Source organism: Salmo trutta, chromosome 13 (genome assembly GCF_901001165.1).
Source record: "Salmo trutta chromosome 13, fSalTru1.1, whole genome shotgun sequence".
Classification (NCBI taxonomy): domain Eukaryota; kingdom Metazoa; phylum Chordata; class Actinopteri; order Salmoniformes; family Salmonidae; genus Salmo; species Salmo trutta.
Window position 1 is genome coordinate 6713890 of NC_042969.1, and position 144179 is coordinate 6858068.

General features: G+C 41.5%; 4 protein-coding genes and 2 long non-coding RNA genes across 9 annotated transcripts in view; 3 read left to right on the forward strand and 3 right to left on the reverse strand.

Annotated features, from left to right (window-relative positions):
• The window catches only part of LOC115205114 (leucine-rich repeat, immunoglobulin-like domain and transmembrane domain-containing protein 3), a 24338-nt gene extending 15357 nt beyond the window's left edge, over window positions 1-8981 (forward strand). The window contains exons 3-4 of the mRNA XM_029770781.1: window positions 7265-7570; window positions 7784-8981. Of these exons, the coding sequence (XP_029626641.1) occupies window positions 7265-7570; window positions 7784-8832 (1355 nt within the window). The 3' untranslated portion in view covers window positions 8833-8981. The remainder of the gene's footprint in view (window positions 1-7264; window positions 7571-7783) is intronic.
• A 3967-nt stretch (window positions 8982-12948) lies between these two features.
• On the forward strand, window positions 12949-44520 carry LOC115205115 (pro-epidermal growth factor). The gene is made up of 26 exons (XM_029770782.1): window positions 12949-13141; window positions 13862-14198; window positions 16591-16790; window positions 17368-17549; window positions 18445-18672; window positions 18891-19093; window positions 19200-19313; window positions 19504-19626; window positions 29971-30093; window positions 30828-30953; window positions 31121-31284; window positions 31533-31681; window positions 31922-32026; window positions 32131-32354; window positions 32468-32635; window positions 32740-32880; window positions 32976-33143; window positions 33288-33404; window positions 33717-33842; window positions 33939-34061; window positions 34273-34438; window positions 34911-35075; window positions 37071-37173; window positions 37355-37451; window positions 37647-38528; window positions 44494-44520. The coding sequence occupies exons 2-25, from the start codon at window positions 14072-14074 to the stop codon at window positions 37826-37828; spliced, it is 3624 nt and encodes a 1207-aa protein (XP_029626642.1). The 5' UTR covers window positions 12949-13141; window positions 13862-14071; the 3' UTR covers window positions 37829-38528; window positions 44494-44520.
• Window positions 44521-50986: 6466 nt separating this feature from the next.
• LOC115205116 (elongation of very long chain fatty acids protein 6-like) lies at window positions 50987-65900 on the reverse strand. Its single transcript, XM_029770783.1, has 4 exons — window positions 65676-65900; window positions 55095-55226; window positions 54077-54228; window positions 50987-52591 (listed from the first exon to the last, which is right to left on the reverse strand). The coding sequence occupies exons 1-4, from the start codon at window positions 65756-65758 to the stop codon at window positions 52131-52133; spliced, it is 828 nt and encodes a 275-aa protein (XP_029626643.1). The 5' UTR covers window positions 65759-65900; the 3' UTR covers window positions 50987-52130.
• LOC115205117 (uncharacterized) lies at window positions 62523-89471 on the forward strand. Its single transcript, XR_003880552.1, has 2 exons — window positions 62523-62713; window positions 89421-89471. It is a non-coding gene; the product is annotated as an uncharacterized LOC115205117 (long non-coding RNA).
• Window positions 89472-92895: 3424 nt separating this feature from the next.
• Window positions 92896-94780, reverse strand: LOC115205118 (uncharacterized). The gene is made up of 2 exons (XR_003880553.1): window positions 94651-94780; window positions 92896-93256 (listed from the first exon to the last, which is right to left on the reverse strand). It is a non-coding gene; the product is annotated as an uncharacterized LOC115205118 (long non-coding RNA).
• Window positions 94781-100290: 5510 nt separating this feature from the next.
• LOC115205119 (pituitary homeobox 2) overlaps window positions 100291-144179 on the reverse strand; it is a 56785-nt gene continuing 12896 nt past the window's right edge. Inside the window, exons 1-4 of one of the 4 annotated variants that reach the window (XM_029770785.1) lie at window positions 110826-111253; window positions 108378-108446; window positions 102738-102940; window positions 100291-101490 (exon numbers count right to left, since the gene is read on the reverse strand). In XM_029770785.1, the coding sequence (XP_029626645.1) occupies window positions 100927-101490; window positions 102738-102940; window positions 108378-108423 (813 nt within the window). In that variant the 5' untranslated portion in view covers window positions 108424-108446; window positions 110826-111253 and the 3' untranslated portion in view covers window positions 100291-100926. Of the gene's footprint in view, window positions 101491-102737; window positions 102941-103751; window positions 104429-108377; window positions 108447-110659; window positions 110746-110825; window positions 111254-144179 lie in introns of those variants that run through there. The other 3 variants (XM_029770787.1, XM_029770786.1, XM_029770784.1) reach the window with 3 other exon arrangements.

The following is a 144179-nucleotide window of genomic DNA, read 5'->3' on the forward strand; positions in this document are numbered from 1 at the left end:
CTAGTATTTCTACTTGCACATCCTCATCTGCACATATATCACTCCAGTGTAACTTGCTAAATTGTAATTACTTCGCCACTATTGGCATATTTATTGCCTTACCTCCTTACTTCATTTGCACACACTGTATACAGATTTTTTTTCTTCTATTGTGTTATTGACTGTACGTTTGTTTATCCCGTGTGCAACTCTGTGTCGTTGTTTTTGTCGCACTGCTTTGCTTTATCTTGGCCAGGTCGCGGTTGTAAATGAGAACTTGTTCTCAGCTGGCCTACCTGGTTAAATAAAGGTGAAATAAAAAAAAATAAAAATACATGGCTGCTCCCTTGCCCTGTGCCCTGTGAAATTCATAGAATAGGGCTTAATGAATTTATTTAAATTTACTGATTTCCTTATATGAACTGTGACTCAGTAAAATCTTTGAAATTGTTGCATGTTGTGTTTATATTTTTGTTCAGTGTATATAGAACAAGCAGCAAGCTCACGAACAAAGAGTCCACCAGGGAGAATGGTTGTCACTAGTTACCACAGCTACAACGTCATAAAGTCCGCCTATTTCTACAATTTCTCTTCTTAAAATGTGATTTTAAACCTAACCTTAACCCTAACACTAACCACACTACTAACCTTATGCCTAACCCTAACCTTAAATGAAGACCAAATAGGTCATTCTTGTTTTCATGAATTTTTACAATATAGGCCCTAGACTGTTTTGACTTGGCTGTGGCTGTGGTAACTACTGGAAACCAGCGAGAACGCAACATGCATGCAGATGCAATAAGTGGAAACACATTGTCTAACTGGAGATCGCTAACTAACATAATGTCACAAAACATTATGCGCTAGACAGTTACATTTCATTCTGAAATAACTTAATATTTCACAGTTAGTCAAATATTAGTTTAAAAAGACTAGACATTGGCATGGGAGCTAACCAGGTCCGTGATGAGAAGGTTCTAGCTAGTCTAACCCTCTGTCCTTTGACTCTGGTTGGATGTAGTTTATCAGGTCCTAGGATCCCATGACTGTTATGATTATTTATTTACAAGTTAATTACAATTTGCTTTTTGCTTTAGGGTCATCTGTACCTGATAGAGCAGATCTAGTCTCAAGTGTGGAAGTAAGCCGTCTGGCACGAGAGACTCATTGGGATGGACACCAGAGCAGACCCTGAAGTTCTGACTGAACGGATGCACGTTTGAGCGCCCCAGGATGGTCTTTGTGCTGTTTACTTTGACCTGTTATAATTTATGCTATGAAATCCTACTATTTCACTGGGGCAGTTCCCCATCACAGCAAATAGCTAGCAAAACAATCCAAGCAATGTTTGCACAACCTATGCTCCCCACAGAGGCAGAGCTGCTGCTGCTGGCTGTCACTGAGGGACAAATTATTACGTAACTGAATAGCTTGTTTTAAACAATATCTTTTTGAAACAGAAACATTTGTAAATTTACCACACTTTTATGAGCATTTAAAACATAATCCATTAATTATATAATTTCTATATAATAGTTTTTATAAAAATATTTGTACTTATTTTTTTCACCAATTGCACGTTTTTTTTGTATTTTTTTAACCAATCATAAGTGGGGCACAGCCCATAATGCCCTAATGGGCGGGCCACCGCTGGTGGGGTAATGGGCTGTTTAAGGACAGGCTATTTTATCCCTGACGAAAAAGCTTGTTGTACTGTATGCCCTGGCGGACTTGAAGGAGAAACAAGATTAGCTCTTCCCTAAGGAAAACACACAATGTCCCATGTACAGAATATAGACACCTCCCGTACCATCACATGATAGAATACCCTTTTCAGCACTGTTCAGAGGTTGGCCCACTTCAATACTGAAAGGCTGCATCAAGAGGGTATCACAGAGCAATATTTGAGCTAGTCTTTAGTACTACAATTTTCTAAACTGAAGTTGTTAATGATACCCTAAACCTGAGCTAAAGAGTTAGAAATTAAACAAATGCTTAGTGGTTAATGTTATTTTTTCCAATAGGTCTATTACAATTTTTGTCAATTGCATACAAACATTTTTTGGAACAATGTGGTCGATTTTCAAAACAGAGTTCACAAGACGCAGAACTCTGTGTCCTTTTGCAAAACAGAAAGTCAGTCTGTCTTTTAAAAATCCCAGTAGATCAATACATTTTCTTTGCAGTCAAAGACGATCAAAATTTGCATGTACAACTATCCAAAGATGCAGAATTATGGATAAATACTCTCCTTTTATGCATATTTCACCGAACAATTGAATGCACATCAAATCAAATATTATTCCTGATTTAAAAGAAAAAGCACACAGTGAGCAGGATTCATTAATCACTATCATAACAATACAATTCCATGTATTCAATACATAGGCTGGTTTGCATAGTTTTGAAGACTTTCCATTGGCACACAGAAACACAATCCACAATTGAAGTAAGGAAAGCTGAATACAATGGAGGAACACAACTTATATGTATATATAGGCTTCAGTACACACCCAAGCAAAGCTCTATAATTGAAGGTCACAATGTTGGAGAGGGGATGACTTAGTAGTAACCCAAAGTGACTTAGAAGTTCTCTGCATGTCTGCAATATCGTAAAAAATCATACAAAATTTGACAGTCCCCATTGCCTAGATCTTTCCCTATATTAGACATGTTATGACACTGATGGGGTGATTTAGTATTTTGTGCAGTAGTATTCACTGATTGATGGAAAATGTTTCTTCTGATGAAAACAATGTGTTGATATTCTGTGAACAAAACACTTAAGAGTCAATTTTGTATTCACTGTTGACATTTGTATTTAAAGTTTTGCAAAAGATGGTCTAAGATATGCAAGTCAGGTACAACGGAGAGAAAATGATCAGAAGTTCTGTAAATGTATTAGAGCATTTGATCATTGCTGTTCTGCTATACGTTTTAACACATATTCAAAAATAGCTTGAGAACAACTGTAAAGGGGAAATCAGCAGTTCAAACAATAACAAAGCGGCACCCCACCACTAGTTTGGTTAAAGCTAAGGAATGGGGCTCGAGAAATGTAACCACTCAGAAATTCATAGATAGAGCTATGGATAGAAGGACTGACTATCCGTGACATCAAAATATAGTTTTAACCATATTTTGAGGCTTCACAGTGTTTGTTTACAATTACAGTGTTTACATACATTGGAGTAAAAAAAAAGCTTATATTTGGGGTTTGATGGGGTAGTACATTTGAACTAAACTCATGGGATATGTCTAAGTTATATTTAAGCAATAAGGCACAAGGGGTGTGGTATATGGCCAATACACCACGGATAAGGGATGTTCTTAGGCCCGACGCATCGCGAAGTGCTGTAAAAAAAATACTTTTTTTCATACCCGTGGTATACGGTCTGATATACCACAGCTGTCAGCCAATCAGCATTCAGGGCTCGAACCACCCAGTTTATAATCTTCAATAATCAATGGGTATACAGTATATAATTAATTTAATAGCCAAAAATGTAACAACGGCAGATTGTACCTTTAAAAAAACAGGTAGGGCTGGGAAAAAAGCTAACACCAGATTTAGAGTTTGCTGTTGGGTTGGCCGCTGTTAAGTACCAATAATCTGGTTAATTTTACTACAGTGGGCTAAATCAGGGTTTCTTGGTAGTCTTAAACACATCTACTTTGAAACAAAAGTATACACCTCACACACATGGTTATGGGCTTAAAAAAAGTAACACCAGTACCATGTTAGATATAGAGTTGAAATGTATTCAATTTTGAGTTTGCATCCCAATATTACACTTAACAGCATATATAATGCATTCAGAAAGTATTCAGACACATTTACTTTTTTCACATTTTGTTACATTACAGCCTTATTCTAAAATGTATTAAATTGTTTTTCCCCCTCATCAATCTACACACAATACCCCATAGTGACAAAGCAAAAACAGGTTTTTAGAATTTTTGTTTGCAATTGAATTCAAATAAAAAAAACTGAAATATGACATGTACATAAGTATTCAGACCCTTTACTCAGTACTTTGTTAAAGCACCTTTGGCAGCGTTTACAGCCTTGAGTCTTCTTGGGTATGACGCTACAAGCTTGAAACACCTGTATTTGGGGAGTTTCTCAAATTCTTCTCTGCAGATTTTCTCAAGCTCTGTAAGGTTGGATGGGGAGCATCACAGCACAGCTATTTTCAGGTATCTTTTCATGTCTCTCCAGAGATGTTCGACCAGGTTCACGTCTGGGCTCTGGCTGGGCCATTAAAGGACATTCAGAGACTTGTTTCAAAGCCCCTCCTGTGTTGTTTTGGCTGTGTGCTTAGGTTCATTGTCCTGTTGGAAGGTGAAACTTTCCCCAGTCTCAGGTCCTGAGCGCTCTGCAACAGGTTTTCAGGATCTCTCTGTACTTTGCTCCGTTCATCTTTCCCTCAATCCTGACTAGTCTCCCAGTCCCTGAAGCTGAAATAATCCCCAAAGCATGATGCTGCCACCACCATGCTTCACCGTAGGGATGGTGCCAGGTTTCCTTAAGACGTGACGCTTGACATTCAGGACAAAGCGTTCAATCTTGGTTTCATCAGACCAGAGAATGTTGTTCCTTATGGTCTGAGTCCTTTAGGTGCCTTTTGGCAAACTCCAAGCAGTCTGTCATATGCATTTTACTGAGGATTGGCTTCCGTCTGGTCACTCTACCATAAAGGCCTAATTGGTGGAGTGCTGCAGAGATGATTGTCCTTCTGGAAGGTTCTTCCATCTCCACAGAGAAACTCTGGAGCTCTGTCAGAGCGAACATTGAGTTCTTAGTCACCTCCCTGACTAAGGCCCTTTCCGCCGATTGCTCAGGTTGGCCGGACGGTCAGTTCTAGGAAGAGTCTTTGTGGTTCCAAACTTCTTCCATTTAAGAATGATGAAAGCCACTAAACACCTGTGTTCACTTTGTCATTATGGGGCATTGTATGTGATGAGGAACAACTTTTATTTAATCAATTTTAGAATAAGGGTGTAACGTAATAAAATCTGGAAAAAGTCTCAAGGGGTCTGAATACTTTCCGAATGCACTGTACATCACAAAAGACAGTAATATAACAAAACCGTTTGACATAGAAAAACAGAATTTTCGGCGTTTGAAAATAAATAATGTTCATTAATTATGAAATTATTAAAAATATTAATAACATTCCACCCATGAGGCCACTAGAGGGAGATGTGTGTGTGTGTGTGTGTGTGTGTGTGTGTGTGTGTGTGTGTGTGTGTGTGTGTGTGTGTGTGTGTGTGTGTGTGTGTGTGTGTGTGTGTGTGTGTGTGTGTGTGTGTGTGTGTGTGTGCATGTGTGAGAGAGAGAGAGAGAGAGAGAGAGAGAGAGAGAGAGAGAGAGAGGGAGAGAAGAAGGGAGAGAGAGAGTTTGTGTATGTGTGTTCATGTGTGTTTGAGTAGACAGAACTGTACACTAAAAAAAATATTCTGGGGTGAATTGAAATTGACAAAAAAAGAAACAACATATGTCATTTAGATGATTTGTTAATTTCATTTTCCACAAAAATGTAAACTTAGACTCAATGATATGACGTAGATGCAGAAAGTAAACTGCAGAGTGGGTACATTTCTGCCACAAGTAAGAGCGCTGAAGCATGACGCTCAACTTCTCCGCTGTTCTGGTGCCCTGGCTACTACACTGTACACAACGTGAAGCAAACCTGTGCACATGCGCAGATACTTTGTGTGAGTGTGTGAGTCTACCTTTAACAACAAATCCAAGTTAATATGGTGCCTCAAATGTAAGTATCCTGATGCGGGTAACCAAAGAGAGAGAACATTGAGTGATTTATTTACTCAATTTCAATAATATTTCTATAAACTTAATCATTTTAAGTTCTTGCAACAATGTGCCACGGGGCTCCGAATGTGCCACGGGGCTCCGTTTTAGAGGATTGTGGGTAATTCAAAATGTTTAGTCTTGATGAAAATTTTACATAATGTTTTAAGCATGTTTGAAGAAAGAAAATGAGATTTGTAATTTAGTATTAAGCAGCCTGCTGTGCCATGAGGTGTAATGGATCATGATGAACGGATATCAAAACTGTCAGACAAATTGACGTTCAATGATGAGACCATCGATTTCTACAATCACCGCTCTTCATGACAGAGGCAAACACAGCATGCTGCAACACTGTGGTTCTACCTTCAATTTTTTTCATATATTTTTTTTATTTAGCTAGGCATTAAGAACAAATTCTTATTTACAATGACAGCCTACCCTGGCCAAACCCTAACCCGGATGATGCTGGGCCAATTGTGCTCCGCCCTATGGGACTCCCAATCATGCCCGGTTGTGATACAGCCAGAACCAAACCAGGGTCTGTAGTGACGCCTCTAGTACTGAGATGCAGTACCTTAGACCGCTGCACCCCCCGGGAGCCCATTACTGCTGGTGAATTGAGCACTGTGCTCAACAATGCCTGACAAAGAGGGTTAAAATGGCAAATGGTCAAAATACATTAAACGATGTTAAAATTGTGTTTGTGAAAAACCAACATTTTGGGTTTACTACTCAATAATATTGTGTGTAATTGTGTTGCCTTGAAGGGACAGTGCAATCAAAAAATGTGATTTTCCTGTAGTTTTTAATGATATTTCCACACTATGTGGTCGAAATAACACTGAAATTGTGAAAATTATGATAGTGTCCTAGAATTTCATGATGTTCTGGTGGAATGGAGTTTTTGGCCCACAACATGACATCACAATCTGATCTGATTTCTGACCAATGATCAGTCATTTTTTATTTGCATATGTATCGTCCTACTTTGAAGGGGTAAGCGGTTTGGTAAATCTGATCATTGCAGAAGGATGGCTCAGTTGTGACACTACTGTATGAATACCTAGAATCAGAACACTGAATTATAATTCTAGCTGTTCAAAAAAGTAACTATGCATAGTTTTTGTTCTATAATTTGGGTGGAAATATTTATGAACATGGAAATCATAGCATATTATGCAGTGAATGTTTTTGTTGAACTTAGATATGCACAAGATATACAGAGATGAGAACATATCATGTTAGAGGTATACTTCAACTAAAATACAAAATGTGTATAATTTGTGTATGAGCTAGGAGAAACTCCAATTTACGTTAATAGCCACATTAGCATTAGCATGGATCACAGCATTGCTTGCATGTTCTTCATCTCGGATCCACTGCCATGTTCCTAACCTTTTCACAAACATAAATGTAAGTTGAATTTAACATAACATTCACAAACATTCCCACTTTTGTCCTCTGCAGGTCTTCAGGACAACCCGTGGGTCTGCGACTGCAGGATCTCCAAGCTGATCGAGCTTTCCAAAATGTCTGACACGTCAGTGGTACTAATGGACCAGTTCCTGTCTTGCAGCGGGCCTGAAAACCTGGCTGGTGTTATGTTCCAAAGGGTGGAACTGGACCAATGTCTCAAGCCATCCGTCATGATGTCAGCCACCAAGATCACAGCCTCGGTGGGCAGCAACGTGCTCCTGCGCTGTGATACCACGGGTTACCCCACGCCTACCCTCATCTGGACTACTTCAGATGGCTCACGTGTCAACAACACAGGTATCAACAGTGAAACATTTTATTATAAGAAAATGCATACAGTGTATTATTCAACATGTTTATCAAAAAAAAAAAAAAATTAACAAATTCCTTTGTTAAGATTTACTTATGTTCTACAGTTGTCATTCAATAAAATAATCTTTGTGATTCAATAAAATAAAGTCTACATCTTGGCAATGATTAAGTATTTGCATTTACATGATCTACCTATAGTTGTCCAGGAGTCTCCAGGAGAGGGTGTCCGATGGTCCATCATCAGCCTGAATGGGGTCTCGTACAAAGACAACGGGGAATACAGCTGCAAGGCTAAGAACTTCGCCGGCAACGCAGAGGCTGTCATCACCCTGTCTGTGGCAGGTTATGTCACTACAAACATGCCTCCAGAGAGGCCCAACATAGAGGCTGCAGGGAATAGCCCATCCACAACGTCCTCTGCTCCGGAAACTGGCTTCTCAAACTCCCCTAGCACGCCGTCTACCACTACCGCCCCACCCACGACCACGCACCCAGCCATCTTGCCACCCATCCTCACCAAGAAGAAACCCACGCCCAGCAACGTGCAGCAGATAGCACCATCCAAACCATCCGAGATCCCGCAAGGCAGCGACAGGAAGCTAGCGGCGGATCAGAGTGAAAAGAAAGATGCTTCCAAGTCTGTCCAAGATCTCGAGATCGTGGAGGAAACGCCGGATAGCGCGGTTCTGCTCTGGACGACCGAAGGTTTGCCAAGCAATGCACCTCTCACCGTTGTCTATTCCACTTATGATGAGGAGGACAACTCCAAAAGGACAATGGATACAGATGCCGGGAGTGGCAAAGTTCTACTTGAAGGCTTGACTTCTGGAATGAGATACCAGGTTTGTCTGGTTTCCAAAGGAAGTGCTGCGGGAAAAGACCCCTGTATCAACTTCTTCACCCTGGACCTTGTTGAGGACAATGCTGCGAACAAGCTGCTGATGATCATCAGCAGCTTTGCCTGCGCCGTGGCTTTACCTGTCATTGGTTTGCTGGTCTACAAGATCCTCTCACTCTATTGCAGGAGCAATGTGCCTTCTTCGGACGAGGAGCTATCTAAAGACACGTATGTGAAGTTTGAGACGATATCAATGAAGCAGAGGACCTTGAACGCTAATCCCGCTGAATTGTGGACCTACAGGCAGACCAAGGAGTCCCAAGAGAGGATGCTCCTCTGTTCCAGGTCGAGTATTGACTCACAAATGACATACAAGAGTGACAGTTCCAGATCAGAATTTTTGTGCTAGCGTTCGATTAAGACTCTTCATGACTCGAAAGTTAATACAAACTCTGGAGATCTTTTTGAGGAAAACTACAAGGTTTTGCATGTTCAAAGCTTTATGACAATAATTGCCAGATGAATCACTGTTTGTTACAGCCTTAATTTCTTTGTAAAAAAAAACGAACTTTGAGATACAGTGAGCTCCAAAAGTATTGGGACAGTGACAAATGTTTTGTTGTTTTGTACTCCAGCAATTTGGATTTGAAATGATACAATGACTATGAGGTTAAAGTGCAGACTGTCAGCTTTCATTTGAGGGTGAACTGTTCAGAAATTACAGCACTTTTTGTACATAGTCCCTCCAAATATATTGGGACAAATTCACTTATATGTGTATTAAAGTAGTCAAAAGTGTATTATATGGTCCCATATTCCTAGCACGCAATAATTATATGTTGGATGCATTTGCTGTTTGTTTTGGTTGTATTTCAGATTATTTTGTGCCCAATAGAAATTAATGGTAAATAATGTATTGTGTCATTTTGGAATCACTTCAATTGTAAATAAGAGTAGAGTATGTTTCTAAACACTTCTACATTAATGTGGATGCTACCATGGTTACGGATAGTCCTGAAAGAGTCGTGAATAATGATGAGTGAGAAAGTTACAGACCGGCAAGACATGCTAACCTCTGACCATTGCAATAACATGGGAGGTTAGCATTTTTTGGCGGGTATGAAATGTATGCCTCCATAACTTTCTCACTCATCATTATTCGCTATTCATTAAGGATTATCCGTAATCATGGAAGCAAGTGTTTAGAAACATATCCTATTCTTATTTACAATAAAAGTGACTCCAAAATGATGCAATACCTTACTAAGCATTCATTATTATTGGGAACAAAGTCATCTGAAACACAACCAAAATAAAAAACAGCAAATGCATCCAACAAATGAGTAGAATCACAGGCTTGATGTAGTCATTGCATGCTATGAATATTGGACCAAATACTTAACTTTTTACTATTTTAATAGTTGTACCGATAATGGCACCGGAGGGAGGCTGATGTTTTATGGGCTCCTAACCAACTGTGCTATTTTATTTATTTTTTCGCATTGTTTGTAATTTATTTTGTACATAATGTTACTGTTACAGTCTCTTATGACCGAAAAGAGCTTCTGGATATCAGAACAGCGATTACTAACCCCAAACTGGATGAAGACTGCTTAGTGCCCTCCTGTACTGCCTGTTCACCCACAACTGCGTGGCCATGCACGAGTCCAACACCATCATTAAGTCTGTGGATGACACAACAGTGGTAGGCCTGATCACCAACAAACGATGAGACAGCCTATAGGGAGGAGGTCAGAGACCTGGCAGCCCCCTCAGGAGGCTGAAAGGATTTGGCATGGATATATAGCTGCACCATTGAGAGCATCCTCACCGGTTGCATCACCGCCTGGTATGGCAACTGCTCGGCATCTGACCATAAGGCGCTACAGAGGGTAGTGCCCAGTACATCACTGGGCCAAGCTTCCTGCCCAGTACATCACTGGGGCCAAGCTTCCTACCATCCAGGACCTATATACTAGGCGGTGTCGGAAGGCCCAAGAAATTGTCAAAGACTCCAGTCACTCAAGTCATAGACTGTTCTCTCTGCTATCGCACGGCAAGCAGTACCGGATCACCAAGTCTACGTCCAAAAGGCTCCTTAACAACTTCTATCCCCAAGCCATAAGACAGCTGAACAGCTAATCAAATGGCGACCCAGACTATTTACATTGAACCCCCCTTTGTTTTTACACTGCTACTCGCTGTTTATTATCTATGCATAGTCACTTTACCCTTACCTATGGTACATGTACAAATTACCTCGACTAACCTGTACCCCTGCACATTGACTCTGTACCGGTACTCCCTGTATCTAGCCTCATTATTGTTATTTTGTTGTGCTACTTTTTATAAAAAAATTTACTTCAGTTTTTTAGTAAATATTTTCTTAACTCAATTTCTTGAACTGCATTGTTGGTTTAGGGCTTGTAAGTAAGCATTTCATGGGGTCTACACCTTTTGTATTCGGTGCATGTGACAAATACAAATTGATTTGATTTGATTTAAGTGAACTTCTCCCAATACTTTTAGTCCCCACATTTTAGGGGACCATGTACAGAAAGTGCTTTAATTTCTAAACGGTTCACCCGATATGGATGACAATACCCTCAAATGAAAGCTGACAGTCTGCACTTTAACCTCATGTAACCTTGTTGTATCATTTCAAATCCAAAATGTTGGATTACAGAGCCAAAAGAACAATATGTGTCACTGTCACAATTCTTTTGGAGCTCACTGTAGGTTTGTGACAACACCAATACCACGATATTCAGAAGTATCGTGGCAAGTAAACAAACCATGTTTCAATTTCTTGAGGAAAACAGCCCTATTGGAAACAAACAGCATTATATTGTCATAGTATCATCATCGTATTCTACTGCGCACAGATGTCAATTCAACGTCTATTCTAGGTTGGTTCATTGAAATTACGTGAAAACAACGTTGATTCAACCAGTGTGTGCTCAGTGGGATCATGATACTGGTATCGTAACAACTCAATTTTGATATTGCTGTCTTTACAGCTCAGAGCTTAAATTAAACTCAGTTGAATGCAATTTCCCATAATACTGTAATCAAATAGTATGTCTCAGTGTTCATTATGGCCTACTTCTTTGTCATTATACACTACACCGTACCAGGTTTAAACAGATATGACATTCATTCATCTCAATATGGTATCAACAGACATACCTGCTATCCTATTCCATGTAAGTCCAACAACACATTTATTTATACTGCTGGCAATGGTGACAAGAATTATTCACTTAAGGTCAAACCTTCAAGCTTATCGATGCCTTACTTTCCTAAAACATTTTCTCGCTCCCTAGTATATTGAAAGATTTGACCTGCCCAACAAACAAATGCCACAGTTTCTGTGTGACCTGTTGCATATATTTGTACATACAATTGTATTGTATTCTTATTTTTAATAAAACAAATCTTTATGCATTTCATTTCTTCATATTTCATATAAGCATTTGGGTATACATGGCAGTGTTGGTCAGTGTGATGCACCACTTACAGTGCTGTCATAGGCTATCTGTACAACAACTCCACTATTGTCTATTAGGTGTGGTCTTTCCCAATGTGATAATCTCTGGTCTTTGTCCATGAATAATGGGATTCTGTGCCCTTTCCTCACTTGAGCAACAGGTGCATATATTTCTCAATGTTACAACCCTTCCTCTGTCCTCTCTGTCGATCCCACAGTGAGCTCCACTTCCACTGTCTCACAGATGTTAGGTATTGAGTATGTGGATGTCTGTACATACACCAACCATGTGTGTGACTGTGTATATGAGCATGTAAATGTCAAAATATATCCACTGTCACCCATGTGTGTTCCTTTCCTATCCCACTGGCTGGCGAGCACAGTGAGAAAGCGGGACTGTAATCAATGGGTCACGGCCTTCTGGGTGCCTGAACAGGCATGGCCGTAAATCCCGATAACATGGGTGGAGCCGGAAAGACATTCCCATGGATACCCTGTCCTATGCCCCCAGCTGCATGTGTCTGGGTTCTGCCCGTCATGCCAGCTGTTCTGTTAACGTGACAATGGCCAAGGTGTTTGACAAACAGATGGGATGGTGTGGTGATGGGATTGGTTAGTGGACCAGAAACCTGCTAGTCCTGAGCACATCCCCTTGCCTCTTTGGTAACACTTTACTGTGTTCTTACGATTGTGTCGTTATTCTTCAGTGTAACATACAATCATTATAGTAGCTAACACAGTAATAAAAACACGAGTTATTGTGTTACCATGTCCCTCAAAATACAACAAAAGAGTTAAGAGTGACACAGTATTCTAAGGTGCATTCAATGACATTTCCAAATACATCATAGTGTTTAGATGACAATGAGAGTCCAAAGTGAAATTTCAAATGTTGTCAACAAAGGTGAAATCACAAGACAAAGGCCATTGTTTAGGCACGTTTCCAACTCAACTATAGCTGTGGACACTGAGCCCTTTCCAGCTTCGTTAGCCCTCCTACAGTTACGTCAACGGCCACGTGTGACACTGCTGCTAACAATACGCTAGTCATCCTGGGTATGAATAGGGGTTTGGTTGGTGGAGTCTGACGATTGCTCTCCTGAGTAAACAGAAAACAAGCAGGCCACTGACAAGTCTCCTCCACTCCTCCGAGTTCTTCCGCTTACTCATCCAGCCTGATTCACTCAGGGAGACGGTCGTACAGGAAAGACAGATACACACGTTTAAGGTACACGTACTAATCCGAATACACACGATATCTGTACAATCTGTACAACAGTGTACAATTGAGCACAGAGAGTCTTCCTGACATGACTGTCCCTGGTGAAGAAAATGGGGGAAAGGGGATAACAGTGGTGTGTGTGTGTGTGTGTGTGGTGCGTGTCAATAGGTGTGTTTGACAGTGCATGTCTGTTTGTCTGTTACCCTATGTGTGTGTACAGATGTGTGTGGAAGGTTAAGGGTGTCAGAGGTCACCTTAATTCTCTTCTGAAAAGAATCCACAAAAGAGTCAGATATCTATGCTAATGGTTCCCCGCACACGCGCACACACACACACACACACACACACACACACACACACACACACACACACACACACACACACACACACACACACACACACACACACACACACAAAGGGGTAGGGGGTGGGGGGAGGACTAGGAGCTGCTGTTGTTTTCTGGGACTTTGCTGCAGCCTTTGTCTCATTACTTGCATATTCTGCATTCTGCTTCAGACACCGACTCCTGTTCGAGGAAAATCCTTCTCCAGCCGGGCCCGGGATGTGTAAAATTTACCACGGGGGTGTCCGGAATTTCATACTTTGCTTCCAAAACAGCTAAGCAACCTGGGAGCCAGAGTGAGGAGCCCAAAAGATACCACACAGCCTGGTTTGGGGCAGAGAATCCACTGGCTAACTCATTGACCCTCCTTTTTGTGTCCACAGCCTCCATCTCGTTTTCCACCTCTTTTGGGATGTGAAACTGGCTTCTCCTTTCTCTCCACGCCGGGGCCTTGGAGAAGGATGCCCAACGGCCGTCAGCGACCGTCGCAGAGTTTTGGTGGAATTCTCGCACGCACGGTCTGACCAAGATAAGGAATGCCTGGCTGGTGTGAGTAAAGTGCGGCTCCCCGGATTGAGACGGAGCGCAGGATTATGTTGGTCGTGACGGTCGCAGCAGTGCTGGTCTATTTCTCAGTGCAAAACGACGGAGCCTCAGCGGCCCCTGGGAAGGCATGTTGGCTCGGAAACCCGTCAGGTGTGGGTAATGGGAGCTGTGTGGGTGAGTTGGGTTCACATCTGTACTTTAGCAAAGTGTGCACTTGTTGGTACAGTAACATTTTTGTTCACTCTAGAACAGAGACAAACTGGTTGTAGGGACTTAGGAGCATAGTGTTATGTCTATTTACTTATAGACATATAGTCTATTTACTTATTTTTTGATTTTGTGAAAAATCTAAGATTAACAAATTGGACCTTAATAAATGTAACTTGATCCTAAAGTCTTACACTTTGACACATGTAAACGATAACCAGTACCAGTACATAAATGATATTGAGCTCCATTATCTAGCACTGACATTCTGTCTAATATTCAAATTACAAGGTACATTGTATTGGTAGTACTCCCCTTACATTAGCCTTGCATTATTTTCAGTCAGTCTCCTCACCACTATACATTACAGTACATGTAACCGAAGGCGTCTGACACTATTTCGTTTTTGGCTGTGGCAAGTTGGTAAATAGTGACCCTTACACAAGGGTTACCTTTATCCCTGAGGGAAAACAGTGAGTGGGAGAGTAACAGACGGACTCCTCATGCGTCACAGCGAGCTGGCTGGGCAGAGTGTGTGATCTGGGTAGGGCCGGTCCTAGCTGGCCGTAGACAGTACTGGTCTCTGGTCAGTTGGACGAGCGCCTGCCTTTAGTGGTGTCAGTGGAGGCTTAAGTCAGGGTTATCCCCTCACACCCGGAGAGGTTATCCCCTATGACCGGGTCATGCCACTCCCATCGTCATCATGACAAGTGTAGTGGACGCAGTGGAGACTTGTGGAATGCATTCTCCATGGTCAAGAGGTTATCCCCTAGACTGGGTCACTTCCATGGCAGGTGTACTAGATTATAGGGGGAAATTCCAATTTGATGTGAACATATGTCACTTGTTACACAAATATCTCCCATTTACATCAATGCATGATTTACACATTGTTTAAGGGGATTTTTTAAAAATCAGAAACGAAGATGGCCCCCAAGGATGGCCCTGAATGGTCTGCATTGTGTATCCTAGCAACTTAGTAATGACCTGTTTTTAAAGTTCTCCATCGGGCATCATTGACCTCACGAACCACCACACAGACAGATGATTCATTGTTTTTCTGCCCCTGGCCTATGGAGATTCATTGTTGTCTTCATTCCTCAACACCAGTGACTGGTGTCCATGGATGCACATGATAATGATGCTTCACCCATGTGTTGACATGGGCATGTTAGACTAGATTAGCATGTTGTTTTGGGTCAAGGTCAAAGGAAGAGCTATCCAACAGAACACGTCTAGTATTCACGTTGTTAACCTTTTCAACGTGTCGCAAGGCAATGGTTGTCTCAGATGTTCTGTTTCTGATTTTGGATTCACTCTGTTAACAGTTTCTCTTCCAAACAGCATGAAATAATTATATTTGAGTGAAATATAACATTATTTGGTATGTTACGCGCTAATATGATTTTAAACTTCCAATGACTGGAATGTCCAAGACAGTCTTTACTGACATATGAGGATGTTCACCATGTGAAAGGAGAGTATGAAAGCACATGTCGCTAAGAGACGACTGTTTTATTGGGAAGCAGCCAGAGCTGCCTTGAACTCTGCCCCATTAAACGCCATCAATAGGATTTTAGACAGCAACATTGATTCAACTCATTCAATAAAGGTATCAGCACAGAACAGCCCACATTGAAAAGGGACTGCCAGTAAAGTTACAAATTCTATAGCAATCGTGACTTGTGCAGCCCTGGACGTCTTTGTGTCAGGAAACTATGTGACAGTAAGGAGAAAATGGACAGCTATGGATTACAAACTGCCACACTATAGTACTGCACACTGTGCACTGTTTACTCACCTTGAAATGTCCAAACTGCGTCTGCATGCCACTCATTTGATCTCAAGCGGTTTAATGGGAATATGCATTTAGATTTTCTTCAGTTACTGTATCAATGCATATATTCTGCCTAGTTAGACGGGCCGTTGAGTTTTGGCCGCATGACACAAGAAATGTGACTATTCAGCTTCAGCTCCTAAAATCTCACTAGAAATGAGGAGGTATTTGAGGTGTAACAGTAACATTGTAGGCTTCCTATGCTATGGTATTATATTATATTACATTGATTCAGCCTCAGAACATTTTCCCAGAAATATTTTTAGTAGCTCCGTGTATTCTCACATTGAAAGCGCTCTGGCAGTACTGCAGAGTATGACTCAGTTGGTCCCGTCTATTACCTGATTCCAAATCTTAGGTTACTTCCGGTCCAAAATGTGGGTCCAGTGTGCGTCACTTCTGAAATCCCTAACATCACAGTCCTCCAGGTTTATACAGTATTTTGGTTGTCTGATGTGATAACGACCATTATCATACACTATCTACCATCTATGATTTAGAATCTATGTTCCTTTTGGAAAGCTCCAGAGCCCTATCTGATCTTCGGCCATGGTAAGGCTATATACCGGATGGACCTTGACGGAGGGAATCAAAAAAGGGTTGTGACCGGTGTTGGAAACTCTATTCTACTGGACTTCCACTACACAGAGGGGAGAGTTTACTGGGCCGATAAAAAGACAGGGGTCATCTACAAAGCAGCGATGGATGGAACACAGAGACAGGTGCATCCACATACTACTGGTTCACCTTAAACAATGAATCACCTCAAAAAATTCAACAGAATGTAATATTACGGTGTCCATATAAGGACAGAGTCGGAGTCGGAGTCACAAGAGTCACAGTCACCTACCTCTTGAAAAGAGTCTCTCGATTAATGCCACAACACCCCGCCTCCCCCTCTCCCCACCGCAAATAAACAACCTTTTCTTTTCTTGAACTAACACTTGCACTTTTCTTATTATCATTGCATTTGCTGATCGCTACTTATTGAGGAAGATTAATGTGCTTACTATGGACGGTGATTTGCAGTTGTCTCTCTTAGCTACATAAGATGAATGCACTGTAAGTCGCTCTGGATAAGAGTGTCTGCTAAATTACTAAAATGTAAAATGTAATGTAAAATTCTGTCCTAATATGGACACTGTGACTCTGAGGCTTTCCTAATATGGCCACCGTATCCCATGGACAAAGTATTACCTCCTATTTGTCGCTGGTCAATATGCTAATACCTATTGTATCCAAGGTTGAGTCAACGACATGAATGGTTATAGATCCACAACTGTACTGCATCCTTTTCAGAAGCTGCACTCGTCTGAGAAAGGGATCTCAGGCCTTGCGGTCGACTGGGTTCACAATTTTGTCATCTGGACCAGTGGAGAAGTGGGAAGTATCAAAAGAGTGGATACAGATGGTAAAAACGAGAGGACTCTTCTAAGACATTTATCTCAGCCAATCTCCATAGCAGTCGCCCCAAATGACAGGTAACGCAATACATTATCTCAACATGTATCTCTGTATGTTTTCAAGTAACTATGAGTAAGATTAGAGCACCGGTGACAAACATTCCAATGCAGTTCCTTAGAGTTACCCACCATCTTGTTTGTGGGTTACTATAATGCTTGGCCTTTAAAGGGTCCTTGCCTCTTTTAACACGGCTGGCACATACCTGTAGGTGTAATCTGGCAGATTGCCACTCACTTACCTCCACTCTCTGGTCAGAGAAAAAGGGAGCCATTTTGACCTTCAGAGGCGATTGCTTCATGCCAGACAAGTATAAGTGAAGTACACCAAAACACAGATACATATATTTTTTGATTATCTGTATTTTTCCTACGTGAAATTCTCTCCTGTTCACCAATGTGTATAACACTGAGTGTATAAAACATTAGGAACACCTTCCTAATATTGAGTTGCTCCCGCTTTTGCCTTCAGAACAGCCGTACCTCGTTCAAAGGCACTTCAATCGTTTGTCTTGCCCATTCACCCTCTGAATGGCACACATACACAAACCATGTCTCAAATGCCTCAAAGCTTAGAAATCCTTATTTAACCTGTATCCTGCCCTTCATCTACTGTACACTTATTTAAATGGATTTAACAAGTGACATCAATAAGGGATCATAGCTTTCACCTGGATTCACCTGGTCAGTCTGTGTCATGGAAAGATCAGGTGTTCCTAATGTTTTGTACACTCAGTGTTGTGTACATTCAATCTAACCTTGTGTTAATGTGGATGGCTAAATTTGGTGTAATCACCAATACCCAGAAATTGCATGTGTACTTGCTGAGGCATGTCTGGGCATGTCCTCTTACCAGATTTCAAGTCTTCAATGTGGGCCACTTCCTTATCCCTAAAACCACTATACCTTTCCTCAGATTTATATTCTGGCTGTCCGACGGGATCACACCCAGTATTCAGAGGTCAGATGTAACGGGAGAGATGATTACTACAGTGCTGAAGATTCCGGAGAGACTGGGAGGGCTGTCGGTCGACCGGACGGACAAGAGACTGTTCTGGGTCCAGTTCAGTCTGGAGGGAGAAAGTGCCATTGGGTCGTGTGACTACAACGGGAATGTTGTCAATGTCATTGACCAGCCACTACTGTAAGCAGATGTCATTATAGTTATATCACTCATTTGTCAGCACAGGTGACATATAACTCCAGTGGTTAAATATCACTGTTTTGACATATTCTAATGAGACAGTGTTGCAAATGGGCAGCTATCTGTATTTAGCACTAGAGCAGTATACTGTATAATTAGATACATCACTTGTAGATCGGTTTATATTATTGCTAACTTCTGAATATTCTTCCCACTAGGTCTCAGTCTTTGGGGATGTCTGTGTTCCTGGAGCAAGTCTACTACACTGATATGAGTTCACGGACCATACGGCAAGTCAATAAGTACTCAGGGGTTGAGGCAGAGAACATCAACCTAAAGCGAATGACACACCCCTCTACTGCTGTCAAGGTGGTACATCCCCTCAACCAGCCAATTGAAGACTCCATGCCTGTCTTTCCAGGTCAGAGTTCAGTGCATTTTAGCTGTTTCTTCAATAAGTTTGGTCCAACTCTGTTCCAAAACCTTGAACTCTGTTCTAAACTTATTCCATAACATTTTTAATGCAGCGTGTGATGGTCGTACAGGAGTGTGTGTGAATGTGTGCTCCAACCTAGCTGAGCAGGGGATCTGCCAGTGCACTAAAGGCTTTGCTCTTAGCAAACATGGGAACTACTGTGAAGGTATGGTATTCATTCATTTAGCCCCAGTGCTGGGTTATGTTATGCTTTACTATGCTTTGATATACTATGTGATGTTATGAAATTGCAGTATTAGCAATTTATTGTATTAATTGTTGAGTGTGGAATGGAGGATTACCTACAAGGATTACTAAGAAATAATTAGACTAAACATACAAAAATGTAATCCTAGATGTCAATGAGTGTGGCTTGTGGGACCACGGCTGTTCCCTGGGCTGTGAGAACATTCCAGGCTCCTACTTCTGCACCTGCCCCAAGGGTTACGCTCTGCTTCCTGATAGGAAAACCTGCCAAGGTAAGACAGCACTTCTGCAAGAAAGCAATTCTCCTTCAAGGTCTTTGCTGATCCTTGACCAAAAATGGTATTGTCTTGTTGATTTGGAAAGTATGGTTATTTACTTCTGAATGTTTCTCTTGACAATAATACTATAAGAGAACAGCACTTTGTTGTACATGTTGTGTGTTTAGACTTTGAGATTGTGTGCAATGCCAGCTAATCTTGTGTTCAGTATTGAACACTAGTTACAGCAAATGTTTATTTTGATTTTGATTAATTAGGATCCCTATTAGCCAATGCCAATGGCGACAGCCAGTCTTACTGGGGTCTGACATATAACGAAAAATACATTACAGACAAAAGACTTACATACATTTAAAAACATTAACATATTGTGTGTGTGTGTGTGTGTGTGTGTGTGTGTGTGTGTGTGTGTGTGTGTGTGTGTGTGTGTGTGTGTGTGTGTGTGTGTGTGTGTGTGTGTGTGTGTGTGTGTGTGCGTGTATCAGTTACACATACATGTCAGTACATACACACAACAAGTAAGTCACATGAGGGAGAGTCGTTGTGCCGTGAGGTGTTGCTTTATTTGTTTTTTGAAAGCAGGTTTGCTGTTCAATTGCGCTATATAAGATGGAAATTAGTTCCATGCACTCAAGGCTCTGTATAATACTACACATTTCCTTGAATTTGTTCTGGACCTGGGGACTGTGAAAAGACCCCTGTGTGTAAATTGACTATACAAAAATGTGGAATTTCCAACACATTGATGTTTCTTATAAAAACAAGATGTAAAGCAGTCAGTCTTTCCTCAACTCTTAGCCAAGAGAGGCTGGCATGCATAGTATTAATGTTAGCCCTCTGAATACAATGGAAGGCAAGATGTGCCGCTCTGTTTTGGACCAGTTGCAGCTTAACTTCTGTGCAGCACTTGACCATATGACTGGACAATGATTAAGATAAGATACAACTAGAGCCTGCAGGACCTGCTTTGTGGAATGTGGTGTCAAAAAAGCAGAGCATCTCTTTATTACGGACAGACCTCTCCTCATCTTTACAACCATTGAATCTATATGTTTTGACCATGACAGTTTACAATCTAAGGTAACACCAAGTAATTTAGTCTCCTCAACATGTTCAACAGCCACACCTTTCATTCCCAGAATCAGCTGAGGTCTAGAACTTAGGGAATGAATTGTACCAAATACAATGCTCTTAGTTTTAGAGATGATCAGGACCAGTGTATTCCTGTTCACCCATTTCAAAACAGACTGCAACTCTTTGTTAAGGGTTTCAGTGATTTCATTAGCTGTGGTTGCTGATGCTTATATGGTTGAATCATCAGTATACATGGACACACATGCTTTGTTTAATGACAGTGGCAAGTCATTGGTAAAACTAGAAAATAGTAGAGGGCCTAGAGAGCTGCCCTGCAGTACACCACACTTTAAGTTAGAGAAGCTTCCATTAAAGAAAACCCTCTGAGTTATATTAGATAGATTGCTCTGAATCCACGATATGGCAGAAGTTGTAAAGCCATAACAAATATGTTTTTTCAACAACAGGTTATGGAAAATAATATCAAAGGCTGCACTGAAATCTAACAGTACAGCACCCACAATCTTCTTATTTTCAATTTCTTTCAACCAATCATCAGTCATTTGTGTCAGTGCAGTACATGTTGAGTGCCCTTCTCTATAAGCACGCTCAAAGTCTGTTGTTAATTTGCTAACAGAGAAGTAACATTGTATTTGGTCAAGCACAATTTTTTCCAACAGTTTGCGAAGAGCTGGCAGCAAGCTGACAGGTCTGCTGTTAGAACCAGTAATGGCCCCTTTACCACTCTTGGGTAGCGGAATTACTTTGGCTTCCCTCCAGGCTTGAGGACAAAGACTTTCCTCTAGGCTCAGAATAAAGATATGACAGATATGAGTGGCTATAGAGTCAGCTACAGTACCATCCTCAGTAGATTTCCATCTAAGTTGTCAATGCCAGGAGATTTGTCATTATTGATCGATGACAATACATTTTCCACCTCCCCACACTAACTTTATAAAATGAACCCTTATGTCGTCTTTACATTCTGTATACTCCCCTTGTCCTGAGGGTCAAAAATGACCTGCCTTCACTAAACCCCTAAAATAAAGCAGCTTCATTGAATTTTAAACCCCATATCTATTTTGCATGAAGAAACAACCTGTCATTCATCACAAACTTTGTGAATATCTGGGTTTTCCCTCTTCACAATACAGAAAGACTGCATTTAATCAGTGGACACCACTCGTTATATTTACAACACACCTGTCATACTTGTTTTATTTACTAAAGTAGAGGATTATTATTATTATTATTGCTAAAGGTACTGCATAGGATTTAACATACATTTTTAGCAAGAGATAGCACTTGTATAGCCTAAGAAAGTGGCAGACATATGCAAAAAGTAGTTTTGAATGCATTTTATTGAAGGGAAACAATAACAGTCTTCAACTTTTTTGGAAACATATTGATTTACTCTTATATACTGTACAATGACAAATTCAACTACAATATACTAGTCTTTTCACATTTCTTTAACCATTGCCTCCACCTACAAGGTGTATAAACAACAACAATAAATAAGAATAAAATACGATAATAAATAGGGACAACATTAGCCTCTACAACACTGAACAGTGCTGTAGAGGCTACTGTGCGGGGGAGGCGCTCCCTTCTTTGAATGTGTGGGGTTACAAGTGCCTTTCCCAGCTTCTCCAGGAACACCCTCCTCTTGTTCCGCTTATCAGGCTTCCAGGTAGGGCTGATCTTGTTCCATATCTCAAAGGCATTGTATGAGGACACATCAATGATGTAATGGAAGATGACCAGGGGCCAGCGGGCAGTCATCGTCCTGCAGCTGTAAGTTCCAATCACCTTGTCCAGGTTGTCCACGCCTCCTTTATTGTGGTTGTAGTCCAGGATTATGGCTGGCTTCCTGTCCTCACGATCACTGATATCAGCTGTTTTGTGCAGTGTGCTCAGGAGGACCACATTCTTGTTCCTCTTTGGGAGCTGAGAAACTAGAGTGGTGGTGGGGGTGAAGGCAAACTTTGATAAGAAGGCCTCTCTCCCCCTTGTTGCGAGGAGTGCAGAGGGGAGCTTAGGCTTGTTCTTTCTAACTCTGCCAACCATGGTGATCTTCCTCTTCAAGAGCTGTTGGCTGAGTTCACAAGAGGTGAAGAAATTGTCACACGTGACATTGTGCCTCCTCAGTCCATCTGTCACATCAAGCACAACCCGCATCCCCTGGTTCTTCTCCGGGCCTCCACTGGTCGGCTTCCCTGTGTAGACTTGAATCTTCCAAGCGTAGCTAGATTGTGCGTCACAGGCCATCCATATCTTGATGCCATACTTTGCTGGCTTGCTGGGAATATACTTCCAGAAAGGACAGCAACCTTTTGACAAAAGAGATTACTATAAGTAATTAGTATCAGTGTCACAGAAAACAATCACATAAATCAATGATATTACAGCAATACATAGAAAAATTAACAGTGAAAATCACTTACATTACAGACATGGAACCAGTTGCTCATTCACTGTTACTTCAGGCCCAGGGTTGTAGAGGAATGACAGACACTCCACTCACTTCTCCCAAACCTCTCTTATGGTTGCCAGTTTGTCTCTCACACGTCTTGCAGGTCTTGACTCACGGTCATCAAATCGTAGCATTCTTGAGAAAGTGTGAAGTACTTCAGTTGCATCGTGGCACAGAAAATCGCCTTTCCACTCTTTGCATCCCAGAGACTACATGTAGCCTCACCTCAGGACCTATACACACCTGCTAAGATTAGCAGCCCTATCTAGGCATGAAGGTCAATCTAATCCATCCCTTTCCTGTTGTCTCCAAATTTACAGAAAACCTCCAAATTTGTCATCTCCGGGATGATTTTTTCGATGGCTAGTGTGATGAACATGCAGAATGTTGAGTCGATTTCCTGGGCATGGGCAGCTGCATGTCTGTGGGCCCTGGGGTCATACTTATGACATTTTGTGCTGCCATCCTGCCCTGGTTGTCATATGGTGACAAGGACCATGTTATTTTTTTGTTCTTTTGTCACAACTGTCTTCAAAAATGGACCAAGGCGCAGCGGGTATGTGGATACTCATATTTTAATTCAAAAGAGTAAAGCATCCACCGGAAAAACAATAAACAAGACAGCAACTCAACACACCTGCCTTCAATTGGGAGTCCAATCACCCACACAACATTTAACACACACAAACCCCCTGCCACATCCTGACCAAAACTAACACAATTACGCCCTCTGCTGGTCAGGACGTGACATCTTTGACAAAAATGTCTCTTTCAGCTTGGGGGATTTCTTCTTCATCTGAAGATGACGCATCGTGCTCTGGGTTGCATTCTTCCCCATCTTCTTCTTCAGATAACTCCTCCTCTTCTAAATCATTGTTCTCTTGTCCTCCTGGACATCTGAAAAAAATCAGATCTGCGACCTGTTGGGCACTGAAATGTGCACTCATGGCTTCAGCAAAGAGAGTACTGGGGGGACAGTCACCTTTATCGCCTCTAACTGCATTCCCCATTAGTAAACAATGCTTTCAAGAAATGTTTATTTTGTCTTAAATTGTTTTTATTTTGTCTGTGAACTTGAGTCATGTGTGGGGTCGTGGTGGGGTCATGGATGGGAGATGCTGCACACGCACAAGACAGTTTTAGTTTTGTCTGAGTTTAATCAGTAGCACACAATCTCAATTTCTCATTGTGTGTGTGTGTGTGTGTGTGTGTGTGTGTGTGTGTGTGTGTGTGTGTGTGTGTGTGTGTGTGTGTGTGTGTGTGTGTGTGTGTGTGTGTGTGTTTTGTGGTGTGTAAATTATTTTATAACTGGTGGATCAAAATGACCCTAAGACAGTCTTTGTAACCTGGTGGTGTACAGCTTTCATGGAAATATGAACAAATGCGATATTTCACTTTTTCTAATGTTGGGGTCACTCTAGGAAAAGTCATCAAATTTCAAGTTGAAAAAAATATCATTTAGGGGGTTTTCTCTGCTGTTAGACATAGTGGCGGGTCATTTTTGCCCCTGGAGACAACACAAGGGTTAAAATGTGCAATGCTTTTCTTTCATTATTATTATTATTTTTTATACTTGAGTACAATGGCTCACTGTTCGTTGTTGGCATTTCCTGCCTAAGTCTGCCCACTTTGTCTATAAAATAATCATTAAAATAATTGGCAACATCAAATGGTTTTGTGATGAATAAGCCATCTGATTCGATGAAAGAAGGAGTTGAATTTATCTTTATGCCAATAATTTCATTTAAAGTACTCCAAAGTTTCCAGCATTCTTTATATCATTGAGCTTGGCTTCATAATACAGTTTCTTATTGTTTTTGTTGAGTTTAGTTACATAATTTCTCAATTTGCAGTAGGTCAGGGAGTCAGATGTGCAGACAGCCTTATTAGCCACTCAGTTGTTCAATTCCTTTCAATTCCTCATTATGGAGCCTCATCAGTTTTAACAGTACGTTTCTTAACAGGTGCATGTTTATCAATAATTGAAAGAAGCAATTTCATAAATGTATCTAATCAAATCAAATGTTATTGGTCACATACACATGGTTAGCAGATGTTATGCGAGTGTAGCGAAATGCTTCTAGATCCGACAGTGCAGCAGTATCTAATAGGTAATATCTAACAATTCCACAACAAAACCTAATATCAAACAAAACCTAATACATACAATCTAGTAAAGGAATGGGATAAGAATATATAAGTATACAATACATGGATGAGCAGCGACAGAGCGGCTAAGATGCAATAGATAGTAAAGAATAGATAGTGAAGGATACAGTATACATTATATACATATGAGATGAGTAATGTGAGATATGTAAACATAATGCCAAACAAAGTGGAACCAAAGACTCTCCATGGTCAGGGCGTGAATCATAAAATTAAAGTGACTAGTCTTCCATTTTTTAAAGTGGCCAATGATATCAAGTCTGTAGGTTGGCAGCCGCCTCTCTTTGCTAGTGGTGGCTGTTTAACAATCTGAATCTCAATTGTGCCCCTGTAAAAGTTAGTGAGGGATTTCGGTGACAAGCCACATTTTTTCAGCCTCCTGAGGTTGAGGAGGCGCTATTGCACCTTCTTCACCACACTGTCTGTGTGCGTGGACCACTTCAGTTTGTCGGTGATATGAACACCGTGGAACTTAAAACTTTCCACCTTATCCAATGCTGTGACGTTGATGTGGATAGGGGGGTGCTCCCTTTGCTGTTTCCTGAAGTCCACAATCATCTCCTTTGTTTTGCTGACATTGAGTGAGAGGTTATTTTCCTGAGTTGGAGGCGTGCACGGCCACACAGTCGTGGGTGAACAGGGAGTAAAGGAGGGGGCTGAGAACGCACCCTTGTGAGGCCCCAGTGTTGAAGATCAGCGTAGTGGAGGTGTTGTTTCCTACCTTCACCACCTGGGAGTGGCCCGTCAGGAAGTCCAGAATCCAGTTGCACAGGGCGGGTTCGAGACCCACGGTCTCAGGCTTAATGATGAGTTTGGAGGGTACTATGGTGTTGAATGCTGAGCTGTAGTCAATGAACAGCATTCTTACATAGGTATTCCTCTTGTCCAGATGGGATAGGGCAGTGTGCAGTGTGACGGCGATTGCATCGTCTGTGGACCTATTGGGACAGTAAGCAAATTGAAGTGGGTCTAGGGTGGCAGGTAAGGTGGAGGTGAAATGACCCTTGACTAATCTCTCAAAGCACTTCATGATGACAGAAGTGAGTGCTACATGGCGATAGTCATTTAGTTCAGTTACCTTAACTTTCTTGGGAACAGGAACAATGGTGGCCCTCTTAAAGCATGTGGGGACAGCATACTGGGATAGGGATTGATTGAATATGTCTGTAAACACACCAGCCAGCTGGTCTGCGCATGCTCTGAGGATGCAGTTTGGATGCTGTCTGGGCCGGCATTCTTGCGAGGGTTAACACGTTTAAATGTTTTACTCATGTCGGCCATGGAGAAGGAGAGCCCACAGTCTTGGTAGCGGGCCGTGTCGGTGGCACTGTATTGTCCTCAAATCGTGCAAAGAAGTTGTTTTTAATTTGTCTGGTTTAATTTGCAAGACGTCGATGTCCACGACCGGACTGGTTTTGTTTTTCTAACCCGTGATTGTCTTCAGACCCTGCCACATACGTCTAGTTTTTGAGCCTCCACTTTGCGACTCCACTTTGTCTCTATACTGACACTTTGCTTGTTTAATTGCCTTACAGAGGGAATAACTTCACTGTTTGTATTCGGTTATATTTCCAGTTGCCTTGCCCTGATTATATGCGGTGGTTCGTGCTTTCAGCTTTGCGCAAATGCTGCCATCAATCCACGGTTTCTGGTTAGGGAAGGTTTTAATAGTCACAGTCGGTACAACATCTCCTATACACTTCCTTATGAACTCGCTCAACGAGTCAGAGTATACGTCAATGTTATTCTCTGAGTCTACCCGGAACATATCCCAGTCCATGTGATCGAAGCAATCCTGAAGCATGTAATCCGATTGATCACTCCAGCTTTGGATACACCTAAGCATGAGCGCTTCCTGTTTAAGTTTCTGCCTATAGGAGGGGTCAGATTTATCAAAAGGAGGGTCATGGTCAGATTTGTCAAAAGGAGGGTGGGGGAGGGCCTTGTATCACGGAAGTTAGAGTAGCAATGGTCGAGCATGTTACTCAGTCGTGTACAGCAATCAATATTCTGATAGAATTTAGGTAGCCTTTTTCTCAAATTAGCTTTGTTAAAATCCCCAGTTACAATAAATGCAGACTCAGGATATATGGTTTCCTTGATGTACGTCTTGGTATCCGCTTGCGGGGGGATATACACGGCTGTGACGATAACCGAGGAGAGTTCTCAGCATTTGATTGTAAGGAATTCTCTGTTTGGTGAACAAAAGGACTTGAGTTCCTGTATGTTGTTACAATTACACCATGGGTCGTTAATCATAAAACATACACCCACGCCGACATGCATGTCCCCAGCTAGCCATGTTTTCGTGAAACAGAGTATGTTACAATGCCGGATATCTCTTTGGAAAGCAACTCTTGCCCAGATTTCATCAACTTTGTTAACTAGGGACCGGACATTAGCGAGTAATATACTCGGGAGCGGTGGGTGGTGTGCGCATCTGAAGCCTCAATCGAAGACCGCTCCGGCACTCTCTCCTCCGGCATTGTTTTGGGTCGGCCTCTGGAATCAGTTTGTATGCCCTGGGAGGTGCAGACAAAGGATCCGCTTTGGGAAAGTCTTATTCCTGGTCACCATTTCACAATGGTGAAATGTATGAGTAGACCGACATAGGCCCCTTACTTTGATTGTTTCTCATTGACTTCACCTGAACCAATGTAATCCAGATGGATTTGAACTTTTTTAAATCATAAGTTCATAAGTGATTTCAAGCTAAATAAAGTTATGTCAGCATATTTCAAGAGATTTCAAGGCAGAAAGCTGGGGCGGCAGGGAGACTAGTGTTGGACTAGTAACCGAAAGGTTGCAAGATCGAATCCCCGAACTGACAAGGTAAAAAAAATCTGTCGTTCTGCCCCTGAACAAGGCAGTTAACCCGCTGTTCCTAGGCCGTCACTGAAAATAAGAATTTGTTCTTAACTGACTTGCCTAGTTAAATAAAGGTAAAATAAAAAAATAAAAAGTTAGAAAGCTTCAATTTAGTCTCCACTTCAGCATTACCAGGTAACTGTGGTACATCACACACGTTCGTTGAATGTGGGACTTGGACTTAGAAAGCATTCTCATTACACTTTCACCTTTTTGGAAGGGATTAGTGCAGACATCTTAAAGGGATTTAATTCAAGTGCGTAGAGGTTAAGAGGCTTTTTTTCCACTAACCATCTGGCTTTGTCCAGTGAAAACTGTGTTGTTGCCAAAAATTGACAAGAGAGTAAAGTTGTCATGCACGCTACTTATTTAGGCCCATAGCTCCTCTGGGAGCGTTAGCCATTGACAAATCCACTCCACTGTTCTGGGCAGTCCTTTCCAACTAAATCCAATTCCGGTTTTCTTTGTGTCTGCTTCTGTAACGTGTGCGCTGGGAGTCAGGAAACAAGTTCAGGGAGTGAATAATCAATAAACTAAACATAACACAAAACACGAATAACGCACAGACATGAAACAGAAACAATGACGCCTGGGGAAGGAACCAAAGGGAGTTACATATATAGCGCAGGTAATCATGGAGGTGATGGAGTCCAGGTGAGTGGGGATGGTGACAGGTGTGTGCCATAACGAGCAGCCTGGTGACCTAGGGGCCAAAGAGGGAGCACAAGTGACAGCTACAAGCTCCTGCCTCCATGCACATCGACCTTGGATTTAGATGTTGTCACTATTAGTGTTATCTTAGGTGGGGTTAGGAGCATCACTGGTATAAAGTAAAATCTTAAGTAAAAACACTTTAAAGTACTACTTAAGTAGTTATTTTAGGTATCTGTACTTTACTTTACTATTTATATTTTTGACCACTTTTACTTCACTACATTTTTAAGGAAAATAATGTACTTTTTACTCCACACATTTTCCCTGACACCCAAAAGTACTCGTTACATTTTCAATGCCTAGCAGGACAGGAAAGTGGTCCAATTCACTCACTGATCAAGAGAACATCTCTGGTCATCCGTACTGCCTCTTACATGGAGGACTCAGTAAACACAAATGCTTTGTTTGTAAATTATGTCTGCGTGTTGTAGTGTGCCCCAGGCTGTCCGTAAATGTAAAAAAACAAGAAAATTGTGCCAATTTGAAATGATTTATACTTTTACTTTTGATGCCTAAGTATATTTAAAACCAAATACTTTTAGACTTTTACTCAAGTAGTATTTTGCTGCGTGACTTTCACTTTTAGTCTTTACTTTTACTCAAGTATGACAATTGGGTATTTTTTCCACCACTGGTTTTCATCGCTCACAACCCTTCGTGCATAGCCCTTAATCATTTGTGATTGTTGGTTCTGTAGTGTGTTCACTGATGTTGTAGCATGAGAGTGAGAATATTATTGCCTGAGCATCGGATGTGGCCCGAGGTTTAAGTTCAACGCACAACATGCAATGCTTTGCGCGTGAAACAATTGATAAGGTCAGCTCAGGCAAAAAAAAAATGAAATCAGTCAAAGTAACTTGACATCTGATTCTGGAATAACATGTTTATTGGATTATTACCACTTCAACTGAGATAGAGCTGCTTTGCAACATTATATTATCATGAATTTCGAATAAAGTCATCTGTATGTCCGCCAAGCTGCAATACACCACTGGGTTCTTTATATCTTTGCTAATTATCTGCCCTTGCATCAACAGAGACTTCACCATGTCTGGCCAATATGACCCAGTGCGATAATGGATGTCTTGCTACTGATGAGGGGACCATCTGTGTGTGTCCAGAGGGGTCCATACTACAGCCGGATGGACAGACCTGTAGAGGTACTACTACACTAAATGTTTTCCTAAAACCACTGGAGATGTGTTAAAGAGTGGAGCTTTTATCAGTGTTACGGAGTGGAGCTTTTATCAGTGTTACGGAGTGGAGGCTCTATCAGTGTTATGGAGTGGAGGCTCTATCAGTGTTATGGAGTGGAGGCTCTATCAGTGTTACGGACTGGAGGCTTTATCAGTGTTACGGAGTGGAGGTTTCATCAGTGTTACAGAGTGGAGGTTTCATCAGTGATACGGAGAGGAGGTTTCATCATTGATACGGAGTGGAGGTTTTATCAGTGTTACGGAGTGGAGGTTTCATCAGTGTTACAGAGTGGAGGTTTCATCATTGATACGGAGTGGAGGTTTTATCAGTGTTACGGAGTGGAGGTTTTATCAGTGTTACGGAGTGGAGGTTTTATCAGTGTTACGGAGTGGAGGTTTTATCAGTGTTACGGAGTGGAGGTTTTATCAGTGTTACGGAGTGGAGGTTTCATCAGTGTTACGGAGTGGAGGTTTCATCAGTGATACGGAGTGGAGGTTTCATCAGTGATACAGGGTGGAGGTTTTATCAGTGATACGGAGTGGAGGTTTTATCAGTGATACGGAGTGGAGGTTTTATCAGTGTTACAAGGGGGAGGTTTTATTGCTCAGTGTTACTGAGTGGAGACTGTGTCACTGAATCTCTCCCTTTTTGTGTGTGTGTGTGTGTGTGTGTGTGGGGGGGGGGGGGGTTCACCCAGGCTGCTCCTCTTCCGACCGAGGGGGCTGTAGTCAGCAATGTTCCCCCATCACTCCTGGTAGGTGGGAGTGTGACTGTCTGCCCGGGTACAAGATCCACCAAGACGGTAAACGCTGCACAGCCACTGGTGAGTCCTCACTGATACACACACACCACATACGCTGTCACGCATACAAGTACATGTAAACACACACAATAAATAAACACACAGGCACACACACATTCACATGCAAAAAGAGATATGTTTGCCCTCTTGTTTTTGATTTGTCATCACTTCATTTTATTATGTTCCAGGACCCCCACCTTATCTGCTGTTTGCCAACATAGTAAACATCAGACGTGTTAATCTGGATGGGACTGGTGACCAAAGCCTTGTGGAGGAGCCGAGGGGAACAGTGATAGCTCTGGACTACGATCCTGTACAAAACAAAGTAAAGAAACGCTTTGGGTTTTCAAAGGTAGCAGTGATCTAACAGTGAAGTCAGTTATACAACTTCAAAACTGCAGCGCAAAATCACTCGACTGTTCTGAATTTACTATGGAGCACTTTGGGTCAGCTGCATTCAGATCTGTTGCCACCTATTGGTCATTGCTGGTTACTGCATGACTCTCAATGAAGGGGAAGTGAAACTGTTTGGTCCATGTCAGGCAATGATGCTTACGAGGCATATTGATTAAAAATAATAAAAGGTGTGTGTTTTCCTAGGTGTACTTTGCCAGTACAGTACTGAAGCAGATTGAGAGGGCTGATTTGGACGGCAGGTCCAGGGAGGTTTTGCTCACTGAGGGGTTGGACTCACCAGAGGGCCTGGCTGTGGACTGGGTCAACCGCAAGCTCTACTGGACTGACCGAGGGTGGGTGGTGTACCCCAGGGTTCAGAACTAGGGCCAATGCTATTGTCAGAACCTCATTTAAATTTAGCACACACACACCTACATTGACATTCAGACTGAACTATTTGAAGTTCTAACAATGAATTATATCATGCATGGTTTGTTTCTATTCTATTCATTCTCCTCAGATTATATCTACTCTTTTTTAATGTATTTTTTTATCTTAGGCCTTGGACATGACTTTTGAATTCTGTCTTTCAGCCTCTCAACTATTGACCGCAGCACCTTGGATGGCTTCGACAGAGAGACCATTATTAGCAAAGGCATACAGAAACCAAGGGGAATTGCAGTTCATCCTTTAGCCAAGTACGATATTTTAATATATTTCTTTATCAGAATTTTTGCTACACATTGTCCTCTGCCTTTTAATTGCAGATGGGTGAGTTATCATTTCTGTTCTGTTTCTTGAGGAAGTTGTTCTGGACCGATATGGGTACCAGGCCTGTGTTGGAGAGTGCGTCTTTGGAAGGAAGTGACCGTGCGGTCATTGCGAGCACCGACTTGGTGTCTCCTAGCGGTCTGACCATTGACTTCACTGAAGACAGGCTGTACTGGTGTGACAGCAAGAGGGGCGTACTGGAGATGGCATCCCTGGATGGCTCCAACCGACAAGTCCTGACAGAGAACGAAGTAGGTGAGGCTTCTGTGGAACACACACACACACACAGTCAAAAGGTTATAGCCTATATTAACTAAATATGATACATATTCTTATTGTAATTTCATTGTCTCTTCTGATTGGTCCAGGTCGACCTTTTGACCTGGTAGTGTTTGAGGACAGGTTGTGGATCACGGACAGGGAGCAGCAGCTGCTCCTGAGTGTTGACAAGCGGACGGGGATGAACCCAGAGCGTCTACATGGCAACATGGTCCAACCGGCATCCATAGTTGTGGTTCACCCCCTCGCCAAGCCAGGTAGCAAGAAGAGTGAGAGAGAGAGACTCCATAATATTATTGTTAAAAACCTATGTTTGCTTTATTGCAGTCTTTTACCAAATGTATTTAATTGTCATCCTCAGGAGCAAATGTTTGTCTCTATCAAAATGGGGGCTGTGCTCAGGTGTGCGAGAGCAGGCTAGGATTCGCCCACTGCTCCTGTCACTCACACATTGCCCAATCAGCTGATGGCAAAGATTGCTTGCCATCCTACGGATCAACAGGTGATATGAACCCCAGTTGACACCTTTCATAAAGATTCAGGTTGAGTTTGATTTTAAAAGATACAACTTTGGTCTGCTCATCATTTTTCCTACAGATTCTGGAGATGGCGAGTCTGCAGACCCGTTCTCTCTGAAAAACAAAACTTTGAACGATGAAAGCATGCCTCTCCCTGTGCCTGGTCTCTCTACTGACGGGGAGGAGGCAGAGGACAACATGGACGAAGGGAGTGAGCCCACACTCTTCATTGAGAAGATGGTGTCAGGTAAAAGCCACACTGCTATAACAAGAATACTATAGATTTCATACTGGCACAAAATGGCTGCAACTCTGATTTTGTCTACATATAGAGTTTATACAGTGAAATTGGTATTTTGAAACATTTTCGGCAACATCCTTGCACTTCCAGACCAGGATGACTGTTTCTCTCTCCGGTGTGATGTGAATGCACAATGTCTACTGGATGGAGGCAACCCCACCTGCCACTGCCTGGAAGGTTTCACTGGGGATGGAGAGCTGTGTGTGGGTGAGTGCGTGTGTGCATACGTGTGTACTTGTGAACTCTTTTTGACTTCTAATTAAATTCCTATTTAGGAGAATTGGTCCGGCAGGTAGCCTTTAAAGAGCATTTGGCAAGTGACCGAAAGGTCTTTAGTTTGAATCCCCGAGCTGACTAGGTGAAAAATCTGTTGATGTGCCCTTGAGCAAGGCACTTAACCCTCATTACTCCTGTAAGTTCCTCTGGATAAGAGGATCTGCTAAAGGGACTTAAATGTAATTCCTGAACTCCAAGAAGGGAATTAGGTGTGTATCTTGATGTGTAATGTTGTGTTTCTAGACCTTGATGAGTGCATGTTGGGGATGACCCTGTGTAGTATCCAGAGCTCAGTGTGTGTCAACACCGCTGGAGGATATTACTGCCAGTGTCGCCCTGGCTTCAGTGGAGAGGAACACCACTGTACCGGTGAGCACTCACTCATGAACTTTGATGATTTAAAATTCATTTTCATATCATTTACATTTTCACAATCGTTTTCATGCTGTTTTCTTTCCCATTTAGATATTGACGAGTGTAAAATGGGAACACACAAATGTGATGAGCGAGCGGAATGCATCAATACTATAGGGAAGTACCGCTGCAAGTGTCAAGCTGGCTACAGTGGTAATGGACACACATGCCAAGGTGCAGTTCTACACACTGTATCTTAACAAACATTACTACTGCAACAGCCTCTATAAAGATAATTATGCTCAACTTCTCCTTAAAGTTTTTTACGACATCACCATAATCCCCTTTGTCTCACCTCCTTTTTTCTTTGTGTCTCCTCCCTCTCTCTCTCTCTCTCTCTCTCTCCCTCTCTCTCTCCACCCTCTTTCCCTCTGCATGTTTGCAGAGTTGTCAACTACGTCCTCGTGGGTGACCACCAGTAGGCCTATGGACGTCACCAGCCAATGGCTGAACACTAACACAGTGGAGAGCTGCCCCTCATCTCATGACACTTACTGTCTCTACGAGGGAGTCTGCTTTTACTTCCCAGAGATGGAGTCCTATGCCTGCAAGCAAGTACCTCTATTTCCCTCCTTGTACATGGGTCAACACCGTTATTTACTGACTTGTCAACAACATTAGGGGGGCAAAAATACTGTTTTTATTACTCTTATCCAATCCTTTCAGATACAGTGGCTGGGAGTTCGGGGTTAATATTGTTTCTTCATGGGGATTTTCACTCTAGTAAGTCAGTCTTGATAATGGCAGTAGGTGGCACTATTGTTCCATATATACAGCTTTTCTTTACCTATGGTAACAAAGTGAGATAAAGGATTGCATCAACAGTGGGATAAAGGATATAGAACAAACAGTAAGATATAGGATTCTAAAGTTTGCCGCTGCATTGGTCTGCAAAATATACAGAAATGTTCTCAATAAGCATTCGGTCGACTTTTCTCATAAATCAGCCAACACCAGTTTTGAGTTTTGTTGTTTTTCAGAATTTGTGTTGTGTCATACTGTATGTGTGTGTGGTGTTCCCAGCTGTATCTCGGGCTACATGGGAGAGCGCTGTCAGTTCAGTGATCTGGAGTGGTGGGAGCTGCAGCAGGCCGAACAGGAGAAGAGAAGGAACGTGGCTATTGCCCTGGGCATGGTGGTCCTCATCACCCTGCTCTCCATCGCTGCCTGCGTCACCTACTGCTACGGGTGAGAGAGAGAATTGGGGTGGTGGGGGGACTGGGATTGTTGGTTGGGTGGGTCTTATACCACAGTAACTCTCAGTGTAATAAATCATGTACTTAACCTGTAACAGGCTGCCGTAGTCCTTACCACGTTTTGGTCAAAAACAGATGTAGCTGTGGTACGCAGTACACAGTGTTACAGCCTGTACTTATATATTAAGTTCAAGATAATTACATAAGCTATTCCCTTTAGGAACCATAGAATAAACTGTATTAAATACCCCAGACATAAATAGGCTTCGTTCAATTTTGCTCAAAATGAATGGTCCAAATTGTTATCAGACTGGGGCCATTTGCTGTGTGTTTACTGTATAGGTGATGTTGGTGTGTGTGTCCATGTAAACGTGATGCGTAAAATTTTATATTAGGCAGAGGCATCGGGAGCATAGGCCCAACAGATTAAAGACGTGGGCCTTCCGTGGGGCTAACACCATGACAAGTATGCAATCCCCTTTGCAGAAACATAAAGAGGTGTCTATCAAATGCAGAGTGGCGTGGTCCGTGTAATATAGGTGACGGCACAACAGCAGGGGAGAAAATACAAAATGAGCTAATCACATAGAACAAATGGCGGTGTGTGGCCCCGCTTCTGCTGAGGTGCCATGAGCATACATAAACTCTATATTCCCATCCTTTTGATTCCACACGCGCACACACACCCTCCCTTAACTGAGTTAAGTGGCTGATTCTCTTGACGGATGTTTTGGTGGCTTAGAGAGACACAACGGTGTCTCTGCGGCTCTTTTGACTCACAAAGCAGGGTCTTTTTCTCTTCCAGGGTCTCTTCCTTTGGCTTCCTGCTGAAAGAGGCATGCTTTCAATTACATGCTTGGTTTAGCTTGTTCTACAGCAATTGCACATCAAAATAGGTCATTTCTCTGCCCCAAGATGGACCCACTGAGCTATATCCCGGTTCAAACGCTACACTGGTGACAATAGGCAATAGCTCTTTCCCAAAATTGCCTTTCTCACTTGGCTGCAGGTGCAGATGTACCTTTGTGCAGTTTAGTTTTTCTAGCTGATGCACCCAACACACTTGAGCGTGCGGGGACACACAATTCTCTCTCTCTCTCTCTCTCTCTCTCTCTCTCTCTCTCTCTCTCTCTCTCTCTCTCTCTCTCTCTCTCTCTCTCTCTCTCTCTCTCTCTCTCTCTCTCTCTCTCCGCTGAAAATGTAGTTCTCTCTCCGCTGAAAATGTAGTTCACGTCCAAATACACACACACACATCTTCTCCAGGTGAAAAGACAGGTCACAGAGATCAAACATACACCACTGTAATAAAGCCACTTACTCTATATGACTACAGTGGACTGTAAAATTGATGTTTCGCCATCCTTTCCTTCATGGCTCTTTGCATGTGATATTATCTAGAGGCATGCTGTAGGCCGTGGGGACATGCTTTACTGTGGAACTGATACGGTCTGTCAAAATGATACCACCAGTCAGGACTCCCAGGTCACCATTTACATAGATATGAGCAACCATATTTACTTGTCGGTATTGACACAGCTTACTCTCTCCCAGTGTATTCTATATCCGGGGTGACACTGGCATTGGAGTTGTCATGTGTAATGCACTGAAGACAACATAAACCCCATTCCCTCTAGATCTGTGAATGAGATACCCTATGGTTTCCATTATAACATGAAGGGATGTGTCTTTTATCGTGCAATGCTTGCTAACAACGGCTCATGGTTGCTAACGACAGCCTGTATAAATGCATGTGCACTTTAATAATGCATTATGGACAGATGCATTGCATGTTACTGTATTCTTTGTCCACCGGAATGATTTGACACGTGACGTTTTTACACTTTAGCAGACACTCTTATCCAGAGCAACTTACAGTAGTGAGTGCATGCATTTTCATACTGGTCCCCAGTGGGGCCATGCTTTACCAAGTGAGCCACACAAGACTATATGTTGACATATGACACAATGATATACCATGTGATTGCAGGTCCAGGAGATTCATTCGGAAACACCCCTCTGTGGATGACATGAGCGAGACAAGCACCAGTGATGACACCATGTCAGAGACCACCGTCCCCAAGACGCCACGGGTAAGTCTGAACCCAGTTAATGGTGACTTCCATACAGAAAAACAATGACCAATCACAAAAGGTCTTGTGGGTCACATGCAGACAGTTTCAAGAATATTTTTTGAGCGGTGTCCCAAAACTACTAGTAGGCTACTGTATGTTACCATACTGTGTTCCCCAACGGTTATCCCTTCTGTTTTAGTTCTATGTTGTTTTGGAACACGGTGGCGATGGAAAGGTCATTCACGTCATGGGCTGTCCAAGAAGAGCTGTTTGTCCCTCTTGCTCCTCCGAAACAGGTGCCATCACACATGCTTGTTTTAATGAATCCCAATCAAATAAAACATGTTATTTATAGGTTATTAATATGAACTTATGGCTTTACTATGTCATTCCTTTGTAAGTACCTTCCAATTTCTGTATAGTGAAATAAAGCACAACAACATTGTATTATTGGGCCCTGGATTGAGGCGAGCTTTGCTTTGATTGGACAGGTGAAAGCTTTGTGTCAGAGGAGGTAGTGACTCTTCCCAGACTCAACAAAGGGTACGAGTGCTCTTTTGGATTGGCTACCATGGAGACCAACAAGACAGGCGCCAACCACCTCAAGTCCATCGACAACCTCATCTTCCTGGATGACCCTCAGCCTGTCTCTGCCATCCCTCAGCTCACCTGAGGCCATGCCCACTCATATACCCTTATTAAATGAACCAACCCCCAAATGAGAAACCAAAAACACACACTGGAACCTGGACATTGTTAGCCTGGAATCCACACTGAATATCGTCTACTAGGACGGTCCAACTTCCCATCTATTGGAGCTTCTCCAGACTGAGTTCGGGAAACAATAGTGAAACGGAGTGATATTCAGTGTCGATTCCAGGCTAGGAGAACCCTTAGGTTGCTTAAGATTCTGTCTTTCCTTGAAGTTAAAAGCCCTGTATTCTCTAGGGAGTGGCTGTATTACCAGATTCTCTGGATGCCTCTTCCCAATAGCTAAACAACAGCACCTTCTGCTCATGTGAGACACTCGCAGAACACCGACACGCGCAGAAAGTTTGGCTGCCCAGAGGTGGAAGGCTATTTCATTGATGCACTGTTTATCAAATTGTGTAGTATTGCATGATTACCTGAGACGCGAAATAACAGTTGTATCTTATTGTGTGATTGTTTTGCCCCAATGCAATGTTAAGACAGGGCTAAGCTGCATATTACATGTTATGTTGTCATGCAGGCTAAATGAGTTTGGTTTCACCCCACATTTAGGATAAGGATATTCTCTGTGTCCTGCTTATGTTTAAGGAACTGCAAAATGCTTAGTTAGAACAGACAGAGAATTTTGTAGGCACACATCGATCACGTCAACACGTGTGTGTGTGGGGGGGGGGGGGGGGGTTCAAATCACCACAGGGTTTTTATTTCAGCTGTTCAGAACTAAAGTAACACATGCACAAAAGGTAATACGGTTGTTTAGGTCTGGGGAAGAGGCGTCCTGGGGAAGAGGCGTCCTGGGGAAGAGGCGTCCTGGGGAAGAGGCGTCCTGGGGAAGAGGCGTCCTGGGGAAGAGGCGTCCTGGGGGGCGAGACTGGGGCTGAACAGGCTGTCCAATCTGGTCACACAACCTCTGCCTAGTCTATATTTAGGTAGACCTATGTGGGGCGAAAATGAATCTATAATCTATATCCGAAACATTTGCATATCCTTCATTTTTCTGGTGTTCCAACTAGGATATTTGTTTATGGTCACCTTTCCTTGTTAGTTGCTGTATAAGAGATGTGTTAATGTTTAATCAGACAAAATGTGCCATGCTAAAATGCATGTATTGAATCAAGGCTTGCTTTATAAAAAAAAAGAAAAAGATCATTGATTAAAAAGTTGCTTCTCTGAGTGTAAGGGTACTCAGTGTAGATTTGTGCCTTCCAAAGATTGCGCTGCCATAATACATTTCAAAAGTTTTAGAGAGGTGTTTCTTTCTATCAGCTTCAATGTGATGATATCAATGTGACCTATTCAAAGATTGCTTGCTTTGGTAAAGATAAATGATCAACAACCGATTCGATTTGGACAGTACCTGCGATGTACAGTGATGCATTGTATTGCGATCACACCTCTGAGTCACTCAGAAGTTTAGGCATACTCATTAATGGCAGCATAGTGAAATAGAGGGAAATAGAACATAGCGAAAGAACATACCAAAAATGGACTGTTCAGGCAGAGAACCTGTGTATAAGCTTGGAGGAGGAGAGTGGAGGATATTATCAACGTCAATGAACAAATGTATAGCTCTGTCAATTTTATGAATAACTCCAGTAAATCGTTTGCTTGTATTTTAGTGCATTGTTTAGCCATCCTGGCATTTGTCAGCATATAGTTTGTGTGACTTTGATGCTATATTTATTTTTTTTACAGGCAAATACCGTTTGAGTCCTAGACCTCCAATTTTCTGATATACACTACCAGTCAAACATTTTAGAACCCCTACTCATTCAAGGGTTTTTCTAGATTTTCTACATAGTAGAATAACAGTGAAGAAATAAAAACTATGGAATAACACATATGGAATAATGTAGTAACCAAAAAAGTGTTAAACTAATCTAAATATTTTATATTTGAGATTCTTCAAATAACCACCCTTTGGCTTGATGACAGCTTTGCACACTCTTGGCATTCTCTCAACCAGCTTCACCTGGAATACTTTTCCAACAGTCTTGAAGGAGTTCCCACATATACGGAGCAATCGTTGGCTGCTTCTCCTTCACTCTGCGGTACGACTCATACCAAACCATCTCAATTTGGTTGAAGTTGGGGGATTGTGGAGGCCAGGTCATCTGATGCAGCACTCCATCACTCTCCTTCTTGGTAAAATAGCCTTTACACAACCTGGAGGTGTGTTGGGTCATTTTCCTGTTGAAAAATAAATGATTGTTCCACTAAGCCCAAACCAGATGGGATGGCATATCGCTGCAGAAGGTTGTGGTAGCCATGCTGGTTAAGTGTGCCTTGAATTCTAAATAAATCACAGACAGTGTCACCAGCAAAGCACCCCCACACCATAACACCTCCTCCTCCATGCTTTACGGTGGGAACTACACATGCAGAGATCATCCGTTCACCCACACTGCATCGCACAAAGACACGGCGGTTGGAACCAAAAATCTCCAATTTGGACTCCAGACCAAAGGACACATTTCCACGGTCTAATGTCAATTGCTTATATTTCTTGGCCCAAGCAAGTCTCTTCTTCTTATTGGTGTCCTTTAGTAATGGTTTCTTTGCAGAAATTCAACCATGAAGGCCTGACTCACACAATCTCTTCTGAACAATTGACATTGAGATGTGTCTGTTACTTGAACTCTGTGAAGCATTTATTTGGGCTGTAATTTCTGAGGCTGGTAACTCCTAATGAACTTATCCTCTGCAGCAGAGGTAACTCTGGGTCTTCCTTTCCTGTGGAGGTCCTCATGAGAGCCAGTTTCATCATAGCGCTTAATGGTTTTTGCGACTGCACTTGAAGAAACTTTCAAAGTTCATTAAATGTTCCGTATTGACTGACCTTCATGTCTTAAAGTAATGATGGACTGTCATTATTCTTTGCTTATTTGAGCTGTTCTTTCCGTATACCCCCCCTACCTTGTCACAACACAACTGATTGGCTCAAACGCGTTAAGAAGGAAAGAAATTTCAGAAATTAACTTTTATGAAGGCACACCTGTTAATTAACATGCATTCCAGATGACTACCTCATGAAACTGGTTGAGAGAATGCCAAGAGTGTGCAAAGCTGTCATCAAGGCAAAATGTGGCTATTTGAAATATATAAATAGAAATATACTTTTATTTTGATTTGGTTACTTTTTTGGTTACTACATGATTCCATATGTGTTATTTCGTAGTTTTGATGTCTTCACTATTATTCCACAATGTAGAAAATAGTAAAAATAAAGAAAAACACTTGAATTAGTAGGTGTTCTAAAACTTTTGACCGACAGTGTAGACTAAATGTTCTTATTGATTGTGTAACAGATAAGATTGATGCTGGTTTTTAACTACATTGTTTTGTCTGGAAAAGGGAAGGTTCCATTGGAGATGCTGGGGGTGTCTGAATAAAAGAAAAAGAGAGAAAGACATTGGATGCATAGTGTACCGCTAAAAGTGCATCCCAAATGTCACCCTATTCCCTACATAGTGTTCTACTTTTGAACAGAGCCCTATGGGCCCTGTTCAAAAGGAGTGGACTACATATGGAATAGGGTGCAATTTGGGATGCAGAAATACAGATACACTATCTGTGAATTCTAGTGCATACCACATACATACTACTAATAGTAGAGAAGGAAAGTGGAGGCTTGTTATGGTACTGCTTTTTCTTTGTTTTCATATGACCTTTTCTATACTGTACCTGCTCAAGTTATTGACAGCGACTGTGATCTTCTTCAGGAACTGCAGAACAACTGGTTTCCTATTCTATTTAGTTTTGCTGTATTCTGTTGTTCAGCACACACATGCTCCATTTGACTGGATTGACCTGTTAAAACTTACATTTGTGTCAATGCTTGTATATCTTTGCTGGTAATAAAATCCTTATCTTCACCAAAAAACTGTCTGGTGGAAATAAGGATATCTTTTCAACTGTTCTGTAAAACACCAAGTGGGATATGGGTTTGTCTCAGTGCAAAAAAATTTGGAAATTGATTAAGTCAATATTCAATAATCAATGGCGACAACAATACCACCTGGCCTTAATTATCTAAAAAGGGAAAGCATGTACCACCATTATCTCAAGATCACGGCACTCAATGATCTCGGAGTCTCGGCATTTGAACTTTATGCTGCAGCTGAACGCACCATTGGGTGCACACTGCCTGCCCTACAGGACATCTTCAACACCAGGTGTCGCAGGGAGGCTAAGAAGATCATCAGGGACCCAAGCCATGCCCTGTTCTCCCCACTTCAATCACTCTGACACAGGCAGTACAGGAGCATCATGGACTGGCCAATAGTTTCTACCCTCAGACCATCAGGCTGCTGAATAGCCACCACTAGTCAGCTACTGCTCCACCCTCCCCCTGCTACTCCCCCTATGGACATGAATCTGTTTTTTGTGGTATAGTGTGATTATATAAGCAGAATTCAATATAATTTCAGTGCAAGAATCCCCCTAAAAATTGACCTCTCGCCCATTTAAAAAAAATACTTTTTTTAAATTAAAATAAAACACACCCACACACCAACATTTTTTGGGGATCAAAAAGGGGCTTAGGTGGTGGGCTTACATTTTTGAGAGATGTTAAGTAGCCCCAATCTTAGCGGTGTAGAGGAATTTTTGCATTTTTAAGACAATTTCGTGCAATTCTACACATTTCTCCATGTAGCTCAGATAATCATCCACCTCTGGCCTGCTGGCCCCCCAACCTCTGAGGAAGCACGGTTCCCGCTCAGCCCAGTCCAAACTGTTCGCTGCTCTGGCACCCCAATGGTGGAACAAGCTCCCTCACGACGCCAGGACAGCGGAGTCAATCACCACCTTCCGGAGACACCTGAAACCCCACCTCTTTAAGGAATACCTGGGATAGGATAAAGTAATCCTTCTAACCCCCCCCCTTAAAAGATTTAGATGCACTATTGTAAAGTGGTTGTTCCACTGGATATCATAAGGTGAATGCACCAATTTGTAAGTCGCTCTGGATAAGAGCGTCTGCTAAATGACTTAAATGTAAATGACTTAAATGTAAATGTAAATGTAAAAAAAAGCACTCCAACTCTGATTAAGTGTAAGACAACTGTGAGAGAACAATAGGTCAAAAGCCTTGGGGCGAGATTACTCTTATTGTATGGATCCTCTCAATACAGTCTACTGCCTGAACCCATAAGAAGAGTTAACAATGAGGAGAGTCAATCAACGGCAGTGAATTATTTGAGTATTCATTATGAAACTTCTAAATATTCAAGGGAGGCTATTATTTCATTGAATCCTTCAATGCCTGGCCTGGCCTGCCTGCCTGCCTGCCTGCCTGCCTGCCTGCCTGCCTGCCTGCCTCTCTATCCTTCTTTCTTTCTCTCTTACTCACATGCTCTTGCTGCATCTCTCACTCCCTCCTTCGCCCTCTTTCTCTGCCTCTCACCTTGCCCAGGGAAAGACTACTGTTTAGTTCGAGCTGCGATGCATTCCCATTCAGGGACCAAATGGTTTTATTTGTAACGCTCTGGCAACATTGGTGCCCAATGCACCCGCCGCTCTCTCAAGCCTCACTGACGACAGTTAATGGAGGGCCGCTGTCGCTTTGTTTCAAGCTGATAGGAGGAAAACAAAGCACTTTCCTTCAAAAACCATCATTGGCTACATCGATATTGATTTCCTGGCAAGGGAACACTTATCTATATATTGCCCTCAGTTATATAGCCATTGCCCTTTACTCTAAACAGTGGTAGATAGGCCCTGAAATAAAGATGCAATTGGACCTGTGTCAATTTTATTTGTATTACTCCTCAATGGGGGCAATAGAGTCAATCGTAAGTAAAAAGCTTTTTCTTTCAAAATATTAACATTTGTCATGTAGTCAGCCTCTAAACTTTTAGGAATTGTATTTGTTTGACCATGTGGTGACCGTTTTTATTTGGATAATGTGATGTTGAGTTCACAGTTCAATAGCGATACATATTCTTTCAAATGAATAAATGCCCCGTGTTGAGCTAGTACGACTACTACAGAAACAACTGCATTCACTGTGTATGATACAGTATGCACAGTAGGACTGCGTTTTCAATAGCTAACTGTATTGCGTTGCCATTCATACTAAAACCACACTCATTTGCAAGACACCTCAAAGCCAGAGTGAGTGGAGGCAAATGAAGATGTGTCACGGCTGTCAGAATGATCGAACCAAAATGCAGCGTCGGTTTCGTTCCACATATTTATTGGACAGTGAAACTTAATGCGATACAAAAAAAACTGGAGGAACAAAACAACAAACCGTGACGCAAGAGGAATAAACACACTCACAAAATATAATCACCCACAAAAACCAAGTGGGACAAACATCAACTTAAATATGGCCTCCAATTAGAGACAACGACAACCTGCTACCTCTAATTGGAGGTCATGCCAAAGAAAACCCAACCTAGAAATACAAAACTAGAAACTAAACATAGAAATACAAAAATGGACAAACACCCCCCGTCACGCCCTAACCTACTCTACCATAGAAAATAACATCTTGGTCAGGATGTGACAGATGTCTTACACTTCCATCTGTGCACCTCAAGATGTACAGGACGTATAAGCAGCCCAACCCCTCCTCTTTCCTCTGATGGACGGCAAAAACTGGAGCATTTGGGTTTTGAGGTGTGTGTGTGTGTGTGTGTGTGTGTGTGTGTGTGTGTGTGTGTGTGTGTGTGTGTGTGTGTGTGTGTGTGTGTGTGTGTGTGTGTGTGTGTGTGCCACAGTCAGGTCCCATTTTCACTTCAGCTGTTGGGAATTAAAAAGGAGGGATCAAGGGATGAGGGAGGTAATCCACCTGAAAGGGATAGAGCGAGAGAATGAGAGAGGGAGAGCAGGAAAGAGAGAGAGAGCTAAAGAGAGAGGCAGGCAAGGCAGGCAGGCAGGCAGGCAGGCAGGCAGGCAGGCAGACAGGCAGGCAGGCAGACAGACAGACAGACAGACAGACAGACAGACAGACAGACAGACAGACAGACAGACAGACAGACAGACAGACAGACAGACAGACAGACAGACAGACAGACAGACAGACAGACAGACAGACAGACAGACAGGGATGGAAAGAGACAACACCAATGCACACACCTTACCTTCCAAGACAAAAGATTACTGTATCGTATTATTTTCCCCTTAATTTCCCAGTCAGATGGTATATGGGAGTCGTTGCCCAAGATGGCCGTTGTTTCTTCACTCTGCTAGGTCCACAGATGAGGGTGGCTAAACAGAGTATTAGCTTCCCACTCAAAGGCTTTACTCTTATCCTTCAGGTTACTAATTCAACCCCCTGGCATCTGACCTGGGCCCTTCAGGCCTGTTTTTCAAGGCTTTGGGGCAGATTTAGAAAGAATTGGGGATAATGTGTCTTTAGTGTATTTAGGCTTGTACACATGTGCTCAAAAGCTGGTGGTCTATCAAACAGTGAGTGAGTGAGAGCCCTTATGTCTTGGTGCTCCCTTGATGGAGTTGTCGAGGTGATAGAGGGGGTCAGAGGGATTGATGAGAGAATGAGGTGTAGTGTGTTTACCCGTTTCGAGGGCTAAGCCGTGGAAAGCTGGCACGCTGGTCATCTAGATCGGCGTGCCTGCAACGGTGTGTCTTCGAGTGGCGATTACGTAACGCAAAGAAGCACACATATTCACCGAATGTCAAGCAACTTCACCTATCCAAGAAAACTAAACTGATTCATTGTATGATAAAATGTCCATATATGTTTAAATGTTTACATTTGTGAAAATATGTACATGAACACAAATAAATTAACGCTAAACAGATGCAGAATCAGAGTAGGAGATTGATCATTGAATTTGATATCAATGGTGAAATGGAGATTGAAATGTCAGGTGAAGTATGCAGTTCTCAAGGCCAATGAAGCGGATTGTCACCTGAATCTGGGTTATAAGTGTATTTTGTCCAGAAGATGGCGATAGTGGGCTACATAAACCTTCACAATAGTTCACAGTGTCTCATAGCCCTTGCTCTTAGTCAATTCCATACGCTTCCAGTGGTTCCCAACATTTTTTGGTCACTGTACCACCAACTGAGGTTTGCTCTACCCGGAGTACCCAAAGTATTTTACGAGTAGACCTATGGTCTCATGAGTGTATTTTGTCCAGGTCACACATTCACAGTAAAAGCCTATGTCTAAAACCCATCGGTGTTCCTTTGCCCAGTCTTGATATTATATACTGTACATGTTCACATTTAGGCCATTGGTTGTGGCTGAGAATAAATCAGACTCTGATATTCAAAGATCCGTCTGCCTAGGTCCCACTTTCTCAACTCCAGACAGACCAGACGGTCCCCACCTCTAAAGATTTTCTTTCTTACCTGGGGGATTCAGATTGGGACCCTCAGGTGAGTACAATCTCTGGCCAATAAGTGGTGTAGGATTAATTTAGGAGAGATATTTGTTTCCTAAGACTCATTCATATATTTCTAAAATCTGTGGAGTCAGGATTTAGAAATATTGATGCTAATTGATTATTTACAAAGTAAATTATTTACAAAGTACAAAGCTTCTAAATTGGAACACAGCGGATGTAGAATAACATGCTATACATGAAGTCTGAGCTCAGGTTCTCTACTTCACAGCGCTGTATGTGTTTTGACTGACAGCAGTTATAAACGTGAGCACTGCTTGGGACAAGAAGATGCCCCCATCCCTCCCGCTAAATGGTTACTTTAGCACGTTTGTTGTTGTCTGAGAGAGGGAAATGCTATAAATCTGCAAGGAGTCGATGTGTTCTGAAAGGTGAGATGTTGAGGATTATAATAAATATCGCAAATCATACAAGGCAACCACACACCTGTCCAAACATGCACATCACACTTCCATATTTGAAAACTCATGTAATTTACTAGTTTCAAGGGCTATTTTTGATCCACAGTTACAAGGATGACATGCATTTAAACCCTGGGTTGTCCTGAACAGAATGAGCCTACAGTATATTGGTGGTATTGTGATGAAAATTAGACAGGGAACACACTCTTGAATGCACTCCTGACTCCATTCTGTGCACACCAAAATTACAATCTGTTTGTCTAAAGACCCTTTTGAAAGCCTAACACTGTAAAATCATATTTTATAACTTAGCTAGCCATGTTGGCAATATAATACATTTTCAAATTATGCCCATCTGACCCAGATTGTGATTTATAATGGAATGTTTTTGGATTGCAAAAACAACAGTAATTGTGTGATGGTGGTGAAGCAGGGCTGTGTTTCAAACAAAAACTACAAGTGTGCCTGCCTCCGTTCCTCAATGGCAAAGCTAGGAGACCTAAAAAAAAAGCAGGTTATAGTTGAAGGCTCTGTCCTTGAGTCATAAATGCGCATTGAAATTACTTGAACTACGCACAGTTTGGAGAGGTGTGTGGCCACTTAAAGACACCAGCTAGACCTCTCACTCAAACCCTTGTAATAGTTTTTTCTTTAAATTATTATTATTATGTTACTGAATGTATCCGGAGTATTTTCAGATTTCGTTATTGACAAATGCTGTCACAAGTACAGCAAATGTAAAATGCACATAAAATCAACAGTGCAATGTTTGGATGCAGTCTTGTGTCAGGTGAACTGTTATGGCCTCACCTTTAGTCTGATAATTTCCCAAAAATCTCCAAACTGTTCTCTTTTGATCACTACCATGGTCATGCATATGTTTTTTTTATAGTTATTCTTGTTTGAAACATTTCAATTTGGCTCTATCCATATAGGCCAATTTCCACAAGTGTAAGTGGTTAATACTGATTGGCCAGATGTTGTTACCTCTTGAAGAAGAAACAGGAAGTTGATGTTTGGCTGTAAATGTGGCCAGTTCAAAAATCTGCAGAAGAGTAATCTGTCTCCATCCAGTGTTTGTCCACACAGAAATTCACCCACATACCTTATAAAGAACTCTACAGTGGCATCAATCAATAAATGTCCTTAAGGGAGGAAAGAAAACCATCAGTACAGCCTCAATGCTTGGATTTCTGGACCCCTCGCCTAGCTCACATGAAAAAATACTATAGTGGATGATGGTAAAAATAGTATTTACTGTAGTACACTGTAATATTTACAGTTAATTATAGTATATATACTGTAGTAAATAAAACTGTAGCATATACTTTAGTATTTAATGTATTGTTTTTGCAGTTTGTAATATACTGTAGTATTTACTGTAGTGTTTTTACAGACTGTAGTGTACTGTAGTATTTACTGTATTGTTTTTGGCAGACAACTGTAGTATTTACTATAGTGTTTTTTCTTTATTATCTTTGACATAGAAGTGGAGGCTTTCTTCTTGAGGAAACCTACTGGAGAAGTACTAAAAGAGCATGTGTTCCATATGCTGTAGGTAGGTAGGTAGGTAGGTAGGTAGAACTGGGGTCTGAACAAATAGATCAGAGATTCTGCTCTTTTCAATAACCTGTAGGGAACACAAAATGGTCTATAACTGGCATGTAGGTTTCTTACTTATGGGTGGCACAAATTGTCATATGGGCGAGGGGAATGTGCAGAGTAGATGCTAATTAAATACCATAGTATTTACTATAGTTCAAAACGTGTAGTGCTTTTGCGGACTGAAGTGTTTTTGTAGACATTACTACAATAATTTCGACTGTGTTTTTTTTGTTGCATATAATACTGTTGTTTTTACAGTATACTACAACATTCTATAGTAAGTACTACACATTATCGAAGGATACTACAGTGTGTAGTATAGTATTCTACAGAATATTACAGTTTACTATAGAATTCTATAGTAAGTACTGTAGCATTCTATAGTGAACTGTGGGACGCCACATGGAAGCTCTAAGTCTTCTGTTTCCCACAGTAAGTATCAGTACCTTAGTCCATTGCTACTGTATCTCAGATCAAATGGTGAAATAACTGTAACTCAGTTCATACCTTGGTCAAGTGCCATTTCTTTCTCTCTCCCATTCTGTTTTTTTTTTTTGCCTAAATCTTCTCAATTAGATTTCCTAACTTAACTGGAATTGAAATACTATTGACCCCAATGGTGTAGATAGCCAGCCTTATGTAGTGCCAATAGCATTGTAACATGTTAGGCAAGTACTCACTATTTTAGATAAATTCTATTATATTTAATTCTTAGTCTTCATATCTAATATATGGTGTGTGCCGTGAGCGACAGCTACAAGCCAGCATCTCCCCCTTTGAATATGCATTTCCCATTATACGCTCGGATGGTCTTAAAAAAGATTGATTCATCTCAGAGAGATGTCTAAGCAGAGGTGCACGTTTGTGGAAGCAAATTCATGGCGAATCTTCCTTTGATTATGCAAAGTGAGAGCCACCATAAGCACATATTTCGGGGAGGTGTACACCAACGCAAATATGAAGGCCTGTTGCATTACATGGTAATTCATAGTTGGTGTTATCAGGCCACTTGGTTATCTGCACTAGTTAATTAGCTTCAGAGCTTCATTGTGAATATTTAATGAGGGTAATGTGAAAGGGCTCATATTGGTTCTTGGTACACCATTGCTATCCCAGCCATGTGAACCGTCACCCTTTATATTGTCGAATAGGTGATGTTATTGGTGATGTGTATGTATGTCTTTGTATCTCCTTCCTGTTTTTAGGGGTGGTATAATAAAAGTTCAAGTTAAGAAGTAGAGATACTTTAAAGGTAAGGTATAAATAACATAATTCAGCATTGTACTAATCTGATGAATATATTTTAGAATATAAAAACCCAAGTGGCAGTGGGGGACATTTCTATACATTTATACTTAGTATATTTACGGCTGTGTAAGATGCTCTATCTCCATTGCAGGCAAGGTAATAAGCCAAATGCAACCTTTTTGTCATCCAGTATCAAGTCATTTTGCGTTCATAATGGCGCAATATGCATATCGCGGATAGATTGCATTTTGGATGGTCTTATTTAAAATCAGCTTCAGGATGCGTATGAGCTTGAATCATTTGACATTGTGGAGCAGCGTAAGTATACATTTAAAAGACTCAGGCTGAACATAGACTGATCACACACTGACTTCATAGAATTTTTATAACTTCATATTCCTCATTTTACGTGATCCTTCTCGCCAATAAAATTAAGCCAATGTGAAGTAGGCTTATGCAGAGTAGGTCTATTTTTGAAAACGCTGTACTGTATGATACTTTAGCAGTGACAGAAATGAATTCCTGTGCACTGTAAGCACACACACACAGACACACACACACAAACACGCACGCATGCACACACCCTAATCTCAACTCTCTAAAATGGAGTGCTTATGATAACGGACATACGGTGGAATAGAAAGGATAGTTTATCTGACAATAACTTGTTTATCTTTCGAAGCGCCTTCAAGTAGATAGCCATAGATTAATCTCTATGACGATAGTAGCCATAAGTATTGCATGATTGCTTATCACCCACCTGGACTATAATTGAACCAATTGCAGGGTAGATACTCATGTGCTCTTACGAAGTTGACAATATTATAGCATCTACTGTAAACCTGATTGTTGGGTTTGAGACGGTGTTCTCTCGCTTTAGTTGTAATGAGCAGTGAAATCTTCTCACTTAGGAGATAATTATAGTTTTACTTTTTACCAATATGTTATAGAATAATGTATGTTTTCAATTCTTTTCATTATAATTTGTGAGATGCAGTTGCAAGTGGTTTACAAAATTCCCCCAACCTCAGGTCATTTAATTGTCTTGTCTTAAAACGTTTCAAATGATGTTCTGTATGTAGTGTAGCTGTGTGTGAAGCTGTTCTCAGTATCCAACAGAGACTAGAGACATGATCTACTATGATGTTGTTGTGGCTTCGATTTCTCAGCCAAAACTAGCTATCTTTTGGTCAGACCATGCTCCTGGTATGCAATTTAACCAGTTTATCTCTTGGTTAAGAAAAATAACAATATGCAAAATATATGAGGTGCAAAAGGTCACTTTCTCACACACTCTCATACACGTGCAGCTCTCACACACATGTGCAAGCTGCTTACGGCTGTGGTAATACAAGATGCTTATGGCTGTGGCATGATTTCCCCTTGATGTGTACTCTTTACCTTCACTGACATACAACTAAACCACTAATGACTGATGCCAAGACAGTCGTTGCTGAGAATAAAATAAACAGACATGACACCATCGGCAGCATAATACTCCTTTGTTTGCACTCTTGGTTCATACGTTAATATCCCATGAACAATAGCATGACAGACACCATTAAAAGATACAGGTTACTTAAAGTTATAAGTGAATTTTGACAACTGCATGCTTTTTTCTTAAACAAAAATATGTTTTAAATTCAACTCACTTCGATGTCCACCAGTCTCGAGGCCTTTTTCCGAGACCCTTTCTTTCATTAAACTCTTTGGAAATGTATGGCGTCTCACTTTCCAATGTGGTCGGTGACTTTGTGAGGTCATTACAGGCAGGTGAACATGCCACATACATACAGTGTGGTCACATTATTTATTTTCTCCAATGGGCCTTCAGATCAGATGTTTGTATCTAATTAAGCAGCCTTCCCCTTTGATGCCTTTTAGCATCTTTAAGCCCATATCTGATCTTTATCAAGATGATATGCATATTTTATGAAAGAATAGAGAGAAACCTAAGACCTGAGAAAATATTGTGCTGCAAAGATGGATACAGAAGTTACAGTGTCGTTCACTCCAAGTCATCCACCAAACATACATCAGCCGTCATACAAAAGTCTACCTCTCACACACACCCAGTGTCTAAAACAATTCGACATAGCAAAACAGAAAAACAAAGAATGACGAAGAAAAGACATTGACAAAAAACACCTAGATGGTTTCAATCGTAAATTGAAGCCACCTCATTCTTCATAAGTACCAATACACTTCCTATTTATCAAGTAACACCTTTCAGGTAGATGTACTTCCTTTATCTGGTATAAGTGTAACTGTCCCTTTGATATTATTTTATATTTTTATAATAAATATGGAGAATCAAGTGGGAGCCAAAGGAACATCAGGTGAAGGACACACTGACTGTTTGTCGCCTTGGTAGGTAGTGCTTCCTTCTACAGTGCAGGATTTGACATTTGCACGTTAGTAGTATTCTAAAGCACAAACAGCCAGCAGCCCGCCTTTTGATCCTGCATGTTCCACACAACCCTCCCTCTTTCATTCCTCCACCCACCCATCTATCCGTCACCCATACATCTCTTCATCCATTCCTGGATAATTCCCCCCATCTCCTCAGTCATTGTTTAACGCGTCTCAAGTACATCCTTTTCTTTCTTTCTTTTCCTCCCAATCGCGTCTACTGGGTCTTCCTTGCGGCTGCGGCGGCTTCTGCTCTAGCTGCGGCGGCCTCCTTGGTCTTGTCAATGTAGGCCTCGTGGAAGAACTGACAGAAGAGCACAAAGTAGCTGAGGTACATGAGCGAGGACCACACAATGTTCTGCATGTGCGACGGGCACTCCTGACCCTGCTGCATCCACGAGTACACCAGGTAGTTCACCACGCAGCCCACCAGCATCTGGGTGATCTGCGTGAGCGTGATGAACATGGCGAATTTCCTTGAGACCTTGAAGCCAACCGCCCTCAGGGCGTAGTAGGAGTACATGACGGCGTGAACCAGGTAGTTCATGGTCATGAACCAGCCACCGCCGGCCACCATGTCCTTGTAAGAATACCAGGAGTACAGCAGAACAGTCATGTGATGGTACCAGTGGAGAAAGATGAGCTTCTGCTTCCGCAGCACAATGAACAGGGTGTCACCTGCATAGTGGGTGTGGAGAGAGAGTGAGAGAGATGGAATATAGAGGGAAGGACAAAGCAAGTATACAAAAAATGAGAGACAGAGACATTGAGAGAGAGAAAGAGTTAGAAAAGGGGAAGGAAATTGACATTTCACAGTTACAAATTGAAAGGAACAAAAGCTCAGACATTTCAGGTAACACTTATTACTAGCACTGAGTTCTACTTCGATGTTATCTTCTAATACCATGTTCTTGGCAAATCAATGTTGTAAGATCATGATGACAATATGTAGGCATGATAAGACAAAGTGAGGACCCAAATAGATCTTTACTGTGCTCTACAACTTGGCTTTATATTTGTCTTTATAAGTGGATACTGTATCTCTGGTCCTGTTAAATACATATAGGTCCGAATTTAATCACAGATGAAATGCACTATGGGTTCACTCAGAATCTTTATGCTGTAGGTGTACTTTCACGTCAACATATAATAACAATGTCTGCGAACAGAGCGGTCTCCGGGGTGTATCGGTTTTAAAGGTTTGGGGAAGAAAATGAAACTTTGCTCTGTGAAACGGGGCCCACCATACCTGACTAATTGGCGAACCCACTGCTTGAAAGTGGAAAACTACCAGAGGATTCAGAGTTAGCTCTGTGCCCCCGTCTGTGTGTGTGAGAGAGTGTGTGTTTGTACAGCATCTCTCTCTCTCTCTTTCTCTCTCTTTTCTCCCTCTCTATCTCTCTGCCTCCCATATGCCTCTGTGACAGCAAGCAGTGCCTTGGCTAAGTGGCTGCTATGTTCCATTTGCAGGCCTCAATGTGTTGGTCACGGGCCAGCAGGTTTGGCTCCACCCAACCAAAGCGCTAGAGCCAACTTAAGGATAGGGGCTTCTATCCCCCTCCATGTGCCCCTGAGATGCAGCTCCTGCTATGGGCTCGTACTCAGAGCTGACAGGGTGTGGAGCCCCAGTGACCGCAGGACTGGGCAAATACAAAAGAGCAACACAGGAAGAAAATGCATTCCCAGACAGACTTTGGCGACGAGAGAAAGGTCATCCAAACTTGCACCCGTTGGGGTGAGAGGGCACGCCTGTCGCTGAGGGCATTGAGGACAAAAAAGATCATCGAAGATGTCATTTGTTTCTTGAGCTACTGTGTGTGAAATGTCTGACATGCGTGTGCTGTCGCTGAGGGCATTGAGGACAGAAAAGATCATCGAAGATGTCATTTGTTTCTTGAGCTACTGTGTGTGAAATGTCTGACATCCGTGTGCCGATCCTCGGATGGGTTATTTCAGCCACATGGGAGCAGAGATATTTCATTTAAATTATTAACATATTTTCATATGTCCAATACCACAAAGTCTCATAAACCACAATGGACACAAAAAGGCATTCACATGTCAAACACTTTCTTACAGATAATGGTAGTAGTAGTAGTAGTATACTAGTAGTAGTAGTAGTAGTATACTAGTGGTAGTAGTAGTAGAAGTCAGTCATCTTACCCAATTCTGGTGCTTTACTGAGCACAAAGGCGTAGGCCCAGAACTTGCTGACCGGCCCATTGTAGAAGCTCTGATCACACACTGACTGCTTGAGCCCTTTAGTCATCAGAATGTATGTCATGTAGCTCCCAGTGCGGACAGCACCAAATATACTGGACAAGAGAGAGAGAGAGAGAGAGACAGAGAAAACAGTTAGCAGAATACACTAAGTCAAGCCCAAGAACCCTGGAATACGGTCAGTCCTGCCACAGCGTAGTTTGTACAGCATCGTTGTTTATACAACTACTGCCTATGCACACACGTGAAAATTTGCAGCACGAGGACTTCTACACAGTGAGTTCTTTACTGAAAACTATCCGGAACATACCTTTAGAATTTACCTGATAGTTATATATAGCTATTTAATGCTATACAACATGCTTACAGCATGTGCATTGACTGTGTTAACGTTCCCCAACAAGAAACCAAAAATCGTCACTCAACAGAAATAGGGAACCAACAAATGACCAACTGACAACCAGAACGAAACAGGTGGGGTTTTAAAATGGGTTCTAAAAGGCATCCATAGGGGTACTTACTGACTGGGTGCTTGCCAAGCCAACTCAAGTAAGGTCTTAACAAACACTCACCATGGACGTCCACTAGATTTGCCTGACGTCAGACAAACTAATGGAAAAGAAAACCCACAACAACTTAGGTAATGGAGTGAAAATAAATGTGGAGCAAACCAAACAGGGGAGACATGAGATAAAAACTTAAAGAGGAAGAGCTAAACAGCGGTGTCGCTCTTCCGACATCGCTCATGCTAAGTTGAGAACTCCGCCAGCCACTCTGCAAGCACAGGTGAAACTACCGACTGACTAATGAGGCGACAGGTGCAACACATCCTGACCAATGAGGACAATTCAAATCAGGGCAAGCCACACCCAAACAGAGCCAACCTCGAAATTGAAATCGAGCAAAACCCCGAAAGCCCATAACAACTGGACCGGTGTTGAAAATATCTGCTGCCTCTTACCTGAACACTGCGAGAGTGAGGGACCACAGCACCAACGGTTTCCTCAGCTCAAACTTCTCCCTTCGTTTCATCACACGGCGACCGCCTAGTATGAAGGCAGCGTAGAAGGCTGAGAAGAGGAATGACTTCTTCCTGTAAAGGATGGAGTTTTGTGAACATTACGCATTCGGCACTCACTGCTACCTGTGGTGGACAGTCAAGTAGTGTAATAACAGGGGGAGTAAAATATGCAGTAGTACTTAGTGATTACATTTTTTTACTTTAGTTTATTCAGTAAATATTTTCTTAACTCTATTTCTTGAACTGCATTGTTGGTTAAGAGCTTGCAAGTAAGCATTTCACGGTAAATTCTACACCTGTTGTATTTGGCGAATGTGACAAATAAAATGTGATTTGATGAGATTTCTTTGAAAACCCTAGAACTTGCAATACGTAAATGGCAATAACTTCCCTCCATTCTGCACCATCAGCTTCGTATGGTGGCAACAGCACTATTTATTGCTCTTTTCAGCTGACTAGGTCTACAAGAACTTAGAACCAGAAGATAAGTGCACTATTTTGCGTAGCTTCCCTGTGAAAAATGGTTGGAGAGGAAAAAGGAGAAAGCTCATTTAGGGTAATGACGATCAAAGTTAGATTGAGGAAGAAAATGTGGCTTGTCATCATGCTTGAGTTCTCTAACTATGATAGCAAAGGCGTCGCCTCTCGGCCCATCTGCCATCCTCCCAGCCAGATTGGAGTTGTTTTTGGAGTTGTCAATTCAATGCAGGAGAGATATGACCTAAAAAGTCCACTCACACCACCTTCTTTGCTCTGCTCATCCTTATAACACAAGTTTCCAGAACCAATTCCCAGAAGCATTATAGGGATCATATGCCCCCTTTCTGGTCAATGCACTTCCCCCCATATAACCACGAACATCCTCTTTCCATGAACCAGAGGTACATTTAGGAAGTAGATGGGAAGTTTACCTTTAGGCACAAGCTATATACATGAATGGATAGATCCATTTGCTTTGAAGTGAAGGAAGAACTGTTTCCTGACCAACAAAAAAAGGCTCTGTAAACAAAGTAAATCTGACATTATAGAAATGTAATAGATCCTAACTTCCTATAGGGACACTCCCTAACTAGCCTGTGTTGACCATGTGAATAATGTAATACTGACAGAACTCCTGTAACACTTCTGAACAATCTTACACCAAACAATATCTTGAAAGGACATTACTGTTATTGACGACATGTCACTCTTTGTGCAAAATGCAAGAAATGAAAGCTTACAGGCTTGATAACTGATTGAACAAAGGACAAAGCAGTGCAGTTAAAGTCCAAAGAATCTGCTTTCACACAATGAGCGCAGAATGTCCCCGTTGTTTCGATGTAAATAAACAAGGGTGAAGAACGGAGCGACTCAGAGTAAGAACCCTACTTAGCGATGCAGAGCGAATTCTAGATGAGCAACAATCCCCACATTCCTCACACACTGTCTTCAGACTAAAAAAAGGTTAAAGGTCACAATGATAAATGGCCTTCAGTGTGATTCCTCATAACAGTACGAAGCTTCAGAGATGTGGATACTATGAAGTAGAGGACAAAATACCCGTTTCACACTATTGCACCAAACCCAAACCAAACTCTGCTGGTTCAGTTCTTTTCTTTTCACGTTGTCCTTTTCAGCACAGTTCCTAGAAACCAGGTAACCAGGTCAGCTCAGTACAGCTTTGGTTCAGCTCGGTTTGTCTCAGTAGTGTGAAAAGCCCTACAGAGTACGGTCTGAATGAGGTACAATAACATGAGAGGAGGTATTACTATTTGGGAAAAACCCACAAAGATCAGAGAAAACCTGAGGCATGGTCAAAGTCTACAAATGCGTTCAAGGGCTGTCTCTCTCCTTGCTTGATCAGGTCAGCTGTGGCCAAGCTATGCCACCAGGAATGGAAATTCATTTGAGATGTCAGTGTGAATTCACATCATGCCTCCATGACTCGTAGTAGCTGCAAGTGGCAAGAGCATTCAAGTCGGAGCTTCCATTAGGGCTGAATGTGTCTCTTGCTGCCTCTCTATTCCTCGGTCAGAGTACATTGAAGATTCCTCTAGATGCTTATCACTGGTCAGTTTAGCATTGTCATCATGGTTAAGGTTATGATTGGGGGAGTATAAGCTGATCCTAGATCTATGCCTCTAAGCAACTTATAACAGAGCAGCTCTGCCAGGGTTATAGTCGGGATATGCAATCATCTCTGAATGACAACATCAGAGAAGGTGTACTAATCCATCTTCACCTGAAACAAGATTTATGCACTGCACTTCAAACAATTCCCAAAAAATAGACTTTCTTGGCACTTGACTCATTTCTTCATGACTGATTTATTTGTTCTCTACTCCTTTCTGACAATATTGAACCACAAAGCGACATGAGACAGGATATATTTAGGTGAAAACTCAGTTTGTAAAACAACAAAAAAGTGTCTGCTTAAATGTAAATGCAATGCTATTTGGAAACCCCAAATGACAGGACACTGTACACCATGAATGCTGTTCCTGACTAATAGCAATGGCACAACCCACTGGGCAAAAACTGGTTGAATCAACGTTGTTTCCATATCATCTGAAAAATAAAAATGTTACGTAATGAAGCTGAATAGACGTGGAAAACTGATCAGATTTTTTAGAAGTCATCAACGTAAGGGATTGAATGTATTTTTTTCCATCCAACTTTTAACTTAAATTGTGGAATGTTGGAATGTTTTGTTGATTTCACATTGAATTACCATTAGTTGACAACTCAACCAGTGGTAGACATTTTTCTTCATCAGTATATCACACTTCTCACATCCCTGAGAACTATCCAACAGAGCTCCTCTTTTTGCCAGTCATCATCAGCATCCGTGGAGAGCCAGCCAGCTCCCATGCATTCCTTTATCATTGGGTGAGACTTGCTGGGCGGTAGCCGAGTCTGTGTATCAAAGCCACTGCTGGAGCTAAGAAAACATTGGGGGCTGGTCGAATGCATTTCTGATAGAGCGAGCAAAGCAGTGGCGGGGATCGCATTCCCTCGTATGTCTGCATCATGCATCAGGTCATCCTGTCAAACAGAGCTAGCAAGTGGTGTGAACTATATATATATATATATATATATATATATGTATATATATATATATATAAATAAAACATTGATGACTTAATATTTAGGTCATAGAACTAATGACTGAACCTGGTTTTAATCATAATGTAGGATCGCACAACACTGGATCATAACGACAACCACATACTGCAACTCTGTGTGTTTACTTGTGGAAGAATATGTCCACTGGTTTGGGGCTTTATTGAAAAATCGGTGAAGTAATTATCTTGCTCTGCAAATATTTAAACAGTATAAGAGGCCTTTTTCAGAGCGAGAGACTAGGGAAAGTGTGAACAGATTTCTAAACAAATCTTAACTGAAGGCATAAATCACACCTGAGCAAGATACTGTACAATGGCAGGAACTATTTGGCTCAATTTCTGTAATACAAAGCAGTCTTTCGATTTTATTGGCTAGGTCTGCACACACCTTCCAAGCAGTTCACAATAAGTGGCCCTTCCCCTCCCCCTAGCTGTGTTGGTGAAAGCTGGTAGCTATCCTGCTGTGTAACTTAGATCTGTATTAGCTGGAGCAGGAGATTTCTCCCCTTATGTAACACTGCCTTTGCAGTGTGAGGATGAGTGTGTGTGTGTGTGTTCAGTCTTGGAGCTGCCCTCACAGTAAGGTGACTGAGTTTAGGGTGAACAGCTTTGTCTCCTGGCTATCTTTGGTTGTTTTTAGGTTGGACAGTAACAGAGGAATCAGTAGTGGTGTCAAGTCAGATCCCTGAGGTACGCCAAACTTTCGGTTCCGTAACAAACTGATACGTAAGGCCAAGGTATAAATAAGTCCTGAATATTACAGATTCTGAGTCTATTTCAGTGGTGTACGAGTACTATGGGCTTGGAAAGGAACATACAGTGTTTCTTGCATCGAACGAAACCGAACCTTGTCCCCAGGCTCGAATTTCTGGCCCATAGAGCCTGGTAACAGTGTGGGAATGTTTGGAACATTGTGGGTGTGGATTTACTGAGTGACATGCTAATCAATTTGTATTCTGAGAAAATCACACGACTATGAGGTGTGGCTCTAAATCGAGGCAGGAGAGAGTCGTCACTAATCAACACAGACACAAAATCATAAACCCTGCCTATTTCTAAAATTTCTCTTCTTAAAATCTGATTTTAAACCTAACCACACTATAACCTGATGCTTAAACCTAAATTAAGCTTAAATTAACCAGTTTTAAATTTGTGGCTATGGAAGCTAGTGGAAACCGAGAGGGAGCAAGCCTCCGACAGTTGTATTAGATTATGAAAATCACATTAGCATATTATTTGGATGAGCCCAATTGATTCTAAGTTCAGGCATATAATGTTGATATTGTACGTGAAAACTAATTCTAAGATGCGTACTTTCAGATTTTCCGAACTCACTTCCTTGCTTAAATCACTTGCACTGCTTGTGTTTTGAAGTCCACAAAGTAGGGGGAAGGTTCTAAAGGTTGCGCTAGATAGTGATAGACTGAGAGATCACCCAGTTGTTGCTGTTCCTGCCATAGACTCCCATTCAAGTTCCATTCTGTGGTGTTGTGAAACCAGACAGGTTGACAGAGAGAGAGCCATCTGTTGGACGAGATTATACAAAATCTAACACTAAAAAGTGTTACTTTATGTATACGGCAGAGTATTTAATGAAAATGGGAAGAAGAATGAGTTCCAAAATTATATGATTATTTAAAGTTGTACTTCGCCGAAATCGCTCCGCTATTTCCTAGTTGCTGAAACTCGAATAGTTCGCTTTATTTCTCAGAACAAAGCCTTTAGACTGACGAGTTTCAGAAGACAGTTATTTGTTTCTGGCCATTTTGAGCCTGTAACGAACCCACAAATTCTGATGCTCCAGATACTCAACTAGTCTAAAGGCCAGTTTTATTGCTTCTTTAATTAGCACAACAGTTTTCAGCTGTGGTAACATAATTGCAAAAGTGTTTTATAATGATCAATTATCCTTTTAAAATGATACATTTAGATTAGCTACCACAATGTGCCATTGGAACACAGGAGTGATAGTTGCTGATAATGGGCCTCTGTACACCTATGTAGATATTCCATAAAAAATCTGCCTTTTCCCGCTACAATGATCATTTACAACATTAACAATGTCTACACTGTATTTCTGATCAATTTTATGCTATTTTAATGGACTAAAAATTGCTTTTCTTTTAAAAACAAGGACATTTCTAAGTGACCCCAAACTTTTGAACGGTAGTGTATTTAATTTTCCATAAAGAGAAATGTTGTTCTTTCCGCTGTTTGAAGCCGGTGTACAAAACCGGAAGTAAAAGTCGCAAAAACAAAGCTTAAGAATGGGAAGCATAGGAATAGCGCACATAGAACAGATCTACCACTTCTTAGACTTGCATTCAAGTAGAATGATAGATCTATAACTATAATTTCTATGTGAATTTGGTCAGGTTGCCCCCAAAGGTTACATATTGCCACTTTAACATTTTACACTGTTAGTTTCACTGCCTATTTCAGTTGAGCTGATAATAATTGTACAACAAGGCAAATTATTTTGTTTGGCTCTGGCAGATAGTTTCAGCTTGTTAAGGGATTAAAGTGTAATGGTGAGCGGCTGGTTTATTTATTGTAGGAAGAGAATGAAAGCTCTGCAAAGGTTTGAATTAGACCTATTCCCATTTTGCTTTGCAAAGGTTTGAAGGAGACCTATTGCCATTGTGCCAAGTGTAGATCACTAGGGAATAGAAGGATGCTTGGTAAGTGGTGCAAATTAGATGTACATTGCACCTCATGGCCACTTGCACAAATGCAAAAACACATTTAATGTGATACACTGTTGGGATGAAAATCGCTATGCCTCTGCAAAAGCTGTTTGGTGAAATTGACTTGATGATGGAATGACTGCTCTTTCCTCTGTTAGCATCTTAACTCTCAGCTGGGACTGTGACGAGATGGCAGAGTCAAATTTTAGAGAGGGTTTCTCTCTTGAGAAACGTTCACAGGGAGTCACCCAATATCTTCATCTATGTCTCCCCAATTCAGATGAGCTGCTGGGTGAATCAACGTCAAGCCATGGGGTGTGCTCTGGGTCGATGCAGTCAGCAGCAATCATCATCGTTCTCCAACTGGTTTGACATTGGTAATGTTCTCAAATTGTTCCGAGAACGTCAAGAAACAATGTTCTTCTGTGGGAATTTCAGTACTTCCACAGAACATTCCAAGTTCCAATGTGGTTCTGATTAATGTCATATTTTTACTACATTCTGGGAATATTAAAAAAAATTGTCTGACTGGAGCACAGTTCTCAGAACATTCAGAGAATATATGGTTTCTCTTTTATGTCAGTTCCTGGCAATATTCTGAGAATGTTCTAAAAAAATGTAAATCTACACATTAACATTAATAAGCTTTACATTCCGTTCTCAGGACATGAAGAAAACATTCCATAAAAATCATAAGGAAACGTTAGCAACATTCAGAACATGTTTCTAAGAATGTTGTTTGAAAACATATAGTACATTCCGTTCTCAGCGTCAACCAAACTCGCTCTAGGTGTGTTGGCCATGCCCACCTATTGGGCACACCTGACCTTAATGAGTTATGTTATATATATGTTTTCATTACTAATGCCAAAACAAATTCATGTCCATGTTGTCCTACTGTATCTGTGCTTGGAGTTCAGAAAAGTGAATCCCAAATAAGATAGCAAATAACCTTTAAATGTAGTTCTTACAGCGTTAAGAAAACTTTAAATAATAACCATAACAAAATGATCACAACATTTAGAGAATGTTCTCAGAATGTTATTTAATAACCTTAAAATAACCTATAATTTCCATCCAGCCTATCAGAAGGCAAGTTGACGAATATTGCTTACACCTACAGTTTCCAATCCCTTCAAATGTATAGGAGTTCCTAGGAGGTAGGGGTCCCTTTCGAATGAACCCATTGACAGTGCATTATCCACCCAGTGATTAGAGCTCTAGGAATCCATGACAAAAGCTGCAAATGTTCTTGGCAGCTGAACAAAGATTTAATAAGCAGACAAGTTGGACTGGATCAGTAACATGAGTAACATGAGACTGCAGGAGGAACAGTAATCTTCCTAAGACCTACAAGTCTGTTTTCATTAATGGGCACATCCTCAATAGTACAGCATACAGACAATACCATTTGTCTTGCACATGTAAACCTCAACTAACTTTTAATCAGAGCAATAAATCTATCATCATAATGCTCTGACAGAACCATCCAAAATTTGAACAAAGAGCACAATAAATACTGTATGTCCACGCAACAAGCTAACATGGTATCCCATCATGCTTTGTTCGGGTCTACAGCACTTCCTTTAGAATTGCACAAAACAACTGATTCTACAATGACATGCAGTCACCCAAGAGGATGGTATCCAATTGCTTGGAAGCCCATTGAGGGTTTCAACGACTGAATACACTACACAACTTGAGCAACCATCACTGACGCTGAGCAATTGGGACATCTGTGGGGAATCGAGTGAGAATGACTCAGCAGGTAAATGGAATATATGTGTATTTCAGTGGCAGGCAGCCACAGTGTGCTGGACATTGAGACCAACCTTAATCTTAATTGCAGCCAGATAGCCAGCTGTGAGCTGATATGTAAGGTTGTTGTTTGGACACTTGCTGGCACAGAGCCATACACTCATGTTTACAATTATGCTTATCCTATTGCAATTGAACGGTGATCTCTTGTGAAAAAAATCTGTTTAATATCATCATCTAAATGTCACAGTGCCACTTTGTTGGCTCACTGCAAGAGAAAAGGTTTCTTAATCCATGAAATGTCTATATATTCCTGAGAAACAATTATGCAAACAAAATATGACACCAGGGGCAGCTTACTTAGCCATTAAGTGAGGGTAGCTATATGCTGATTGTCAAGTTAAGCACGCTGGCCCTGAAGCCGTTGCAGTGATGCAAGCCTGGATTGGCCAGACGCCATTTCCAGAAATGCTGAGTCAACCATTACTCTTCTCTCCTGTTTGTATAATTGAGCACCCCAATAGCTGAGAGGCAGCAGAGAACAACCCTTGTTACAACAACGAGGCAAGGTTTGCATAAGCTTGATTGTTCGCAGTTGTTCACAAAAGAGCTCTTATCATCTGTCCTCACTTCCCCCAGGGGTTTTGTTCTCGCTGGACTCAGGTGCACTTTCCATAAGTCTATATTAGTACTGGCTGCTACAGAGTCAATCCCTGCAACCATTTCATCACACAGTAGTCAATAGACAGCTACTACAGCAGCCTAGTAGCCTACCATTAAACATTTCCTCTTTCCCATTGGTGTTTGGTAGGCCTCAACATACCGTAGCCCATTCAAGAAATTTGATGAGAGAGAAGGGGTTTTTCCCACATAGTGCGAACACATTTCAATTACAGTGCCACAGAGTTTGAAAGTGTTGTTTTGACGAGAACATGGATCAGAACGTGTCATTAAGGTATTTGGTTTGATTGAATAGGGCCCCAAAGATTGAAGGCAGTTCAAATCTGCCAAAAAATCTATCACACATGAAGCAATGCATTGTTATTGTATCTGTATGGCAGAGAAAGAAACAGGTTGGTTAACATTAAATGCTTATTTTCCTCTCTAGGAGTTTATGTTGAAGGGCTGCAACTATTTACAACTACTTTTCCTACTCTAAAATCTCTCTCAAACCATGTTGCATGTTCATACACCTATTGTAGGCCTCTTTCTATTTCATTTTCTTTTGGGTGAATATGACTAACCGCTCATGAATGATTATTTCCTCTGAGAACCATGCAATATGGTCTTGCCAGGCAGACATCCCTGCTGCAAACGCTTCCCAGAAGAGTCAGCACAGATCAGCTGCGATGTGATTGGCTAGTACTCTGTCAGCAGACATCATTCTATTGGTCAGTTGGTAGTACCAACTCATGGACAGCTCCTGCACAATGTTTCCACTATTGGTCAGTTGGTAGTACCAACTCATGGACAGCTCCTCCACAATGTTTCCACACAGTTGATTCTGACAAGGATCACATTTGTACTCACCCAGGAACATTTCCATTTTAAATTAAGTGTTTTATTGCAACATAAATGTTTCTACTATAACAAATGACCACACTTATTTTAGCTACTTTATAGTTTTGTAGCCTACCCATAAACCAGCATGTGGCATTAGTGTAGGTTGCTGATGTTGCTGCGTTACAACTTTGATTTCTCACTGTCCATTGAAGGTTTTTCAAAATGTATAAATACTTGGAGCATGTGTTTGAACGTCAATTTATAACCAATGCTAGCCCATTAAACTCAACTCCACGATTTACGATGGAGTTGAACAACATAAAACACGACTGATTTCAGCACAAAGACCAGCCCGCAATTACACACAACATTGTTCTGTGTAATTGCGGGCTATTCTTTGGGTGCTGAAAAGTTTTTCATAAAACGCTCCAGTCCGCCCACACTAGTCGCCGCTCAACTCCATCATAAATTGTGGAGCTGAGTTTAGTCGGCTAAACCAAAGCATGAGTGGTAACCTCTTACAGGCTACAACACTGGTAAACTCAGTGGACGAATTGGACACCGATGGCTATAAAAATTATCAGTAAGCATAATGGGGATTTATTTCCTGAAGTCACTTACCAATATTAAGAGGGTGGTGTGATTGCAGATTGAGCATAACCTGCTTATAAGATAAGAGATAAGATCTTAAACCATTTTTGGTGAACATATGTCCAGAATATGAACATATAGCCTATCCAGGCAGTGCCATTATTATGTTTCATGTTTGGCTAAAAATTGATCACCTTCTTTTTAGGAATGTGGTTGTAATGGTTAGCATCATAGACGTATCGCTCTGTTTCAAAGAATGAGCACGTTTGTTTAGTTATTCTGACCGTTTGGCCACAGAAACGTGCCTACCGACTCCAAACCGGAGCGCGACGGACGGTAGGCTAGATATAATAGTAATAAACTAACGGTCTACCTCTGTCAGCACCCCGCCTACCAACGTCAGGTTTCTTTCATTCACAGCCTGCCAGATGTCACACAAGCTATTGGGCAGCAGTGAATGTAAGATGCCTAAAAGCCTAAAATAAACATACTACTTCTCTTCACTGACAAATCACTGAAAGTCACATCAGAAGATGCTATGATCAGTCAGTTCACTGACACCAAGGGACCCTTCCTTGATTCATTGTAACTAATGCACAGCAGGCATATATGCATCATAACAATGCTGTGAACATGGTAAACTACTGTGTGCAGACGATACTCAGACGATACTCTTAACTTCATAAGAGCTTTTATTATAGGATAGCCTATAAGCAGACCATAAACTATTTGCAAACTTGACGTTAGCAGCATCCAGAAACATAGGCTATATTATTCTTATTAATGAAATTCCTGTTTCTATTTATAAGATGATGACATTATGCTACATATACACCAACAATCATTCCAACATCAATATGATATTTTACATAGCCTACCAGTTTTCTTGCATCCATCGTATGGCTTCGTCCTCGTTGAACTGTTTCTCAAATTCGTACTCTTGCAGAGCCAACACCGACATGTTCTCTGTGAGCTTTCCTATAAACGGAGACAAAATTATATTCTGACGATGTGTTATATTTAACTGAATTCTCTCTATCTCAGCAACACCTCTTTTCTCGCATTGCTCTTGCCACTGCCAGAAACTCCCAACTAAATGCGAATGTCCGGCTATATGCCTTCCACCTAGAGCCGGCATACGCCCTCTCCACGAAGGAGTTGGATTCAAGGTCCTAAAGCCCGTTTCCAGTTAACTTCTCCAAGTACAGTAGATCTGTGTTGTCAGTCACTGAGACTGCACATGCTTACTACAGCCTATTGGGAAATGTGCAGCAAAAATAAGTCTTCACATGAATCCGAGTTTCCTTTCCTTCTAATAGTGCATCAACATTTGATAACACTTCATATGCAAACCCTCTTCATGCTGCATTAGAGCACATTCCTAATGCCTTATAAGCCATGCTTAACAGGTGCTAATAACACTGCATATAAACGTACATTACAACATCCAAAGAGCATTATTGCTAGTAAATTATAACAGTTTGCTTCATAATGTATTATAAAGCCTGGCCGTAAATGGGATGTTATAATACCCTGAATGAAATGCTCCACAGGGGTGTAACGAATCTACGCAAGAGTTCTGTATTTTTGCAAGGTTTGCAACTTATAATGCCAGTGTTATACTGCCCTGTATGGAATGCTCCATAGGGATGAAACGACTTCACCAGTCCATGCAGGGATTCCATATTCAGGTTTGGTCACCAATGCAGAGTGTGGTATGAGACTATACCACTTAACGAGCACATGCATATTATGCCATCATAAGTGGTAAAGTCTCATTCCACCTTACAGATGTAACTCTGACTTGAGGGCCAAACCTGAATAAGGAACTCCTGCATGGATTCTCAAGTCGTTACACCCTTGTGGATCATTTCATACAGGGAATTTTAACACTTGCTTCATAGGGCATTATACATTTCTGGTTCTATTATGCTCCTGGATGTCCCCTAAATTCGCTACATTAGTTAGAGTTATGTCCTATTAGTAGGGTGGTAGGCTGTGGAAAGAAGACAGAAGGTTGCTGGAGTATCATTATGCATTGCTCGACCAGTTGGCACCTGCGTATGTTCGCAGTGGGCTGAACTTATCTGAACTCTTGCAATCAAAGTGTGATGTTTCCCAAGACCAGAGTTGGCAGATCACCGGAAAGCAGCCTAATCAGAGTGTACCCTGGCAGCTATTATCTTGCCAATAAGTGGGCGTGATTATTTGGCCAGACTGGGTTGAACCTTAGCCTGGAAATAGGCCTATCTATATATTATCAGTTCCTATTGTAATACATTGATACTCACTCTTGATTTTATTTTTTGAAGTGTAGCTTCACCCTTCACCAACTATATGAAAAGAAACGCACACACACAGACAGAGACACACATTCAGACATGCAAACTGAGCTTGAGTTGTCTACAGTACCTTTGACTTGATGATGTGACTGAATGTTTGCATTCTGTCTTACCTCATCCAGTCATCCAATATGGAGTGGACTCCCACAACCTTGTCCTAGATTTGACAGGGGGAGGAAATATCACCTGATGTAGAAATAAATACTGTCATCATCAGTGTGTGATACAGAGGTACTATTTCTGTCTGCACATATTGCATTATCGTGTCTGTGTAACAGAGGTGGTACGGTGAACTAAGCTCGCCTGATGAGTAACCTCACCTGAGACCTGAAGACTTGCATTAGCTTCCTGAGCTAATCCCTAGGCTTTAGTTCTGTGGGCTAACACAGTTTTGGGATGCGTATGAGTCCTGGATTTAAATCCCAATTGGCCAACCTTGTACAAGTTAATTAGCAAATAGCCACTTGAGTAACTTTACTTCCTCACACAATTATATTCTGGGATTCAGGGTGGTGTACTGATGCGCCTTCCCGTAACTGTGAAAATTGTAATTTTAAGTTTGAAGGATAGATGCGACCACAAGTGGCAGAGCTAAACTGTACTCTTTTAATCCTAACATCACCTGAACAATACAGATCCTGGAGGGTAGGGTATAACATAACCCCAGAGTCAAACACTGTAACAATAACATAACTTTTCTACTGTACAGCAGGCTGAGGCAGAGATGGCAGAGCCGCTGAGGCTTCCAGCCAGGCGGCTGGTAGGGCTGCAGGGTTGGGCTTGTTAACCCCTGGGCCGAGCGGTGTTTGCACTTTGTGAAGGCCGCTAGCATGTCAGCGTGAACCGTCTGAGAGATGGAATGTGACTGCTACAAGCTGCCGTCTCTCCTGAACAGGGTTTGACCAGAAGGACTGGAGCTTGTTGATGAGGTTGGGCCATCTGATCCGGACCCAGTCAGAGGCGGCTATGACTGGTGGCCTAACCCACCGTGTTTTGTCAAAACGGTCTTTCATCCACTGCTGGTGGGCCACGACTGTGGCCCAAGCATTGTGAACGGGTGGTTGAGCCAGAGGAGGGCAAAAAGGGCAGAGTCTTTCCAGGGGCAGCTGCAGCTCACGTCCCAGCATGAGGGATGCTGTGGAGACCCCTGTGGTGGAGTGCTGCTTGGCACGGTAGTGCAACAGTGTTTGGAGCAGCCTGGTGGCAAACGTGCACCCTTGTGTGAGGTTGGCCCTGATGCTATTCTTGAGCGTCCGGTTGAAGAGCTCTACCTGGGCAGCAGAGGTTGGATTTAGGATCTGGTGGATTGGTTCAGTGTTGGAGTGGAGTGGGGAAATTACCTCGACTGAGAGGGGAAATCCCACAAAGTCAATGGCGGGACGGAGCTGAGGTGATGTTTTGTCAGTGCAGTGACTACCGACCCGTAGCACTCACGTCTGTAGCCATGAAATACTTTGAAAGGCTGGTCATGGCTCACATCAACACCATTATCCCAAAAACCCACTCCAATTTGCATACCGCACCAATAGATCCACAGATGATACAATCTCTATTGCACTCCACACTGCCCTTTCACACCTGGACAAAAGGAACACATATGTGAGAATGCTATTCATTGACTATAGCTCAGCGTTCAACACCATAGTGCCCTCAAAGCTCATCACTAAGCTAAGGACCCTGGGACTAAACACCTCCCTCTGCAACTGGTTCCTGGACTTCCTGACGGCTCGCACCCAGGTGGTACGAGTAGGTAACAACGCATCCGCCACGCTGATCCTCAACACGGGGGCCCCTCAGGTGTGCGTGCTTAGTCCCCTCCTGTACTCCCTGCTCACTCATGACTGCACAGCCAGGCACAACTCCAACACCATCATTAAGTTTGCTGATGACACAACAGTGGTAGACCTGATCACCGACAACGATGAGAGCCTATAGGAAAGAGGTCAGAGACCTGACCATGTGGTGTAAGGACAACAACCTCTCCCTCAACATGATCAAGACAAAGGAGCTGATTGTGGACTACAGGAAAAGGAGGACCAAGCACGCCCCTATTCTCATCGACGGGGCTGTAGAGGAGCAGGTTGAGAGATTCAAGTTCCTTGGCGTCCACATCACCAACAAACTAACATAGTCCATGCACACCGAGGAAGTCGTGAAGAGGGCACAACAAAACCTATTCCCCCTCAGGAGACTGAAAAGATTTGGCATTGGACCTCAGATCCTCGAAAGGTTTTACAGCTGCACCATCGAGAGCTTCCTGACAGGTTGCATCACAGCCTGGTATGGCAACTGCTCGGCCTTCGACCGCAGGGCACTACAGAGGGTAGTGCGTACGGTCCAGTACATCACCACGGCCAAGCTTCCTGCCATCCAGGACCTCTATACCAGGCGGTGTCAGAGGAAGGCCCTAAAAATTGTCAAAGACTCCAGCCACCATAGACTGTTCTCTCTGCTATCGCACGTCAAGCGGTACCAGAGCGCCAAGTCTAGGTCCAAGAGGCTCCTAAATAGCTTCTACCCCCAAGCCATAAGTGTCCTGAACAGCAAATCAAATGTCAACGCAGACTATTTGCATTGCCCCACCCCCACCCCCACCTCTGGAACTCTGCTGCTGCTCTCTGTTATCCTCTTTGGCCAAGGCGTGCCGCTAGCGATCCACCTCGAATTCAAATTACAGAAATAGTAATAATAAACATTTATGAAAATACAAGTGTTATACATCGGTTAAAAGATTAACTTCTTGTTAATCCAGCCGCTTTGTCAGATTTCAAAAAGGCTTTACATCGAAACCACAACATGCGATTATCTGAGGACAGCGCCCCACACACAAAAGCATACAAACATTTTCCAACCAAGCAGAGGAGTCACGAAAGTCAGAAATAGCAATAAAATAAATCACTTACCTTTGAAGATCTTCATTTGGTTGCAATAATAAGGGTCCCAGTTACATAACAAATGGTCCTTTTGTTCGATAAAGTCCTTCTTTATATCCCAAAAACTCAGTTTTGTTGGCACGTTTTGTTCAGTAATCCACTGGCTCAAAGGCGGTCAAAACATGCAGACGAATACATCCTAATAGTCAGGGGCGAAAATCTGATATCAACTTTGGAGGGGACAATTACATGAAATTTTCTCAAGAGCAATTCCTGAGGGGGACACCAAAAGTAGTGCTGTAACACATAGCCTACATTGTAATATGGTAAATGTATATTGAGGAACCAAAGAAATAAGGTGTTTGCCGTACTCCTAACTACCGGTACCCAAAACTACACAACTAATCACAACAGCAATACCATTGCCTTTAACAAATCTTAGTTCAGTCACCAGTTTAAGTTGAGAGTGGTGGTATCCATGGCATTTTCCAATTATGTTCCTATTTTACAAGTAAAAAAAATGGAGAACCTTTCATAATGTTGCCAAACAAAGACTCAACAAACTTACCTGAGACTCCCTGTCTCTGCCAGTCTGTCCCTGCATATCTGTCCCCAACTCTGCTGTCTGTGTGCCATCTGTCGCCTGCTCTGCCTAATGACATCATTGTGAAACATTTCCATTAGAATTTCATTTCTTTCTTTTGAACATTTTATCAACTAGTCTTTGAGATATTAGGCTACTAGGGTTCTTACTTTGCGTTTTCGTGTACTGAAAAATACTCTGATGTCCGTCTTTTATTTTTCTGCCCTTTTTCTACCTGGCTGGCTGGCTACACACACACACACACAGTGTGTAGGTTATTTACAGTAGGAGATGGGCTTCTATCATCTTATCTTTTATAATTCTATTTGGGCTTCGATCTAAAAGGTAGCTAGCAAATGTGAAACGGATTAAAATGACAAGAGTTGACAGCTGTATGAGTTCACCATTTACACAACATATGCTGCAACCTTTTGTAATTTTAATAGTTTGTTTCATATTGGCTGGCTTCCAACAATAGCTGAATTTGCAAAGCTGGCGAGCACCAATTCCGTTTCAGTGGTGTTTGCTATAATCTTTGCTACCCGGGTTAAATAAAGGTGAAATAAATAAATAAATAAATAAAAGTTCCCTTGCGACAATTTAGCTTTTGTACCGAGACCATTAAATATATTTAAGACAATGGTAGAAGAGAGTGTAGTTCTGTGCAGTTTGGACTTCAGTTTATCGCTAACCTTATCACAGGGACTTTGAAGCACTAATTTACATCATCTCATGCTGATCTTGGAATAAATTGACGATAGCAAAGATTCCATCTTTGACGAGGCCACATAAATGGAATAGGTACTAGCTAGCTTAATAGTTAATATTTGCGCGCTAGCTCTGCATATTCAGCTAGTGTGTGTACGCGATTGACTGGATTAACCTCACGTCAGTTACGTTCATTGAGTGCCTTTCAGACAGTAGACACGACCCCTCTGTTACCTTGCCAACTAAGGAACTGGCAGTGGATCAAACCATTGTGAGGCAAAGGGTGGGGGGGGTCGCAATCTTTTGAAACTTAAAAACGCGGTATTAAGTGTCTGTAATCAGCACAATTGCTTTCATTGTGTATTATTAATATTATTTAAATTACATAGTTATGTTTCAGTGATTTATTGGGGGGGACAAATCATATTTTCCCAGGATGGGGGGGTCGTGTCCCCCCCATCCCCCCCGGGATTTCCGCCCCTCCTAATAGTACCGGTAAAGTTTGTTGAAACATGTCAAACGATGTTTATAACTAATCCTCAGGGTGTCAGTTATCTAAATAATCAATAATATTTCAACTGGACAATAGCGTATTCAATAGAAAGAAAAAACAACAAAGAGAGCGCATACATTCACGCGCGCAAACCAGTATTGCATGATTCCATAGTCCCCTGACCAAAAGGTCTCATTCTTCTTCATTTTTCAGAAAACAAGCCTGAAACCATGTTTAAAGACTGTTGACATCTAGTGGAAGCCATAGGAACTGCAATATGGGCCCTAACCCATTACATAGTCAATAGGCATTCAATGGAAAACCACTCACATCAAAAAATCCCACTTCCTGGATGGATTTTTCTCTGGTTTTCGCCTGCCATACCAGTTCTGTTATACTCACAGACATTAATTTAACCGTTTTAGAAACTTCAGAGTGTTTTCTATCCAATGCTACCAATTATATGCATATCCTAGCTTCTGGACCTGAGTAACAGGCAGTTTACTTTTGGCACGTCAGTCATCCGAAATTCTGACCAAAAACCAGTATGCCAAAGAAGTTATTATCTATGCATAGTCACTTTAATAACTCTACCTACATGTACATAATACCTCAATTACCTTGACACCGGTCCCTCCTTGACATTGACTCTGTACCGGTTCCCCCTGTATATAGCCATGCTATTGTTATTTACTGCTGCTCTTTAATTTTTTGTTATTCATACTTTTTTTGTGGTATTTTCTTAAAACTGCATTGTTGGTTAATGGCTTGTAAGTAAGCATTTCACTGTAAGGTCTACAACTGCTGTATTCAGCGCATGTGACAAATAAAATTTGATTTGATTTTGATTTGATCGACATAGAGGCATATTTTCTGAGTGATCTAAAGTAAAACTCTAAACTGTAACCATTACCTGTAACCATTAACTGTAACTATTACTATTATCAGTCGAACTACAAGGGTTATTTGCAAACAGCACCGTAATGAAATCATCCACTTGTATTGATCACATCTTTACCAATGCAGCAGAAATCTGCTCTAAAGCAGTATCAAAATCCATTGTATGTAGTGATCATAATATAGTAACCACATCTAGGAAAACCAAAGTTCCAAAGGCTAGGCCTAACATAGTGTATAAGAGGTCCTATAAGAAGTGTTGTCGTGATTTCCATGTTGAATATGTAAGAATATTTACTGGTTTGTTTTGTGTATTGAGTAGCAACCAGACGCTGCACTTGACACATTTATGAAATTGCTTATTCCAGTTACTAATAAGCGTGCAACCATTGACTATAAAAACTGTTAAATCCCCTTTGATTGATGAAAATGTAACATTTTACTGTTTAGGGTTGAGGCAAAAGGAATGACAAATAAGTCTGGCTGCACAGCCGATTGGTAAACGTACTGTACATTGAGAAATCATGTGACTAAACTGTAGAAAAGGAAGAAGAAACTGTACTATGAAGCAAAGATAAATCATATAAAGAATGATAGTAAAAAACTTTGGAGCAGCTTAAATGACATTTTGGGAAAATAGGCAACCTCGACTCCATCATTCACTGAATCAGATGGCTCATTCATCATAAAATCCACTGATATTGCCAACTACTTGAATGATTTTTTCATTGGTAAGATTAGCAAACTTTGGCATGACATGCCAACAACAAATTCTGTACCTACACATCCATGCATAACCTACGAAATTATTAAAGATGAGCATTGTAATGTTGAATTCCGTAAAGTGAGTGCGGAAGAGGTGAAATAATTATTGTTGTCTATCAACAATGACAAGTCACCTGGGTCTGACATCTCGGATGGAAAATTACTGAGGATGATAGCTGACGATATTGCCACTCCTATTTGCCATCTCTTCAATCTAAGCCTACAGGAAAGTGTGTGACCTCAGGCCTGGAAGGAAGAAAAATGACGGTAGTCAAGAATAGCAAAGCACCCTTTACTGGCTCAAACAGCTGACCTGTGCTTGCTGTTGAGCTAGCTGTTGAGCGTCGTTTCCGGTCACAACTTTTGGACTTGTTTACATGCTGCTGTGCGGTTTGATGCAAACGTTACTTTGCTACCTGCCAACTTTGCGGTTTTTACTTTTTAATTACCGTTTTATTTGTAATTTTTTATTCCCTCGCTCAACTTTATTCATTCAACTTTTTCACCCCGTACGCCTTATCTGGACATGGTTCTACAGGATCTCCGCTAGCCGAAGCTAAGTAGTAACATTAACATTATGCCTTCTAATCGCAGTCACTGTACTCATAATATACAGGAGAACGATCGCCTTATGGGGAGGATAGCCGTGCTGCAAGCCCAGCTTCAGACACAATCGTTAGGCAAGGGTAATTTAAAGTAAGGAATGGATGAAACAGCGTCTGTGCCATCAATAAGTACAGATAGTAGTATAAATCCCCTCGCACAGTTCGTCCACAATTTTCTCATGGAAGGAAGGAAAAGCTGTAGGAATGCTCAACCGGTGTCTATCATTCAGCCGACAGAAACGTTCACCCGGTTCTCCCCATTAAGCAACGAGTCGGAGTCAGAGGCTGTGCCTTCCCTGCTCTCTCCTCCACCCGTTACGGGTTCTGAGATGTCGAAGCCTCCCACCAGTAGCTCTGACAAATTGAAAACCCTAGTCATTGGCGACTCCATTATCTGCAGTATTAGACTTAAAAACAATCATCCAGCAATCATACACTGTTTACCAGGGGGCAGCGCTACCGATGTAAAGGCTAATCTGAAGATGGTGCTGGCTAAGGCTAAAACAGGCGATGTTAGGATGAAACAGTTAGAGGTGACCAAGTCCAACATAGCTTCAGCCTGTGAATATCATCTAGAAAGATGTGTCGGCGTAGAGTAATTGTCTCTGGCCCACTCCCTGTTATGGGGAGTGATGAGCTCAACCAACTCAATTGCTGGTTGAAAACTGTTTTCTGCCCCTCCCAAAATATAGATTTTGTAGATTTGTAGGACCTAGGATCAAGGGAGACACTCAAGTTTTTTAATACTATATCTCTTGACACACTAATGAAAATAGTCATGGCCTCTAAACCTTCAAGTTGCATACTGGACCCGATTCCAACTAAACTACTGAAAGAGCTGCTTCCTGGGCTTGACCCTCCTATGTTGAACATAATAAATTGCTCCCTATCCACCGGATGTGTGCCAAACTCACTAAAAGTGGCCGTAATCAAGCCTCTCTAGAAAAAGTCAAACCATGACCCAGAAAATCTAAAAAACTTTCAGCCTGTATTGAATCTCCCATTCCACTCAATAATTTTTTTAAAAGCTGTTGCGCAGCAACTCTCTGCCTTCCTGAAGACAAACAATGTTTACGAAACATTTCAGTCTGGTTTTACACCCCATCGTAGCACTGAGACTGCATTCGCGAAGGTGGTAAATTACCTTTTAATGGCATCATACCAAGGCTCTGCATCTGTCCTCGTGCTCCTAGACCTTAGTGCTGCTTTTAATACCATCAATCACCACATTCTTTTGGAGAGATTGGAAACCCAAATTGGTCTACACGGACAAGTTCTGGCCTGGTTTAGATCTTATATGTCGGAAAGATATCAGTTTGTCTCTGTGGATGGTTTGTCCTCTGACAAATCAACTGTACATTTCGGTGTTCCTCAAGGTTCTGTTCTAGGACTATTGTTTTCACTATATACTTTACCTCTTGGTGATGTCATTCAGAAACATAATGTTAACTTTCACTGCTATGCGGACGATACACAGCTGTACATTTCGATGAAACATGTTGAAGCCCCAAAATTGCCTTCCCTGGAAGCCTGTGTTTCAGACATAAGAAAGTGGATGGTGACATTTTTTTTACTTTTAAAACAGAGATGCTGGTTACAGGTCCCAAGAAACAAAGAGATCTTCTGTTGGATCTGACAATTAATCTTGATGGTTGTACAGTCATCTCAAATAAAACTGTGAAGGACCTCGGCATTACTCTGGACCCTGATCTCTCTTTTTACGAACATATCAAGACTGTTTCAAGGACAGCTTTTTTCCATCTATGTAACATTGCAAAAATCTGAAACTTTCTGTCCAAAGGTGTTGCAGAAAAATGTATCCATGCTTTTGTCACTTCTAGATTAGACCACTGCAATGCTCTACTTTCTGAACTACCTGGATAAAGCACTGAATAAACTTCAATTAGTGCTAAACACGGCTGATAGAATCTTGACTAGAACCAAAATATTTGATCATATTCCTCCAGTGCTAGCCTCTCTACACTGGCTTCCTGTTAAGGCTAGGGCTGATTTCAAGGTTTTACTGCTAACCTACATAAGACGCAGGCCTCCTTATTGTCCCTAGACTTTCTAAGCAAACAGCTGGAGGCAGGGCTTTCTCCTTACAGAGCTCCATTTTTATGGAATGGTCTGCCTATCCATGTGAGAGATGCAGACCCGGTCTCAACCTTTAAGTCTTTATTGAAGACTCATCTCTTCAGTAGGTCCTATGATTGAGTGTAGTCTGGCCCAGGGGTGTGAAGGTGAACGGAAAGGCACTGGAACGACGAACCGCCCTTGCTGTCTTTGCCTGGCCAGATTCCCTCCCTCCACTTGGATTCTCTGCCTCTAACCCTATTACGGGGGCTGAGTCACTGGCTTACTGGTGCTCTTCCATGCTGTCCCTAGGAGGGGTGCGTCATTTGAGTGGGTTGAGTCACTGACGTGGTCTTCTAGTCTGGGATGGCGCACCCCTTGGGTTTGTGCCGTGTGGTAGATCTTCGTGGGCTATACTCAGCCTTATCTCAGGGTAGTAAGTTGGTGTTTGGAAGATATCACTCTAGTGGTGTGGGGACTGTGCTTTGGCAAAGTGTGTAGGGTTATATCCTGCCTGGTTGGCCCTGTCCGGGGGTATAAATAAATACATTTGTTATCAACCTTAAGTAAACCTTTGAAAAAAATGGTGTTTGAGCAGATACAATGTTATTTCACAGTAAACAAATTAACAACATATTTTCAGCACGCTTACAGGGAAGGGCATTCAACATGTACAGCACTTACACAAATGACTGATGATTGGCTGGGATAAATGTAAAATAAAAAGATCGTGGAAGCTGTTTTGTTAGAATTCAGTGCGGCTTTTGACATTATCGATCATAATTTCCTGCTGGAAAAATATACGCGTTATGGATTTACATCCTCTGCTATATCGTGGGTAAAGAGTTACCTGTCTAATGGATCACAGAGGGTGTTATTTAATGGAAGCCTCTCTAACATAATCCAAGTAGAGTCAGGCATTCCCCAGGGCAGCTGCGTAGGTCCCTAATATTTTAAAATCTTTATTAATGACCTACTACTGGCTCCGAGTAAAACCTGTGTGTCTATGTATGCTGATAACTCAACACTATATATGTCAGATAACACAGCAAGTGAAATCCCTGCAACACTTAACAAAGAGCTGCAGTCTGTCTTAGAATGGGTGGCTAGAAATAAGTTAGTCCTAAATATTTTATATTTTGGACAACTAATTCACTAAACCATAAACCTCAACTAAATCTTGTAATAAATAATCTGGAAATTGAGCAAGTTAAGGAAACTAACCTGCTTGGATTGTAAACTGTCATGGTCAAAACATATTGATCCAAAAGTAGCTAAGTTGGGGAGAAGTCTGTCCATAATAAAGTGCTACTCTGCCTTCGTAGCCCTTTCCTGCTGTCAATTACTAAAATCGCTTTCGGTGGCCTTGTAATGTTATGAATATTTTTCATAATTTCATAATAAATACAAAATATAATACATTAAATGATGAAAATAAAAATGTTCTATGTCAAACAGTTTTGTTATATTTCAGTATTCTATGATGTATATAAAGTGTAATATTGGGATGCAAACTCAAAATTGAATACATTTCCACACTATATATGACATGGTACAGGTCTCTTCTTTTTTGTTGTTCTTGCTGATAACCATATGTGTGAGGTGTATACTTTGTTTCAAAGTAGATTTGTTAAAGACTACCAGAATCACTCCTTGTGACCCTGGTTTAGCTCACTGCAGTAAAAACAATGCTATCAACAAGGCAGGTCTACAGGCCCTAGTTTTGTCTTAAGGAAACTAACCTGCTTGGAGTAACCCTGGATTGTAAACTGTCATGGTCAAAACATATTGATCCAACAGTAGCTAAGTTGGGGAGAAGTCTGTCAATAATAAAGTGCCACAATGGTCAAGTGCCACAATGTAAACAAAGAGCTAACATTAATAATATGCATGTCAATCTCTCCTGGCTCAAAGTAGAGGAGAGATTGACTACTTGCATGTGTGAGAAGTATTGACATGTTGAATGCACGAGCTGTCAGTTTAATAAACTACTAGCACACAGCTCTGACACCCATGCATACCTCACAAGACATTCCACCAGAGGTCTCTTCACAGTACCCAAGTCCAGACTATGGTCAGTAAACAGTACTACATAGAGCCATGACTACATAGAACTGCATTCCACATCAAGTAACTCATGCAAGCAGTAAAATCAGATTTGAAAGAAAACAGATACAAATATACCTTATGGAACAGCTGGGACTGTGAAGAAAAACATACACAGGCGCAGACACACGCATACACACACACATGATAACATACACACTATACACACAAATACATTTTGGGTTGGAGATATGTGGTAGTATCCCCTGTTGGCCAAAATTCTTACTCCTGATCAATAGAATGCAACTGTTCAAAAAAGGAAATTAAAGGCTGCCATCTCAAGAAAAAGTTATCAGTATAACCTCCCAAAGTGTGTAAAAAAAATCTAAGTGTAGAAAAGATATTAGATCTTTCATCCAGGCTGATACAGTGGGAGGCTTGGAGGATTTCCAATTAAGCAAGATCTGCCGGCGGGCTATGAGGGAAGCAATTGCTACAATGTCTGCTTTACTTTTAGTGAGACTAGGCAACAAAGATGGACCTCCAAATATAGCTATCAAAGGACAAGGCTGGAGGTCAAGATCTGGAATTTTAGAGAGATTATTAAAAAGGATGATCAATACTCAGACAGCTTAGAACTTGAATAAAACATATGAGTGTGGTTTGAACATCTGTCACGTGTCATTTGTGTCTGGGAGGAATTTACAAAGTTTTTCATTGGTGTAGTGAATTCTGTACAAGACCTTAAACTGAATTAATCTTAACCGAGCACATGAGGATGTGAAGTTACCCCTAATAAGAGCCTCCTCCCACCAGTCGTCTGTAAGGTCATCCACGGCAGGGACAAAATCTAATTTTGCAATGTCTTGGGAGGTATTTGACGAAAGGTGGGAAAATGAGAGCGAACAAAGTTACGGGCCTGAAAATAGCGAAATATTAGAATGAGCCAGATTACATTTAGCTATGAGATCATTAAAACTGGCAAACTTCCCATCGCCACAAAACAAAAGCCTGGTCGAGTTGAGGGTAAAAATAGGTGGTTGTTAAAAACAGGGCTTAGATGAGAAGGGGCAGAAAGTCTAAAATGTTGACGAAATTGTCTCCAAATCTTCAAAGTAGAGAGCACAATGGGGTTTCCAGTATACTTTGAAGGACACAGGGACAGTGGGGCACAAGTAAAAGCAGAAATAGAGGAAGATTGGCAGGAGCGTGCTTCTAATGAGCACCAGTTGGTACTTTGAGCATTACACCAGACCATCATCTTTTGAATGTTGGCTGCCAAATAGTACAGCAGTACATTTGGAAGTGCCAATCCTCCATCTTCTCTCCTTCTTTTAAGTATTGCTCTACGTATTCTAGGTGATTTGCCTGCCCAAATAAAATGACTGATGAGCCTATCCAACTAGGTAAAAAAAAATGATTGCGGCAGAAGGAGACATTGAAAAAGGTATATATATCCAAATCTAAGTTATCTAAAAAAAAGTTGTCCATAGTCGTATTATCTGATGGGGGTTAGGATTTGTAGAGGTTAGAATAAAATGACACAAAAGTTGAATTAATATTAGACGAATCACTTGTAAGATTACGGGAAGAGTCATATACTTGAGAGATAAGGTGGCTGGCCTTGTCACCATATTTGTAGTACGTCCCCTTTGTTCATTGCAACAGATACTCTGCTTTATCAGTGGAAAGCAGATTAAATTGAGTTAAGTTTCAGCTTCTGTTTGTATAATTCAGGGGATGGTGAAATTGAATATTGGCGGTCTACTCTTGCCTGGATTGAGTCCACCAGTTCTTGACGTTTCAGTTTAGTTTGACATAATGAGCAATGTAAGAAATTATTTGAAAGTCTCCCAAATAAGAGAGGGGGAGGTATCGTCATTTTTATTAGTCTATGTTGGTTGAAATAAAGTCACAGAATTCTTTGTTGACAATAGGGCCGTGTTAAATCTCCAATTCTACAAGTTTTGCATTCGGAGTAAAAGCTAATGTGGGTGAATGGTCCAAAATTACTATAACAGAATATTATGTACTTTTAACTGAGGGGAGAAGGGCTCTATCTAAAAAAAATTGTCTATCTGTGAGTAGGCTTGATGAACATGAGAAAAGTAGGAGAAGTCCTTTGTGACTGGGTGGAGGAAGCACCATGGATCGACACAACCCATTTGGGACATGAATAATGTAGAAAGAGCTTTTGATATCCCGGAAAGAGTAAGTGTTCTGGGATTAGACTGGTCGAGTCTTGGTTCAATAACACAGTTAAGGTCCGCGCTGAAGATTAGGTGGGTGTCAAGACTAGGGAGAGAGGCAAAAAAAAGATGTCATAAATCTAGCGTCATCCCAGTTAGGGGCGTAAACATTCTCAAGTACTACAGGGGTCTGGAAAACGGTGCCACTAACTATTGTATAAACGTCCTCCAGGATCTATAATGACCTGTAAGGGTGAAAACTGTACTCATTTGTGAATCACTACTGCTGTTCCCCTGGCTTTTCCATTAAAATTAGAATGAAAACCTGTCCAACCCCTGCTCTTCGCGATCAAGTATGGTCATTAACACGTATTGTAGGTGCGTTTCTTGAAGAAATGCGATATCAGTATTTAGGCTCTACAGATGGGAAAATACTCTGGAGAGCTTAATTTGCCCCCCACAACTGCGAATGTTCCATGTCACCAGTCTGACTGGAAGCCCCAAAATACCATCCTGACTTGTTGAACTAGACACTTATCCTTATAAGAGGAGAAGTCAAATGAAGAAGAAAGAGGAAAAGAGAGATTGAGCGCAACAAGTGCGCTGAGAGTCAGGAAGCAAGTTCAGGGAGCGAGTGTTTTAATAAATGAACTAAATACAAAACAAGAAACACAGACATGACACTGGAACAGAAACAATAACACCTGGGGGAAGGAACCGAAGGGAATTACATATATATCAAATCAAATTGTATTTGTCACATGCACCGAATACAACAGGTGTAGACCTTACAGTGAAATGCTTACTTGCAAGCCCTTAACCAAGAAAAGAACAACAAAAACATTTTTGGGGAAAAAAATTAAGAGATTAGAAAAACAAATAATTAAAGAGCAGCAGTGAATAACAATAGCAGGGCTTTATACAGAGGGTACCGGTACAGAGTCAATGTGTGGGGGCACCGGTGTCGAGGTAATTGAGATAATTATATACATGCAGGTAGGGTTGTTAAAGTGGCTATGCATAGATAATAACAGAGAGTAGTAGCAGCGTGGTGGTGGGGGGGGGGGGGGGGGGGGATAGTCTGGGTAGCCATTTGAATAGCTGTTCAGGAGTCTTATGGCTTGGGGGTAGAAGCTGTTTAGAAGCCTCTTGGACCTAGACTTGGCGCTCCGGTACCGCTTGCTGTACGGTAGCAGAGATAACAGTCTATGACTAGGGTGGCTGGAATCTTTGACGATTTTTAGGGCCTTCCTCTGACACTGCCTGGTATAGAGGCCCTGTATGGCTGGAAGCTTGGCTGCGGTGATGGACTGGGCCGTATGCACTACCCTCTGTAGTGCCTTGCGGTTGGAGGCTGAGCAGTTGCCATTCCAGGCTGTGATACAACCCGTCAGGTTGCTCTCAATGGTGCAGCTGTAAAATCTTTTCAGTCTCCTGAGGGGGAATAGGTTTTGTTGTGCGCTCTTCACAACTGTCTTGGTGTGCTTGGACCATGTTAGTTTGTTGTTGATGTGGACGCCAAGGAACTTGAAGCTCTCAACCTGCTCCACTACAGCCCTGTCGATGAGAATGGGAGGGTGTTCGGTCCTCTTTGTCCTGTAGTCCACAATCATCTCCTTTGTCTTGATCACATTAAGGGAGAGGTTGTTGTCCTTGCACCACATGGTCAGGTCTCTGACCTCCTCCCTATTAGCTGTCTCATCGTTGTCAGTGATCAGGCCTACAACTGTTGTGTCATCAGCAAACTTAATGTTGGTGTTGGAGTTGTGCCTGGCTGTGCAGTTATGAGTGAACAGGGAGTACAGGAGGGGGCTGAACACGCACCCCTGAGGGGCCCCCGTGTTGAGGATCAGCGTGGCAGATTTGTTGTTACCTATCCTTACCACCTGGGAGTGGCCCTTCAGGAAGTCTAGGATCCAGTTGCAGAGGGAGCTGTTTAGTCCCAGGGTCCTTAGCTTAGTGATGAGCTTTGAGGGCACTATGGTGTTGAACGCTGAGCTGTAGTCAATGAATAGCATTCTCACATAGGTGTTCCTTTTGTCCAGGTGTGAAAGGGCAGTGTGGAGTGCAATAGAGATTGCATCATCTATGGATCTGTTGGTGCGGTATGCAAATTGGAGTGGGTCTAGGGTTTCTGGGATAATGGTGTTGATGTGAGCCATGACCAGCCTTTCAAAGCATTTCATGGCTACAGACGTGAGTGCTACGGGTCAGTAGTCATTTAGGCAGGTTACCTTAGTGTTCATGGACACAGGGACTATGGTGGTCTGCTTGAAACATGTTGGTATTACAGACTCAAACAGGGAGAGTTTGAAAATGTCAGTGAAGACACTTGCCAGTTGGACAGCACATGCTCAGAGTACACGTCCTGGTAATCCGTCTCGCCCAGCGGCCTTGTGAATGTTGACCTGTTCAAAGGTCTTACTCACATCGGCTGTGGAGAGCGTGATCACACAGTCATCCGGAACAGTTGATGTTCCCATGCATATTTCAGTGTTACTTGCCTCAAAGCGAGCATAGAAGTTATTTAGCTCATCTGGTAGGCTCGTGTCACTGGGCAGCTCTCGGCTGTGTTTTCCTTTGTAGTCGGTAATAGTTTGCAAGCCCTGCCATATCCGACGAGCGTCGGAGCTGGTGTAGTACAATTCAATCTTAGTCCTGTATTGACGCTTTGCCTGTTTGATGGTTCGTCGGAGGGCATAGCGGGATTTCTTATAAGCTTCCGGGTTAGCAGGTGCGAATGTTGCCTGTAATCCATGGCTTCTGGTTGAGGTATGTATGTACAGTCACTGTGGGACGACGTCTTCGATGCACTTATTGATAAAGTCAGTGACTGATGTGGTGTACTCCTCAATGCCATCGGAAGAATCCCGGAACATATTCCAGTCTGTGCTAGCAAAACAGTCCTGTAGTTTAGCATCTGCTTCATCTGACCACTTTTTTATAGACCTAGTCACTGGTGCTTCCTGCTTTAATTCTTGCTTGTAAGCAGGAATAATGGAAGGTATCTGGAAGGTAATCAGAGAGGTGATGGAGTCCAGGTGAGTCTGATGATGCACAGGTGCGCGTAATGATGGTGACAGGTGTGCGCCATAACGAGCAGCCTGGTGACCTAGAGGCCGGAGAGGGAGCACACGTGACATTGAGAGAGGAACAGCATGAAAAAAAAATTGAAAAAAAAAAACTCAAATCCCTTAGAGAAACAGACACAAGAATCTTTGGATAATGCCAACATAACCCCACCCCCACCCCCCCAACCACCCCCAACATACTCAAAAATTAAATAAAAGTGATAGTACAATACCATTCAAAGAAAACAAAAGGAAAAAATACAAATCCTAAACTTGTCATTATGAACGAGACGAGCAGCAGGAATTCTCTCTTACTCAGCATCCGTTGATTACTCTAAACATGTGCAGTGGCGTCAAACCGACCTAGGAAAGAAGTTACATACACCATTGAAATTCAAAAATAAAATATGGTAGTAGGCAAGTCTACAATTTGGTTTTTGGTCACACTTTAAACAAAGAGTATAAACCTTCAGCTTCAGTTATTTAAAAATGTTAACAGCAATCTGTCATTTCAATGGCCGTAATATGAATGTAGGCCACTAGGTGTTGCCACAGGCCTGAATAATAAAAACATTTGAAATTAACCAGCAGGCTATGCAAGGGGTTAGACCCTGTCTTGGTAAATTGTTAAAGACGTCCTTAGGGGGCTCTATCAGTGACCAACATCACCAGTTAAGGCCAATGTAAACCACAGTAGTTCAGAATGTCCATTAAAAAAATTATAACGTATACAATAAAAAACGGTATACATCAAGCAGACCCCCAATGAAAAATGTGTGTATATATATATATATATATATATATATATATATATATATATATATATATATATATATACTGCTCAAAAAAATAAAGGGAACACTTAAACAACACATCCTAGATCTGAATGAAAGAAATAATCTTATTAAATACTTTTTTCTTTAAAATAAAGTGGTGATCCTAACTAACCTAAGACAGAGACTTTTTACTAGGATTAAATGTCAGGAATTGTGAAAAAACTGAGTTTAAATGTATTTGGCTAAGGTGTATGTAAACCTCCGACTTCAACTGTATGCGCTGTCGGTAGAAGAACTCGGCTTCTTCAGGAGTTTAAAAAATATTGACCTCATCTTTAAAGGTAACACGGAGACGGGCAGGATAAATCAGCCCAAAGCGGATTCTCTTCTTGTAGGGAGTGGACTTGACGTCATTGAATGCGGCTCATTTCTTCGTAAAGCTAGAAATGAAGTCCTGGTAGAACTTGATCTTGTGGCCTTGGAAAGGGATGTCGCCGTGTTCCCTTGCCCACCGAAGGACGAGCTCCTTTTCTTTGTATCGGCGGAACCGTGCTATGATGAGGCACTGTTGGCCACCTGGCTTAGGTTTTGGTGCAAGGCTGTGGTGGGATCTATCGAGTTCAGGAAGATTGGGAAAAGCCTTATAGCCCAAATCCCCCTTGAACTGGGTTGGAGATCCTGTCTCAGAATCCTCTTGGCAGTCCAATCATGTGGATATTCTGGCATTTTGAACATGAAATCAAGTCTTCCACTTGTTGCTGCAGTGACTTGTTGGCGACATTGTCAATCCTGGTTTCCAGCATAGTGAGTTGGTCGCTGTGGCCCGACAGCCCGATCTCAACTTCGGGCCGGTGTGGTAGTGTGAGATGCCACAGAACTACAGTTGGTTCTCACGGTTGCCTGAATGGAAGCCAGAGCAGCCGACAGTGAGTTATTCAGCAATTCGGTGAGTTCTTCTCACAAACTTTCACGTGATTTGTTATCGGATTAGCCGTATTGCCCGGATTGGCTATTGAAGCCTTTCAATGAAGGTGGCATGGGAGCCATTTTAGCTGAAGTTGATTTGGTGGAGTTTAAAAAAAGATCTGTCGATTTTCCAAAGCGTGTGACTGGTTTGCTCATGCTAACTTAATTTTGATATCATGGGAAGTATGAAATTAGGCGAAATTGAGGATTATTTACAAAAGTTGTTGGAGAGACCTCGTGCGACTTCTTTCAACATTGCTCAACTGGAAGCCACAGATCTTCAAAAAGTTATACAGCTGCACCATTGAGAGCATCCTGACCAGTTGCATCATCGCCTGGTATGGCAACTGCTCGGCATTCCGACCGTAAGGCGCTACAAAGGGTAATACGTATAGACCAGTACATCACTGGGACCAAGCTTCATGCCATCCGGGACCTATATACTAGGCAGTGTCAGAGGAAGTCCCAAAAAATCTCCAGTCACCCAAGTCATAGACTTGCCCTGCAGTAGCAGAGACAACAGAGGTACCGGAGTGCCAAGTCTAGGTCCAAAAGGCTGCTTAAGAGCTTTTACCCCAAAGCCATAAGACTGCTGAACAATTAATGAAATGGCCACCCGGACTATTTACATTAACATAATTACAAATTACCTCTACTAACCTGTACCTCCGCACATTGACTCGGTATGGTACCCCCTGTACATTGCCTTATGTACTTTTATTGTGTAACTTTTTATTTTATTTTTTACTTTAGTTTATGTAGTAAATATTTTCTTAACTCTATTTCTTGAACTGCATTGTTGGTTAAGGGCTTGTAAGTAAGCGTTCCACGGTAAGGTCTACACCTGTTGTATTCAGCGCATGTGACAAATACTTTTTTATTTTATTTATTTGAATGTCATTATCCTCATGGTGATGTATCCTGAATAGGTTCACAAAGGTAGACAAATGTAATATCCTCCTTTGCATGTTTTGGTATTATTCTACACACTGACTATTATTTTAATGAGCTACACTCTAAACACGACCAAATTTGGAAAATTGTTTAAAAAAATGTGTATGTGCCTAAATGTTAAAAAAAATATAGACTCTTACCTTTCATTTGACGATGTGCTCCTATGAACTTCACATGTTAGTGCTCAAGGGGCCTTTCCGTGGAAATGCCCGTAACCATATCATCAGACCCCGGCCTGCAACCTATATGACCCTCTGCCTGAGCTCATTACATCAAGGACCCTGCAAAACTTGTTCTACGTGGTTTGTGTTTATTCTTTCCTTCGGGATAATAGAAGTGCAAAGCACTCTTCCGCTTCAAATGATCCTTAAAATGCTTTAAAAAAAGAACAAGGTTTAGGGTCAACTCAAATGGGGAGAATCAAAAAGGCATTAAGTTGTGTTCATTTTGCTAGAGTCCAAGGGAGGATGAACTGATTTGGTGTGTGTGTGTGTGTGTGTGTGTGTGTGTGTGTGTGTGTGTGTGTGTGTGTGTGTGTGTGTGTGTGTGTGTGTGTGTGTGTGTGTGTGTGTGTGTGTGTGTGTGTGTGTGGCCCTTGCCTTGGGTGAGTAGCCAGCTGCTCTGGTAAGGCATGCCAGCCATCTGAGACTTTTTCTGTACAGCTGGGATAGGGAATTCATCAGGGTGTGAGAGACAGAGGGAGTGAGAGAGGAGCTGTAGAAGGAAACATCAGCTAACACAAATGTATTCAGTTATTTTCTGATATCAAGAGAGAGCAAGAGAGAGAGAGAGGCAGGAGTGGATGGGGATGACACGAAAGAGAGAGGGGTAGAGAAAAAGAGAAAGATAATTGGAGAGAGAAAGGCCCCTTGATTTTCCAGCAAAAAGTGAGGGAAGGAAAAAATAAATAATGTGAGGTCGTATTACACTTGATGTTTTGCTTTTTCCTTCTCTGCTCGTGACCTGAACCATGATGGACGCTCAAGTGGACCATAGGGGAATCTACATACAGTGTTGCCGTTATGCACTTGCGTTTGTTTGTACTGAGCACCTCTTTGTGGGTACTTGAGGTGGCACTAAGATGGAATTGTACAGAGATCGTACAGAACCGAAGATGTTATACTCAACATGAGGTATAGGTTGAAAATTAGAGATTCAAGATTACACATTACTCAAATGTGGAGAGTCAAGAGAGAATGAATGTGATTGGTGTTATCTAATTTTAGAATCTTCTCCTGGACGTTGTCACGACTTCTACCGAAGGTGGCTCCTCTCCCTGTTCGGGCGGCGCTCGGCGGTCGTCGTCGCCGGTCTATTAGCTGCCACCGATGCCGTTTTCCCTTTTCGTTTGGTTTTGTCTGTCTTGTGTTTCACCTGTTTTGAGTTAGGTTCGTTAGTGGGTTATTTAGTCTCGCCCTACCAGGTTGGGTTCGTGCGGGATTGTTTTGTTTTACCTGTCGTGGTTTTGGGGTCGCGTTATATTTTCTTTGTCTTATGTGGACTGGCGTTTCTTTCTGGACTGCGTTTCGGCCCTTTTGGGTGGAGTATTTTGTCAGGTTTACATGCCTGTTCATGGGGTTTTGGACTCAGGAATAAACGCTCTGCTAGTGCATATTTGGTCTCCTGCGCCTGACTTCACCACTCCTAGAGAGTATTGACAGATTATTGTTACTTAGCAGAAGAATTCAAGTGCTGCCTTGACCACCCTCATATCAACATGATTTACTTACTCCCCTCCAAAATATGTACTTAGGGTTAAGATGAGTATTATTTTAATTTAATTTAGTATTTACCTTTTTTGTGCCTTAATGTGTGGCCTTCAGAAAAGAGAAACAGCTATAAGTCAGCCTAGGCAGTAACAAAGTATTTTGTTTGATTAGACATTATGGGCCTGTTTCTCAGACACAGACCAAGTCTCCAGTTCTTGAAGCGCTTTCAATGGACATTCTCTTTTGAATTCTTATAACAAATCTATGACACTCTACTATAGCACATGTTTGTGTTGAATTGTTGTCCTAGGAAAACAAACCAGAACAGAAAATAAACCTTGACATGATGTGGATCCAACTCAAATTGAAACTAAAATGTAATATCTGCCTCCATCTAGCACCCTTTAAAGAAAAAGTTAAACACTCCAAAACCTTCTGCGGTCCACATTAACTATGCCTAGACGGATAGATGGGGTAGCACTTAGCTAGCTCAGCGGGGTTGCTTTTGGAAATCCTGCAGTAGTGTGAACTTTACTGAATAGGCTTTTATATGAACTCCAAATGGGTGTTCTATGTGTACTTTGTGGTTAGACCCTGTAATTGTGGAATCCCAGCTTAACTCCTCCAATAATTTCCCATTCCCAAGTCTGCAAGGCAGTGAATGAACGGTATACAGCTTGTCTGTATGTTCCATACGGTCATTGGTTTGTTCCAGTAGAGTGCCATCTGCTGGTTGTATATTAGCAGGGAACTTCAAGGAGCATAACAGAACTATTTACTCACCACAAACAGGATGGATAATATAGCCTCGTTCTCTATACAATTTACACAATAAACTCTGTAACTCTGCCATACATCACAGAATTACTCTACTCCGAATAAAATGTTCAGAATAAGGGGGACATTTTCAATAAAAATGAGAATGGGTGATATGATGTGTGATTGAACAGGGTAAACGACCGTGATCATTTCTAGTCGAGGAGAGCTTCAACCAAAAAGCATCAGGTGCTGTCACAGGGTTCTGCTGTGGGAAAGTGGCAATATAATGTATCGGTTTAGAGAGGATAAAATACATTTTGCCTGACCTTTCTGCTTCACTACCCCGAAGGATACAAGATACACTTCCAGAATGCATGTCCAACTGAGTGAGGCAACGTTTTCTGTGACCATGGCACACTGTTGTGACTCTCTAGAGGAAATAGCCATAACATGAACACATAGAAATTGTGTCGTTTTACAATGTTTACAACGTGTTTATGATGCAAATCATTGATGATGATTATGTGGTTTAATTCATTTCAAGCACAGTTAACGAAGACATTTTCAAATGACCCATACACTGAAGCTCACAGAACTTCTCAAATGATATGACTCATTACACCGTTTTAATTGGTTTGACTAGTTTTGCTGCCCTCTTCTGGCTATATGAGTTCATCAACAGACTGAGTGTGCTCCTCAAGGACTGGGGGTTGTGTGTGTAGCTACTCCTAGTAATAAAAGTGGCCCTATACATTTTTAAAGCATACAGCCCTATTAAGAATGGAACTTTTGTCCCAACTTTTCTTCACAGCTCCAGCAAAAGGAAGGTCGGCGAAGTCATGGAGAAGGACGAATGAGGAAAGAGATGAAGAAAGCAGGAACCAACTTGAATGATGTCAAGGAAACCGGCCAGACCAGGGTTTTCTGGAGCCCTTTGCCCCCACTAAGAATAAGTCAAGTAGGCTAAGTGAAGTCCAGAAATGGGTCACAGACATACTTGATTCAGCGAGGAACATGTTAATGGAAAATGTCATATTTGGCCTAGGCCTCAATGGTAGGCCTGCCTACACCCATGTCAAGAGAACACGTCTTTGTTAGGCCATTTCAAGAGAACCACATAATATTCTCCCTCAGAGAACACCAAAGCATTTGATCTGCGGTTATGTGTTGTGTGTTGTGAGTCACGTCCGTCTTCCATCCTTCCAATCCCCTGTGTGTCTCGCCTTACCTTTCTATTAATGACAGTGTGATCGTGACGCCTTCCATCCTGGATTACCGTGTCGCACACAGTGGTTCTCCCACTGCGCCCGGTAATGAGCAGGGATGTTGGAATGGAAGCGTGGGCAGATTAGTTTTTGGCAGAGTTTATTAGAGTGAGAACGGGTTTGAACGTGCCTTCCTTATTACAGATTATAATTGGCAGAGGAAGGAAGGTTGGAGGTGGCCAGTTGGCTGTTAACGGTTGTATGGTTGTATGGACATAAAACGGAATGCAAGGTACATTTACACCGAGTATACAAAACATTAAGAACTGCTCTTTCCATGACATAGACTGACCAGGTGAATCCAAGTGAAGGGGGGGGGGGGCAACTCAATATCTATATCTGGAAGGTGTTCCTAATGTTTGGTATACTCAGTGTATATGCTTGATATCTCAACCTGTCCGGCACGTAGGCCCACCAGTACATGGCCCTTTCAACCAGTGTGCAATTTCACAGTAAACAATTAAAGGGAGTCATGTCAAGATGGCCAGTTTAAGAGAGACTGCTATTCATGGTTTAACATTGCTGAGTGAGGAACTATAGGGTGTCAATTGAATGTCCCCTGTTGGACCACAAAACTCACCTTTCAGCCACTTCAAACCAATTTACAATGCCTTCAGGAAGTATCGACACCCCTTGACTTTTTTCACATATTGTTGTGTTACAAAATGGGATTCCAATGGATTTCATTGTCATATTTTGTCAATGACTTACACAAAATTCTAACATTTGTAAAAAAATAAAATAAAAACCACTAATATCTTTATTACATAAGTATTCAAACCCATGAGTCAATAAATGTTAGAACCACCTTTGAAAGTGAATACAGCAGTGAGTCTTTCTGGGTAAGTCTAAAACGCTTTCCACAACTGGATTGTGCAACATTTGCCCATTTATTATTTTCAAAATTCTTCAAGCTCTGTCAAATTGGTTGTTGATCATTGCTAGAAGACAATTTTCAGGTCTTTCCATAGATTCTCAAGTCAAAACTGTAACTCATCCACTCAGGAACATTCAGTCTTCTTGGTAAGCAACTCCTGTGTGGATTTGGCCTTGTGTTTTAGGTTATTGTCATGCTGAATGTCCTGCTGAAAGGTGAATTAATCTGCCAGCGTCTGGTGGAAAGCAGAGGTACCCAGGTTTTCCTCTAAGATTTTGCCTGTGCATAGCTCAATTCCATTTCTTTTTATCCTGAAAATGTCTCCAGTCCTTAACGATTACAAGCATACCCATAACATGATGCAGCTATCAGGTATGAAGGGAAGACCCAGATGCAGACCACGTCGAATAAACAATAGTTTAATGTTCCAACAGGGGCAGGCAATAGACAGGTCAAGACAGGCAGGGGTCAGAAAACCAGAGGTCGGGCAACGGTACCGGACGACAGGCAGACTCAGGGTCTGGGTAAGGCAGAGGTCGGTAATCCAGAGGGGGGCAGCGGTACAGGTCAGCAGGCTCAGGGACAGGCAGAGTGGGCAGACAGGAGGGCTCAGAGTCAGGACAGGCAAAGGTCAAAACCGGGAGGGCAAGAAAGAGAGACTAGAAAAAACAGAAGGTGAGCCACAAAACGCTGGTTGACTCGAACAAACAAGACGAACTAGCAACAGACCAACAGAGAACACAGGTATAAATACGCAGGGGATAATGGGGGAAGATGGGCGACACCTGGAGGTGGGTGGAGACAATCACAAAGACGGGTGAAACAGATCAGGGTTTGACAGCAGCCACCCAGGACAAAAATGTAATTGCATTGCCACAGTTTTTGCAGTGTTACTTTAGTGCCTTGTTGCAAACAGGATGGATGTTTTGGAATATTTTTTATTCGGCACAAGCTTCCTTCTTTTCACTTTGTCAGTTAGTTTAGCATTGTGAAGTACCTACATGTTATTGATCCATCCTCAGTTTTCTCCTATCACAGCCATTAAAATCTGTAACTGTTTAAAAGTCACTATTGGCCTCATGGTGAAATCGCTGAGTGGTTTCCTTTCTCTCCGGCATCGGAGTAAGGAAGGACGCCTGTATTTTTGTAGTGACTGGGTGTATTGATACACCATCCAAAGTGTAATTAATAACTTCACCATGCTCAAAGGGATATTACGTTTCTGCATCTTTTTTTTTTACCCATCTACCAATAGGTGCCCTTCTTTGTGAGGCATTGGAACACCTCCCTGGTCTTTGTGGTTAAATCTGTGTTTGAAATTTACTACTCGACTGAGGGACCTTACAGATAATTGTATGTGTGGGGTACAGAGATGAGGTAGTCATTGAAGAATCATGTTAAACACTATTATTTCACACAGAGTGAGTCAATGGAACTTATGTTGGGACTTGTTAAGCATATTTTTACTCCTGAATATATTTAGACTTGCCAAAACAAAGGGGTTGAATACTACTGAAGACATTTCAGCTTTTCATTTTTTATACATTTGTAAGAAAATCAACAAACAAAAAAACATTTCCACTTTGGCCTTATGGGGTATTGTGTGTTGGCCAGTGATAAAAAAACTATGTTTACTCCATTTTAAATTCAGCCTGTAACACCACAAAATGTGGAAAAAGTCAAGGGGTGTGAATACTTTTTGAAGGCACTCTGTAGTGCAGGTGTGATCATGTTATGCGGGTTGAAATATGTTTGCTTGTGAAAAGATGAACTATCCTTTAGTGTTTGTGTGACAAACTCTCTGTAATGCTCATATCTTGCACTTCCTGCTTTTCATAGAGCTGGGCAATAAAGTAGGGGAAACTGAGACATGGGTTGGTTGTCACAGTTCTACAGACCTGTGTCAAATTACATTCAAATACTTGAGGTGCACTTGATTATGTTCACAATAAAACCAATGGAATATTGGAGTGCAAACTCCATGCTAAATCAAGCATGCCTTAAATAATTTGAAGAATTTTAAAGTCGCTTGAAGTTTTTATTTATCTAAATAGTTGTCTGATAGTACATCTGACAGTTGCTATTTCTGAATTGCCAAGTGGGCTAAACCAATATAAAGCAAAATAAACACCCTGTCGCGTTAATCCTTTTTAAACCACATTTTTTAATGGAAATCTTTATTTATTGAGATAATAATCATCCTTACTAATAACAATCTAATCTAATTGCGTACATCATGCCATGACAAACCATATACATTTTTTGCATATGCATACTTTAATATACTGGTATAAAAACAACAAAACATTTCTATATGATTAGATTAGTCATGCAGTATCACCAGACATTGTGTTTCACTGCAGTACGACCATGCTGTAGTGTAGAATCTAGATGGAGAGATGGAGAGCTGTGGTCCATGTAGCAGGTGTCTGTCAGAGGGCAGTAGGTACTATTGGAGATCCCAGTAGCTTTGTCTCACTGCAGACCCCGGTGGAAGTGGACATCCTGTGGATATCAGGCATAGAGAGGATGTTTCCACAGATCAATATTACTCAGTGGATTTCCTACATCAACTCCCTGAGATCCTACCATCTGTGACATATAGCTCGAGCACATAAGTCCCTGCTGGGCTGGGTTCCAATACTATCCATTGCTCCCTTCCCTCTCCCCTTGTTGATTCCCCTTGTTCTGATGATCGTAAAGATCTGGGTAGGTCTTTTCATTGACAAGGTGTAGTTTCCGACATGTAGCTTGCAATGATTTGCAGATCTGCAAGGGTAAGTAAACAATGTCAGGACCCGGGGCAAGGGAACATGTTTTTGGTTTGGAATTGAGCCATAGACATAGAACACCACTCAATGCCTGACAACCTCAACTGCCTAGGTTGGCCTCTGGGGGGGGGCCTCTAGACAGTGAAGTGAGTGTGTCTGGTATGTCTCAGTTCAAATAAGGGTTGTATTCGTATTGTCTTGGAATTTCTCTTAAATGTATGTTTTTACCATTTATTTGTTGACAGAAATAACGTTAAAGGCAAGCTCATGCATAGTCGATAATTACTTGTTTTAATCAATTTTACAATATTAGATTTTTGTCCTTCTAGGAAATGTATCCTAGATAAAATTCTAAATCAGCATGAAAGTATGCTCTGTATTAAGGTAATTGTCAGAGAATCTTTGGGCGGCTGACAGTAGGGGTAGAGGTAATAGCCAATTATATAATGTTACAGTAGGTGACAGAAAAAGGAACATTGAGGAGTGAGTGACGCTGTTTGGGCAGAAAGCAGACAGACAGTGTAAAGTAAAGGTGTCTGAACATGACTCAGATGAGGGTGAGACTCAAGGCTTGTCAAGTTAACATGAAGGGACATGAAGAGGAAGATATTGCTAGTTACAGTAGGAGGTGTGTTCATTGGATAATATAGCTCTAAGATAGGTTTTTTAGGCTTCTTATGGAGGGACACAACAGTTTTTTGTTCATAATGCATTGCTAATAAGGCACTATAGATGTGCTTAAAATGCATTATGAAATGGATATTCAAAGGAAGTGTGACCAGCTTTCTCACCTCAACCTCTATGCAAAATGTGTCTTCAAAAGTTTGTTTCAGGTTTAAAAACTCCTCACACCGTAAAGGCATAACTCCTCCCATCCACCCGCAAAGTCAATGTAATGTTATCCTCTTTCTGCTCGTCTGAGCTGCTTCAATAACGTATGGATTACCGTTTGTTTTGTCTTATCATGTACAGCAGACGTTAAAACATTCCTATGACATGTTAAACAAGTCTTTCTGTCTCTGTTTTTCCCTCCAATGAAATGGATCACAGGTCATACAGCAACTACAGTACATCACACTGACATAAGACACACACACCTATCCATTCAAGCATTTATTCAGACGTTACCGTTGTTGTTTGAAGCCCCTGCTGTGACCTGTATCAATCACAGGAAGCAGAGTGACACCACACGAGCAGGGTCCCTTTGTTTCAAGTGTCACAGGTCCCGTCTGGCCATGCGCTCGTATTTATTTTGATCTAAAAGGAAAAAACGAAAACCAAATCAGCACTCTGAGACTCCTTGATACATCAACTAGCTCTCACAGTCTCACGTCAGAATTAGATGTTAATCCATGTTTCTCAAACATCTAACTTCAAAGTTGTTCCAAACATCACATTTCGAAGTGGTTAAGGTTCAATTTAGGCATTCACTCTGAATTTTTAAGGTTAGGGTTAAGTTTAGGCATTAACTCCAAAATCTTAAGCCCAGGCATTAACTTAGAAGCATTAAGGTAAAGGTTAAGGTTTGGGATAGGCTTAAAACAGCAATATCTAAAACAACTTTCTAACGCTGGATTCAAACTTGTAACCTTTGGAATCAGAGAATCAGATGCTTACTCCCTTTCACCATCCCCACCCACAACGCCCTAGCAAGACCAAAACCTTGTTGAAGGTAACGGCGCTCACTGTTGCCCCTAGTGGCCGGTTTCCACGTCCTCTCCCGACATCCTCAGACATGGATGGACGTCGAATACTGACTTCGATCACGGTGACCTGGCTGGTTACATATGGCCGGCCCAATGGCACCCAAAAGACACTTAGTGCACATCCCTAATAGGCAATTACCCATTACAGTAGACAGGTTAGCTGACAACGTCACGAACATTATGAGCGTGTTTGATGTGGCTGGAAGATGTTCCTTGTTATGATTCTGTATGGTCAGATAGCTATCAACTATGACAAGAAGCTGCCAAGTGGGGAATCGTAGGTGGCTCGTTTCAGCTCGTTGTATCTTGTAATTGATTCCATGTCTTGTTTTGGCTGATGTCATGTCTATGCTAATATGGCTAAAATTCGCTAGCTAGCTAACCAACAACTGTAACAATGTATTTGAGAGAAAGCAAGTGCTCATTGTGCAAACATATTTATGTTTTCAAGAAACATTTGGGGACTAAATATAGTTTACATGTTGTCAACAGTCTAAGCCAACCCCATCTGTTTTACCTCATAGTTGCACACTCGTCGGTTTTGTTGCTAAACAACCAACCCGTCCATATATTTGTGACAAGACTACAATAAAAGTGAATACTCAATATAACAACACATGGCTGAAGACAAGACTGTTAGAAAACAGGGCTGTTTATTTAAGCAATCCAGCCACGGATCATATCATTTTTCTATTCCAGGCACATTAGGGCCCTGGTACCGATCCTTTGAACACTTTCAAGGGTGAAGCCAACATGCTCAATGTGTAGCAATCGATTTGGAGCCAAAACATCAGAGATGTGGTGTTTTTTCTGCAGCCTTTAATATAACTTCACAGAACAGGAAGTGTGTGAGTCATGAAATTTGCCCTGGTTATCTGCTTTCACACGCTCCGGCCAGCCGGCCAACGGCCCTCGGAAAAGGGACGCCTGTGGCGGGAGCAGCTAGAGCTGTTTCAGCGTCACACACACTTGCACTCTCCCAGCCTTCAAAGCATGAGCCTGTGACTGACACAAGCAGACTTATATGCACACGCAAGCACACTCATTTACAAATGCACGCACACAGGCGTGCACACACACACACACACCACAGACACACACATACACATGCAAGCTAACTGACAGGCATACACACACACACATCTAGGCATACACAGGCACACACACACAGGCATACACGCATACACGCATACAGACAGACAGACATACACGCATACAGACAGACAGACATACACGCAGACAGACAGACAGACAGACAGACAGACAGACAGACAGACAGACAGACAGACAGACAGACAGACAGACAGACAGACAGACAGACCAAGTGACTTTAGAACTCCTTCATAGTAAGGTTCTCACTTTTAGGGGGGAGGGGGGGAGAATGTGTGGGGTCAGCTCATATGACCTCTTGCTGCAGCCCCTATGTCAGGATTGGTCAGAAGCCTCCCACTGACTCAAAGTGTGGTCAACGTTTTTGTGTGTGTGAGAGAGGAGAATAATTGGAATTGATCTGAATGAAGAGGTTTGTCTGAGATTATTCATTGTCTATTCCTACTATACAGACAATTCAAGAGGGCTTGTCATTCTCTTTGACATTTATCTGATTATGACAATACCAACATGAGTTGTATAATACAGTAGAGCCATCAAAAGGAAGATATGCACCTTTACATGGCTGAATGGGAATTTGCATTTAGTGGAAACCTCTAATGTAGGCCTGCTCAATAGTTATCTGTTTATTTTTAGCCAATTTCACTTATGGGAATATTGTATTTTACCAAAAACTAGGCCTAGTATTGTCAAATAAGGTCGTCAATTCCGCTAAAGTAACATGCTAACAGCCTTGACTACAACGTAACAGTGTTGAAAGTGTTAATACATTGGTAGCTTTTTAAATACTGTAATTCAAATTGACACGTTGGTAAAAATCTAAGGAAGAATTAAAGTATTTTATTTTGTCCATGTTGTTTCGATAGTTAGACTTAATTCACCACCGTTCCCTGTTGAAAAGAGCAGAAACGAATATTCGCCCGCCATAACTGGTTTGCACCCATATGAAAACATGCATTTCTATTTTAAAACATAGGCCTACATATTCTGTTGGTCATGAATTATTAATAATAATCCATTAATATGACAAAAACGATGCTTGATTTGTTTGGGAGGGTGGACAATTTCCTCCAATATCTCTGTGAAATCAGAAACATTTGAATACAAATGTCATTTAATATGAAATTGCTAATGCATGCATTTATTTAAACTTGTGCACCCGTGTATGTGAAATGAAAAATTGCAAGGACATTTCGAGTATATTTGCACAGAACAGAAAGGCCTAAACAAGTTGACATGAATAACAAAGTCGGTGGAAAATAGCTTTCAGAAGATCAGAGTTGCATGTAATTGGTGTGTGTAATTGGACAATAAATAGACACCATATTGGCAAAATGTCTCACATGTTTGGCACACCATGACATGAATATTGAGAGCTTGTTAATTATTTAGATTAGAGTTAACGAGACAGGCACGGGTGTGCTCTCACTTGCTTAATTTGAATTCCCAGTAGTGGAAAAGAGGTGATTGGCTCTCTGCATTTTCTGTAACATCCTTATCATAAGGAACCCAACATGACTTGACTATTTTAGATAAACGAATTGAATCAGAATTCCCATTATGTTTCGTGATAAGTAGGCTAAAATCACAATGGCAATAAAATAGGAGAACCACAAATAAACGGAAACATTTGCAAAGGTGTAACACATCTGCAAAAAGGTTAAGAAAATGTTGCTTATTCTCTAAAGTTTGTTCGAAGTTATTATATTGTTGCAACTTTGAGGTGGCGTTATAATAGCATCATAGGCCCAGCACAGTGGAAGATGAGCTCTTGAAATAACAATAACTTCATGAAAGAAGTCGAGTTTATTTTTGAATGATTGTCTACAACGATTTAAAATGAATCTCAATCAAGACGGCAATCAAACGGAAGAGTTTTTAATATTATTTAGGACACTAGCTTCGCAGGAGGTCAAATTGAGCTGCATCAAAAGAAATGTGGTCAATTGATTTCCTTCCATAATAAATAGAATCTTAAAAATGTTACATAATTTTCACTTAAAAAATTTGGAATCTTTCGGTCACTGGAAAAAAATGCAAGAGCAAAGCACTTGTGTTCAATTACCAAAATATAGGCATGTTGACCCTGTTAGACTGTCGTTATTTAGAAAACATCGAAATATATTTCTTACCGGGTAGTCCATGCTTTACAGAAAGAGAGGTCCGATGTCTTGGGCGGTTTCTTTGCGAGTGAGATGTGAGACTTGTCTCTTCAGGCCCTCAGCGCCCAAATGTTGATTGGGTTGTGTATTGAGACGCAGACTGCGTATTCGCAAAGCTGCCAAGACTTATCCTTGTTAGCCTATTATTGCTTCACGTTACCTACTCAATCAAGCTCGAGATGATCTGAAATAGAAAATGTATGGCCTCCAGGTCTCTAGAAACACATTAGGTGGGCTCTTTTTATGGAAAAGTGTGTTTGGTGTGGCGCTCCAGAATGGTGGATTCTGCTATTAGGGCAACATTTTCACCAGGCCTGTTAGGAGCAACAAGAGGTCCATTAAAGCATGTAATTTTAGATCATTTATTTTCCCCAATATATTTTTCTGACTAGAATAACTTTCATAGCATGGGCCCATGAAAATACTGATTGGCTGTGGCTGCAGCACAAACAGGATTCCATAATAACATGAATCACTTTTCCCTCCAAATTAGGTCAATTGTTTTTTCTTTCATTGCATGATGAATAACAAGTTATAAACGTAACAATAGCTCACCTGAAAATATGAAATAATCCCACAAGCCCAAATAAAACTACCCTGCAAATTCCATTTGATGTGGAACGGAAGGCTATTTCCCTCGACATCTGCTGAAAGTTTGAAAGGGGATTTGTTATTCTTAGTCAATGTGGCCAACAGTGGTAACTTTTCAATTTTTCATCTGCGCCCTAAAATGAGCTTGCGCTCTGCCCTGAAGTCATGAAATCACACGTGCCCGCCTCCTCCGTCCCCTAGCTATATACATCTCTTTGTTTGTTTGTTCAAACTTGTGAATTATATTTTCTCGGTGCGGCGGAGTTGTTCTGATTTTCTATAAACGCACTGGTGCATTTGATGACGGACCACAGCACATCATAAACGGGACTGTCTAAGACAAAACTACAATGGCGGATCAAACGTGTCAACACAATGTATAAAAGAAGGTTGGCTATCTGGAAAAGAATAGTAGGCTAGGCCACATGAAAAATAAATGTATGCACTTTTCAGCCAGGTATAACATTGCTATTGTTGTAGTCATAGTTGTCCGATTGTTATTGGTATAATGATGATTATTGTTGTTATTGTTATCTAATTGAAAAAACTGGTTGTTGTCCATCTGCCCAACAAATAAGCTATAGCAAAAGTTCACATATTTACCATATGAACCCCTACGCCGAGAACATAACGTCATAGGCCTAGCTCTCAATGCTCAATAGGCTACAGAATAGTTTTGCAATAGTTTATCGTTGTGTTTATGAGAGATTCGTAGAACATTGCACTGGTCAAAATACAATAGCCTAACCTTGTATTATTGATTATGGTAATGTTTTATGTACAATTATTGATATAGACGAATAGGTTATGTAGGCCTATAATCACACGATGTATCAAGAAACCCATCTTAAACTTCCAGTGCTAGGCGATATTTAGCATCTCGTTTCAAGAGTCTTGCCCTCATGATTAATAACGTCAGAAGTTAATGAGCTCGTGCCTTTGTTGTTCGTTCCAATTCCTGTTTGTTGATTCCAGTGTTATTTCAAGCACCAGTGATCACTCGGGGGCCTTGGCTAAGAGGCAGACATGTATTCAGCAGTTAATCTGACGGGGCATCTTGACTCATATGTGTATTGGAGAGGGCCATTGTTGTCGCTATAGATTAGGTTAGTAGCTCGCATAATCGAACCCCACCAGACACATAGACTCGACAAAACTCACACGAATACTTGGATCGGCACAAAAATCCTCAACAAAAGTTTTGAACAATGTATTTACTTCCATTAAATAAAACACAATAGTTTATTTTTTTGATGTTGAAAAAAACGAAACAAAATTCCATACCAAATAGTATACACAGAGCAAAACCAATGTCATTTTGCAGGAACCTTTTGATGCGTCTTTTTATACCCAGGATTGCTACTCTAAATCGATATTCACACAGACATTTAATAATAAATTTATATGTTAGAAACACACAACTGGTGCGTTTAGTATGTACATTCCCTTGTTTGCAAGCAAAACATTATTCCTTTTAGGGGTTTCCACATGCTTTGTTAAATTGAACCTTGAGAAGAGAGCAAGAGCATTCGCCTCAATAAACTGGAGATGATATTTAGATATATATACAACCTTTCAGTCAATTAACGTCCAAAATTCGAAACTTTCAAATAAACACGCTTCGAAAATAAAGTAGGTCTATCCTAAATTCTGCACTCGCGGGTGAAGAACAAAATACTCATTAGCAAAAAAAAAAGCCTAATAACTTCCGTTTAAGTTTAAAGCTCCATCGCAGGGTTTAGCTCATTTCAGTGGTTTAGTCTTCTAGTGCCCTTTTGAAAAAGAAAAAAGGTAGTCTATCGTTCCTGTGACTGGGGTTTATGTATTCTCAGGTATTAGACTGGTCTATCCACGGCGTACTGGCAAGCGCTCAGATTTGAGGCCGGATTCTGAACACTGGTGTATCCAAAACTCGAGTGCTGCTTGGCTTTCAGTCTCAGGCTAGCCAGACTGGAGTTGCAAGTGTCCCTGTACACATAAGGGGGGGTCGGCGGGGCGTACGGGCAGGTTGGCGTGGGAACTCCCGAATTAAGAGAGGGGTTGCTGAGGTTGTTCAAGTTATTGAGGCTGTTAAGGCTTGAACCGGGCACGCCAGTGACCGCGGACGGCACCATGCTAGAGGTCATGCTCATTGAAGAAATGGAGTTCGGCGGGGAGAACATCGTCTGCGATGACAAAGGGTTGACATTCATGGAATTGAAAAAAGGGAAGCTTTTGGTAGACAGGGAGGCCGACGTTAGCCCTTTTGCGGCCCAGTTGTTATACGTGTAGCTGGGGTACATATCATCGTAGGGCTGCATAAGTCCATTGAACTGAGGACCGAAGCCGTTCTTGCATAGCTCAGCTTGTTGATTCCTTTCCCTTTTCCTCCATTTTGCTCGCCGGTTCTTGAACCAAACCTACAACAAACAAAAAGAGGAGTTCAGAATTTGATAATTATGTAGGCCTTTAGGCTATTAATGCAACATGTAAGGCCTCATGTGCTTTATTTTAGAGCCAACGTAAGTACGACTTGTTGTCTATCCAGTGCAATTCAGAAGAATTGATGGGTAGCCTAATTGGTCAGCAATAAACCAGATGTCGTATTTTCTTCCTTCATATGTGTGGCCTTTACATGTGTCTTAAATCAAAATCAGACATACAACTGTAAATCAATTCAATTAATTTCTCACAAATGACAAATCTGGACCTTATCACTTTGCAAAAATATACCCACAACCAAAAGAGTTAACACAGGATATGCCTTAAATGTATAGAGTTGTTCTCAAACTTTTAATTCATTGACGTTATCAAAACAACTATTGTAAAGCAATTTATTTCAAAGCGCAACGCTCCTTGTGATACGATCCTATGTTGGATTGCAACAGGGTGTAATTGAGTCCCTTTCTCTCATGCAAAGCAATCTGGGTTGATTCCAATATAATCCCAACACGCATCAAGCTTTCCTAACTGTCATTGGACCATCTTAATGTGTAGGCCTATTCCTCCATAGGCAAAGACAAACACGTTAGTGACCTCATTTATACATCACTAGAGTGACAAATACAAAATACAAGCTTTGCACCTCTTTCACATGAACGTAGTAACACGATTGGTATCTGTCTGGGGCTAATGTCAATAGTCCTAACCGCTAATAGCTTAGCCTGTAGTTATTATTTGTTTTCTACAACAACGAATAAACAAACTTACTTATCTTGTTATCGGCAATGTTAGATATCTAACAATACTGTGATATATTATTCGTAAATATTGTAAATGTGTGAAATTGTTATATTCCAACCATTTCCATTGTATCCACTTCATTGATATTGACAGTAAAATCGTACTTGTTTTACAGTAAAACATATTTGTGCAAAGTGGATGGCCTATCATTTTAGTTTTTCTAAATAACAATAAATTATAGGCTTAGCCATCTAATGTTTGGTGTTTTGTGATTTGTTAATTGAGTCATATAATTGTAAAGAATAGCCAGTCTTGAGTATTTGCTTTTAGGCAACCTATTATGTCCTAAGAAAACATGCTCTGGCCGCGCGCAATTAACGTTATGCTTGTGTAATTCACGTCCTTGCCTCGACTCAATATGAGTGGCACAAATCACCCGAAATTATGCACATAAATAGTGTTTGTTTATTCCCAAGGGCCTTACCCTGACGCGGGCCTCTGTGAGGTTGGTCCACACGGCTATCTCCTCTCTTGTAGACATGTCCGGATAGCGATTCCGCTGGAACGTGGCCTCCAGTTCCTGAAGCTGCTGGCTTGTAAAGTGAGTCCTCTGTCGGCGCTGTCGCTTCTTTTTAGAAGGGTCATCTGAAGAGTCGTCATTTTTGCTCTGGCCCTTTGAGTCTTTCTCTGTGGAGAGAGTAAACAAATACATCATTCATTGTGATCGGGTCAGTCACAGGCGTGAAGTATCTTCGGTGATATTAACCTCGTGAAACTTGAACCAATTTGAAATCCTTTGAATCAAAAATCAAATCAAACTTTATTTGTCACGTGCGCCGAATACTACAAGTGTAGACCTTACCGTGAAATGTTTACTTACAAGCCCTTAACCAACAGTTACTCTCATGCTAATACCACTAATAATGTTACGATTCCTTATTTTGGAATGTTTATGCAGATACATGACAAGAAGGTACTATACAACGTGACTCCAAAACAATGTCAGTATGACATTGATTGTTTTGTTTTATTTGCACAATGTGCCAATGGTAATACTGTGCAAATGGCCATTTAAAACGTTTATCTGTTTTGTCTTTCATCGAATAAAGGCTTACATTTCACATTTTAAAAGTATTACACGTATAAAGGTATGCGTAAAGACATTAAACATGATCACAACAAAAATAGAACTTCACCAGAGTCAAAGGTTATGTAAGTAATGAGAGCGTCAAGTTCGGTGACACGTATAACACAAATAAACCAATTACTGGCACAATCACAATCCGAATATGTCCATAGTCAAACAAAGTGACCCTCTGTCAATCTGATATGTCCAATGACTATTTGCATTCGTAAAATAATATCTTCCTCGGTCTCAAACTGCCTTTGTTGAGAGGGGCTGTAGGGAGCCATCTTTTGTTTCTTATCAACAGAAAAACGGCCATCCCCTCCTCTCAAAGTCATGTGCTGACAGTATGCACCACGGGATGATTCTTACCTACGGACTCTGGACTGGAGGTGTCCGATACTGTGTGTACCTCTAACCGGTGTTTGGAGTCCACAGACCGCTGCAACGGCTGCAGACTAGAGGCCATTGCTAGTGCCTTGTGGTGCGTGGAAGAGAGTTTAGTCCCGGTTTGGTGGTGGTGGTGGTGGTGGTGGTGATGGTCTAAATTCAATGGATCCTTCATAGAGTTCATATGGATAGGAAAGCGCTCGACTCACTGTCAGAGGCGGATTAAGTTCTCTCAGTGCAAGCAAAAAAAGAGAGACGTCCGACGGATAGGAGAACGTGGGAATCAATGGTGTCAAGATTTATAGCAACGCTTCTCCCTCGCAAATTAAAGTAAAACAACAAAAAAGACCTTTGTTTAAACGAATTAAAATCTATTTAGAAGAAACGCAGCATAATTCGCGTCGGAGAAGAAAAAAAAACAGCGTTTTGATTGAAGTAGGGGCAAATAGATAAATCGGGCTGATACTGCTTGCTGCGCGGAGAATCAGAGTGACAAGGACAGGTAGGTGATATTAGATCCAGAGGCATACACACACTACGCCGCTCGCTCTTCATTTCAGCTGTTCGCTGCGCCCTGGCTGTACCACTGTGCCTCTCTCCTATGCCTTTGACGTCACCGAGAGCACTCCCATTTTCTGACAGGCCGTCAATGTGGACATGAAGGTTTGCCCAGCCAACCCGCGCACGGGGAAATAAAATATGTCTGCCAATGTGTTCATGCGAGATACATAGCTTATTTTTCTTCCAAATAAAACCGTGTAAAGAGAGACGGGACGCATGGTGTAGTGTACCGACGATGCACCGAATGCCCATTTTGCAGACCCCCAAGATAAAAAACATATACAGTCTTATTTCTTTCAATGAGAAGTCTATAGTACACCGTTATAAAACACCAGCATTGAAACGCACGTCACTCACGTCGTGTGCATTCTACTCTCAGACATTTACATAAGGATTTTAATGGGAAACATACCCAACTAGGGAAATTGCATCTAACATTCTGTCATACCAACAGGGGCTCATGATGCATTTATTTGGTCAAAATTGGCTAGCCTATTTATTGTGTTCTTGCTAATCTTATGTTCTCCCCATTGCAGAAACCATGCAATAGAGATCACCTGATGAACTGACCTTCCATAAACAGTCATCTCCGAGCAATGCGCAAAAGAGCAACGCTATATTTATATGATGGGGAACCCAGGATGCACTGACCCCAGTGCCGATAGTTCACAGAACGGATGTTGACATTTTTCAAGTTGTTGGCCATTTCGAGCACAGCAGATAAATGACGACCAGCCAAATCAATCGTATCAGAAGTCAAGTGACACAATCTAGTCACACATTTAACCTTATTAGTCACCAAACAATTGGGCAAAAACGCAAGGGCCTTGGTTTATGGCAGTGTTTCCAGAAGTCGGTCCTGGGGACCCCAAGGGGTACACGTTATGTTTTTTTGCCCTAGCATTACACAGCTGATTCAAATAATCAACTCATCATTAAGCTTTGGTTGTTTGAATCAGCCGTGTAGTGCTAGTGCAAACAAAATTGCACCGATTCGGGTCCCCAGGACCGAGTTTGGGAAACACTGGCTTAGGTCATTCGATTTGCTCGAAATTACACATTTTATCTCGGTGCTTAGCAGGGTATCCTGTGCGCTTAGACCTTTCAGCTGTTCTCAGGAAGTCGACTTGTAGTGCTTTTTAATCTAATGAAATTCTCATTTGCCTAATAATTTGGAATAAGGACTTTTAATGACTTCGAGATGATTTCCCATTGCAGATAAATGGCCGTATGCATGGTGGTTATTCTCTATGCAGGCTTTTGACAGTAGTTGACATGGGACTAGTATTCTTCCCCTTAGGCATGTGCGTTAATACTGTAAATGCAAACAGCATTCAAATGTCCATGGAATAAAAATGAAATGAATATGTAACATGATAGAAAATGATTTGATTGTCAGTCTCCACATATCATATAATAGATTAAATGTATTATAGTCCGTTGAATGCATTGTTAATAGCAATACTAATAATACAAATAACTTTCTTTCATAACTACCAAAATGTATTCTAATTGTTTCATGCATACTTTGTATTTAAATCTGGATATAAACTGCAGAATATTTAGACATCACGCATCTTTTCTTCCCAATCTCCCGGATATCAGGATATGGGCGCTGCTAATACATTATTGGGCTAATCCCGTGAAAGCCCTTGATATACACCTCATTTGCACTCTTGTGTGAGAGCCGCGCGCGGACCATGGAGCGAGGGAGAGAGAGCTGTCAAAACCATGGTTATGGTTATGCCTCCATCCTCCCTATAGAGTTATAAAAATAACCTTGCGCTGTGTGTTTAGCCACCCCACTGTACACAGCTGGACAATAATATATGCAGATCTTGAATGAAGATGTGAATGTAGCCTGCATGTCTTCCTTACATCATTTATTTATTCAGTTTAGCTGAATATTCTCACGCCTGTCTTTTCGTGGGCCCTCGTCAGGCATATCAGGTGGATTTTATTTGTTTAAATCCCCCTCATATGATTCGGTCAGAGGTTGGGTCTATCACAGGTCATTTGGTGCAATGCAATTCGTTTGGGTCTTATACGTTGTGATCTACAAGTGGAAAGCTCATTTTATTTGAATATGACGTAGTCTCGGGCCTTATTAAGCAATAACCTGCATTCTGCGTGTTAGCAAGGATTTTGTGAACAACTTAACTGTTAAAATTCCCATTGGGCACAAAAGTCAACATCTATTCCGCGTTGGTTCAACGTAAATTCATAGAAATTTCATTGAAATTTACGTAGAAACAACGTTTATTCAACCAGTGTCTGCCCAGTGGGGTATTACCCTGAATTGCAGATAGTTTTAATGATACTACTACCACCACTACTACAACAACTACTACTACTACTACTACTACTTCTACTATTACTACTACTACTACTACTACTACTACTAATAATAATAATAATAATAATAATAATAATAATAATAATAATAATAATAATAACAATATACTACTATAAAAATAAAAACATTTAAATTGCATTGAACTCTACATTTTTCTGTAGGCTCTGCAAGCCAAGAAATGTTGATTGCTCAATTATTTTGCTGAAAGTAATACTAGATTTGCAGTGGATTATCGGGTTCCTCTTCATTTTTACCTTCAGAATGCTTCATCTCTCTTCTGTGGATTACCGCGCGCGATACGCCATAGAGGGCCATTAATTAGCAATTCAGTCAATATAAAGGGGAGACGACAAGGCTTTTTACATAGGATTAAGGGGACATCAGATTCCTCCATTAGTATATTCCTCCTCACGAATAAGCTTCCATTATACATTTAGTTTTCCCTGGAGTCAATCTGACAAGACCTGAATATATTAAGGCCAGTGTAAAACAGTTGAAGGGGATCGCCAATAATCAGGTGGCTCGAGTGTCTCTTCACTCCGGTGCCTACATGTGCAAGCCTCGTTGGCTCGTCTTTGCATTACCTCATATAATTATGTGTTTCTATTTATCTTATTATTGTTAATCAATGAGGGATCACAACGCCGTCCTTGCTCAAGTTGCTGCTATGGAGAAAAGTAGCCCCACGGGCTGATGCCTGCTTTGCCACTTGATTAGATCCAATATATCATGAATGAAAATACAATTAGCTAAATTAAGAGTTGCCAAACTGGTAATTCGTTTAGCGCTTCAACAAGATTCGTTTTATGTTATTCCCTAATTACACAATAAATGAAATCCACTCCAACCTTACAGACGTGGCCCAGACGAAATACACTGTATTTTTCGTTATATGCAATGTAGCCTATGTGAATGCTGTTCATGGGAATATTTCTGTGTATGGATTTAAATGCTTCATCATATTTTGACCTAACTGATATGAGCCACAACTTGATGCAAGATACATTGATAGCCACACGAGTGCAACACAAATGACATTCTGATACTTTTTAATGGTAGTCCCTTAGACAATAAGAGTGCCTTATATTTGAGGAAATATAATTAAAAAGCCTTTTATTCATAGGCCAAAGTGGGATATTGGACTACTTGGTAGGCCCTACTTCAAATGAAGAGGACAACATGACAACAACAAAAAAGCAGCCCATATATATCGTCGCGTGTTATCTGTAAACCCCTGGCAGTATAACGAAAGCTGGGTGTATGACGATAGAATATATGCTTAGGTCTTTCCCTACTCTCTTTCCCAGTGGCGCACTACTGCACATCAATACCCAGCCACCAGGTGGCAATCTAAGACAGTATAAGACCACTTTTCCTCAAAAGAACTGGGCTGATACACCTATATAGGCCTAGACGAGCGTTTCCCAAACTCGGTCCTCGAGATTTGTTGATTATTTGAATCCGCTGTGTAGTGCTAGTGCAAAAACCAAAACGTGCAGCCTTTGGGATCCCGAGGACCGAGTTTGGGAAACGCTGGCCTAGACAGATCTATAACATTTTTCGGATATGCAAAGGGACCAAAACATGGAATGATGCTGCTATAATCTCAGCATCTGTTTTCTTCAGCGGGCGAAATTTGAAGAATTTCACATTGAAGTGTTGTGACACAGTAGTTACACATATATGCTCACCTATTTGTACACAAGTTGACGCAAGCTTGCGGCAGTGGGAGTCCATTATCGCAATTAGGGGAACCGCTTCTGGAAAAGAAAAGGGACTGGATTTAGTATGATAATGCTGAAACGGTTGCATCGAATACACACAACCTTGGTGTGCTTAAAATCACAACATTTTTCTTAATGTACAATCAAGACATTGCAGTATAGGGTCAAACACAATTGTCACACCTGTATGTTTCAATTGTCACACAATTGTCAGACCTGTATCATTTTTGATAAGGCCTAAAAGCACTCTATTTTCCTCAAGTTTTGTCAAATGTCGAACATTTGAATAGGCCTACTGATCATTGGTTTTGAACCCTATAACACAAGGAGCTCTTTAAATGCAGTTCCTACAGAAAAACAATGCAACGGTTTACAGGGTGCTCTGTGACGGGGTTGGTGTAAATTGTTCCGGCTGCATGCAGCAGTTTGGGGCACTGGAAGTTGAGTGATTCCGCAGTAAAATCACGGGATTAGTGTCTGATTGAGATGTCTGTCGGTGGGATATTAAAAAATTCATTATCGCAGCTCTATACTAACTCGATATGAAGTAACACAGATGGGATTTTATTAGGCCAGGCTTCCGACTGTTTGCTTATGATAATTTAAGATGGGAAATTTGCATGCAATCATGCTGTTAACCGTTTTCCCCATTCATTCTCTTTCACTTTGGACCCGCCAGCGCCACACAGAACTCATACTCGCCTCACCTGCTATATAGTCTACATCTGTGATTTTATTCAAAGGGGTTAGACATTGGAGGTTAAGTTTTACATGGTGTGTACCTGGAGAACCCTGGTTTGAGTGGAGCAGGTTCTTGTGTATTTCGAAGTAAAATGAAAGATGGGGTGTCAGGTTGTAAGGTTACTGCAAATCCCTCATGTCATCTAATCAGCGGCAGTAATGAGCTTTCATTCAATATTTCAGGTGGCTCCCCCTCGCCCCTAATCCATTACATTGGGTTTGGAAATGGCATTGACAGGGAATAGCAATTTCCAAGAAGTCTCACATAGAAATATGCGGCAGGTGGCCTAGCAGGTAAGAGCCTTTGGCCAGTAACCGAAAGGTCTAGGTGAAAAAGTCGATGTGCTCTTGAGCAAGGCACTTAACCTAAGCTAATTGCTCCTGTAAGTGGTTCTGGATAAGAGTGTCCACTAAATGACAAAAAATTGAGAAATGTACATTTCGAAAATAAAAATAATATTCTCTTGAATTTGGAATTTCCTGTTAATTTTTATGCCTGAATAAAATGACATTGCCCTAAAAAGTAGCAATAGCCTTGTACGCTCATAGACCTGTATGTGAGACATTTTTGAATTTATTGATAATATTCATTCGATTAATTTTACTTCCAAATAAATTACAAAGTAATAACCGAGTAATTATTCAAATAGCCTAATAATACACGATTAGAAGGTCTATTTACCTGGTTGTAGGAGTTGATATTCTACTAATTCCAATTTAACTTGCATGCATAGTTAGTGCACATTTGGGCTCCACGATTACAAATAATATAAATGACTATGTAAGTCTCTCGTTATGACAGCCACTTTACTGCTACTAGGCATTTATGGAAACCACTTTACTACTACTAGGCCCACTGCTCCTGCCTCTATTAGGCCTACTACTACCATCATAGACTAACACTACCACCATCAAGGAAAACATAATAATAATAATAATAAATAGGTCCATTTAAAGTGGTTTATTGTGATACCATTAGTGTCTAATTATTTTAATGCTATTATTCCGTCTATATTCGTTGTTAGCATAGTTGTGCGCCTAAATGATCCGTATTTAGGTATGTCATTATTAACGTGCCTTTTACAGGTGTAAAAGATCCATGCAAAAGAAAAAAGGAAGTAAAAAAATCATTTTTAGGATTATTAGTCTACTATAATAGACATGGAAAGATAATATAAATAGCCCATAATATTTGTATTTAAATCTGATCCAGTTTGAGATTTAGAGTGCAATCATAGCAATATCCGCAACGCAATTTATATATAATCAGTCCAGTAGACCACAACAAATTGTTGAATGATAGTCAACAATAATCTGTATTAATAGATTGTTTATATCTTAAGGTTGCACCATTCACTTCAACAGCACGAATTCAACAGCCTGTCTGTATTATGAAAATTAATAACCATATGGTTCTGCATTAATTTGAGGCGCGAGACCATGAAGTCCAATCCATTCCCTGTTCCATTCAGTGCTAACGTTACATCATTATCATCAAGCGGACTTACAAGGTGAAACCTGCCACGAACTCACTTATCATGTCCCTTTATCTTACTGCGGTGCTGATGAAATTCACATCAGACTTTCACAGATTACGCCAAAAAGGCTAACCCGAGGTGGAACGAATTCCTTCACTTGCATTAACTCTCGGCAAAGAGTGGCCTTCGCACTTACCGTAGTCGAAGACACCAGCGCTTTACGCCCTTTCTTGTTTTATTCTTGTCTGGTTAAGAGGTAAATTCCACACCGATGGTTCTGCTTATCACCCTTCAGATAAAAACCTGAAACATCGAACTTCCAGGTCCAAAATATTAAAGTTGCTGTCCGCCTCCCGAAGGAAAAAGTCTCAGCGCTACATAGATATCTTATCTTTCCCGCTTATCTGATCAAAACGCGATGCCACGTATGATTGTGTATTACATAAGCGCATACAACCATCTAGCTATAGTGCTTTTAGAAATTGCGAAGCAGGCGCTGTCATTTCAATAGGTCATTCTTTCTCCTTGGATCGTCTTCAGCCTCAACAACTTTTTTCTCCAGACAGACACCCTAAGAGTGGCGCATTTTTTCTCTCTCTCTCGAGCTTTGACAGAGCGCGTGGGTGTGTGTCTGCGTGAGTGTGTGTGCCTCAGTGGGTGTGTTTGTCTGCGTCTACGTGCATGTGTAGTTAAAGACAGTGTAAACTTAGAAACGCTCAATTTACAACAACAACGAAATAAAAACTCGAATAAACTAATTGTAATAGAATTGAGTAAAACGTCATTCATAACACATAGCCTACCATTTGTATGTTCTTGTTTTTAGGCCTACATTAATTAAGATACTAGAATATGGAATGAATTCACAGTCTATATATGCTTGCATAAGCAAATAGAACTACATTTTTTTTTTTACTCTAAAATTTCCGTTCAAAATAATAACTATTTCTATCTGTCAGTAATATTAGTGCATTTGAAGCCTATGTTTATTTTTAGCACTATGTTATTTCAAAGTGAATCTTTTCTTTGCAGCCTACAAAGGCTACAGGAAATTTGCTGGAAGAGAGCCTTATACATGTTGAAATTTACCAGAAACCACTCTCAAACGCTATATATTCATGAATTGATTAGATTTACTAACCAGCATCACAACAATAAATGATAAAAGTAGAATTTAGTTGACAGGTGCAAATATGAGGATTGTGAATGTTCATATCATGACAACAACAAAAAAGAAGTGCCATTTGAAACAGATTTACCGCGTCAGTGTTCACATTACATTGTGATGTCTTCAATGTTAATTTAAAAACATTGACAAACTATTTGGCAGTTCAAAGTGAATAGGTTTTGCGTTACAATTTCTGATGTAAATTCTTGCAGTAACGGGAGTAATATTAGGCCTACGTTTGAATTGACACATTTGTTTTGGGATAGACTTATTTTTTTATTCTTTGGAGAAGCGAACAGCTGGCTGGGATGCAAATGCTCTTTATAGATCCGTAAGATCCAGACTGATTTTCTATTCGCATCTTAAGTGAACCAGCGGACCGGACGTAGGCTACATTTCATGTGCCTAATCCTTCTTTTACATTTTTAGTCATACTCCAATTAAACAAGTAATTAATGCACACAACCACATGGGAATTTCGCTGCAACGAGGCATTAAAGCAAAAACATGCACACGACAACGGCCTTATATCTATGCTTTTCCCACAATGTCCCTTTAATTTAGTAATGCGCGCAGAATACCATTACCCATAACATTTGAAACACTTTCCTAAAATATAGGCCTATAGGCCCTGTGGGTAAACTATGCATTCGACGTGCATGTCTAATGGAATATTGTAAAGATATGATTATACCGATGCTATCTATCATTTGCGTGTTCTAAGGCGTCTGAGAATTGTGATAACAACGCAAGCAGCAATTAGAGGAGGTTTATATGATCTATGGACACAGGAAATCAATTAGCCTTATTTATGAGAGTTGCATCCCTGATTTCTTCTGCGTCCAGTCACAGGCCCAAAAACATGTCTATAGATAAATTACGAGCACATTCGTAGGCTAGTATGTACCAAGCCTGTAATGCATAATTGATAAGCAGATACATTTTCTGGTCTGTGACGCCCTATGTTAATATCAGGTCACTCAATTATCTGAAGATGACCTATACACACCGATTACATTTGATCTCCGTGTACAACGAACGCGCATGATTTCAAATCCCCCGACGCTGTTATCAAATATCAACCTGGCATGCATCCCTTTGGTACAGCAAGCCCAACCCCGCCTGTCATATCAGAAGGGGGAAAAACGGTGGCGTCTTGAGAGGCACGTTGTTCTACTAACCACGCTTACCTTCATCTGGAGAATAAAGACGAGAGCCTGCCTTCTCTTTCTCACGAAGAAAGGTGCATAGGAATGCCTGAAGTTGATTAAAAAGGCTGCTGCTAGTGCTATGAAATCTTTTGCCTCGGGGGCAAACCGGCGGCTTCTTTTCATTTCAAGCACTTATCGATTCGCTGTTGTCATCTTTGGCGACGCAGAAGGACACTTGAAAGAATTTCTAATGGGGCTGTGATGTGAGAAGGGAGGTGACCTGACCAAGCGCGCTCTTCTGATTCTTAACGAGGACATCAACCACTTTGCACACATTCAGCTGCCGACAGCAATACTATAGGCCTATTGGACATTTCAAGGTTTTACTTGTGCACAGGCCTACTCTATGAAACTTGTAGACATGCTCTCCCTTTCATGTAGCCTATATGTATGCATTTTATATTCCACTAAATGCATGTCTAATATAGCCGCCATATAACCAAATAGTGGTCAAATAATATGGGATTGACAAGCAATCAAGTCCATTATAGTCTATTAATTGTGAATAAGGTATAATAAACATTGCAGTGCAAATGAAATGTGTACAATCCTATGTTCTTTGTTGAATTTAGTTATAGCCTACATCAAACTTGTATCTTCCTAAATTATTTATGATTTGATGTATGTTAGTAAATGCTTCCTTGACTGTGTTGTACTAGAGCAGAACAGACCTATCTCTCTATAGGCCTTGTTGCTGTGAGCCCAATAACTAGATTGTTAAGTGGGGTGGGTGTATAGAGGGTGAGTGATCACTGTCTTTAGCACACATTTGTTACAGATCATTTATCACTGATTCAATTGTCATTCATCTGTACTAGTATAGGCCTACAAAAACTCATGCACCAAAATCAGAAGAGTTGAGATATTGACATATTTGGCATTGGATCACACGTTTCCCTCCACAGTGTAATTAATATTATACCCCTGAGACAAAGTGTGTATATTTCGGGAACACTTTCTTTCTTCTGACATGTTGGATAAATAGTTTGCCATAACCAATTCTTTTTCGTGTCCCAGTTTCGAGTCATTAAAGTCAAATCCAGCGTAGACCACGAGGAATCAATTAAAGTATAGTTAAATCAGACAGAAAATGCCCCAAAGCTGAACTTTATTCAAATGTTTCTCAAAGTGAATACTTCTTCCACTACCACTACCCTCACCTAAACCAATCAGATCTCTACTGTCAATACATTCCATTCCAGGTTGACATAAACTTCTAAAACGTTCATTCCATCTCACACCAAAAGAATCAAAAACACTGCACTATGCATGATGACAAACATATGGTCCACTATCAATCTATCTTGCAGCTTTAAATCTCTCTTTCAGTGGCAGGCTTTTTGGTAATGTGGACGTGAAGTCGATTACTCAGGAGTGTACGTCTGCCTGAGAAACTGAGCTGGCTTGTTTTTTTGCATCAGCCCTCAAAACCACAAGCGATTGTCGCCTAACGCTATGTCTGGCCGGCGCTCTGTGGCCATGTAATAAAATTTGGAGTCAAATTGGTCTTTCAAAGCCACAAATCTTTAAACAAATCAGTTTATGTACTGCTAATACGTTAGACAGAAAGTAATGGCTTGGAAGTCACTTCAAGTCAGCTTTATTGTGGGTGTAACTCCTCGACCATCGTTACATTCGAGTGAGGGGAAGGAGGCAGGAACAGAGAGGGAGAGATAAAAGGAGAGAGAGAAAAATAGAGGGAGGGGGAGAGAAAGAGGGAGAAAGATAGATTAGAGACACTACTGTCAACCCCTTCAGCAGAAAAAAAAACGATTTGTGTATCCATCAGTATTCTAAGTCGCATTAATAACAAAAAGCCGCCTGTAAATTAACTAAATTAAAAGGATGACTCTTGGATAGCTCTTGAGCTTGTTGAACGGCTTTCTGCCTGATCCTTATTATAGCCAGGCTGTGTCATAACACCCAAAGGGGAAAGATCCAGCACGACAGTAGGCTAGGCTACTACTCAGTCCAGCTAAACACGAGTCTGTGGTTTGACTTTAATAGAGCTGGCCCATATAATAATTTACATGGTTGCCTGCACTCCCTCCTGCCTACAAGCTAATGCAGTGTATATTTAAAAAGTACTCAGCTGTTTTGCCTATATTACCTTCCTTGTAATTATCCTAGCCTTGAGTTCCCAAAGAAAATGCATCACTGATGTCATGGTGGTTTTGGACCTCAAATGGCTTCCAATGTCATTTCTGGTCAGGTTTAACAGGTATGGATTCCCCTTGACATCGGTCAGGCGGGAGTTCAAAGGTTCCAAAGAACAATGAAGAATACACTAGTAAGTCAACCCATGCTTATAGAACACAGTGCAACATTTTCAGTCTAGCAAAAATAATGATTGACACATAGATACGGGCATGTAGCATGGTGATCTTAATCACAGATGCAAAGGGACCAATAAATTGCTCAAGCAGTTCACTGATCAATTCCATGAAGAATCAATGGCGAACTACCACTAACCCGCCGAAGGGGAAATCGACAAATAATTAAATTGGTGTAATAAAATGGCCATGATGCTTCCATCTCATCAATAACATGTAAAACAGATCAGCTACACAATAACTCCCCTGACCGTGTACCCAGGTGGATCGCAGGGCGCAATCGGAATCAGCTTAGCCTTAATTGGTCTACTGCGGCAGAGAGAGAGACTGTGAGCGTAAGAGAGAGAGCGAGAGAGAGAGAGATATGGCAAGACAGATGTCGACAGTAGTAGAGGAGAGGGGAAAAAAGGGGAAGATAAATGTGGTAGATCGAGAAAGCTGGTAGATAACAATAAAGCCTTCGCCGCCTTTTGCGATCAAACCCTCATTCTGCAATCAAGACCAACGGATTGCATCCTTTTATCTATGTCAATTGGTTCCAATTGGGGTAAAATTGGTCTCTTTTTCATGGTACCACTCACCTGTGTTACATTGTATATGTGTGTACACAAACCATTATAACAGAACCACCATACATGCAATTGCCAGATGCCCCGTTGGCCCACACTGATAAACATGATAACCTTCATGTTGATCATGCATCGTCTTGGTGATGATCTCCTCTGACTCTGTTGATCTGTCGATGAGCTATGTTTTCATCAGTATTGTATTCAAATGATAGTCAGTGAGACACAAATACAATTTATGGATTATTCATTTATTTCATTTAACCCTTATTTTACCAGGTAAGTTGACTGAGAACACATTCTCATTTACAGCAACAACCTGGGGAATAGTTACAGGGGAGAGGAGGGGGGGGATGAGTAAACAATGGTAAAACAGTTCATATTAACATGGGACGAACAACACAGGTCTATGTAGCGTTGTGGCCCTTTCCTCAAGTCAACTAAAGAAAAACTAATCCATGGGTGAGGGACTGTCAGGGAAACGCGTGTGTGTGTTTGTTTGTATGTGTGTGAGAGCGAGTGAGCGAAAGGGGCGCCTATAATCCAGTCCCTGTGTGAAACTGTTGACATTTGTGCTTTTTTCCCCTTCATTATGTGACTGAGGCTGTTTTGCGCTGGATTAGCTACAAATCTCCCATGCAGCACATTCAGCATGCCACTAGTAGTTTAACTTCATTAATAATGGATGAAGAGATTGTAATCCTCAAGCAAAGGAGCAGGAGTAGCAAGACACTAGGAGACAGGAGCGAGAAGAGATTGAGGGAGTCACAGTTTTTTCATCCCAACACTATCCTGAATCGTTGACAAGCTGACAACATTCCCAATCATCGTTGTCCACTTGTAATATCCAATCTCATGTCAATAACACTGTCCAGGATGGAATTTGCCGGGAACTCACAAAGGTTGGGGTGTTTAAGCCAATGCCGGGAGAGAGGAAAAAAGAAAATAGGGGGAGAGACTTCGGAAATCTCGGTGGTGCGTATCCCGGTGTTTACCATTGATTGTGTTTACTCAAGCTTCTCATTGACGACTATTATGGAAGACTGAGGAACTACCCTGACCTAACATCTGGATAAAGGGGATTAGCGTGCAACATATTCACAATCTCTCCACCACCGGCGATGCTTTATATCAACATAACGGGATATACATGAGCCATATTATTGCACTTAGGATGAGTATGTTGTGGGGAATCGCCCCAGACTTCAGTATCTGAAATGACTACATATCATTTATTGAGACGTGTTGTTGTAGCTGTGTTGTTTGGGTGGGGTTTGTTTGAGGTAGAATAGTTTGTTCTCCAACTATAGCTTTGTGGTGCTGGTGAACTCGCTGGCAACAGGGCCATCTGCACTGGTTCCTTATTGAGGGCTTTGCTTTGTGTTGCGGCTGCTGTCTCATTTGGACGACTGTGGGCATCAAAGGGGAGAGGTTGGTAATCCTGAGGAGACTCTCCACAACCACCATCTTTAGTAATTATGTCACATTCTGCTTTAATGGAATAATTCTAGTAAAAGAGAGGAGAAAAGAGAGAAAAAGAAGAACAGAGGCTTTGATCTTTTTCTAAACCTTTTCCCAGAGGAATCTGAAGAGTTAGAGATACTGCCGTTGTAGTATCTGATGTGCTTCTTCTTCACTTCTTTCTTTCTCTTAGTAACTAAGATGAACTGTATGATAATATACCATGGGAATTTCATACAGTATCCATTAGATAGCTCAGACATATTTATTTAACCTTTATTTAACAAGGCAAGTCAGTTAAGAACAAAACCTTATTTACAGGAAACAGTGGGTTAACTGCCATGTTCAGAACGACAGATGTCAGCTCGGGAGTTCACTCTAACAACCTTTTGGTTACTGGCCCAATGCTCTAACCACTAGGCTACCTGCCACCCCATATATAGAGTGGAATGAGGAGTAGATTAACGTTCCTTCCCTTTATCAAATAGATATGGACTACTTTTTAAAAGGGACCAGGGTTAATCAATGGCATAAATCTAACAGGGCAAGTTGTAACGAAGTGAATACTGAATGCTTGACAGGGGCTCCAGTATACCTTTGATGTTTATAAACCGCTCTGCGATTGCCACTGTCTACAATTAGAGGAGTGGAAAAGTACTACAGTAGCAAATTTGGTCCAACATGCTAGCCATTATGCTATGAGGCCTAGACCTTTTGAGTGCACAAGTAGCATTTTCCAAGTTACACTAATTCATGTCCATATTCAAAAGTGTCATGGGTCTCCAGTTGGGGACTTTATCGAAAAGTGCAAAATGTCACAATATTTAACTATTATTGTTTATCATTTCCGTTCAAACTGTTTTTAATGAAACATTAACTTTAAATCTACTAGTGTGAGGTCACTTTTTAATTGTAACGCCTTACAAAATGCCTTACAAAATAATTTGCCTGGGAGGTCTTGCTGTGGAGGTCTGCTGTGGAGAACACGTTGGGAAATTAAAGGGAGGTTGCGCCTAGTGTGGCAGCTGCTTTCAAAGCTTCTATAAATGCCAGAGATAGAGAAGTTTTCCTTGGCACATCAATGAACTTTTCACAAAAGACACAAACTTGCCCCTGGAATGCTTCTCGTTTTGAACATGTTCATGTCTATGTATAACCACATATTGGCAATCCTGTTTGTTCATGTCATTCTAAATGGAGCTCGATTGCACAGCGATGCAACTTGTACCACTCTGATGACTCGCAATGAAAATGAAATCACCTCTCCATGAGATTTTAAAACAAGCCTGCTGATCCATACTTTGTATTTGCATGTTGTATGATCAAGATAACAGCAGAGAGGGAAGTTTGGCTTTGAATGAATGCCTGTGCTAAGATTAACAAAATCTATACTTCATGAAGAACATTGAAATTGTGACCTTGCAACAATGTTTCTATTAGGAAACAGCTCTGAAGCTAACAATACATTGAAAGAGGTGTCTAACAATGAACTTAACGCAATGAAGGCTCTGGGAAAGCTGGCCCACCCTGGTCAACTTATTAAAATTGCTCAGAATTTTAGTACAGCTCTTCATGTGCTAATCTTGAACCATTACAATTTTGCATCTACTGTCTGTATTTAGTTCTAGTATCTAATCAAACACTGTGAGAGCCAAGTGAGTTATATAAAATATCACACTATAGGCATCCACCACCTGTCCATTTTCAGGTTATCAAACTACATCAGAGTGGAAACATGCCATTTCCAATTGCCCTGTCTTGGTTCCGCATCCAATGTCATGTAGGCCCATTGCTGTTCCTTGCATTTGCTTCCAATGTCGTGCAATGCATTGTTACAGCTTGGACATGTTCCTACATTTTGCTATGAGCCTGTACAAGGCATAGTAAATACTAACAGGACAGCTTTGATATGTGAGGTGCCACATTGTGACAAATAAATGTGTAGTAGACTAAGCTTAGGCATTATCATCACTTAATGGCAGATGCGTGTCTCGTAAATATTGCTTCAAATAAAGTTTCTGAGGACACGTTTTGACTGACACCTTGGTTTGCCGCAGGGTTCGTGACCCCGGCATGCCTTGGAGGCTACGGTACAATACTAGAGTTTCATTGTAAACCCCCCCATTAGCTTGTTTCAGCCTTGATGCCTCTGTGAACACCATTTTGTCATCCCGTTAGGACTGTAAAGCCTGAAGGAGATGGTGGTGTCAGTAATGATGGCCTCCAGAGATGCTTTCCTGTCTACATATTGCTATTGAAATACCAAATGGGGTTAAGAATGGGAAGTTCATGAACACAGCTAGAACATTGGTCACTTGATTCAATGCTCCCCTTGATGATCGCTGCCTCCACCTTTTCCATTCAAGGTCAGTTACGTAAACAAAAACACATCGTAGGTTATGATAATGGTTTTCCGCTACAAACGCCAACGCAACTTTGTTTAGACTAATTATTAAAATGTAGATTGTGTCGCTCTTTTGATTATTACATTACACAGTGACTAGGTTTTGTGTCATTGGAAGGCATTGGAAGGGGACTGCATTTTCTCAGAGCTATATTGGCATATCCCCTCACCTCTTCATATTTCTCACCCCTTGCTTCCTTCCTGGTAATGCTTGAACAAGTCAGTAAATCAACCATATGCAAAATGGTGTCCCCATTTCATGTCAGATACATCTCTTAATAGTCCCCTCCAAAATAAGCCACACCAAAGCAACAACTTTGTCACGAATGTGGACATTTCTGTGGCCACGGTCTCTATATGATGTGAGTGCTAAGACAGAGAAGGCTGAGTACAAAGTTACATCTGGACCCCCTGGTTGGAGGGAAAGCCAGCCGATTGACTTGAGCTAAGCTGCCGCTGGACACCTTGTTGCTTTTCCTGTCTATGGGTCTATGTATCCTATCGCATGGCAATGTGTCAGCCAAGGCCACATGAGCCCTGGGCACATTCCACCCTTCTAGCGTTACAATTAATTGCAGGGCTGTCACGAACAATGTTTAGCTAACAGGAAACACATTGGGCCACATCGCAAAGTCCTAGATTGTTGACTGATGTCGTTAGAAGTGTTAAATCTTGTTCCAGGTTGTTTCACTCCCCACCCCTCCCCTTCTGTCTGTAGACCAATGTACTGTACTGTACAGTATGTTTCATAAGGAATAAAGCAGAGTCATGTCTGAAGACATTAGCGTTGTGTAATTCCAGGAGACACTCTGATGTTCCTTCGTCCTTTAGATGGGTACACATACAGTATAGTTGCCAAATGACACATCATTAAAAATAGAATGATAATTGTTATCATTTGTGATATCAAATCTTGTACCTTAGAATCTGACACCACAGGAATTGAAGCCAAAGACCAGGAAGACTTGTGACGGGAGGAGATTGTTAATTACCAAAGTGGGGGTTACTGAGTTGCTAAAAAAGCCTGAGAGCAGAGAGTGGTGAAGTGAGGCTGAAGCCTTTGCTCTATAACTGATAATAGCTGCTTTGATAGATAATTTAAATTAGATCATCCCTCCTCCCTATGCACATTTTGCATGTCTGAGAGAGTAGATGTTTTCGGCTTGGCCATTTGTGGCCCCCTGAGTAACTCCTTTATGCATCCTCTTCCATCTATGTGTAATTAATAAGAAACGTGTCACAAAATAAATTTGATTATCACAATGAATCGCGTATTATTACATCACATTCCATTTTGATGAGTCTCAACTCCAGACGAACCTTTTGAAAGAACCTTCTATCTTGACAAAGTTATCTGAAGTTTACAGTGAGGAATATATGAAAGTCTCTAACCTGATGTTGTAGGCCAACATGCGGAGAGGTTATATTGCTGATAAATAGGGCTCAAGTGGTTTCCTTTAGGAAAATCAATCCCAAAGCCAGACAATGCATAGACAAACTAACTCATAATTTCTGTACGTCGCCCAAGGGACTGTCCTAAATTAACCTAAAGTTAAGTTATATCATCCTGAAGTAAATGTAGCATGAATAATGAATGACCTAAAATTACCTGGTGACCCTCGCTATCCTGTTCTACCATCAAAAGTGAGGTGCTTTTCTTCAGTCATGGAAGGATAGCGGTGCATGGAGAAGGCTGCCACTGAAGTATTGGAGATCACACTTTACATTAAGGTACCCTTCATAGGGAGTTTATACAGTTGAAGTCGGAAGTTTACATACACCTCAGCCAAATACATTTAAACTCAGTTTTTCACAATTCCTGACATTTAATCATAGTAAAAATTCCCTATCTTAGGTCAGTTAGGATCACCACTTTATTTTAAGAATGTGAAATGTCAGAATAATAGTAGAGAGAATTATTTATTTCAGCTTTTATTTCTTTCCATCCTACAATCTAACCTTGATGCCCTGAATCTCACACAAATTATCTATGAACCTACCAGGTACAACCCTAAATCTGTAAACACGGGCACCCTCATAGATATCATCCTAACTAACTCACCCTCCAAATACACCTCTGCTGTTTCAACCAAGATCTCAGCGATCACTGCCTCATTGCAGAACACCCATGCCGCAGACCGATGCCGCAGACCCACCCGTAATGAGTCAAACGCTCCCTAAAACACTTCAGCGAACAGGCCTTTCTAATCGACCTGGCTGGGGCATCCTGGAATGACATTGACCTCATCCCGTCAGTAGAGGATGCCTGGTTATTCTTTAAAAGTGGCTTCCTCACCATCTTAAATAAGCATGCTCCATTCAAAAAATGTAGAACCAGGAATAGATATAGCCCTTGGTTCACTCCAGACCTGTCTGCCCTTGACCAGCACAAAAACATCCTGTGGCGTTCTGCATTAGCATCAAACAGCCCCCGTGATATGCAACTTTTCAGGGAAGTTAGGAACCAATATGCACAGGCAGTTAGGAAAGCTAAGGCTAGCGTTTTCAAACAGAAATTTGCATCCTGTAGTACAAACTCAAAAAGGTTCTGGGACACTGTAAAGTCCATGGAGAATAAGAGCACCTCCTCCCAGCTGCCCACTGCACTGAGGCTAGGAAACACTGTCACTACCGATAAATCCACAATAATTGAGAATTTCAATAAGCATTTTTCTACGACTGGCCATGCTTTCCACCTGGATACCCCTATCCCGGTCAACAGCCCTGCGCTCCCCACAGCAACTCGCCCAAACCTCCCCCACTTCTCCTTCACCCAAATTCAGATAGCTGATGTTCTGAAAGAGCTGCAAAATCTGGACCCCTACAAATCAGCCGGGCTAGACAATCTGGACCCTCTCTTTCTAAAATTATCTGCTGAAATTGTTGCAACCCCTATTACTAGCCTGTTCAACCTCTCTTTCGTATCGTCTGAGATTCCCATAGATTGGAAAGCTGCCTCTTCAAAGGGGGAGACACTCTAGACCCAAACTGCTACAGACCTATATCTATTCTACCCTGCCTGTCTAAGGTCTTTGAAAGCCAAGTTAACAAACAGATTACCGACCATTTAGAATCTCAGGGTGCACCTCAGCCACACTCAAGGTCCTAAACGATATCATAACCGCCATGGATAAGAGACATTACTGTGCAGCTGTATTCATCGACCTGGCTAAGATTTTCTACTCTATCAATCACAACATTCTTATTGGCAGACTCAACAGCCTTGGTTTCTCAAATGATGGCCTCGCTTGGTTCACCAACTACTTCTCTGATAGAGTTCAGTATGTCAAATCGGAGGGCCTGTTGTCCGGGCATCTGGTAGTCTCTATGGAGGTGCCACAGGGTTCGACTCTCTTCTCTGTATACATCAATGATGTCGTTCTCGCTGCTGGTGATTCTTTGATCCACCTCTACGCAGACGACACCATTCTGTATACCTCTGGCCCTTTGTTGGACACTGTGTTAACAAACCTCCAGACGAGCTTCAATGCCATACAACACTCCTTCCGTGGCCTCCAACTGCTCTTGAATGCAAGTAAAACTAAATGCATGCTCTTCAACTGATCGTTGCCTGCACCTGCCCACCCGTCTAGCATCACTACTCTGGACAGTTCTGAATATGTGGACAACTACAAATACCTAGGTGTCTGGTTAGACTGTAAACTCTCCTTCCAGACACATTAAACATCTCCAATCCAAATTTAAATCTAGAATTGGCTTCCTATTTCGCAACAAAGCATCCTTCACTCATGCTGCCAAACATACCCTCGTAAAACTGACCATCCTACCAATCCTCGACTTTGGCGATGTCATTTACAAAATAGCCTCCAACACTCTACTCAACAAATTTGATGCAGTCTATCACAGTGCCATCCATTTTGTCACCAAAGCCCCATATACTACCCACCACTGCGACCTGTATGCTCTCGTTGGCTGGCCCTCGCTTCATAATCGTCGCCAAACCCACTGGCTCCAGGTCATCTACAAGCCTTTGCTAGGTAAAGCCCCAGCTTATCTCAGCTCACTGGTCACCATAGCAGCACCCACCCATAGCACGCGCTCCAGCAGGTATATCTCACTGGTCACCCCCAAAACCAGTTCTTCCTTTGGCCACTTCTCCTTTCAGTTCTCTGCTGCCAATGACTGGAACGAACTACAAAAATCTCTGAAGCTGGAGTCTCTTACCTCCCTCACTAGCTTTAAGCACCAGCTGTCAGAGCAGCTCACAGATCACTGCACCTGTACATAGCTCATCTGTAAATAGCCCATCCAATCTATCTCATCCCCATACTCTATTTATTTATTTATTCGTCTTGCTCCTTTGCACCCCAGTATCTCAACTTGCACATTCGTCCTCTGCACATCCTACCATTCCAGTGTTTAATTGCTATATTGTAATTACTTTGCCACCATGGCCTATTTGTTGCCTTACCTCTCTTATCCTACCTCATTTGCACATGCTGTATATAGATTTTCCTACTGTATTATTGATTGAATGTTTGTCTATTCCATGTGTAACTCTGTGTTGTTGTATGTGTCGAACTGCTTTGCCTTATCTTGGCCAGGTCGCAGTTGCAAATGAGAACTTGTTCTCAACCGGCCTTAAATAAAGGTGAAATATATATATATATTTTTAATTTCATTACATTCCCAGTGGATCAAAAAATTACATACACCCCATTAGAATTTGGTAGCATTGCCTTTAAATTGATTAACTTGGGTCAAACATTTCGGGCAGCCTTCCACAAGCTTCTCACAATAAGTTGGGTGAATTTTGGCCCATTCCTCCTGACAGAGCTGGTGTAACTGAGACAGGTTTGTAGATCTCCTTGCTCGCATATGCATTTTCACTTCTGCGAACAAATCTTCTATGGGATTATGGTCAGTGCTTTGTGATGGCCACTCCAATACCTTGACTTTGTTGTCCTTAAGCCATTTTGCCAAGATTTTGGAAGTATGCTTGGGGTCATTGTCCATTTGGAAGACCCATTTGCGACCAAGCTTCAACTTCCTGACTGATGTCTTGAGATGTTGCTTCAATATATCTACATAATTTTTCTCCTCATGATGCCATCTATTTTGTGAAGTGCACCAATCCCTCCTGCAGCAAAGCACCCCCACAACATGATGCTGCCACCCCCGTGCTTCACGGTTGGGATGGTGTTCTTCAGCTTGCAAGCCTCCTCCTTTTCCCCCCAAACGTAACGATGGTCATTATGGCCAAACAGTACTAATTTTGTTTCATCAGACCAGAGGACATTTCTCCAAAAAGTACGATCTTTGTCCCCATGTGTAGTTGCAAACTGTAGTCTGGCTTTTTTATGGCGTTTTGGAGCAGTGGCTTCTTCCTTGCTGAGCGGCCTTTCAGGTTATGTCAATATAGGACTCGTTTTACTGTGGATATAGATACTTTTGTGCCTGTTTCCTCCAGCATTTTCACAAGGTCCTTTGCTGTTCTTGGATTGATTTGCACTTTTCGCACCAAAGTATGTTCATCTCCAGGAGACAGAAAGTGTCTCCTTCCTGAGCGGTATGATGGCTGCGTGGTCCCATGGTGTTTATACTTGCGTACTATTGTTTGTACAGATGAACGTGGTACCTTCAGGCATTTGGAAATTGCTCCCAAGGATGAACCAGACTTGTGGAGATCGACAATGTTTTTTCTGGGGTCTTGGCTGATTTCTTTTGATTTTCCCATGATGTCAAGCAAAGAGGCACTGAGTTTGAAGGTAGGCCTTGAAATACATCCACAGGTACACCTCCAATTGACTCAGATGATGTCAATTAGTCTATCAGAAGCATCTAAAGACATGACATAATTTTCTGGAATTTTCCAAGCTGTTTAAAGGCACAGTCAACTTAGTGTATGTAAACTTCTGACCCACTGGAATTGTGATACAATGAATTATAAGTTAAATAATCTGTCCGTAAACAATTGTTGGAAAAATTACTTGTGTCATGCACAAAGTAGATGTCCTAACCGACTTGCCAAAACTATAGTTTGTTAAACAAGAAATTTGTGGAGTGGTTGAAGAACGAGTTTTAATGACTCCAACCTAAGTGTATGTAAACTTCCGACTTCAACTGTACGTGTTTTATAAATTGCTCATATTAGGCCTATGTTAATTATTAATCCCACAGTTATTTTTCAGTTATAACTGTTTATAAAATAATAATTAATAGCCTATAACACCTTACATTTGCATTTGACATTTTAGTCATTTAGCGGACGTTCTTATCCAGAGTGACTTACAGTTAGTGCACTTATTATCCCGTAAAAGTGTTACAATGATGGGAGACAGGGACTAGGAAGATTTTCAGAAGAAAAAAAAAAGAATAGAGCTAACCACAGGCTTTCCACCAGACACTGGGAGACAAGTTCACCTTTCAGCACGACAATAACCTTAAACATAAGGCCAAATCTACACTGCAGTTGCTTACCAAGAAGAGTGAATGTTCCTGAGTGGCCTAGTTACAGTTTTGACTTAAATCTGCTTGAAAATGGCTGTCTCGCAATGATCAACAACCAACTTGACAGAGCTTGAAGAATTTAAAAAAGAGTGATGAGCAAATATTGCACAATCCAGGTGGGCAAAACTCTAAGAGACTTACTCCAAATAGACTCACAGCTCTTATCGCTGCCAAAGGTGTTTCTAACATGTATAGACAGGGGGGTGAATACTTATAAAATCAAGATATATTAGTGTATATTAGTGTATAAAAGTGTTTCAATTTTACATTGAAAAAGTATTTTGTATAGATTGTTGACAAAAAAATTGAATTATATACATTTGATTACAACTTTGTAACATGATAAAATCTGAAGAAATCCCAGGGGTTGACTACTTATGATATGCACTGTATGTCACCTTTGGGGGAAAAAAATGGAATTAATTGATGTGTCTTTTTGACAAATTTACCTTTTCTGTAAAAATAAAAATTGGGACACCTGAAAAGGAGCTGATATATGCGACGCAAATGTAGCTGTCTGTCCCGAGCTCATTTGTGCAGGAAACTGTGAGGGCGCAGTTGTAACAATGTTGCCATTTCGCTAGCAGGCTGGACCCAGTTGATACAATGTTGCAAATTTGCTATCGAAAACTCAAGACAGACAGACAGAGAGCGAGGCAGACAGGTGGAGCAGAGAAATGAACGAGATTGAAAGAACCTGAACCAACTGTCACTGGCTTAAACCATGACAGGGAGGCGGGGGTGTTAGTTTAATTTGGAATAAATGTATTTTCATATTTAGCACTGTAACAGTACAACATTGCATTTTAAACAAATATGAGAACAGAGAAATTAGAAATCCCCCCCAAAGTTCGATTTTTGTTGCATTTAGGGGAGCTCATGTCTCATTCGGGGGGCTGAGCACCCACGGAATAGAGCTAATCATCTCTGTAAACAATGACTGTGGCACCATACTGTAAGTGACTTACATTGTATACCCATGTGTGATGCTGGTGCCGTAGTGTGCTTACAGAGGGTGACATGGCCTAGGTCCAAGATCCCAGCAGAGAGAAGTGACTATCCTCCAGTTTGTTCAAGGCTTGGCCCCTACGAACCATCCCAGTCTTAACCTCCTCATTGGTGCTCATGGGTACAACACCAGGCTTCCTGATGACTGAACTTGGAGGGCAGTTCAAATACCGACAGGTCACTGAAGGGGGCAATGTTAAGAGGTTCAAGGCTTTGCAGCCAATCCCACTCAACTTCTAGGATCTTTAAGGGAAATCGATGAACTCCTACAGTATATGACTCCATGACAGCTCCATGACAGTGGAGAGAAAAACATCACAAAAGGGACAGCCGAAGCTTTGGAACTTCATCTACCGTTTACAAAGATTTACAATTACTTAAAAAATGTGAAGACCAACAACAAGGACAGTAACACTATCTCTAAAATTGAAGATGAAGAGATGGTAGGAATGACTACGATGAACAAGCTAGATTAAGAATACACTCTGAAGAATTTGCCAGAAAGCCTAATAGAAAATGGCTGTCTTTTTTTGTGTGCCTCACATTAAATGAAGACCTGCAGTGGGAACAGCTGCATGTATCAGTCTCTCCTGACACCCAATTAAATATCCATCCAATTACCTCAGCTCACCACACACACACACACACACACACACACACACACACACACACACACACACACACACACACACACACACACACACACACACACACACACACACACACACACACACACACACACACACACACACAGTCTTGCGCAGCTAACCTTGTGGGGACATACAATTCAGCCCCATTCAAAATCCTATTTTCCTTAATCCCAAACCCTAACCTTAACCCTAACCCTAACCCTAAATTCAACCCAAAAACCTAACCTTAACCCGAACTCAAACTCTAAACCTAACCCTAGCTCCTAACCCTAAACCCAATTCTAACCCTAACACTAATTCTAACCTTAACCTTTAAACCCCTAGAAATAGCATTTGACCTTGTGGGGACTAACAAAGTCCCCCCCCACACTCAAATCTCCTCAGCGTTTAAACCCAAGGATCCAATGAAAATGACATCTTGAAACCAGAGTAGGTGCGTCTTCCAACAAGACATCGAATAAAACTGGAATGAACAAACAGAACGGGGGTTTAGAAACATAGTTCGGCCCTGCGTTGATGTAGGGGAATGTTGGAACATTGCAGGAACACTGCAGTGCAGCAGCAAGCGGAGGCAAGAGTTGGCACAGAAGGTGGAACCCTCCGCCCGACGCATCAGAAGGTCACGAATGGGAGGGTGCAAAACACACTAGGTCGCCTGCCAGCTCTGCTGCCCAGGACCAACAGTTTCCTGCTGACCCACTCCGTCACGGCTCCAGAACTCCAGAGCTTTGAGCTTCGAGAACAGAGGCCACAGCCATGCAACTCACAGCAGGGCAGAACAGTGGAGAGGAGCAGGGAGAGGGGCAGTGATAGTTGGGGGAGGGTGGCAGCTGTTCACCTCAGCCACACGTCAACTCCACTGTCCTCCCTCCCTCCATTGCTCAAAGTTCCCTCAAAGCACTTTAGAAGGTGAGAATTGCCAGCCCCACAACAATTGAAAACAGAGCTGGCGGATCAGCTGTAGCCATCAATCATACTTCAATCAATCACTGTCAACCCCCTCCTCTCCACCAACCACGCGTTGCCCTCCACCCCCAGGCACGCATCCCTCTAGAATGCTGGGTAATGAGGGATGGCACGGGCATCCAGGCATACGATTTATCCTCGTATTTGAGAGGGAAGGGACGCCCTCAGTGTCTGTGTGTGTGTGTGTGTGTGTGTGTGTGTGTGTGTGTGTGTGTGTGTGTGTGTGTGTGTGTGTGTGTGTGTGTGTGCGCGTGTGTGCATGCTTGTGTGCGTGCGTGCACTCCCAAGAGACTCTGCCAGCGTCATTCCGACGGGGAAATAAATCTAATCTGTGTTTAACGAAGGCACATGTCAAGTGCTTAGGAAATGTCACCAAAGACTTGACCATGAAGGAAGGCATTGCTGTATAAATCATTGCTATGAAAAAACATTATAATAGATTGTAACAGACTGGGGTGTTTTGATTTGTGATAGAAGTGATGGAAGCATAAACCTGAATCATAAGGCTACCTACCATGAATGACATATTCAGATATACTGTATTTCTCACGTAGTTATGACAGTGTGCTATCTTTCTGCTTGGTTAGGATAAACAATTTTGCCCATGTGGGGACATGATAGAGTGGAGACACGTCTTCCATATTGGTTTGCAAAAGGGACAATTAAGATGTACTTAAGATGATCCCAACTTTTTGTGTATTTGGAGGTTTTCATGGATTACTGGGTTGTATTCTAAGGAGTGTCACTCTAATTCTAGAGCCTAAGAGAGTTACATCTGAATGTGCACTTGGGGTGAATCTGCATCTTCTAAAATACAGGCAGCGCATATCATCTTATGTCATAAAACGTTGGCGTTAATCTAATTGATAAACAGCAACTGCTGAAAGAGGGCCCGGTGTGGAATTGACGGTCAAGCCTCCTTCTTGAAAATTGTACACAGCGCAAATGGAAATTCCATCAGAAAAGTCTAACCAACGTATGATTTATTGTGTCCCTATGCAGATGCCTAGCTACCAGGTGATGAAAACCGAGGGAGATGGAGGAAACTCAAGTATATCATCTGGGACTTTGATATATTGCTATCGAGATCAGTGAACAGGAAAAGACAGGATTTAATATAGCATCTGCTAACTCAATAACATTATGCTTAAGATTTATTAGACATCATCCGATTTAGCATAAATACATTTGCTCGGTACATTTCCAAGCTGTGGCACATGTAGTCCAAGGTGAATATCGTTCAAGAGTTACAGAAAGGTGTGCTGGTGCTACGACTGTGTGCACTGGGACCAGGTTCAAATGACCTGTTCAATCTTTTCAATTTCAAAGCTGTGCTTGATTGGGCTTGCCTTGCAACGTGGAATAAATGGAATAGTCCTGAACGTGCAAGCCTACTGTCCTGGAACCCCAGGAAGGCTCAAGCAAATGCTTAAAGTATTTGAAAGTTTTCAAATACTGCCATAGCCAAGTGAAATAGGGGTGCTGAGGGTGCTGCAGCACCCCCTGAAGTTAAATAAAAAATTTTTAAATAAGTGGTGCACTGGGGCTTTAATATGCTTGTATTATCGGACCGATATATCCATCTGCAGCATGGCAAAAACTTTTTCCACCCCACTCCCTCCCGCCGTTGAAGAAAAAAAATCGCAGCACCCCACTCTCAAACTACTTCCTGCGGCTATGAATACTGCAGTTTCTGTGAAACATAAGAACATAAACAATGCAACAGACTATAATACCAGCTATTCATTGAATGACTGAACCAACGTTTCACCACAGTGCCCTTGTTGGGTCTCTGTAGTCTCTAAGATTGCACTAGTGTCTACATGAGTAGCTCCAACATTGCCTTTATTTGAGTGTCATCTGTAGCCTGCTAGTTCGGGGGATGATGATGTTCTGCCGTTATACCACTCCCAGTCACCCCCTGTACCATTACTAACATCATTATCAAGGAATGTGTTTTAGTTCCTATCCATTGCCTTTAGTTCCTACCATTGCATTTAGTTCCCTACCCATTGTATTCTCCCACTCTGCTATCACTTGTTGCCAGGACATGGAGCGCTAGCTATCTTTTTAATGAAATGAAATGGAATGGAAATTGATTCCTCTTATCTTTTATATGTTCTCCTTTCCAACCTCTTATTGTTGTCAACTTTTAAAAGGTACACGGGATGAGTTTCAGAGGCACATTTTGATAGCCAGACAATCTTCTCTCCTGGAATCCATTAAGAAGCATATTAAATGTCTTCCGAGCAGTTTGATTTGTAGTTTGAGCGTTATGCGCCGAATGTCGGTCTGAGATCCTTGTGAATTCAAAACCCCAGGAGTGAGGGATTGTTTCAATGTAAATGGGGCATGAAAGCCCTTTATTAACTTTTGTTTGTGGTCTTGTCACGCTTGATTACAATTACCCAGTCACCTCTACTTTGTAGTACGTTGCTCCATGTGGTTTGCAGCGTTGATGTACACCCTGTATACTATGAACAGTCAGACAAACAAAACACATATCACAATCGCCACATAGAACCGTTGACATTTTTTCCTTCCAGGCGAAGTATAATCTGATCACTTCCAATTTCATCCTGGTTTGTTCGTCGATTTGTTGCTAGTCAAGAAAAAAAGAGAGGTGTAGTCTTTCCTCGTACAGAAACGGGAGGCTCCGCGTCAACATGGGATCTATGTGTTGTGACAGGGGGATGACTGTGTGCACAAACACAGGGCTAATTTTTGTGGGGAGGTAACTAAGGCCGGCGTGGTGTTGACACCTCCAGCTGTCTCCGGGGTGGAATAAAGATCTGACACCAGCAGCAGTATAGAGCTACAGACACCAGCTGGGCCTGGAGCCAGAGGAACGAGGAACTGTCTCTCCAGTCTTACCTCCTCCAAACTCTCTCTAGTCTTCTCTGTTATTTTCTCGTCTCCCTCCCTCTTCCCTCCTGTCCTTTCTTCCCATCTGCGTTTCGTTCTCCCTTTTCTCTTACTCCAGTGGTACCTGATCCAAACTCTCTTGACTCTGCTCCGCTATTTTCTCTCCTTCCTCCCTCCTTCTTCCCTCTGCTCCCTTCTCTCCTTCCTCTCTGCTTTTCAGTCTGCCTTCTCCTTCCTTACTCCGACTGTACCTCTTCCAATTCTCCATTTCTCAAGACACACAGACTCTGCCAACTTTACTTCACTCCTCTAACATTGCTATCAGTGATATGGTAGCTCTTTACTCCAGTGATTACTAAATTCCACCATTCTCTTGGCCCATGTGACAGTCTGAGAACTTGACCAGGGAATGAGGAATCATATATAATACCGCTTTCAGTAGCCTAGTGTTATGGAAGTTTGAAGCAGTGATGATAGGACATTTCAGTGGTACGAAACGGAAACTGTGGGAGATATACCTACTACAGATATTATTTGTCTGCGCCCTCTGAACAAATGTTTCCAAGCTATGTTAATTTTGGTTCGCTCAAATGTATCTCCATTTCTTGTTCCTCTGTAGTAGCTAGCTAGAAAGTGCATCATGCCACTAGGATTTAAAATGTCTACGCTCTTAGAAAAAAGGTGCTATCAAGAACCTAAAAGGGTTCTTCGGGTGTCCCCATAGGATAATCCTTTGAAGAACCCTTTTTGGTTCCAGGTAGAACCCTTTTGGTTCCAGGTAGAACCCTTTTGAGTTCCATGTAGAACCCTTAACACATAGGGTTCTGCATGGAACCCAAAATAGTTCTACTTGGAACCAAAAAGGGTTCTCCTATGGGGACAGCCAAAGAACGCTTTCGGAACCCTTTTTTCTAAGGGTGTACACAGTTAGCATACTGTTATGGAAAAGTACAGCATAACTCATGCATACTCTATGCTTTAGCCAAATGCACCATTACAACCTCTTCAGGAATGACTATTCTTTCAGCCTGAACCCACTTTGATACTGAAGAGTAGAGCCAAATTAATATGTTAAAGAAATGTCTTAAGTACTTTGGCCCTTTTGACTCACATATAAAAATATATTTCCAAGTTCCAATTCATGCTTTTGTAAGAAAAAAGGTTCAATGCAGAAGAAAACTCCAACTTAGCTGTGCTTTGTACATTCCCTTCCCGCAGCCGAAAGCTGCCAAAATAAACTGGTGTAACACTGACATGTAACATATCAAATTGGACCAAAAATATCCTGTAACTTTTGCAGCCTGTAAGCAGTGGTGGAAAAAGTACCCGACTGCCATACTTGAGTAAAATAAAAGATACCTTAATAGAAAATGACTCAAGTAAACGTGAAAGTCACCGAGTAAAATACTACTTGAGTAAAAGTCTAAAAGTATTGGATTTTAAATATACTTAAGTACCAAAAGTAAATGCAATTTAAAAAGTTACAGCAAAAGTATAAATCGGTTCAAATTCCTTATTAGGCAAACCAGACTACACAATTTTCATTTTTTATTTTTATTTTACAGATATTCATGGGCACACTCCAAAACTCAGATATAATTTACAAATTAAACATTTGTGTTTAGTGAATCCGCCAGATCGGAGGCAGTAGGGATGACCAGGGTTGTTCTCCTTATAAGTGCGTGAATTGGACCATTTTCCTGTCCTGTTAAGCATTCAAAATCTCACAAGTACTTTTGGGTGTCAATGAAAATGTATGGAGTAAAAAGTACATAATTTTCTTTAGGAATGTAGTGAAGTAAAAGTAAAAGTTGTCAAAAATATAAATAGTAAAGTAAAGTACAGATACCCCAAAAAGCGACTTATGTAGTACTTTACTTAACTACTTCACACAGATGGCGGTTACCAACAAAAAGAGCAACTGTTTGAAATTGAAGAAGAACTGTCAATCAGAAGCATTCACTCACAAATAATGCTAAGCGTTTTCAAAAGTGTAGTGGAGGCACTTCACGCAGAGAGATGTAGCCGTGTTTAAACTTGAGATGTCTGTAATTTTTGCCTTGAAACTGTGCGTTGCAAACCAGCACTCTCACCACGTGAAATTAGCCTTTGTGTCTTGCCAGGGAACATTCACGTTCCGGCAAAGAAAATGGTGTCACTACTGTAGTTTAGCTCCACTGTTTGATTATAACCAAAAAACTGAACACAGCTATACTGCATGTGAGAAATCATGCAGACAGAAGGAAAATACTGTATGGGCAATTGTTCAGCCACACAGGTACACAATTCAAGACAATAACAGCATGTTTGTTACCTATATAGCTTACTTTAAGCACCAATGTCCCAGGAAATACATGATCAGCCATATAGTTCATGGCCCTAGTTTATACAGCTAAAACCACAAAAAGATAAAGATGAAGATAAAAAAGAAACACATTTCACAGTTAAAAGGGTGTCATAGGTTTTCCTACTGCACAAGCATCACATGGCATGATATCACATGAGTAAATATTCAAGCAGAGACTTTCACAGTGATTTGGCCCATAGCATGGGGCCAGTCAATTTACTGCAGTGCCAAGACCCACAACTATAAAAGATAATTGTTATTTTAAGAATTTTCATTGAGAGAATCACTAGCCCAGTTTTGCTGGAATATAAATTAGCCCAGAAAAGTCTAGATGTGCAAGGAAAAGGGCAACATTTGCATTTACTCTTAACTGATGCACCAAATAGTCCAATTAATTAGTCGTCTTTGGTGTGGTCACTGAAACCACATACAAGAAACATCCGATTTACTGACAGAGCTTTCGACACCAGGAATTTCCCCTCAGCTCTGTCTGTCTCTTACTTTACTCTCCCGTTCTCCCCCCTTTACTCCCTGACAGGATAAGTTACACATATAAAGACTGTATCAATGTAATGGTAAAAGTCAAACAACTTCAATTGAGGGGGTACTTTTACTTTTCTTGCTATAAAATGAAGGGGGAAAGGATTGCCTTCAGATGTCATTTGGAGGGAAAATGCAGATGCTGTGGTAAACGATTGCAGACGAAAAGAACGAGTAAGAGAGAGAAAAAGGAAAATAATGATAACAGACTGACGCGGTTCACAGCCAAATTTTTGTGGTCACTCGGCAGAATTACAGAAGCAAGAAATTTACAGTTTTTCAGCTCTTTTCTTTTCCCTGGTCTTACACTCTTTTTCAGGGCCCCCATATCCTCCTCTATCGCTGGTAGAGAACTCTGTGTTATGGTATAAATGGGGAATAACGTAGGTGGAATTTCTTGCTGCTCTGATTTAATTCGAGTTGGATGCTTTGTCGTCGGGATTTAGGCTGTGTTTGTCTTCCGAGGTGATGATCGCATCGTAACCCTACCAATATCCCAGCATGCTGTTGGGCTTTCTAGGAACAGAGGGATGCTTTCCCAACATGGTCAGTTCAAGCCCCTGCGGCCGTGCCACCATGCACCTCCCTCTATGGCACCCTCTAGCCATAAAGTCACTACCTCGTTGACAATGGATGGAAAATTGTGTCAAATAATTTCAGAACCTTTTGACCTGCTTTGGTTTTATGTGCATTAGGGAAATTATTCTTTGATTTAAACCTCTTGGTGACAAGAAAGATGGGCCCGTGGGCAAACGTGGGTAACCGATGGAGCGGGTTGCCTCTTCAGCTGCCTCCTAGCCCAGTGAGAGAGCAGCCCTGAGAGGTAGACACCAAATACAGAAGGCTATTTCTCACCAGGGGTGGGTGGATAACTACTAAGTAAAATAATGTACAGAAGGGTAACAATATGGTAACGACACATGCAAAGTTATGACATGCATTCATTCAGCATTTATTGTCTTATAAGGAAACTGTGCTTTTGGAAGTACCATGATTTAACATGTTAAAATAGACTTGTCTGTTCATTCACCTGTGAATGAATAATAGACTAACCTGTTTCTTTATGTCCTAGTTTTCCTGTCATTATTACTCATGGCTAACTGTTCATTTACATCTGCGGCGAGAGAGAGAGAGACAGAGACGACATGATGAGACTGAGGTATACGGCTGTTGGCAATATGGACCTGGCTGGAGGAGCATCGAGACGAAAATAATAAATATAGTAAAGATTTGGCAACATGGACTTTAGACACAACAAAGTCTACAGTTCACTGGAGCTAAATCAGGAAAAACTTGGAGAAATACTCCAACGTAACCCAACCAACTCGTCCACAAACGAAAACTCAAAACACATGGGTGGGGCACTTGCTGAAATTCCTTATGAAGATTTCAATTTCATTATTCATTAAAAGCACCATCTGTGGCTGAATACAACTTAGTAAAAAAAAAAATATGTAAAAAAAACACTTAAAGCGCAAATGGAGTCTAGACTGGAAGCTACTGTAACAAAGATGGTGCCATTTGTTTTGAAGGGTGTCTGCACTCTTTCTAGAGTCTTTTGTTCTCAGCTGGGTTTGTGTTCTTTGGAGAGCGGCCCAACAACCAGATGTTTCTCTTTGAGCCACTGAAACTGATACTATTTTTCAAACCCACTCCGACTGCTCCACTCAACACCCACATAATGCTTCATTTTTATAAGTGGAATCAATATGGTCTTTGAGGTAATATTCTCCGGCATAATTTAGTTGGTGCTAGAATGGCATCTTTAAACTTGCTGAAAATTATATTTCCAAAGTAAAGCTATACGTGGGAGGATTTGGTTTCCGATAGGGAAAAATGCAACAACAAAAAAACGATCAATATGATTGTGAAACAAACAACATATCATTAATTCCTGTGCTTTGTTTGGCAAGCAAACACAAAAACACATTTCTCATTTGGGGCAGGATTTTCCCCCTTTCCGTTCTCATATTGCCTTGTGCCTTGGTGTTTTCCTCCTCTGCAATAGTAAATTAGTGCTGGGGCTAGAGGAGGTTTGCTCAGGGAGTATAGTGATTCACTGACCTTGGTAATTAGAAGAGAAAGGCTGCTCATGGACAGGGCTGAACTTTACCACATTGTATTTACACAATTAACAGTTGGAAATAAGTAACAAGTTCCACAGTGATGCACAGAGATAGCAAAGATCAATACTCAATGAAAAAGAGGTGCATCAAAGACAAAAATAATAATATACTACTTGATTAGTTTGGATCGTTAAACTTCAGGAACTTCCTACTTTCGCTATTCAATGCTCTCATGGTATGTTTGCATCCTTTCAACACTGGATGAATTTATAGATGCTACTGCGAAGTAAATCTCACTGAAATAAAGTGTGCCCAGGCTCTATAAATATCGTCACAGCCAAAAATACCTCTGCCCTTCCAGGAAGTCTTTTCACTCGTTAAATCACCAAGAGCATTGGACCAAACTACCAGGATGGAGTGCACTACACAGCTTTTCTCTCTATACAGTTGATCCTATGACACAATATCCCAGTGCACACAAGACAAAAGTGTAATTCGTCACAACAGATGCCAGCCTCCCTCCCTCCCTCCCTCCTGAAAAAACTAAAATGCCAACAGTGACACATTTACCTCATGGGGACCATTTGAATTGTCGCTATAGCTCACAAAAAAATATGTGCCATTGATATACCTGAGACAGTCTTGAACAAGTGGCTCCTATTTGCTTGTTGATCAGGCAAGGTTTAATTTCCTTATCTGTACCTGTCATGAGATGGTCCCAGGGCCATTAAAACATACCAGATCCCTGAGAGAAATAAAGTGATGGCTTTTTTAGTAGGTCAATCCATATATGTTTCACAATAAATAAAGGAGGCCTTTGTTTGAATATTTTCCAGAATTATCTCTGCTACAAATTGATGAACGTCTCTGATTTCAGCCCTGTTCCAACATACACATCATACATTTCTTTCAGGCATAGCTTCTTTGCAGAGGGGGCATTACCGTTGTTAAGAAAACAAGCAACATGCATGGGGTGAGATGGATCACATCATGCACGTTCCTGATTGTTTTGGTTGGTTGAACTGACCGTAGTATTTTCATAGGGATGCTTTCAGACTTTAAATTTAGCTCCCTGTCGTAATCCCCGGCATTGTTCTGTTAGTTGGGAACTATGTCAGACACGTCGCTGGATATAGGACGGCCAGGCTAGAACATAGAGGGAAGAACTCGGGGAGTCAAGTGCAGTCCAAGTTCGCCTCGCGCCACTGTGTCAACGACCAGACGTGAAGATGACTCACCACACAACTGGAATCGCAGGGGGTCAGCGGTCAGGGTATCGGGTGTCTCTTGAGGGCAACAATAACCAATCAATGTTAAGAAAACAGACCAGAGAACAACTTAGACTAGCACAGGAGGGGGATCACATGTATGCAGTGTTCAGTTTCTTGACTTTGGAAGTGGTCGAGAACAACTTGCACATTGTTGTTTAAGCTCTTGAGATCTATTAATGTGGCTACACAGTACAATTTGTCAGTATTTCCCAATTTCCTCGGCTGTTGTTTTACCTTTGAGTGACGGAGAATCCCTTAACGTGATGCGGATACAAGGCAGCATGTTGAAGCGCTCTCTCTCCCTCTCTTTCTCTCTCGCTCTGTCTCTCGATCAATGTCGAAGTTTGTCAAAAGCTTATTTTAGAAGTGTGATGTACACAAATATCTGTGTTGTTTATGGTACACAGGAACTTACACTTAAACTGTGATCACAATGTATTGTTTTTGACATGGTCACATGGTCTCTTGTTTTTACTATGGTTTCCCAACAAGGGTTAAATTACATGTGTTGTCAGACATGTTGATAGCCGCTTGTAAAATCGACACACGCTCGCAAGAGGTGTGCTCATACTGACATTCCCCATTTTGTTTGTCAGTCAAAAGGGGTGCGTGGCGGTCGAGGAAATTAATTAACTCTGCAACACGGTATCAAAGGGGGAAACCCAATATCTATGCAGGCTACAGTGGAGAAACCCACCTGTTTAGGCAGGGAAGAGGGAAGGGGGGTGGTGGGGTACTCCATCCATAATGCCCATAATGTGCTTGACGGGGTTTCCATATAACCCACTCCTCCCACACCTTCCAGACCAAAGAATCACAGGTGGGTTCGAAATGGCTGTCCTAACGCTACACCGGAACGACAGGTGGGCAAGTGCTTTTTATTTTTTACGATGTCTGCCCTCTCCGTCTGTAACATTTGGGAAACGCAACACGAGACGTCAGAAATGCCAGCTGTAAAGAAGGAGGTGGACAGAGGCGGACTAGGGGGAACTGTACACCTGGATTGTTAAGTTTATGGTTCTGGTCATAGTTACGTGATGTGGTTAGACCATTACTAGAGAACCGAGAAAAGCTATTGTTTTGAATGAAGTGTGAGACGTGATATGTTGGTTTGTTTAAAGTGATCTGTAAAGAACAAGTGAAATTAGACTAGCGATATTGTAGTTATCATGGGTATGCTGTACGTAGACTGAGCATAAGTTCCTCAGCCCTTCATCACTCTGTGTAATAGATATAGATTATGTATCCAGTGTGGTTAAGTCCAACAGCAGCCCCGTCACTTTGTTTGGAACAGAGCAGGCAATCGTTGGTTCTCCGTTCCTGTCTCATCCACCACTGTTCGACCTATACCGTACAAACCCAGTAGTCTAATAGTAATCGGTAATTGGATAAATATGTGAAAAGGCCAACTCAATCACCAAAGAAAAGGCAGTCCCCGTGCATAACTGCAGCAACAGAGATATGCACTGTGGGAACGCATTCATTCTGCACTGTACTATATATGTTAGCTGTCAGTCGAACTGCGCAAAAGTTCAACAGAAACTCAACTTTGGACATTCATTCTGGGTGGTTAAGGGTTAAGGTTTAAGATAGGGTAAAGAGTACAAATAAAACGTTTAAAGGGGTGCATAACACTGGGATTGAACCTGTGGTCCTCATAGCTGTAGCTTGCTGTTGAAGGCTTTCCTCTTACCCCATTCACAATGCCCTAGCAAGCACTGAGCCTACGAGATATTAATAGGCACTCGCATTGCCCCTAGTGGACGGTAGGAAACTTGCAATGGAAATAATAATGACACCTGGGCATCGTAATCTGGTGCCTGCAGTTATGCACCCAGGAATCATATTCCGTACGAGGACGGCCTGGAAATGGCTCTGCCAAAAGAAGGTATTTTCTACACTAAGCCCTGAGCCAGTCTTCAAAGTCTACTGTGCCTAAATTAGACTTGATTTAAAATAGGGTTCAGCAAGTAGAAGTCAGGTCAAAGTAATGATTCATGACAGTGAAAGTGATAGAAACCAGACATCACCGACAGAGAAGTTGATGAAAGCCCAAAAATGATCATGTCATCATTACTAACATGCAGTAAAACGATATTAGCCAGTATTCTTGGAATGAATGGAATCTCTCCCTTAAAAACAATTGCTGTAGACGGTACTTAGTCATTTAACTGAGGTTTTCTCAAGTTCCGACAACTGTGTTGAATCGTACTCAAGTTCCCTTATTAATGCAAACCATAGGACTGCTCAAGCAAGGGTAGAGTAAAATGTAGAAGCCTAGTAAGTGGTAGCTGCAGTATTTGTCAGCTAAAGGGTTGATACTTTACGCCATGGCCTCAAGACATGTGCAGGCAGCCAAAAGGCAGAAGGTACTGAACGCTTAAGTGAACAGCCAAAGCCAGGTAAAGCCCCATCCAAACCACTTGGAAAATATCACTTGTGAATTTCCACTCCCAAGTTGGGGAAAGTCCAACTGACCAGGGAACGAAGCATCTCCAAACCACCCTTAGGTTGCTTACTACTTGACTTTAAGTCTGGTGTATTTACAAGACAACATAATATTAAAATTATGGCAATACAAATTACATAATAAAGACAACATTTATATTGTAGCTAGGTGTTTATATTTCAAATGGGTCCTACCTTTTCATCATAGAAGTTTTTTCTGGTATATGGAATGCACAAAAACCAAAGCATGAAGATTCATTTTTTTAACTTAAAATAATGTGCACAAGCATTTTTGAGAGCAAGTTGACTTTTAGTATGTATATTTTATATTCATTCCATTTGAGGCTCATAATTGAGGAATCCTTTCTCAAAATGGGTCACCATAGATTTCCCATTACATTTCAAAACGTTTCCACAGCACCTCATTTTCTGTCCCATTGAACTACGGACAAATGTTACATGTTCATCATACACAACCCTATATGTTAACTAAATTACCATACAGAAGTGATAATTATTCTCGCTGCTCAAGGGGCCAACATATAGTTAGATCAAAGTTAAGCTCCATCTCAAGTGGAATCTGTTACCGTCCCGTCAATCTTTAGCTCTCCTTACTAACTATCTGCTATTCTGGACTTGACTGGAGATTTACACCTTTTCCATCATGGAACAGAGTAGAAGAAGATTTGGCAATGGCTAAACATCCGTCTTTTTATTTAGAAGCTTTAAATCCTCTCTGTTGGCTAACTGGATGTGCATCCTCTATTTCTGGAGAAGAGGAGTGATGGGCTTCTAAAGAGTGTACAGCTTGTTTCACTCTTGATCAGGACCTATTAATAAAGGTCCCCAGGGTGTGTGTGTATGTGTGTAGAGATAGTGTGTGTATGTGTATTGTCTGTAAGTGAAACTGTGTGTGTGTGTCTGTGTGTAGCATGTAGGAGAGGGCTGGTTAGACACGCACAGGGCAGCACAGGGGACAGACAGCTGGTGGGGTTCAGGATTCTGAAGGTTATGAGCACAGTGCCCCAACACACACACACACACACACACACACACACACACACACACACACACACACACACACACACACACACACACACACACACACACACACACACACACACACACACACACACACACACACACACACACACACACACACACATACGTCTGCCAACATACACACTTGTGCACACATATACACACGCATACAAACATGTTAGGAATAGAGAGTTTCGTAACAGGCACACACACACGCCACGGCCTCTCGCCTAGACAGGTGGGCTGTGGTTCTGGTTTCACCACTGCCTTTTTTCAATACAAACTCACTCCGCAAGAGGAAGGGTACACTCAAAACGCAAGCAATTCCTGCAAGAACTCCTCTAGAGTGTGGACCTGCAAGAGGCCGACCCATCTGTCCGTCAACAGGCTCTCACTCTCTCCCATTCTCGCTGCCCTTTTGGTCCCCACCTCCCCTCCTTCTCTTCTCTCTTTTTCCCTCCCTCCCTTCGTCTCCCTCCCTATCGCGCCAGCTGTGGTCTAGTACAAAAACTGATTTTCGGAGTGTTAACCATGATGTTCTTCCTACCCGGCAGCCGGATTTCATTTGCAGAGCACAGGGGGGCAATATCTAGGGTAATTCCCGGGTTTAGTGTCACTGATCTTCTCACAGCTCACCTCGGGAGAGAAATTAAAGCCCAGATAAGGCCCCATCTCTGCTTCCAGCTCTGTCTTCCCTAGGCTCACCAGGACCATTCCTCACAGAACTGTACTATCAGGGCTGTCTGAGATGACACCATGGTCCTCCTGTCCTACTGCATGTCCACCTTCCACTGGCATTTTAATAGGTCAGATCTAATCTCTGATTTATACAATTTACATACATACACATACATACGTTGAGTGACTGACCAGATGATTACAGGTGAAAGGTATGATGCCTTATTGATGTCAGTTGTTAAATACACCTCGATCAGTGTAGATGAAGGCGAGGATACCAGTTAAAGAAGGATTTTTAAGCTTTAAGACAATTGAGACATGGATTACGTATGTGTGCCATTCAGAGTGTGAATTGGCAAGACAAAACATTTAAGTGCCTTTGAATGGGGTATAGTAGTAGGTGCCATGAGCATCATGAACTGCAGCGCTGCTGGATTTTACACGCTCATCAGTTTCCTGTGTGTATCAAGAATGGTCCACCACCCAAAGGACATCCAGCCAATTTGACACATCTGTGGGAAGCATTGGAGTCAACATGGGCCAGCATCCCTGTGGAACATTTTCAACACCTTATAGATTCCATGCCCCGATGAATTGAGGCTGTTCTGAGGGCAAAAGTGGGTGCAACTCAATATTAGGAAGGTGTTCCTAATGTTTTGTACACTCAGTGTACACTTCACATACAAATTCTACACTTTACAATTGCATTCACAAACACCTGAAATTATGACATTAAGGCAATAAAAGCAAGGTTTAGGACATACTAATGGAATATTTGATCTCAAAGTGTCCTTACCAGATCACATAATAATGTAATCACTGACTAAATATCATTGTGTCATGTTTGATTTTAGTTCTCATGATGATGTACAGTATGTGTCCTTTAGCTAATGACACACAAATGTTAGGTAACATTTTTTAAGTGCAAAACGCATTGAATTTAACGTATTGCGATGACTTGGGCATTTAGATTGAGGTGATGGCTACTTCCATGTGGATTGCAATGTCTTGTTCGTTGGGTAAAGGCCATGCAGGGAAAGCAATAAGAGAGACTCCAATGATTTTAATTTCAGAAATAAACTCCAATGATTTTAGTAGTACTTCTCCCCCTTTCAAGCAGCAAACGACTTGCCTGGTATTTAATGAAAACCTTGTCAACTAGCCTTTTTAGGACTCCGGTAAATGTCATCTAGTGAAAATGTGACTTCATAAGAATCCTAATTTAATTTAAAAGCTGTTAAAATCGACAGCATCCGCTTCAAAGGGCGGTAGAGGACATATTACTCCTGATTGTAGCAATGTGATGAAACATGAATGAAATGTCAGAAGATGTGTTAATTTTCAAAATTCAATCAAAATGTGGCAGAGCGGCACACTTTGAATATTGAACTGAATATTAAAATGAGACAAGGGCGTCATTTTGGAAAAAAAATGCTTTTTCACCAGTACAGGCGCATCCTAGTTTAAGGTTGGGGGTTCTGCCAATGACATTGGTTGTCATCGCTCAAGTAGTGTGTCTGAGCCTTGTGGTGGGAGCAATTAAAACAGGAGGACTTGTTAACCATGTGCTTTGGCTTAACACAGTGGAAGTGGAAATACAAGTTACAGAATAGGACACAGAATAGGGCACAGTCGTGTGCTTTATGGCGTTCTCTAAACGATACAGGTGGCCAAGCGAAAACACACATGCTCATACCCACACACACACACACACACACACACACACACACACACACACACACACACACACACACACACACACACACACACACACACACACACACACACACACACACACCACACCACACACACTTAAATCCTTATATAGTAAATCCTTCCAACCGATTAAGGCTTCCACCTCTACCTAATTGTTTAGTACACATTATCATCACTTCTTCTCATACTAATCTCAATATTTTTCCATCTGGCACAAAGTATGCCTGTTGGTTGGATTGACATTTTAAAGCCAAGAGCCTCAATGTGTTTTCAGTTGGAAGGAGATATGAGGTCCCATTATGTGACATGCTTCCCTTTGAAATCATGTGCCAGCCTGAGG

Excerpts from the sequence above, each read along its gene's own strand:
- LOC115205115 (XM_029770782.1), top strand. The coding sequence starts at position 14,072 with ATGTTGGTCGTGACGGTCGCAGCAGTGCTGGTCTATTTCTCAGTGCAA. Across the intron at positions 14,199-16,590 it reads GGGTAATGGGAGCTGTGTGG|CTCCAGAGCCCTATCTGATC; the intron begins GTGAGTTGGGTT and ends CCTTTTGGAAAG. Across the intron at positions 34,439-34,910 it reads ATGGAGTCCTATGCCTGCAA|CTGTATCTCGGGCTACATGG; the intron begins GCAAGTACCTCT and ends TGGTGTTCCCAG.
- LOC115205116 (XM_029770783.1), bottom strand. The coding sequence starts at position 65,758 with ATGTCGGTGTTGGCTCTGCAAGAGTACGAATTTGAGAAACAGTTCAAC. Across the intron at positions 54,229-55,094 it reads CTCACTCTCGCAGTGTTCAG|TATATTTGGTGCTGTCCGCA; the intron begins GTAAGAGGCAGC and ends TCTCTTGTCCAG. Across the intron at positions 52,592-54,076 it reads CAGTAAAGCACCAGAATTGG|GTGACACCCTGTTCATTGTG; the intron begins GTAAGATGACTG and ends CCCACTATGCAG.